Here is a 144179-nt window from a genome sequence, read left to right on the forward strand (position 1 = left end):
TGAAAGCAAATCCTCAACTTCCTCTCCCCGCTTTGCCTCAACTCATTACTCTGCAGGAAAGATGCAGACTGCTTTGCCCTCCCTAAGGTTTCCCCTTACATTAATTAGTGTGAGGGCAATAAATGTATATTTTTCCCAAAGAGGAGAGATGGCCAAGGCAAAGCTGATATGCACATGGGACTTAGTTCATGCACCAGTCTGCCGGGACAGAACATAAAACCCCAGTGTTACTGGACGCCAAATAACGAATACAGGCACAACATCGATAATAGGAGGGAGCATATGTTTTGAGTCCACACACCCCGAGGAACACATAGTTGCACATAAAGGCAAATTTATGCAGAGTGTAACAGACACATTTGTAATTACCCACTCAGTATTTAACAAGCCCAGCAGCCAACACAAAGCACACTAACACAAATCTCCTCTGATGAAGTTTATCAGCCACAGCTCTGGTGTTTACAACATACAACTGCTAGTGGGGGGGGGGGGGAAGAACCAACAAAAAAGAGAGGGAAAAAAAGCAGCAAGTTAGCAAGATCACACATGAAGTAGCGTTCCACAAACCTCTGTGAGGCTGCAGCGTTAGACAGACACGGAAGCTCTAACGCCCACAAACAGATTACAAAATTACTAAACCCCAGGACTACAAAAATACCTTTCAAGTTTATAAGAAGCGAGTGGCGCAGAGCCCACAGGTGATGTGTGCCGCGTGGGAGACAGCAGGAAGTCACTTTCATTGCAGGCATCAGCTTAGCTGGGGGAGGACACCACAGGAATTTTTATGTACACACGCGTTTGACATGTCTTTACCACACAACCAATACACTTAGCGGGTTTGAACCGACCCCAAGCTTTCCCAGGCGCAGACCCATTTCAGTGAGTGTTCTGGAGGTGTTTCAAGCTTGGGCTTGCTTTTTTGGTGGGGGTCACAGAGTAAATGAAACAGGTCTGCTGTACACTGTGGGCAAGTCACTTGAACATTGACAGGCTGTAAAATTAACCCACAAATTCCCCTCTAAGAACAGACTGGGAAAACTCCTGCATCAGGTAAGCGTGCCCCCAGAGACACAAAAACAAGTCAAACTGTGACTGTATGTGGGGGTTTTGTAGCAGGACTCCCCCCTTGCAGGAGGGGGAGGTCCCACTCACACCCAGATGCCAGCCCCTTCACTTAATCACACGGGAAAAAAAAAACATGCTGTATCTGCTTCCCTTGTGGCATAACATAAAAAATCCCTGATTCAGGCTCCAGTCCTGTGATGTGGATGCAGCCAACAGAAGCTCATAGTAAGACTGGCCTTTGCAGCTCTGCCTGCTGACAAGTACTGACAACCTGGCTATTTATTCGTCTAAAAATGAACACATGCTGCTGAGAGGTGCTAGAAACAGCCTCAGGGACTGCCGGCCCACAGAGGTGCGAGTGTCTGCTGTGCTGCCCCATCCACCCCAGCTGAGCAGGGACCTCCAACGCAGCGGATCAGACTCCATGCTGGAGCCAGCCTACAGGATCCATGGCAAGCCGGACGGAGAACCCACAGCCATCACCTGCAGACTGCCACCAACAGTGACTCTGAGCTCGGACATTCACCTACCAGCAGCCTTTTATGCCAGCAGAATGGCTTTGCTGCCTTCTTGATCACCAGCTAATATAATTCATTTTGCAGGGGACATTAATAGGACAGATTTTGCTCTCGTGTCAACAAAAGTGTTTCCTTTACAACTTCCATTAAGCTTCCTGTAAAACATGGGTCGGTGTCCCAACCGTGCTGCTAGGCCATCACTACTGCTCTCTTTCAGTTCCTGGGATGGCGTCGCACCTTCAGCATAGGCCTGAGTTGCACCAGAGCTCCAATTGTCTCTGGTTCCTCATTCAACACATACACACCAGTGTAAGAGCTGGCCCATGAGCTAAGTACAAAAAAACCAGGACCCCCTGAAAAGGTGTGGAGAGGCACTGAAGTACTGAACAACCCCTAAAACCAATGTTTTTGTATCTTCAGGGTTCATTTCAAACCCTAGTTAAGAATATTCTAATCTCCTTTACTTAGTTTACCGTAATAGACTTCTACCTCTACCAAATGTAAAAATCAAATAAAGGTTTTTGCATATTATCAGTTTCTGTTTTGCACATTGATCTCTCATCCTGCCACACAATTCCCTGCACCCATTCATTCGTTCTTTCAACAGTAATTTGTCATTCATCCAACCCCACGCAGTAGACACACAGTTACATTGGTTCGATAATGCCTTTTATTAGGTATTTCCAAGCCCCTAATTAATCACCTTTACTCCCTATTTTGCTTTGCTACACAAACCATTAGGCTGAGGTAGACGTACAATGGAATGACTGGGGCAAGGGATGAAAATGCACTCATGTAACCCTTCAGGCCCCTAAAACACGACAGAGCATCCCCTTCTCTACCAGAAGGGCTGATATAAACCAGCATTTAAGTACCAAAGTCAGCATCTTCTATGCATCAAAACATCAGCAGAGAACCAAGGATTTTTCCACCTTCCAAGGAAGTGTTCTAGTTATGTGGAGACTACAAGGACCAGGCTTTGAACAACCACTGGATCCAACGCATCCCTTGGCTTGTGCCCTTCCCTCTTTACGAAATAAAGGCTCCTTTACTTTGAGCATTTATATTGCTCAATACCCGCCTTGCACATGCACACCCCCATAAAACAGGCTCACAGAGAAAAGTAATGGGAAGCAGAACTACACTAATGCAATCTGAACTGGAGCTAACCTTGTTTGTGTGCAGGGCTGATGATGAAAGGGGTTGTCAGCAAGGAAAGAGATAGGAAAGCAGAATGTACACGTGGCGATAAAACCAGGCTGCAGTTCTGTTGGGTTCCCAGCTCCAGAGCAACTACAGAAAGAGCATCAGAGCGATAAACCATCGTTCAAGCTCAGCAGGACCTTACATCCAACCACAGGTAATAGCCAGAGGGAGGAAAAGAGGCGCTCAGGTAAATCAAAGCAACTGAAAAGAAACGGAAATGTAAAGCCATACCTCATTCTGGAAGTAAAACAATATCATTAGAGAGAGGCAGAAGAACATCAGGCAGTAAGAAAAGCATCTGATGGGAGGGTCTCGAGAACCTTGCTCTGGTGGAAACTTTCAAGCAGCCTTTTAGGCAAGTTCACAGTCAATCAACTGTGCTTTCAGTGTTGTCTGAGGAAGCATCTAGTGGGAAACTGTATATTTAGTGGTTAAAGTAAGAGCTTGAAAACCAACAACTTGCAAAGTTCCATTCTCGACCCTGACAATTGTTTGATGCATGACTTCAAACAACTAACTCTATGTTTCAGTTTTCTCATATACACAAGTATCTCTCATGAAGGATGTCGCAATTATTAAATGCTGGCAAAGTGGTTTGGGACCTTTGTGCTTTTGCTATTCCTGCTAACATGGGCATAGCCTGGGAGATGGAGGAAGTTGTGATAAACTAAAAGGTTGCTGAAATTAGTCTTTTTCAACTGCTCCCACGAGTGGGCAATACCAGAAACCCAAGTGCATCTTGCTGATGAAAACAAAAAAATACGCCATACACCTCTAACGACCCTCCACTACTACATTCAACTTTCTTTACTTTCAGGTTCCCATCTCCAGCACGTACAGCACGCCGAGCTTAGGTGTTAAGAGCTCTTAGAAGACTTCCTCATGCCCTGCCAAAACACACAATCCAAAGCCAACTCCTAGTAGACACACACTGCTGTCAGTGACTAACCTCGGCAGCAAAGCTCCGATGCCAAAGGAGGCACAGATGCCCAGATGTTGCCAAGCCTGCGCCAACCTCTGAGTGACTTTAATCACAGTGACAATGTACCAAACCTTCCGGGTAAGGAGCAGGGAGATACCCCAGTAGGACCAGAGCCCCCCCCAGCACCCCGTGGCACCCGTCAGCAGGTGACACGAGTGGGTGCCGTCCACTTCCCGGCCAAACAAGAAGGAACGGCTGCCATCCGCCCGCCTTGGGGACCGGGAGGAGCGCTGCCGCCAGCACATCTCCTGCAGGGGTGTACGGCGCCCGGGGCTGACCCCAAAACCCACCTCCAACCCGCTGATTACCGACTCCTAACACACCCCATTTTCATAAACACTGTTTGTTAAAGGAGACCGAGGAGTGATTGGGATTTACCGCAAACGGCGCGGAGACAGCGCGAACCCCCACTCCCGGCAGCAGTGGGGGGGCGGGGGGGGGACAGGCGCTCGCCCTTCCAGCGGGGCCCCGCTCCGGCTCCCCCCGTCCCCGTTCCCGGTCGCTCACCTGCGGTGCCGGCCCGCGGCGGCGGCCGCGCTGGGCTCCCGCGCTGCCGGCCCGGCCCCGCCCAGGCACCGTCTGCAAAGGGGCCGCCCGCGGGCCCGGCGTCGGGCACCGTCTGCAAAGTGCCGCCGCGCTGCTGCCGGCGCGCGCCGCGCCCCGCCCACCCGGCCAGCGCGCGCCGCCCGTCGGTAGCCCCGTGTCCCGGCCTGGGCGAGAAGGGATTAACCTCTCTCCCAGTGATTCAAATGCTTGGGAAAACTGCACTTTTAGAAGACTCTAGTGTCTGAACGTGTGAAAATCTTTACTTTACAGCCAGCGCTGGGGTGCGGGTTTCACGGTCTCGGTGTCTTCGAGCGGGGACGAGGAGCAGCGAGACCCGGGCACTTGACCCAGGCTGGGCAACAGGGTTATTTCATACCACGAACGTCACGTTCAATATAAATTAGAAAGTTTGCTGAGAAGTTCTCTCCCTGCAATCCCGAGAACTCCTTGCCCTGGTGCCGGAACCCCGAGCCCTTCCCTTCCAAAGCCGCAGCGCTAGCCCCATTGGCACACTGCTAGCCACATTGGCATATTGACACCCACAGGGGCTGTCCCGGCTGGGAGTGCAAGGCTTCCCATGACGGGATGGGTTGAGTATGGTCCTTGTGTATTTTGTATTGGCATCAGGATCAATACTGGTTCTTTAGTATCATTAATGTTAGTTATTTAGGCTTATTCTATTAAATCTGTTTATATTTCAACCCTTGGGTTTCCTTTTTTCCCCCCCCCCGATTCCCCTTCCTGGGTGGGGAGGAGTTACCAGGTGATAGAATAATTGTCTAAACGACAATAAATTGTTGTGGGTTCTTCAAACCGTAACACCCTGCCCCCAAGTTACCCCGCACTGGGCACCAGTGGTCCTTCACCAGCCCTTCTGCACTGGGCCCCAGTAACTACAGCTGCAGTTGTGTGTCATGCACCAGTAACGCTACAGCGGGGCCCTTGTGTTGTGCCCCAGTAACCCATCGCTGCCCAGCAGTCCCCTTCTGTCACACACAGGTGGCTCCGGCTGTGCGTGGCACACCAGTAACCCATGGAGCACCCGTTGGTGCAGCCCTCGTGCGCAAGAAGACGCACAACAGGGAATGCAACCCCCCCAGGAGAAATCAGTCCTAGCAGCCAAGCACAGAGAATGTCCAAAGCGTGTGACAGGACAAGAGGAAACGGGCACAAACTTGAATGTAAGAAGTTCCACCTCAACATGAGGAGGAACTTCTTCACTTTGAGGGTGGCAGAGCACTGGAACAGGCTGCCCAGAGAGGTGGTGGAGTCTCTGTCTCTGGAGACATTCCAAACTCGCCTGGACACATTCCTGTGCAACCTGCTCTGGGTGGACCTGCTTTGGCAGGGGGTTGGACTAGATGATCTCCAGAGGTCCCTTCCAACCCCATGTGATTCTGTGTGACACGGCTGCCACTGTTCCTGACACAGCAGACGTGGCGCATGCAGCGGGGACACGCTGCTGGTAATGCCAGGTGACAGAGTTGAGGGACGAACTATAGGACCCAATGCTGAAGGTACGTCCTAAATCCACGTGTGTGTGTAAAACTACCCACACGAGATTTAAAATGGTTTGGGATTCACACCTTCCCTAGAAAGGGCTCCTTTGATAACCTCGGTCATGCAATTGTCCTTTCTTCATCTGGAAAACTTGTGTCATAAGGATGGGGAAGACCCCAGACCCCAAAGGAGAGTTGGGGGACAAAAAGAAGTGCCTCCAAGGCAGGCGAGGTGCCCACAGTAGGAGCAGGGTAGCAACAGGTGGTAACACGCCTGGTGTTTCACTAGTGCCTGCTAATGATGGGGAGAGAGGAACCAAGCTCACACCTTTATGTGCTGGATACCTGGGACATATAGGCTATCTACCCTTATTTTTTTCTCCCCCGACCTGTTGGCATAGGGGAACCCATCCAGGCACCAAACCATTGCACCAGGGCCCATCATCCCACCAGCACCCCAAGGGCCGGACACTTCTCAGACACCCCGTGGAGCTGCTACCACCCTTTTGCACAGAGCATCGCTTTGACTCGTCACGGGAAATTAGTGGTTCCTAAGAAGCAGCAGATGGGGATAAGAAATGTTTCCAGTGTTCAAAGGCAATCACTCTCCCGTGTCTCATTAAAATTTCAGCAGCAATTAGATACCCAAAGACCATTTGCTCATTTGAAAAACCTCTGTCTTTTCACACATCTCCTCTTGCACTTGAGAAATGCCCACCACACTTTGGGTCATGAATAATAATAAGAGACTGTAAACCCGAATTTGTGCTTTTCATTATTTCACTCCCACACATGGAAACAAACAATCTTGGTGCAGGACACGGTACCCAACCGGTCCTGCCATTTTACAACTCCCAGAATCACCGGTTTTCCTAAAGATTCTATTGCTGGAGGCATGTGATTAAGGTATAAAGTCTTTTTTTTCCATGTTATAATCCAAGAAAAGCTCATTATTCTTGCAATCTGACTCATTTTTTTTTCCCTGAACGTTACTAGTTGGCAACATGGATATCTTCCCGTCAGTACAAAATGTGATTGTTGAAACATTCGTTCTTCAACTCCATTTGAATCTACTATCACGTCTTAATGTGACCTTTTAAAGCTCAGAACTGTCTATTTTAAATCATTGGCCCTGACATGTGTTGAAGATATTTTTAACAGACTGTTTACAGGAATTCTGGTTTCTGTTCTGCTATTTTTTTTTCCCTTTTTAACAGCTTTTCTATTCATCATCTCCAAGTTTCACATATAGGACTGTACTGAACACTTACAGGACATTTGCCCACACAGCCTGTGAGAAACTGGACAACTGAAATTGTAGGGAAGGGAAAAAGCAACTGAAAGCCAACTGTGGAAAGACAAATGAACAGGAGGAAAGGGATGATGATTTTTCAGGCATTCTGCGTCACACACATGCTGGCTCAGGGTACAAGTCGTTGCAGGACAAGGAGTGCCCAGAGCTCACAGGAGAGAAGGGAGACTTCCTGCAGATGGGGATAAAATTCCTGCAGTGCTTGGCTAGGGCTAAGGGCTGCCGTCTTTTATATATTTACCAAAGCCAAATATGAAGTGCGATTTTCTTTTCATCTTCTGGCTGTACCTCAGTTACAATGACTACTCACATGAATACCTCCTTTTTAGATCCCTTTTATTCAACAAAGACTTTTTTGAGCCCTTAGTCTTAATTATCAGTCTTTCATAGCTCCACCTCTTGGTATTTATCCTCACATCTTTATTCAGGTAGCTTCCTCTCTTCACTGCCCTGGGTACACCATTCTCGCACATCTGTTGCTTACCCCTTTACACAATGGACACGGCTGGAAACACCGGCTGTAGAGCTCCCAACCGTCTCCCTTCCAAATCCCTTCTCTACACCAATTTGCTGCAGGGAAATGTAGCCGATGTTCATAGCCTAGATGAGACAGCTGGTCAGCTTTTGGAGGAAAAAGGAACAGGGGGAGAAAGAGGAAGAGGATGACAAGAAGCAAGTAACGTAACCACAGCACCTTCGTATTTACAGGATTGTCTGGCAAGAACACTTTTAACTGCCAGTGGGGCACTGGGAGAGAAAAACACCATGCCTGCCCTCCTGGGTTCCGAGCCACACGGATGTTGGCAACTTTACTAAATAATAACATTTGTGAAGCTGTATTCACAACCTCTACGGACAAGGCTGGAAGTAGCCTCTCTTACCCTCCACTTACTGGGGCACGGGGTAAACAAACAAACAAACAAACAAAAAAACCATCCCCAAACTCACCACATTTAATTGCACCACAAAGCAAACAGGAAGCCAGAGCAGTTTTAGGAGTTGAAACTATTTGCTCCATGTGGTTAACACTACCCAACAGGCGGGAAACCGCGTTTTTGCTTCAGCTATGCAGTTGGTCTGCAAATACGGCTGGTAACTCGCTCTTATTTAAAAGTCAAAAGAGGTTTTTTTGGCAACAAGATCTGAAATAGGATCCTTGCCACATGAAGTGTACAACTCTGATCCACAGCAGCTATGGCAGAGGCGAGCAGCAGAGCTCATCTCTAAGTACAGCCCCAGGGTACACCCTTTGCTGAGAAATGCCTATGGCCAAACCAAAGAGTATTTCAAGATTTGAAGATCCCTGTTTTTCTTTTTGCATCTTACAGGAAGGGCCTCTGTGCTATAGCATAATGCTGCACTGCTACATTTTCATTATTCGTTGGTATTTTTTTAAACACATAAATGTATATATATATTTGGAGCACCTAGGCTCTCTTGCAAGCAAGCAATGTGCACACTGAAGGGAAGTTAGGATATTAGGATAAACTGTACTAAGGATTTTAACTGCACCTTACAGCCTCCAACTGCTGTACACACTCATTTTCATATTGTGAACTTTCCAATCCTCCATCTTCAAATAGCCAGAGCTGCCACTGCCTTACCAATTATGACAAACTTCATAAACAGCTTAATACTGCTGTATTTTACAGAGGTTTATTCAAGTAGTACACAACGTAAAAGAGGAGGGAAAGACTAGACCTTCATCACTTTGAAAAATCAGTGCTAGTGAGCTAAGGAAAGCGTTGACCAGTCTAAACCAACCGCAGATCCAAAACCTCCTAAACTTTGTCAGGGAAATTCAGATACGAATTCACACTTTTAATGTCAAGCCCCACACGATTATTCATACAAGCAGTCAGAGGTATGGAAGGACCTTAGAGATAACATGCCCAAACTGCTCAACTAGTCAGAAGTGCTGTCAAAGCAAACGCTCATCCCAGGGAAACCAAGCTCTGACCTAGCACTGGGAGTGCGACAGCACCAACCTATTTTGACATAAATTCCTGTTTGATAGGAATATAGCACTCCTACTAATAAATCATAAATAGTAAATTTTGTTAATATATTCAGAATACATACACTTTCATTTGTACTGCTTAAAAAGCTTAAATAGTACATACTGTAAAAATCTGCATGCCCACGCTTTTCCTCCTTTTTTCTTGACATGCAAGAAAACCAAGGCACAGAAACAAATTGGCCAAAAGCTGCATAGGGGGATGGTGGAAAAAAAATCAGGTTACATCTCTGGAGTCCTCGCAAAAGGACTTGTTTTCTTAGGGTAATGTAAATATCCTTGTAGAACATCTAGACACGGATTTGCTGCAGCCAGCGGTGCAAGGATAGCAGGGCAGTAGCCCCTGACACGGGTCTCAGGAGAGAACAGAAACTAGCAAAAGGCTGGGTTGAATAAAACTGAGAGGAGAAATTCACCACAACACCTTCTTAAAACGAAGACTAAAACTACCACCTCTCTCAAGAGGTCACTCTCACACGTCTCAGGTTCCACTTTCTCCCTACTCAAGTCCCACAAAAACGGCACATTCCCTGCTAAGGACAAGGCAAGGACCAAACACCAGACGAGGATATTTAGGGGAACAAACCCCAAAGGATCAGGGGCACACTTACCAGCTTTACCCAGCATGGGTTGCATTACCCTGGGGAAATCACACATACAGGGACACCGAGCACCCAGCTCTGCGCTTCCCACCGCCTTGCTACTGCTAACTTGTCACATCCCGAAGCACACGTCCTTAACCAGCATCTGTTTCAGCGTTGCTTTTGTCCTGTTCTTCATCTACACTGAAGCAACCTTCCCAGAAGGAGGATATTTCTCTGAAGAAAAATGTGGCAGTTATTTCATAGCTAGGACTTTGGGACAGCCGAGCGTACAGTGGTTACAACAGGAATTGTTTTTCTTTCAAGAACAAGGCCACAGTTTGCTTGTTGATATTGTCACAAGAGATATTTCAGAGAAGAAAACCATGACACAGCCTCAGCGCATTTTTCTCTTTGTCTGATGGACATGCATTCAAACAAAAAACCTTGTTAAGTGAAATATTTCCACGAGCTGTACAGGAGCTGACGGTGAATTATTAGGGTGTGAGACTCAAGGACCTGAGCAGCCTGTTGGTTCAAGGAGCCTCTGAAATAATGTCAAACCTGGGACCCCTGCATGACAGAGAGAAGGGAGAATGATGACAAAGATACTCAGTTCTTTTGCTGAAGGCCAGAATTGAGTACTTGGGTGTCCTTGCCCAGACAAAAATGCTGTGACTGTGCATTTAAATGAAGGATATCGCAGACTTGAGAACAATGCATTCCTCCACAATTTCCCCATAAATGTTTGCAGAGGAAAAAAAAAGTAACAAGAGCTGACCTGAGTTAGCTGCAGCAAGCAGCTGAGATTCCTATCTTGATCATCAGCAACACCACAGGACTTCTAAAGGAGAAAAATCGCTAGAGGCAGTTCTCCTTAGGAGGTTATCAAAATGAACCAGAAACCTTTGTTTGATACCTCCTTGGTTGTTTCTTCATCAGAATTTCAAAGTTACAACCCCTGCCAAAGTATTGCGTTAAGGAAAAAGCAAGTTCTCTTAATTGTTGGTGTTGCAAGCAGCACAACATCCCAGAGAACAGAGTGGAAGGTATTAGTCAAATGGTAGATGGGAGGTGATGCTGCTGACCCAGTTCTGCGAGATATGTGAAGCTACAGCTATGTCAGGGATACAGGTTGAGTTGCTGACTGCAAAAACGTAAGACAAAATGGTTTGGGGGAAAAAAAAAACCACACACAAAAAGCAAACCAATACCAACAAAATCCCCCACCAAAATTACACACGCTGCTCAAAAACCCTTAATGCTTTCAAGGACAGGACGTGGAGTAAGGTACTCACATTCTACTCCTCATAATGGCACTGATGCCCTGGCCTTTAATAAGTTGTTTCACCTGTTTCTCTGCGTGCAGAATACAGATAATATTACTTCCGTGTTTCACGGGGCATTTTGTGAAGCTTTGCTGTCTGTGCAAGTCATCTGAGGTCTTTAACTGGTGGTGCTACAGAAGTTCAAAGCATCAGCGCTTCAACACAAAATATTGTTTACTTCTTTATCACTTCAAAACATAACTGCAATACATACACACAGCATTTCCACACCCCCAAGGAATGCCTCTCAAGAGCTCACTTGCATTGAAGATGGGGTTTTTTTGGTACAAAACCCAAAGAATTTCAAATACAAATGGACAGAAGCTACATCCCCTTTACAACTATCAGTTCTTCAGGAGCGACAAACAACTTTCCTCTCATTTTTTTTTTCAGTACCATTTCTTGGGAGTATTTTTTGCAGAAAGTGAGTGATCTATAAAACCCTAAATTTCCATTATGAGTTGTAACTGCCCGTTTAACTAAACCACGCTATTTAATCTTGAAATTACTGTTAGGGGATTCTGAATCCTTTTCTTTGCTACCAGCAGAAAAGCATTACCCAATCTTCCCACAGTCAGAAGTACAGTTTAAGTTCACAAGAGCCTTGGGTTCTCAAAAAATCTAAAACTAGATCTCAGTTATAAAGTCAGAGCACAAAAAAAAAAACCCAAAAACACCCTTCATCCAGTTTGGGAATTTTGGGGGTCCTTATTAATTGTTTCCAGTAAGACCGGATCTTGCAAACTTTTGTGTGGGTGGCTGTCTGCACACTGAAGACAGACAGATGCAGGTGCCTGCCTGCACTAAATATTTTGCACAAACTCATGAGTTTGTTATATTTGGGTGGTTTTTGTTTGCTTAGATTTATTTGATGTTTAAAGTGTATATTCCAAATTAAGCAACATTCAGAACCCAAACAAATACACTCTCTGCATAAAAACCAGAATATGTATCACGTTACAAAATGAGGCAGATGCCAATGACAAATGCTTTAAGAATTTTTTAGCAGCCACCTGAAAAATCACTTAAGAGACAGAAATAAGTAGCAAAGGCCATTGCATGAGTCATCAATGACAACAAGGAGAAAAGGAATGTGAAGGGAATTATTTTTTCTTTTTTTCCAAAATGAGAGATGGCTTTGGCTGAAAGAAAATTATTATTTTTACTGTTACCAGAGTAAAATTTCCATTTGTGAATAGGGGAATTTCCACTTGAGACATATTGGTGAAGAATCATTTACATAGCTGGAGGTAAAACTACAACTTTTACCCTGGGAACAGCGTTGAAGGAAAAACAAACTTTTTTCAGTAGCAGGAAAGTGCAAATTTTTTGTCCTCAAATTTTGATCCAGAAATAGATAATGTTTGTTTTCATTAAGTCTTTAAAAATACTTACAAAGAAAAGAAGATGTATTCCACAGAAGCAAACATTCCAGCCAGCCTAAACAGAACTAGGACTGGGAAACTGAACCAGACAAGTATTAACTAGGTTAAGCACTTACACTATGTGCTACAGGGGTGAGTGTGCCTCTGAAAATAAAATAAAAAGCTTCACTGTTTATTATTACTGTATCATCATTTAAAATGTGGCAGCAGCCAGGATTTGAACGAGGTTGGGTCTCCCCTCACATCAGCAGGATGCACTTAAGCAGCTAAATGTGCTGACTCGAAAGATTTTTGTGGGTCTCACCCTGCCCCTTCCCATGGCACTGGCCATGCTAAAAATTCGCTGCCTCAGTTTCCCTTTCAGGACAGCGGGAACAGCTGCTTTTGGTATTGAATCACTTAAGAGATTAGTGTTTGCAATGTGATTTGCAAATTACAACTGATACCGTACCAAACTGATTTGTATGATACTTACAGATCTGCTACCCAGTGATGCAGAGACTAGTATTATTAACTTGGGTTGTGAAAAGCAGAGTATCAATAACATTTTCTTTCTCTAAGACACCTGGGCAGTCTGTTACAATGAAGTTTTACACTCTTCTGCATTTTTTCTTCATAGTTCAGTGCTGTTTTTTTCCTTCTTGATTGCTGAATCAAGGCCCGGAAAGACCAAGCAACTGTCCCCCATGAAGGTATGCAGGATCTGGACCAGAGCAGCAAATCTGCTCCCACATCTGCCTGGTACAAAGCTAGCATGCAAACCACCGTGCTGACCTTCCTCACAATGGACATTCCAGAGCCCTCTGGCTCTTGGGCCCTAAAAAGGGGCTTAAAAACCTCCTTTATCCTTATTCCTGAAAACAACTTTTTGGGATAGCCCAACAGAGAAAAAAAAAATAATGAGAAGGAATATTTTTTTCCTATTATTTTCATAGTATAAGCTTCCCATAAAAGATCCACTTATTTAACTGGTGGTTTAGCTGACTCTAGCACATTAAAGAAGTCACCTACTCCTAAACAGATAATAAAACTGTCCACATTGGTAAACAACACTGAATATTAATTCAATTATTAGATCAACTGAATGGTGGCAGTTTCCATGTACAGTCTTAATTGCTTACTAGAAGAGTTTACAGTCTATCTTCATATTTGTACATTTTACAGCCCTGAGTAATGCTGTGGCTGAGGCTTCACCCAAGTGATTTTTCCATTTTAACAGAAGGACAGCAATATAACACAAATTACCACAGCTCACACCCCCTTGCATATACAACCGCTCACTCACTTGGCTGGAAAGTTGTAATGATCATAGACTGAATGTGATACGACTTTATTTTCAGTAGGTCCTCAATAGCCAGCTTTTGTATTAGTGTGACAAGAACACAGCAACTCACCCCCTCACCCCCCCCATCTCTTTTAAACACGAAAAATTTCGGTCTTATCCAGAGTTCCTGGAAGTCCTTTCTCTAAATTGTCTCTGGTGTAAGCCTGTTCTGTACCATCATGAAGACCTTAAGTCCAGCTTTACCCTCACACGAAGAGGAATAATTCAACAAACAATAGCAGCCATAAAAACCTGCAGCCTTTGGCGCTGGTGGGGGCTCAGCATGGTAACAACTTTGCATTGAATTTCCTATTTTATTTCCTTGTTACCTGCAACAGGCAAAACCTCAGCCTCTCATTTCCTTCCTCCTACCCACTTTCTGTTTAGAGTTTTGAGTGACTGGTCTAAATTAGCTACAGTCAGGTGCCAGATTTTCAACTTGCCCTTTTTCCAAAGGCCCCGGGTAGAAAGACACAAAGCAAAGTCTCCTGGATAAAATGAGAAAACAGCAGGGGTAAGGAGAGGACAGTAACAAACAAATGTAGGTAGCAGAGCTCCTGGGCAGCAAGAGGCATGATGCTTAGATGCCTACAGGAAGAAACCAGGGGCACACCATGTCAGAAAGGAGATGGATTGTGCCCCTGAGTTCACGCACAACTTTGGCAAAGTGAGGCTTTGAGAATTAGGCTTGGAAATTTAATAGACAAATGAAGTGAAGTCTGTGCAACCTCTTTCCATAAATAAGCACCAGCTTCACAGGTACGTGCTATTATGTACAGCACAGTAATATTGCCAAAGCACACTGCCAAGCCATGCTACTTTGCATGACTTCGAGAGGAAATGGTCTGGAGTTCCCATTGGAGATACCAAGAAAGATGGAAACCACTTGAAAACATAGACCAAATACAGCCATTTGCTAAAATACCACAAGAGCCGTAGCTTGTTTCCAATGACCTGACCATAAAACCCTACTTCTAGAAAGTTTTGAAAGAATTAGCAACAAGAAACAAGGCAGCAGAAAAGGGAACTATTCCATTTACATTAGCATCAGCAAAAAGTCTCTCTTTACCAACCCATTTCAAACTGCTATTTTCTCAGCCAAAAAGCAGCACTCTCATAATGAGGAAGAGCAGGAAACTTTGCTTGCTTTGCTCTGAGAGGTCAGAGATGCCATCAGGTAGATGTTTTGCAGGGAAGCACTGGCTTCAACACTCTCCAAAGAGCTTATGGGCACTGAACTGCCTGTAGGATGAAGCCTGCTGTGCTTTGCAACTGGGCCATCCCAGGATCATCACCACGGTGCGGATGCCCATGGCCTGCACAATTGCAAGCAGTATCAGCAACTGTCTTGGGCTATGCAGGCTGGAGAAGTGGGGGGTGAAAGTAAGACATGGCTGGCAATGCCTCGTGCCTTGGTTATCTGCTTGCCAGGTGTGTGGCTCACCAGTTAGATGCCCAACAGGTTACCCAGCCACCTGCTGACACATGGCCAGTGAACCCCGAATGGCAGCGTTTCCCGTCTGCTTCTCTGGTGACCGCACACCACCCACCTGCTCACCCGTCAGGTTCCTTTGGGATGCTCTGGGGAGCCCAAGATGCTCACTCAACTCTCTAAAGAAAAGTTTGCAAAGAAAAGGGGCCTTTAAAGACATTTCCTCCACACTCCAAAAGCCCCCAACAAAAACCTACCTAGCTACTACACGCGATTCCTTCGGTGGCAAAACCAAAAGAAATTCACAAGCCCTCTGACACTAAAAATACATCCTTCCTCCTCCTCAGACTTCTCCTTTTACAGAAGCATTTCTCTTTCTGTGCCATTTCCCAGCGTGTCACACTTGTGTCTTACTAGCCCCCCCCCCCCGCCCCGGAGCCAGACGAATGCCCTCTGAAAAGACAGAGCTCCTGATGATGCCATATGGGCTTTTAATGTCATGCCGTTACAACCCAAGCCACAGCACCCACTTAGAGACCATTCAGCCCTAACAGGTCATGCCCTGACTATTCCTCCATGCACATTATTTATTTACCATTCTTCTCTTCCTTCAATGCTTTATTGATTGCTGCTGCTTACTCCCCTGCACTCTGCTTGTGTTGGGAGGTTGTACGCGGCCATGGGGGAACAGAGGCTAGCCCTGCTTTCTGTTCCTGAAACACCAGACAGTCTCTTCCCTGGGGTCACACAAACATCTGCATGGCAAACTTCAAGAATGGAATAGCTCCCTCGGATTAGAAATGACAAAACCCAAACCAACCAACCCCTCAAAACACACACCCGATTTTTTTTTTTTTTCCACTGCTGAATCAGAACCAGCAAAAGGCCACAGAGATTTGAAGTGTATTTTGCCAAGAGGAGAGATGCACAAGTACACGCATCTGATCTCGTTTACCAGAAGGGCTGAGCTCTTGTCCCTCATGGCTCCTGTCTTTACCGAACCTTAGTCTTCCCTTATCTTCAATAACAGACACCACAGCACGTTTGTTGGTAACAGACTACTTGGCACTGGGAATTGCTCAAAACAGAGCATCTCAGCATTTTTCCCTACTCCTCTTCCTGAACCTCTTTTGTGAGGTCCAGCTGAGCACAGGAGGGAAGGCAGCCGAATGTCTACTCAATTTACAAATGCCAAAAAATAGCATGTGAAATCCCCCCATGGTGCAAAAAAGTAAAGATGAGAACACCTGAGAAACTTGCACAGGAAAGAGCTCACGGAGCAAAGTCTTCCCCTTCAGGCACTTTAGATAGCAAAATGACTGGCTGTGGGACAATCAAACCTTGATTAATTTTTTTAATCACCTTCTTGATGATCGGTGTTTTCCAACTCATCATTGTGCCTGCTACCTTGGCTGTACTTTGGAGACCTTGTAGCTACAAGCTGGCATGGGTAAACACATGTCCTGTCGGTTCTGCCCACACGGGAATTAGCAAAGACTGACTAAGCCCAGTAAACAGTGCTCCCATCATCTGGATCCAGGGGAAAGTGGTCTTCCTCCATGCTGCCAGCGTTGGGAGAAGATCACTGAGTGTGACTTGTCCAGCAGTACTCCTCCTTACTCCCTTGGGATCAGTCTTATAGCAGAAAATTGAAACCAGTCACACTGCTTCTCATGTGTTGCAAAAATAGAGGAAGAGGCCATCAGAGATTTAAAAAAAAAAAAAAAAAAAAAAAAAAAAGGCAGCATAACTGATTCTGAAAACAATGTTTTTCTCTGCTCTGAATGAGGAGTCAGCAGCTCTGATTGCACGTGTGCAAATTCCCCCGAAGTTTCCCTGAAACTTTCCATTACAGAGAGGCAACTGAGCTCTAGTAAAGACAGCCATTAAGTTTATACTGATACTTGTTTATTTACTTCAATTAAGATATCTGTTAGATCTTATCACGAGTGAGTGAATCACCCTCTACACATGTGTGTAGTTGACTCTCCCTGAAGGAAAGGAGCACATCAGATTGCAAGTGCTCAGAAGTCCCCTGGCCACAATGGGGCTTCTCCCTGCAGTACTTTCCTCCCCTTTTCAGCTGGTTGCCTTCAGTGAAGAACAATGTTCTGGTGGGGGGACTGGGAACTGCCAACTGACAGGCTGTTTCCTTTAATGTACAGGACAGTCGTAGCTTTTATGCTACCGGTGCACATCACACAGGTTTACAGAAACAAAAATCTGCTTAGGTAATACAGAAAAAGATCTCTGCAAGAAATTGCATAGAGCCAGGCAAGAGACCCGTCAGAGACAGCTCTCCAGGAGGAAAGAACATCTGCTAAATTCTGCACAGAGGTGCCTGGAAGATTTGTCATGGGAAACAAATCCAGGCGGATAACAACCCTAGGAACTAATGTGGAAGACATGGACGGGCATCACCATGAAATCACCAATGACAAAGTTACATTCAGCACACAGTACAGACTCACTGATAAATCTTACTAACTACATCCTTGTGTCACAGTAGACAGCTCTGCCCACAAATCAGAGACCACAGCATTACAGTGCAAAAATCATTCATACGCTTGCTGGTGGCTCTGGAAGGAACAGTAAAATGAAGGAGAAAACTGAATCCTAATGGATGCCTGTTCCTGTCATTTGGGAACCTGGACTAACCAGCATTCTGGCCAGTTCCTTTACAGCCCTGGTACTAATTCCTGTCCTTCTGAACAAACATTTGCACAAGGTGTTCTTGCCTCTCCTTACATCACTGGTCATACCTGGTACCACTGGAAGCATCTGTTGAAGTACCACAAAAATGGCATTTAATCTGCAGGAGCCCTTGTTGGAAAGCCAAGAGAGGGCAACTGAAATGAGGAGATGTCCCCTCCCTCCTTTCCCTGCTCTAATATGCATGCAAAGCTCATACATTAATTTTTCATCTCTCTCCCCAGCCACTGATTAAAGGGGCGCCTTACCCAATTCCCCTTCCTTTTCTATCTCCAGTGAAGTCCTATCTTTCCATGCTTCGGCAGCTGTTTTTCTCCTCCTCCCTGCCCATTTGCCTGCTGTTGTCTTGCTAATTATTTTTACAAGGCTCAGTAATTGATGCAATCTTTCCCATTTTTCATCTCCTTCCTACAGCCCTGTCTGGCAAGCAAGGAACTCCACAAGCGGCTGTGCTCAGTTGGCTGCCCATCTGCCTCCTGCGGAGAGGAACCATTGCCAGAACAAGACTTTGCAACATAATCCTCTATTTACCTTTCTCCGGACCTGGCAACTCTTATCCAGAGGAGCAGCTTTTGAAGTCACTTAGCAACATGTCAGCAAACCAAGGCTCTGATGTCACCCATAAAAATAGCATCTCAGAAACACCCGTTTGTCTCATGCCTTGAGCCAAAGTTATCTGTAGCCATCTAGCTCCATTCCTCAAAGATTTTTTGCTTCTAGTGAATTTATCTTTGACTCACCGGCAGACAAGGCAGCAACACAGTGATTTCAGATTAAAAATAATCTCCCATTCTGCAACAATCACACTGACTAGAGCGCAGGACTCCTCGTGCCTCTCTCCAAGAGCACGAGATCAGATTGAACAAGAGCACAGATCAGATGCTGAAGTGAACATGATGCTGGTCCTATATGGTAGAGTAGCTCCCTCAACCCTACAAGTTATTAATCTACCGAAGATGAATTATAGATTTAACTAGAGACTCACTTGTGTTAAGTCTGTGGGAAATGGGGAAAAAAATGTTTTCAAGTAACATTGTTAACAAGTCCTGTTCGGGAGAGGACTCTGCTATAGGCTTGACTCAAGCAGGACATCTCATGGTGCAGCTCCCTCATCCCGATGCTATCCTTGAAACAGCCGTCTTCACATTTTGCCTTCTACTGATGATCAAACAGAACATTTCCCCCTCTCAAAACAGAGGGGAGAAAACGTAGTAGTAAATACAGGAATTACCCTGACAGCAGAGTTCCTACTGCAACTTCTTTGTTTTCTATGAATGCTGTCGGTATCTGAAAAACAGAAGTCACGGTTCTCAAGATTTTTCTGTTCTTTGCAAACCGTTAGCAAGTGCTGTCTGGCTCACAGTTTGGGAATCGCTCCTCTGAGCCATTCACCATCGCCCGGGGTTTGCACATGCTGCCAGCTGCCCAAGGTCAGGGGAAGGTAGGGCAATTCATGGCTGTGGCACTTTGAATTAAATGCTTCCTCCTTTCACACACTAAACAAACCTGGACTGCATGGGTTCTTTTTAAAACATACAATCCCAAATTCTGCAGGAAATTTGGTGGTGGTTCATCTTTCAGCTTTATTCTGACACTGACTACGCCTGACTGATTATCACAAGATGCCAGAGTATAGGGAAAATTCTAGTTTTGCCCATTCAAGAGCAGCTGAGGCAGAAAACTGCCAGAGAGGAACATTAATGGACATTTCTTCTGCAATCGCACAGCACTGAGTAACGCATTTCTGCGGAGCACAGGCATAAACCAGCACCACCTCCTCCGAGAGCCGCTTCTGTGGTGCACAACGGCAGGGTCACCCCCCGAGGAACACCTAGGCCTTTTCCAGAGCCTGCACCCAGACCTTCTGCAAGTGTCGCCAGAGGCTTCTTCCAGCCTACCAACCTCCACCCCACGTCCTCCTCGCAGCTTGTTGTTTCAAAGAGCAGTGGTGTGAAAAAACAGGAAGCCATGCAGAGAAGAGAGAGAATACAGATTGAGGCACGAAACTGCAGCAGCAACAGCTCCCCCAAGACGCACCCCACCCCCTCTTCCCTTCCCACCCCCTTACCACAGGCCATGTTCTGGGTGAGAAACGCTGCTCTTGCTCTTGACGGGAAACTGGTTACGGAGCTGCATGGCCAGAGAGCCACTGAGGGAGGGGAAATCCAGCAGCACAAAGGGAAACACATCTCACTAGACTTTGCCGATGTTGGTGGGAGAGGTGGGAGTACAGCTGATAGTAAGAGAGGCAGACTAAACCCACAGGTGTCAGAGGTTCCTGGAGTGCCTGCTACGCTTCACTATAAGCCCTTAGCACGCACTGTCCGCTCCTGTGCGGCGGAAAAGGCAGGACTGAAGGCAAAGAGCTCTCATCTTTAGGAGGCTGTGCTGTTGGGGACGGCTGGGCGCAGCCTCTGACCACGTAGGAGCCCTGCGTCTTGCAGCTAAGCTCTGGAAATGCTGCAGGAGCAAGGCAGGCTGAGGGCCTGTTCCCGATCTACGTGGGGTCTGCAGCCTCCTGGCCACGCTCAGAGAGATGCCAAACGGACTGCAACCAGCCTCTGCCCTCCAATACAGAGAATAATGACCAGGGGACTCTGGGGAGGGGACAACAGAACTGGAGAGGGTGCAGCACACCCAGAGCCTCTGGGAGCATGGAAGCTGTGCCTTACCTCCCTCCAGACAATGCATGAAGCATCATTTCCCATACATCTCCCTCTCAGAGCTCCCTTCTTGCTTTCACTGGGAATTGGGATTGCTCCTTGCCCCCTCTTCTCTTCTCCCGTATTTCTTATCCCTTGCTAAGGCAGCTGGCCTTTCTACCACCACCGTCAGCCACCACTTTGAGCACGCTATGTTCAAGAAGTTCAACAAATTTTGCTGCAATTCTTGCAGGCCAAGGAGGGATTTCTGAAGGGAGGCAAGACTGAATTGTTTTATATTTGTCCCTTTTGCAGCCTCTGCAGTAGGCCACTTGCAGCTGTTAGCTTGCTTTTTAAAGCACTGCTCTCTTGTAGCTTGGATAGGGCATTCTTGGTCCCTTGTGCACAGGAGAAGTCCTGAAGCCAGACTAGGTTTGGGAGGTAACACAAAACTAGTTCCTACTCTGAGGGAGTAAAAGGAACAGGTCAAAACAGACACTATTCCATAGGCAGCTCTATGTCCATTTTACGCTCTAAACTTCAAGGGAAAGTATGTAACCCCCCCTTATCCCCAAGAGTTCCGATTTGCAGATTCGAATATCTACCGAGGACTATTCTACAGAGTATTTGAGTTTTTCTATGACCTGCTGCATACGAACAGCTCTTAGCACCATTTTTATGCCCATATATAACCTGTTTAAGGAATAAGGATTCCGAGTCGCATCTATCTATCGAAGAGGGACAGTGGATCAGCTCGTCTACAGCTCTCGGCATTCGCAGCTCTCCCAACTCACCCTCTGTTGGCAATTTCTGACAGAAAGGTTTCTATTTTGCACGAGTTTTCATTGCTCACACCCTTATCTTTTCAGTCTTCTATACAAGGCCGAGAGATTAAAAGGGTGGATATAAGGAAACAACAGTTGGGGGCAAAAACACCAGTAAGGGACAGAAAGGCCAAGCAAACCCCTGGCAAGCAAGCAAACACTCTGGCTTCCATTTCATATAAAGTATTTCCAACTTTATCTCTGCATGTAACCACATCTATTTTTATGTCAGTCAACTAACTGGATAAAACAAAAAGGAAAAGAAGCAGTGTTGCAGGAACCCTAGTGATGTTGAAAGCAAGGGAAAAAGTTAAAACACAAAACACTGCTTGGCTACTGCTTCTGGAGACCAGGGCTCGACATTTAAAGTGAATGCAGGTGGGATAAGCATTCACAGCCTGAGCCATAGCGGGTAACAGTTCATGACATGAAGCCACAAAATGACCCCGTGCATCCATAGTGAGTGACAGCTCAGGATCACTTATAGGCCTTCACACGTTAAGACATCAGCACGGCATCTCCCTACGCTGTACTTAGCTCAGATTTTGTCCATCAAAAGTCTTTAACATCTGTACTAATTTGCCACCGTACACAGGAGAATTGTCCTTTTTTTCTACTGTTAATAACACATGAAACCAATTTTTTTAATTCCTAAAACCAAAAGGGAAAGGAGCGAAGATAGATGTGAGGCAACACAATGGAAAAGAACTAAACAGTCTGATATCTACTGGTGGGAAAGGGAAATGCAGTATTTCCTCAGTCATTTTCAAAGCCTCTGTATTGCTTGCAAAGGGATAAGCTGTGCTGTGGTTTATTTATAAAACCTATAAGAATGCTGACCTAAGGCTATAACTTGAAGAAAAATAAGCAGAGGTCAAGTTTTCTAAATGCAGTCACAAACCCAAGAGAAAGAGGCTTACCAATAAGACCCTCTGCTGTTAGAGGGATGCAAAACACAGGAGAGGCCCCAATACTGCCGAGCTGCTAAAGAAGCCATGCAAACCACGAACAATCCCCCTGGTTTAAATGCAGCCAACACTGCAGTTTTCTGTTCCTGCCACAGAAGTAAAGCGGGGAGTGGGGGGGTGTGAGAGTGCCTGAATGAGACTGAGGGGGATTCCCAGCACCTCTCTTCGCTGGCAGAGCTGGCCAGATAGCCTTCCAGGGCTCTTAGGTTTTCTGTTTTGTCTTTTTAAATAACTAATGAAGAGAGATGCTCCTACACATAGTGATTCAGAGCAGGGCCTTCATCTAAATACTCTGAATCATTCTTTGGAAGAGACCATCTCTGCTGACAGTTGAAGGAGCCTCTGGAGAAGGCAGACAGCTAGAAGAGATGATTAACTCTTCTGTGGCGTTCACATCAACATACCCATGTAAGAGACCTATCTATTTGCTATTGGGACTGTGGCTTATTATCCAAACCTGCTCAAAAAAAGGACAAAGCAGGTGGAACAAGGAGCATGAGAGCAGGAAGAACAAATACGGTCTGCGATCCAAATACTTGGATCACAGATAGCTAAGCCATGTGCATCCGTACCATTCTTACAAGGAATACAATAAATTCCACCTACATCCGATTGGACCTTCCCAAAGGCTCCATCATCTTAAGAAAAATTAATCGACCCTAGCACGATGGGAGATGCTCCTGGGAGGGGGCAAGCAGGAGAAACAACTGCAGGTGAAAATGGCAGTTGAACTCATATTCCCATCTCCATTTGCAGACTTTTAGAATATCCCTTTGACATTGTCCAATACTATTTATTGTTTCATTTTCCAGAGGGGATGGAGACGCAGAAGTCTTTCACTAACGACCCGTTTCAGCCGCATTAATAACGATCCCTACCGTTGGCATGCTGGCACAAACGCACCACCTAGTGGCAATCACAAATGGAAAAGCTGTGCAACCAGTACAGTGCTGGCAAATAAATCACCATTACCAATTTTAACAGGCTGCTGAAAGTAACGGAGGGCCAACATGACACATGTACCCACTGGGGAGAGAGAAGACAAAGCTCATGGAAGAGACACACTCTTCCATGTGTCCTCAAAAGCTTGATAATCTGTCCTAAAAAATAAACAAGCGTAAAATCAATAGCTGAACAGACATAAAATTCCTGCATCCATAATTACCTTGTATAACTTGACAACATTGTTAAGTATTTCTTGAGAACTCCTGAGCCCATTTGTTTACAACCTTCATCTTAAAATAGGATTTAACTGACAACTTGAGGCAACTTTCTTATGCTGTGCCTGACAGGCAGTAGGGGCTGTGAAACAGAATACAGTCTACAAGACATTCAGCATTTCAGGTATCACATACAACATTTCATCCACTGCACAAAGGCACTAGCACACCAGCGAGTTCAGTTTTGCCTGCCTCTTGATTCCGCAGCAGCTACTGCGCAACCAGAACCTCGCAGATACAATCAAGCTTTGAGTAGTTTTACCCCTGGCAACTGCCACTATCCCTTCAGACTTCTGCCACTTAATCCTAAGAAATCCGTCTTTTCAACAAGAAGCAGTGCTCAAAGATATGGGGAGGGGGGGGAGTTATCTTAGGACTTGGAAGCCCAGTTTCTAATACACAGTATTGTGTTTCAGGATTGACCCCCATCCATGTCTATTTCCTGTTCTTCAGAAAATTAACATATAACCAGAGCTCTTGCTATGTCTTTATAATTATGTAAAACGTGAAATGTCATTTCTAGTTTCTCTACTGCAGTTGTTGAATAAAACAGAGGCTCATGTACTGACCGCAATTTCCTTTTCTAGACAGTTAACATTTTTTGGATAGAAGCACCAGGGGCCTGAATGCTGTAGCTGTGAAGATTATTACACAGAAGTCTATTGGTAAACTACACTTATAATTAAATAAATACAGAAAAGTTAAAAACTAGAACTGCTTCAGGAAATTCTGAAGACTTAACAAAAAAACTCCAAACCAAACAAACAAAACAAAAATACTCTAACCACAAACACCAAGAACACATCACTCCCCCAACCCCTTTAAAAGCCAAAGTTAATTGTGAAGATCATTTATTTACTCAGAAAATCACACGCAAAGATGAAGGATAAGACAGTCTTTGAAGGCTTTCAGGCATGCGAAAGAATTTCCAGCTACAAAAATCAGCAAAGATGGGGATTAATAATAAATTAGCTGTACCCAAATTTAAGTGCAACTGTAAAAGACCAAACTGAAACGCTTTTAAATGCTTGATATTCAAAAATCTTGAGATTATCACATGTCCAGGACCCATTCCAAATTCACTAGTTAGCTTTGATGTAGCTAATAATTTCCACTGTGCTCTTCCCTCATCTCTTGTGTGAGAACGGATGCCTCAGACACTAGAGTCACAGAGTAATCTGAAAATTAAAACAGGAAACAACAACAACCAAAAAAACACACAAAAACCCAACAATAAAGTCCACTTCTGAGTATGACATGTCTAGGTCTTGCTACATGCAGGACTACATGAGCTGCACAATGCATACACTGAGGCCTTTGCTTAGTTGTAAGCTGCTGTAAACAGTTATAAATGATTTTTTTTTTTTGTTCTGCCCATCTCAGCTGGGTCCCAGCCCAGGACTGAAGCCCGTAGCTGCTACCACAACACAGACCAAGCAGAAATTAATAAAAAAATACCTCACTCCAAACCACACAAGGCCAACACTGCCGAGTGCCTCATGAGCCACAGGCACACAGCCTCCCAGAAAACCACCCGGACTCTTCTGCCTATAAAATTTGCTTTATTCAGTCCTTATAACCTCTTATTTTCCAGGGGAATAATGGGGGCAGGAGTGATCTTTACTTAAGGGCACATAAAAGCAGCCTTATCTGTGGATTTGCTGGGAGTACACACAAGAGAGCGCCCACAACGGGGACGGCAGAGAGCTCCCCTCAGGCGGCCTGCTGTGAGGGAGCCCAGTCATAAAATAGGCCATTATGGAAGTAAGGAATTGCCACCACTTACCTCAGTCCATCCCCTGCCAGGCATCTTTATTCCAGAAAGGCTAAGTTTCCACACAGAGGTACACACACCTTGCAGAAGCCTAGAGCTGGTGAGGAGCAATAGACACCTCACAAGGCAAGGAGAGCACCTCAAGGCCACCACGACTCCCCGAGGCCAGTGGTGCCTAAAGAGAAGCTTCTGGTCCTCGTTAGCAGAAACGAGCTGCAGCTGTGTCCGCTCCCAGGCACCTGGGCAGGCTGAGGGGAGGGGGCTGCACCACAGCTTTGGGTAACATCAGGTTACCTCCAAAAAATTACTAATTGGCCCTTCAGAAACTGAAACGGCTGTTGCCCCTCTCCAAGAGAGGGTTTTCCACATAAAAAAAACCCAGAGAAGCCTTCTCAAAAGCCCCCTCTTAGGGCCCGGCTTTGCAGCCTGCACTGGGCATAAATTGTGGCCTTTACTGCATTCACTCAGGAAAGCACAATTAGCGCAATTAAGATGGCCCAGACTGGGACCCAGACACTCTACTGAGAGCCCACAGGTGACAGAAAACCAGTGAGAAGCCCCAGGAGCAGCATACAGAAACCCTTACACACGTAACCAACCTCCTACGGCACTTGTCACCTCCCCAGAGGAACTGGGATGGGTTGAGCACAAATCTTGGCCAAAATAAGGGATGCTGAGCCTAGGAAAAAGTATAGGTGTTTGCTCAAACTCAGCCTGGGGAAGGGGGAGGAAAGGCATTTCCCCAAGTGTATGCTTGTTTATGGTTTGGTTTTTTTTTTTCCAGTACCTAAATCAGAGACCAGAAGTTGAACTAACTGGCAATAAATTCAAATAAGAAGAAATTCCCTGAGTCAAGACTGTTTTGCCTGCAAGAGGGCCACCTGGTACGCAGGACCAGGGGCCACCACAGGGTTTCTAAGGAGACCCCACACACTGGAGCTTTACCTGGGGAAGAGAAAATCAGAAAATCCCATTCTTTGTGGGGTTGGGGTGTGAAGGAGCCAGTGAGTGAGGGTGCCTGTCCCAGCGGCACTTACAGCTACGGCCAGAGACAAAACCCTGAGCAAATCTCCAAGACTTGATTCCCTTCTTCTAGCTCTGGAGATCCACGTAGGAAAGCACAAACACACACAAAAGCAGGCACTTTCACTCTTCACAAGTTACCTACACAATAGAGTAGAAAAAGGGTATTATCAGAGTCCGGGTCCATCTCACTAACACTGGCCACACCATACTCTGACAGCAGGACGGCACAATTAGTTTACACACAAGCAATTAGTTTACGCCTGAAGGCATAATGAGTCCGTGCATGAGCTAAAAATTCAGGCATGAGCCCACAACTGGTTCACGTGTGAGGGCAAAGTTGGTTTATGCATAAGGAAACAATTATTTAATACCTGGGCAAACAATTAGTTAATGTGACTGCGGACATTTTCACTCTTCACACATTACCTACAATGGAATAGGAAAAAGAAATATCAAAAGAAGAAATACTATGTCTATTTGTATTAACACCAGCTATACCGTGCCCTGAAGGCAATTCTATTTGAACCAAAATGATTATCCAAGGAAACAGATTGATTTGTTCTTTATATGCACATCTCCAAATTCATTATTTTATAATAAAATGGGATGTTTCTTTAGAAGAAAACAGTTATTACTCTTTCAAGCTCCAAAGAGTAAGGTCTGTTTTACAGAAAAGGCAAAAATCAGCTGAAACATCATCAGATTCAATAACCTGCGTATGGTGCTGACCTGATAAAACAACCTGTGAGAAGCACACAGAAAGAAAGTCAGACTTTGAGAAAGTCTTCCTATTTTCATAATTCTGTGCACGGTGGAATTAACAGGAGTGCAGAGGCCAAACTTAGTACCCAAAATTCATCAGCTGCAGTTTTACATAAGATACATTGTTCCCATATATTGTGTCCCAAAGCAGGGACTTAAGAGCTTTGCCAAAACTAGAACAGAACCATATATATTATTTAAAACAAAAACCCTAGGAGAATAGATGAATTTGTTTCAAATACACACAGACTTACCACCAGCTTCAAAACACAACAATTCTTATGCACTTGCATTCCACTTTGGGAGCTGAACTGATTTTATAACCAAAGCTCAACTGCAGGTTTTCAAACTATAGCGAGCGGTTTAATATTCGAGATTATCCGGACCAACACGAAAAATGAGACCAAAAGAAAACAAAAAGCAATCTGAAAAATCATAAAACTGCAGTATCTTTAATATGTTGGCATCCTGCAAGAACAGCTGCAAACTTGTTGCCCCAGCTAAACCTAACGGTATTTCCAGCACTATTTTATCACATCGCTAGAATTTAAAGATGACATTCAGAATCATTTTGTAAGTGTAACAAAGTATAAAATAACAGCAATAAAACTGGATTTAAGTGGCACCTTCTTTCAAGGATCGTCAAGAAAGCATCAAAACAGTTTAAGTACTTTCTGAAGCCACAACTCTTAGGAAGTACTATTTATTAAACAAGTCATAAAATACAGCATTCAACAAGTGCTGCTCTTCACCCAAGAGCACTCAAACTCTTCTCTCCCTTGAACTTAAAACACAGCTCTTAATAGAAGCATATTTTGCCTCTGAGCCCTTATTCTGAGGGAGAAGCATAGAAACTACTCCCTCGAAAATTGAAAGGGGAAAAGACCCTTATGTAGTAATTATACCATCATTTATAAGAAACTTGTTAACAATGAACATATATAAACATACATAACAAGTAACAATATAAAATAACCCTTGACTGCATGAAAAATCCCATAAAGATTCACTTCAAATATAAACCCACAAGATAGCCAGTATTACTGCAAAGATCTTTGAGGTGTGTCTTTTGTTGTTGGGTTGGTGGGATTTTTTTCCCCAAACAAAAAAATACAGATTTTTCAGGAGTCTTGAAAGAAAAGCTCCAAAATGAGTTTAAGGACACTTGGAAAAAGTAATTTCCCTGCACGGACTAAGCTTCACTTTTGCAAGGACCAGCATCTACGTGCCTCTTCATGTACTTTCAGACTGGAGAAGACAAGATACTGATGATAGCTCGCTCAAGTTCTGCGGTCCCCTTCAGCCTGAAGGTTCCAACAACAGAATCGTAACCTCCCCCCCCCGCCCCCCAAATCCAAGCGGATAAATCAGTGCAGGAGCACAATTCGCGCTCCTCACAGCACAGAGGAGTGAAACAAGGTGGCACATCTCAGTCACTGCAACGGGAACTTCTCAGACCAGGCTTCCTTCAGGCATTCCCCATGGGCTGAGCGATTTTAAGGCACTTTCTCAGGAATTCAGTCGAGATGCTGCAGTCCCCCGAAACCCGCCACACCTCAAGCTCCTCCAAGCAAAGAGCGCCCGTCCCAGGGCAGCGCATCTCCCCTCGGGGACTTCATTTAAAGGAGGAGGGCAGCTTCGCCCCCCACTCACAGGTCACCAACGGGTCCCGCTCGCCCGGGCACACCGCCACCCTCGCCCCGCCGGCGAGCGGCCAGGCGGGGGGCCCCAGGAAGGCGTGCGGGCCCCAGCCGGGCAGCTCGGGGCAGCGGCATCCCCGGGACAGCGGCAGCTGCCAGGCAGCGTGCGGGGGACCGCCGGGGAGCGGCGGCGGGGGCAGCGGCAGCGGCCAGGGCGCGGGGGCGGCCGCGGGAGCGGGCGGCGGCGGCGGCGGAGGAGGAGGAGGAGGAGGGGAGGGGGGGATCGGTCGGCGCGGTCGGCGACGTCGGCGATAGTCGCCCCCCGGGAACATGTCCTGGAAAGCGGGGTCCAGCGCCCAGTCTCCGCCGCGGCCGGGGGCGGCGGGGCCGGGCCGGCGGGGCAGGCGGCGGAAGCAGGGGTTGAGGCTGAGGTTGTGGCGGACGCTGTTCTGCCAGCCCTTGGGGCCGCCGCGGTAGTAGGGGAAGCGGCCGGCGATGTAGGCGTAGATGCCGCTGAGAGGCAGCCGCTGCTCGGGGCTGGCCCGGATGGCCATGGCGATCAGCGCCACGTAGGAGTAAGGAGGTTTCTGCAGCGGCTCCACCGCCCCCGGGCTCCCCGCCGCCGCCGCCGCCTCCTCTCCGGTGTCCGCGTCCCCCATGGCCCCGCCGCGCTCCGGGCCCCGCCGCTGCCCCTCTAAACCCTCTCCCGGCCTCCCCCCCCCGCCCCGTTTGGGGGCTGTTTGGGGTCGCGGGTGGGTCAGGACGTCGCTTTGGGTTGGCAAACCCAAATACCGAGGGTCAAAGGCGGCGCCCGGGGGGGGGGTGGGTGTTACGGGAGAGGAGCGGCCCCTTGGACGGCGGGGAACCGGGGGCAAGGGCTGAAAGGCCGCGGCGGGGGCACCCCCGGCAAAGTTCAGCGCTGGACAGTAGGTTACCTGCAGTAAAGCCAGTTGAATATATTGAATCTTACCGTTTGGGTGAGATCGGGTGCTCAGCTGCACATCTCTTACAGATGCAAACACATCTGGCACTTACGAGCCGCGTAGCATCATCCCTATCCCTGCTGGTACCCCAGCTCCCGGCGGGTACCCCAGCACCGTGGCCGCAGGGGAAGCGGCAGCTTCGCGGATGCTTGCAGGTACCGAGGGGGGACGGCAGAGGAGCTGAGCTCTCTGCTGCAGCAGCCTCGATTTTACCAGTGTCGCATTCGAGCAAGCACCACACTTCACCAAATGCTTCAAAACACGTCCGTATGTAGAGAATTATTAGTGGGATGATGCCAGTAACTTAATTAAAACACATGTCCGCCTTTGAAAAGTGTTCATTTGATCACTGTTATTTAAAAAAACAAAAACAAAACCAACCCACTAACAGCCCTTAATTAAAAAAAAGTCATGACTCACTAGTCTGGAAGGAATCAGAACCTCTTATCCTTTCTGGAAGGAATCAGAAACTCTTATCCAGAAGTTGGACAAAGCTAAGAAACAGAAGGAAAACATCGATGACTATCAGGCTGTTGTTCTCGCTTTAAAAAACAACAGTAGCTGGATCGCGGTGGGTCAAACAATGCTGTCAGGTCTCCTATTTTAAAAATACTGTATAGGTCTGTCAACAGAAAACCTTCACCGGGCTAGATGGAAATATTTAAATTATTAAGAATGAAACATCCCTACTGGTTATAACAAATCTGCCAACGGCAGGAGAAGGAAGCTCTTTGATGGAGCACAGGAAGACTCACCTGTATTGACCCCGGTTTAGTTGTTTTTCTGCTAGCCCTGTGTAATGGAAAAGAAAGTAAACAGAACACCACTGTTGAAAATAAAAACAGATCGCAGAACCAAACAGGTCTCTACCACTGAAAGAAGAGGGGGAGAAAGGAAGAGCGCCCAAGAAGTGCATCCCTTCCTGCACAGCGATACACAGAACTTCTCCAGGGTTTTAAAGACAAGACAATACATTGCCGGGTCTTAAAACAAATTAGCAACACATTTTAACAAAGTAAAACCTGAGTCACAAAAGTATAAATGCAGGAAAACTACAGCCTTTGAAGCCTGTGCTTAGAAAGCCTATGTCTAAAAGCTTATGCCACCTGTCTCTTAATTTACATTAAAAAATAAAAACATAAATTAAAGACTGTAAAATAACACATAAAAGCAAAATCTTGGAAAGATCTCACAGAGGAAGAAAAACCCTTAAGAGCCAAATAAACACAAATAGTAAGGTGTGCATATAACCGGACCACTCTGACACTCTGTGACTGTGCTCTTGGGACAAATTCTGGGGCTTCACTGGACATCATGTACCCCGTCCTTATCCATCTCGATAATCCTCTTGGCTTTCTTGCTGACACATGCACATTTGGAAGATGGCTGGATCAGGACCAAGGTACCTGCATTCTGTACCTCCATTACACCCTGCCTTCCAAAAAATCCGAACAGGATGAAATAGTCCTGGTGTTACCAGGCCACCCTACAGTCATCAGCTGAGGTCAGGGTTCTCTGGAAACAGGTATGTAACTGAAAAGTCCCTGTCCTACAGGAGCTCAAGACAGCACGGTCCCTGTGTGGGCACAGCTCCATCTGGGGAGAAGCTCAGAACATCAGTTAATGGCAGATTGCTTCCCATTTAATTGATGGAAAGCCTTCAAAGCATAACGATGTACTTCCCATTCCACTTCTAAATCATGGTCACGAGCTTCTCCTGGCTTTGAGGAAGCTCACAAAGCTTCGTGCTTTCTCTTAGTTCTTGTCAGCTTTAAAAGAGTGAAGAGATCCAAGTTAATTTGACCAAACACACACACAAGCACAAATGCCACCTCCCTTTCCCCTCAAAATATTCAGCTCCCCAAGAAACAGAATCACGCTGAGGTGAAAACTTATCCGTTTTTATTTTTTAAAGAAAAATATTCCTCTTTAAACACAAAGCATGAACTAAAAACCTCTGAGGAACAGTTTCTCCTCCCTTGGAGCGCGTTTAACTAAACTGTACAGTGTTAGAGCTCCCCAAACAAGTATACACACATGACATACAGTATTTCTTTCACAGGAAATAAGGTTTAGGACTCAAAATCATCTTCCTCACCCTCTCTAGATACCCACTCCATCCAAAAGTACTCTGTCCCCTTACTCCCACCACAGGACACAGTGATGATAATTTCTGGATGCAACGTATATTTAAAAATAAAACAAGAAAGTATTGGCCAAACTGGCCCTTTCTAGCCTTGTAACAAATGTCTGTGAGAGAGGTTAAGACCATAGTTATTTCCAGGAATGGTGCTTGGAAGAAAAAATATAGCAGCATCCACAAGCAACACAAGCCCTTGATTCCAGCTGCCCTGTTTGAAGGAACCCAGTCAGTTCAGCAGTGTTTTACAGACGTTCCCATCACCCAAGAAGAGGGAGTGGGAATAAAACATTCACAAGCCAAATTTGTTGCTTGAGCAGACAGCCCCGAAATTCAGTGAATCTGGCCTACGTACGCCAGCAATGAGTTTTTTCCCACATTGCCACAGTGACCAATTTAATGTCTAAGATTTTATGTAAAAAGATATGATGACCTTCAGCAATCAGCAACTCCTCCTACCAGTTCTCTCTATCCCATCAAATAGATATGTGCATAATATTTGTCACATCTGCAAACCACACAGACTGCGGAACTGGAACCAGACTCTAAAATCCAAATTCTTTCTAATTCGGAACACCAAAATCATCAAAAGTCTCTGCAAGGTCTCAGAAAATGCCCAACAAGCCCATATCCAAAGAAAAAATACACAGGCATTTTCAAAGGAAGGTAGGTCATGGAAAAGGTCTGGAAATGGAGCTCGTTTATATGCCACCGGATCATCAATTGTTGGTATTATTAAGTAATGCTCAAATCTTTATCAGACCGTTTTGTAAAGATCTTTTCCATTCCATACACTCCGACAGTTTTTACAGTAGGAAAAAGATTAGAAAAATAAAATCTCACCCCTGAACAACACTGTATGAAGATCAACATCATCAGTCACAAAGGTTTTTACAGGGGGACCAGATAATCTTTTGTTTCCTCCAAACCAGCTCGATATAGAAAACAGCAGCAAGATAGACACAATATCTAAGAGCTAGATTAAGGCCAACAAGATAAAGACAAACACGGGCTCAGATCTTTTGAAATGAAGAAACCCTCCAAACATTTTTATACATATGCATGCACACGCGCATGCGCACACGCACACACGTACACTCGTGTGTACTAGTCAAGCGAAGGCTTCACAACCGTGAAAGCACCAGTGGAGAGTGTTCTAGCACCAGAATGAAAAAGTTGGTTGTCTCTTCAGCAATAAAATCCAAAGTCTTTCTATTGCTTTGGACAAGGTCACCAACCACCCTTCCAAGAACAGTTTCAGGGAGCAGATTCAGAAGTGCGGTGTTAAGGAGTTCCTGTTCTGGAATACGGGCAAGAAGAGGTGTGTTGAGAGGCTGCAGCTCCTTGGTTGCTGGGAAGGAGGAGAAAATTTGTATTGCAATCTGGTAGAGACAGAGACCAACTCGGACGCCAGGTGAGTGCGATGGTAAAACTCAGCACAGGCTGGAAGGTGAAAGTGGAAAGTTTGCATACATGAAGTCACAGTGCACATCTGTTGGCATAATAAAGACAAGCAAACCCACAGTATTCTCTGGCAAAGCTTGTCTCTGCATAGGAGGCCCCTGGGTATGCTGGAAGTCAGGACAAGGATCCACGAATGGGATGTCACATCCTGCACCAGGACATCATCAAACTCAAACAGCAGAGGTCTAAATAGAAGCTTGTAAATTGGCCTGCTAGGCATTTTGCCTATACACGTGCTCAAGCGAGCCTGCAGAAGTCTATAAAAGGGATAAAAATCTTTTAACAGCAAGGTTATGGGTCAGGTTTGGCTACAAGCAACAATTCATGCAAAATAACGAATCATCAACCTGCAGCATCCACATCTTTCTGCTGCGGGTCTCTATCCTGGGTCTAGGCCTTTGTATAGGAGGTGCTGGCTGTGCAGCCTTTGCCAACACTTGGAAGAGGCCGAGAGAGCGATGCGGAGTCAGGAATGACACCTCCAGCCTCTCGGGTCACAGGCGTGGGTGCAGCTCTGTCCCCTGCCTGTGAGATGCTCTGTCCCCTGCCTGAGAGATGCAGGGCAGGTGAGGAGCAGGCCTCACTAACCAGGGAGGATGGGGAGCAGCGGCTGGAAGCAAGCTGCTAAAACAGCGCAGGAAGAAATGGAAGAGACAAAAGAGACTGAATTTTTCAGTGCTTGAATCACCAGCAGTAAAGCCCCGTTTAATCTGCTGTACAGCGTGCTGATTAGAGTCTGGCTATCACTCACAGGATGTATTAAGTGAGGCTGTGGTAGGAACTCAATTAAAACATGCAAGAAAAAAAATAAATGAAGTGAAAGGAAGGGTGATCATCACTCCGAGGTGTGAATTTCAGGTTCAGAGCAAGGAATTATCAGCAGAGATAGGCTTTGTTTCTGGGCACATGCAAGAGTACAACAGAGGGAACAGCAGCAGAACTGAAAGGGAGGAAGAGACACAGTAAGCCTAACGCTGGAATTCAAGATGCAAACACAGGACAATGGGGTGAGGGGGAGGAAAGAGAGAAGTTTGAGGTAAAGGACCCCAAAGGAAGAGACAATAGAAAAAACTCTTAATAGAGTCAGTCCCGCTTAAGGAAATACATAGCTAATGGCAGTTGGCTCTCTTTTCACCAGGTATCCTTGACACGCTGGTAAATCATCTCTCTGCACTTGGGATTCAAGAATCAAAACATAAAGATCAAGATTTTTTTTTCCTAAGGTGTACTAAATGATTTCACAATACTCTAAATGGCCCCTGAATTCTAAAGCAACGCTGAAGACTCACCCTAAAACAAAAGTGTCCAAATCATATGATGCTTTTGAAAATCTAGGGCTATTTGCTTTTGGTTAGAAAAGAAGAATCTATCCAGAAGCAGGTTTGACATTTCTCACTGAGAGCACCTCGGCATTTAACTAAGTAAGAAATATCTTAAATAGTTACTTAACAAATCCCAATACCAGATCGAGGCATCAGGTTTCTGGATAAATGTATACAATCACACAGCTCCTCACCTACCTTCTAATAGAATAGATTTGTGCGATTTACAGCAAGAACAAAGCTATGCCACTCGCTGCCTCAGTGAAAACACCAGCAGAGTTGCGAGCTGAAGCCCTTTGACTATGGTGCAAATCACAGAGGGATCCTTTTTTTTTATTACAGAATTAATTGTAACAGAATTAATGTCTCCTGGGTAAAGCAAAGCACAGGCTTCCTCTTTCTAACGCAAACCACAAAAGGATGTCTGTGTCTGGGGTTCGTGCACACCTACAGCAACTCTACCGGCTGGAGGTATGTACAGACAACAGTTTCTGAGAACCAGCATGACCAGAATGGCAACTGGTGAAAGCGGCCTCAGGGCACAGCCCAGGTGGAAGCACATGGACATAAAAGATGCAAGAATATTACAGAGCCACCAAGGTCACCCATGCGCTTTAGGCAAGCTTAAGGCAACTAAAGAAAATTCACTGATAATTTAGAGGAGAGTGCCAAAGGGAAGAGAGAAGAGGAAACCACTGGGCAAAGAGACTGGCAATGCTGTTACAGTAGCCAAAGCCCAGCACCAGCTACTAAGCCATCCCTTTTCTCCATCTCATTTGTTCTAAGTCTCCTCATTTTACCAGCACCATCAGCATGAGGTTAATATGTCAGAAAGAAGAGTTGGGGATAGGTTCCTAAAACCATAGCTTACACGTTTTCAGACTTGTGTCTCAGGTCAGTTCCTTTGGAAGAAAAGTGCACGGGCCATTTGACTGGCCTCTTCTTTGAACTGGAGCTTTCTGGGAATTCTGCCTGCCACCTCCAAGGACAATCCTGTGATATGTTCTACCTGGAAGTGGTGGCAGCAGCTATCTAGGTTCCTTGTCATGACAGTTGAGCATACAGTAGTTTTTTTAAAAAAACAGCATGCACCAATGGCACAGCCATTAGATGTGAAGCCGTGGTTGAATTCTTCTTGTCTCCTCAGAAGCAGGTGGAACCAGAAAGAAAGGGAGTGTTGGCACAGATCAGCGCAGGCTCCGGTAGACATAGGCCGATGTGAAGATAGCATTGAGAGTCAGGCTCACGGCCAGCAGACCTCGGAGAGCAGAGTTACCAAAATGACCTTGGTAGAAGAGGACAACACAAAGAAAAAAAGGGAATAGTAGAAAGAGAATTGATGAGATAAATAACAGTGAACATATGCTGTGCTCTTCCTCTCTCTTTGCCCAGTGTTTTCACCATAAGCAAAAGCTGCTGAAGCACTTTTCCTATCAGGAAAAGATTCCACTGCTCTCTTTGGTTCTGTTTTCATCCCATCACTCTTCTCAATACCCGCATCCCCACCCCTTTCCTTCTGCCTCAGTTTAGCACTCTCTCCGTATTCTCCAGACAGTCCAAAGAATAATAATAGCCTTATTAAGGTCCTAGAATAGCAGGCAGAAGATTCATTTTGCTACCACTTATTTATTTGATCTCCAGATCAGATCACTACTACAGCACAGGAAAGATCTCAGTGACCCTCACAGAAATGCTCACACATACATGAAGCACTCACATGACTTGCACCTACCTCTCCAGCCTGCCAAATCTTCCCCTTTGGTAGTTGTGTCTACCACACAGGTAGATGAGTGTGATGAGCGATCCTCCTTTCTGATGGAATTATCACTGCAAATACTCCCTCCTTCCATTGCAGATCTCATATCTGCAAGGAGAAAAAGATACGAAAATTCAGAAAGCACCAGTAGAAGCCAGAAGTAGCAGAAGTTACCAGACTAAAGCTAGACATGAGTAATGAATGGTTGCCTTGTTAAATCATGAAATGATTGAGGACAGGAGCTGGAAACAAAAGGCAAATTTCACTGCTGTGCTGCGGAAGTTGCCTGCATGTTTGTCTCAAATGCGGTCCATATCAGCATCACCACATCCATAGTTAAAGGAGTTATCCAAACACAGGTGAGGAGTGGCAGCAGTATCCCTGGGGCACCACTAAGTGAGAAAAGGACATCTAGTTTGGCAGACAAAAGGCTCTCCAGGCCAGTGGGTTCTTAAAGGAGCTTTGGTAGCCTAACTGGCATCACCACCTGGGTGTTTCCTGAAGGTTTCTCATCTATTGTGTGACCCAGATGACACGTGGCTTGGCTTGCAAGCCAACTCCTTCCTACAAATGCATTTCCAGGAGTGCAGCAGGCTGCCAGCATACCATGCATTCCCCGCTCACTAAGGTTCTTCTTTGGAAAGGAGGACAACTCGGTGGCAAAGATGTTGCTGTCTGAGTGGGTGTGCTCCTCTGAGCTGGTTGGGGTGAGCAGACCCTCATTCTGAGAAGGGAAAAGCAGCAGCTTCTGTCCTTTCAGGTTCAGGCGGGCAGGGCTGATGAGCGGCCGGCGGTACCGCAGGGAACCTGAGCTGGAAGTCACGGAGCCAGCCACCGACGGTGCTGGAGAGGGGATGCGGGATGGAGCACAGCTGCCTGACAGCAGGGAAAAGTGGTCTGAAATGGAAACGTCCCCAAAGAGAAAATCATAAGATTATAATCCCAACACAATAGGCACAGTTTTCTTTAACAATTCTACAAGAAACGGGAACAGGAGTTGCAAACGTCCAACATATCTTGTACTAAAATTCTTTATTGATTCCAGTTCCCACACTGCAAAACATGGAGAAACTCCACATGCGCTTTGGTACACTCAAGAATGACTTAGACTAGAGATGGGTTTCTCAGGAGCCGGGTGAGCTTTCTCTCTGCTCAGTTGTGACCATTCAGAAGAGCCTGCGTTACACAGGCTGTTTTGCAGGTAAGTTAACCTTTCTGGCATGTCCTTTAGATGCTGCTGGGAAAGCATTATCAGGATGCGAGGAGGTTTGCACAATGGCAGTAGCTGAGGCTGTGACCACATTCCAGCAGCAAACACTCAAACAGCACCAAACAGCCAAAGGATCCATTTGGGGTCAGGAGGGCAACAGACAGGTCACACAGGAGCAGACAGGGTAGCCAAATTAGCAGTTCCTTGGGCTGGGGAACAAAAGTGAAACAGAAGAGCTGCCCTAGGAACAGTTTAAAGTCTCCTGTGAAAGCAACCTCAACTTGGCTGTAGGGCAAGGAAAGGTTCCTTGCTTTGTCTCACTGGTTTCACTGTGAGCTCTCCCATGGAGAAGGGCATCCAACGCATGCAGCACCTTATTTTAATGGACTCCCACTCTTAATTGGAACTCTCTCTGCAGCATTTCTAACAGTAAAACTGACATTTTCACTGGGATGTGAGCAGGGAGGAAAGAATTAAACTTGGATCATGTGATTCAACCCACTCACTGCAGATCCTGCAAAGACGGCTGCTCTGGAAGGCCCAGCGCATTACCTGATGTAGGAGATTCCTTGGACTGAGATGACTGTGAGGCCGGTCGACTTCCACTGAACAAGTAGCCAGAATCTAAAAAGCAAAAATGAAACAGTTTGAAGCCAGCTGGCTCAGCTACTGGAGGCCTACCCTTTAGAAATGTAACTGCATCATCAGGGGACGGGTGTAAATGCCCGCAGGAAAAATGTCCCTGTTTTCCTGGGTAGGCAATATGCCAGCGTCAGAATAACCCACTTTTCCCAGCTGCAGCAGAACAGATCTGCCCAGCAGGCTCCAAAAAACAACCCTGTGACTGTATCACAGCCTGGCTTGCCTCTACGTTAGGAGGAAAAAAGTGAAAATATGGTTGTAACCTTTTCTCATGAAAAGAGCCTTAAGCGTAGATCATAGGGTGAGACAAATTCCCATCTAGCTGTCAGGCACAGTAGCCATAATAATGAGACAGGGAAAAAAAAAATCAATGGAAAATACTGAAGTCAGAAAAAAAGAAGTGATACAAATGAAACCTCAGAGCTTAAACTAAAAAAATACCCACAAGACCGCTCTCTCTGCTGCAGTGTTATCCTAGAAACTGCCACATTTTGGCCTCTGACCTTCTGCTAATCAGTTAGTGACACTGGAAAGCTTAGCTTTCCTTGGATGGAGAAGAGCATTTTTTCCCATCAATAGAGCACTATTTCCCATCTGTTACTTTCAAGCACAGCAAAACCAAGGGCTTGAGTTACTGGGAGAGTCTTTCCTTAGGCCTGTAAATCTTGCCTAGATCACACAGAGCCCTTAAAACCAAGAGGAAACGGGGTCTCTAAAGCAGCTTCAATAGTTGTGCTAATGCATATCAAATCCAGACTGAGGGAAGAGCTTGCTCTTCAGCTCAGCTGTAGCAAGAAAAGCAAAGCAAACTACACAAAGCAGGTAGAAGGGAGCTCTTGCCAGATCAGTAATCCTAACGCTCCCAATCACTTCCAAAAGCTGCTCTTCTCCATCCCCCTGTCTAACTGCTCCTTCTGTCTCTCTCTCACACACAGGCTTGGAGCTCATGCCATGCTGCCACGAATGCCTGGAGAAGTCTCTGGATTTCAGTAAATCCACAGCAGGCAAGCGCTCAGTGAGACTTTTTGTTTCACCAAGATGGCAATGGTGTGCTGCATGATTTCAGGGCTACAAAGATGATTAGGGGACTAGAACATCTCTCTTAGAAAGAAGGGCTGAGGGACTTGGGTCTTTTTAGTCTGGAGAAGAGAAGACTGAGGGGGGATCTGATCAATGCCTATAAATACTTAAAGGGGGGGTGTCAAGAGGATGGGGCTGGTCTTTTTTCAGTGGTGCCCAGTGACAGGATAAGAGGAAACGGGCACAAACTTGAACATAATAAGTTCCATCTAAACATTAGGAGGAACTTCTTTACTATGACGGTGGCAGAGCACTGGAACAGGCTGCCCAGAGAGGTGGTGGAGTCTCTGTTTCTGGAGACATTCCAAACCCACCTGGACACGTTCCTGTGCAGCCTGCTCTGGGTGGACCTGCTTTGGCAGGGGGGGTTGGACTAGATGATCTCCAGAGGTCCCTTCCAACCCCAAATCATTCTGTGATTCGTAATGCCAAAAAACAAATTACTAATGCTGGATACTCCTCTGTGCAGGAGGAGCAGCAATCCCTAAACAGGACTACAACATGTGGATACCTCACAGTCCATTTCCTTCTGGAGCATTGCACCTCCCCAGTGTCATTTCCACTGGGCCAGAAAGTTTCACGCGCACTTACCTGCTCTGGCCAAGGAGGGGATGGTACCCAGCGAGAGCGCCCTGTTGAGACGACCAGGCAGAGAGGAAGAAGAAGTTCTGCGTGGGGATCTGAAGAGCTGTTGGTTTGTCAGCTGGAGAATACTGGGCGGTGTTGGGACAAAGAGAGACGTAGCAGAGGAAGGGAAGCCAGTCCCAGTGCCGCTGGGAAACAGAGCGATCGAATCCCCAGAAAGGTACCTGCAAATGACACCACGACAGACATTGAGCAATAAATACATTCCAGTAACTCCCTTTCTCAGTTGTACTTCTTGCATGAACACTTTCTTTGTTACCAGGTCTGTACTCATTTTTCAGTGCAGGAGTGCAAGTTGAAGAATGCTTAAGCGTTTATGGGAATGTTCCTACACCTTTGAAACTGGGGAAGGAAGAACTGCTCAACATTACTTAAATGATGGTTCACCAACCTGTCCCACAAGTGGAAAAAATGGTGGGATGGTGTAGGAACTCAGGTACAAATAGGGATAATGCCTTGGTTCTCTCCCTGAGAGAGGGATGAGAAAATTACCCAGAGACCACAAGAAAACTTTACAAAGATACACAAATGACCAACGACAGAATACATCTTATGTTATGTGCACATGCAGACAACATGCTTAGAAATGTCATGACTGTGGGAAGCAAGTAATCTACTAGTTGTTTTGTCTTTAGAAACCAGAATCAACACCTTACCTCTGATGCCAGTATAGAGAAAAGTATTTTTATGTGTACCTAGATAAATATTTAGGCACAAGAGTTCTGTTTTAAAACTAACATTCAAACTTCTTTAAATACATTTGCCTTCATTGTACTTCTGTGAGGTAATGAAGACTCACTACCCTCACGTTACAGTTGGGAAAGAGAAGGAAAAAGAAGCTGAGTGACTTGTTGAAGGTCACATAAAAATCCTATGACAGAACAGAGACACAAACCTGGGTTTTCCAGTCCTAAATTGAGGTCTAAACCATTACATTTTCCTTTCCCTGCATATCATAATTAGCCACAAATACGTGCCAGCATAGCCATTCAGAGGGAACTGTGCTCCTGTAGCATTCACTCCAGGAAGTGTCTTGCTTCTAGTGCTTAAAAACCCAATCTCTGTTATAGTGCCTGGAAAAAAGGTAAAGTGGCAATAATAATGGCAATTGTGTTTCTAGGTCTGTGAGTTGTTTTCAATGGGTTCTTTCCAAGTGAAAGAAGGGAGCTGAGAACAGCGTGTCCAGCTTGAAAACACCTGGGGAGAGGTAACAGGCAAAACATACTACGGGCACCTGTACCAATTAGCTTGATTTTTAACTGCTACAGACATAAGCTGACTTCTGTTCCACTGGTAAAATAACTGTATGAGAGAACTTTGTATTCTAACCAGTTTTTGCAGCAAGCACTGCCACAGTATTTCACACTCAATTACTATATGCAAATAAACTATACAATTAATTTCTGATACCCCCATTTCATCACCTATCTTTGCAGTAGTTTAAAATTTAAAAATCAACCTAAGCTGAACCACCTGTCAAAAATTTCCTCCTATTTTTACCTTCTTTCTATCCCTCCTTGCAATCATGCACTGATCTTAGTTTATGTGTACAGTTTGGTTGACTAGATTGCATCAGAAATGAGGAGTCAGCTTTGGAGTCTCCCTTGTGTCCTCATACCATCAAAATGAGCGTTTTAAGAAGGTTGCAACGTTGAAAGTATAGCAATTTTGTATTATTTTTAACAATTGAATAAAACACATGGAAGAAAGTCTAGAATATGAACAAGATCTCTCAAGGATCTCCTGTAAGATTTTTGTTTAGTGAGAAACAGGTAATAGTCTTGTCAAAGAAGTCATGACAAAGTACTAACAAAGTATGAAGTGTATACATTTTAAAATGGAGATATCAAACTCTGCAGCATGTAATCAAGCTGCGATATTTGGAGGTTTAATCTCACTTCTGATAAAAACAGAGACAGGCGAGAGCAGCAATGTGGCTTTTCTTTTGTCAGAGGAAAGCCAGTAGTAAATCAGAGCAGGAAGGAATATACGGATCTCAATCTTGCACTGTGAGGTGATTTATGCACGTGCCCTTCTATCTTGGAGATTAAAGAGGTGATGCAGCAATATTATGCAGCGCTAGCATGTCCAGAAGAAGCAGCCTAGAGTTAAGATTACAATTTAAAATATCTTATAAAACTACTTATCTGCTAGTACGAGGCAGACATCAACAATCCCGACCAGCTTAATCAGGCTGAACAACATCTGAGGCAACCAGGTTCCTGGTGCTTGCCAGCAGGACATGCCTTTAACAGCGGCAAGGAACTCCTCAGTCTCGCAGCAGAAACTGCCCAACCTCTTCAGGTTCCAGAGGACCTGGGAAGGGTGCCACGCTTCGCAAACGTGCAGAGTCCTTCAGTGCACAGACAGATACACATTTGCCCCACCACACATACAGATGTACATAGCAGATGTGCACGGCCATCTCAGCTTCGTGAAAGAAAACGAATGGGAAAGGAAATTAAAAGTGCAGCTCAGGACTATGATATGAGTCGTACCAGAATGAGCGACACCTACCACCCACCGTGCCTGTCTGTGAAGGGCCAAATCAGAGCATCACCTGTGAACAACACAGCTCTTTTTTACTAACTTTGCACCTTTTGTATCTTTGGGCTAAAGGATCCAACTTTACGCAGCTCCTTGCTGCACTGGAAAACAGCTTATCTGGCTTATTGGCTTTTGGCAGTTTTCCCCTTGATGGGCTGGAAGATATTAGAATTTTTTATCACTCATAACCACAATCTTTTCCCTGGGATTGTAACTGGTTTGGATTGGACTCCCATGGGCTCTGCTGCTCAACAGCCCCGCTTCTTCTCAACCTCACCAAGTTAGTGCAGGCAGATCCTCGGGGCAGCTGAGGAACCACTTGTCTTGCACCATCCAGAAAAGGAATGTTTCTGGTTAGCAAAGAAGAGCTCAAGAATTTTAAGCATATTAAAAGCATATTAATGCCTTAGGATTGAGTGCTGACCAAAGAAAGGCTTAAATATCTATCTGCTCTTAACAAAGTAAATTCCTACAACGTGTGCAAAATCCCGTTCCTTTCCTATGTGCTTTTCTCTTTAGTGTTTGCCACTGTCACATCAAGAGGGCTAGAAACTGCTAAAAAGAAGGGGTGCTGTCATGGGAATGTGCTTCATGCCTGAGAATGGTCAGCTGAACTAAAACTTCTTTCAGAAGCAGATGAAAAAAGGTGAGGAGACCAAGAGGATCGTAAAGCAGGAAGCAGCCACATCACAGCCTGGAAGGGAGCACTGCAGCTTTGTCTTTGCTCTCAGACTGCTGCATTGCTCCAAGCCATTTGTGCATGTGATAATAGTGGGTCTGGTAACAGTGAAAAAGTAACCAAAAAACAAAGGAGGACAGGGGAAAAAAAAAAAAAAAAAAAAGAAAAAAAAAAAGGCTCTGGAGTCAGACAGTTTGTGGAAATAGTCAGGGCCCGGAAGCCGTTTATTTCAGAACTTGGTTGTGAACATCAAAAATTGTGTATCTTAATTAGTGTTTACAATGATCACAGCGTTACTAGACAGTTGGGCACAACTCTGCTACACAGATACTTTAAAAATAAATAAATAGAAGGTTAAAGAAGAGCATTACATGGTATGGGACTGTACACTGTCCTGAAGAAACACCTCCTGCCAGCAGAGCCTCCCCTCCTCTGTCCCAACACCTCCCTCTTATTCAGAGACAACACCCTATGTGCGTGCCTTTCTAATTCACATTTTAACCAGAGATGCTGCACCACCCCTGGGTGAGACATCTCTAGAGAGAGACGTGGGAGCACCTGGGTCAGGTCGGGTCAGACTCCAGGGCTGCAGGTGGACCCACTCCTACTATCAGATAATTCAAATACATGAAGTAAGAAGGTAACGTGCAGTCACCACCGGGCAGTTTGTATGTGCCCAGGTTCATCTGCTGGGAGGCAGCCAGGGAACCACGTCTCAGTCATGGGGTAAAACGGTTCCTCTGGACTTAAGGTCCCGTCATAATTTAGCTCTAAGTTATCCGTGTGTAACTGCAGCATTTCCCCCAGGCAGCGTGGGCGCTGCTGCCCTGACTGCAGGAACAGCTCACTCTTGCCTTACTGCCGGTTGCGAGAGAAAACAAGTTTCTGGGAGCTGACCTGCAGTCACTTGCCTGGTCTGATGCATCACATCAGTCAGTGCCACAACCTGTGCCTCCAGTCAGAATCAGGAGTAAAAAGCAATACAGTGAATAAAAAACTGGCAAGGGAAGAGGGGAGAATAATGCTAAAAAAGGGCACAGGTCTCAGACACATTAAGATTTTGACATGTGACTTGAGAGCTAGAAACTTTAGCTGCCAAGACTAGGAATTCTTTTCTCATATGTGTTGCCCTGCTTTGGATGAAAAAGGAGGGTTGAGTTATAGCTGAAAATGCTCCAGCTGCCAGGTCCTGCACTAGTACCTTGTAGAGTACAGCCAGATGTTTGGCATCAACTTGCCTTGCCTCCTAGCTGTGGCACAAAGGCAGGGGGGTGTGCATATACACACATCCCACGTCTACAAAAATCCAGACTTGCTGGCATGACAAAAATGTTCAGAGGACCTTCTCCCTGCCCAGCTTTGGTCCCAAAGGAGGCTTTCCAGGGGATGACTCAAGGTACACTTCAGGACTGAGTACTGCCCCTTTTCACATGAGAGCATCTGCCACGGCTGAAAGAGGCCCCAAGTGTACTTGCAGGTGACAGCACACCTGGAATGAACCGGTAGGTTATACGTGACAGCACACAATTCCAACAGCATCTCTTTAAAAACCGAAGCAAAGCCGTATAGCTCCCTGCTTTCATGAGTGGAGTCAGTCTGGAGCAATCACCTGGCTATTAATGATATTAATTTCTATAAGAGTATAAATAATTTGTCCACAATACATCGATACATACTTTCTATAGTATCTAAGCATGATTATTAGCTTCACATTAATTTCAGCGTACTTGAAAAATATTCATAAAGCCAAAATAAAACACCACTACACCATTTCAATACTCCCCTTGTGTCCTCACCCTTTGACACACCCAAGCTCAGTTCACGAGGGCATGCAAAGCACAGATGTAGGAAAGGAGAAGTTAATAGGAAGGAAAGAATGGGATATAAATATAGCGTATTTAGAATTGTCAAGGGCCACAAAGGCTTCAGTTAGCATGCACTGATGTCAGTCAGGGCTTCAGGAAGACCAGAAGTAGCAGCAGAGATGCTTACTTGGTTGCTAGCTCTGGGTTCTCCCTCAGCCCTCCTATAGTCTGCAGAGTTGCTCAAAAATTTAAGAGCGCGGCCCAAGTATCCTCTTATTCCCAGCCACACTCACTGGTGGCCCACGAAGGAGAAAAGTACTGGCCTGGCAGACATACAGGCACTGCTGTCCCAAGCCGCAGCTGCGTCAGTTCCACTGAAGCAGAGCAACACAGTGTTGTCAAAAATCTCATCCAGGGAAAGGCACTTAAAGAACCCAAATCGGCCCCTTCATACATCCAGCTCCGCTGGGCAGGGTACAAGATGCTTTCGAGTTGGCAGATCAGCCACGGCCGCTGTGAGAGCCAGAGTTGGCCGCTTTGGGCTGGAGCATATTTGATTTCAAGTAACACACAAACCCACTAACAATTCCCTACCATCTCAGCTCCATTCTGTAGTACCATCCTCTGGTCCAGACACCAGCACATGGCCAGGGTAAAAAGGTAGCACCTGACATTAGAGGGTTTTGGGCTAAAATCCTCTAATAGTGTTAAGATGTTTGCATGCTCTGGCCTGCATGTCTAGAAGAATCCTTAGACAATAAAGCTGTATCTGGAGACCACAGGTTACCATGTGTTCCTCTGTGGCCTGACTTAAGAGCCCAGCTAAGTGAGAACAAGAAGCTCAAAGAACTGATCAAGTGGTTCTGGATGATTTTTGTGTCAGTCGTGTTAGTTAAGTTACCAGCCCTTCGTTAGGTATTATATCCCTCAACAGAAGGAAACATATATCCATGTGTCATACAAAATAGCACCTCAGCTTCATGAGGATGGTAGCGCTGTGCTCGGACGTTGGACTAGCACCAAAATACCTGAGCTGGAAGCACACACGTTTCCTTCTGCTGAACTCACTGCAGGGGAAGCGACTATGCAGAGTCAGACAGCACATCTAACTACGGAGCTATTTCCTAACTGAACCTCAGGTAAAAAATGCAAAGTTGGCAAAGCACCTTCCTTAGAGAACCTAGAGCACAGCATAGTGTTTAGAATAGTCTATTTGGCACTGAAATCGGGTATTGCAGCAACAGTCTCAGTAAAGGCTTAACTATTTTTTTCCAGAAACAGTCAACAGTAAAATACTGGTAACTGATTTTCTTTAGGCCCAATCGTCTAAGGAGATGCAATTGGTACAGATCAAATGCTAGCAGTTTATAAATCAAAACGCCTTTCTCCTCCTTTTATCCTTTTGCAAAAGATCAATCACCCTCTCACCATCAGCAAAAGCATGTGAGACAAAGCATGTGAGAAAAGTAGAAAGAGAGGAGACTGTCAGCATCAGAGTCTCTAAAAGACAAAAAACTGAATTGCTTCAAGTTTGATTTTGAGACTCTGAGGTTTTTTGTTGCTTTTAGAAGCAGCAGCACAGATATGCTGAGGCAACCAAGAAGTGGGCAAATAAGCTGACACCTGAGCAAAGACAAAAGCTTCTTTGGCATTAAAATTGAACTACACTTCAGTCTGCATTTTGTTATTTTGTTTTGCCTTTGAAATTTTTTCAATTATGAGTCCAAAAGTTCTTCAATGATAAGTTGTGGACAAAGCACCATAGAGACCAGGGCTTCACCTGTACAGCTTGGCCGTAAAAGAAAGTAGCTTTCTGATGTTCCAACATATAACGTTAGTGCAACTTGTAAATATACTTCACTTGTGTTAATCTGCATAAAGCTAAAACAAATGGACTTCTTGCTTGCATGTCAACTGCAGTTAACGTATAGATTGTTCAGAATGTATAGTTCAGTATAGCTTTGCACTGGCTGTGCAAACAAGAGCTAAAATAGAGCTAAAATGTTTCTTAACAGTATTGTTCAGGCTTCACAGTGTTAACCCCGCTCCTTCCCACAGTTCTACCAACTGCCTGTTCCTGCCATCTAGTGCGCATCCTCCCCATCCCACCACACCACTGCACAGGAAGAAAGAAAAAGAGAATAAAAGAAGAGATCAAGTACAGGAAAACAACGTAACAATTAACAGCAAAAGATCCTAAAAGGTGCCAGACCCCAGAGGGCTCAAAGATAAGGCATGTTTGAATTGAAAGAAAAAAGAAAGTGCTGCTAAAAAGAAGGGGGGAAAACAGCTGCTCAGAAAGTACAGGAGGCCACATGAAATGGGACAAAGTGAAACTTCACGAAGTTTTGACTTTCAACTCCTTAAAGCAAAACATCTGAAGAGGCTGACAAGCACCTTAGGAGGCTGCCACTTAGAGTTTTCTTGCTACTGGGCGAGAAAATTTGGACAGATTGATTTTATTCTTATTAAAAGAAAGACAGGATATTGCCATTAGACATCAGGTATGACACTACCGTGACCATCCCCACACATTTTAACAGTTTGTCAGCTGCTCACACCCCTCCCTCCTTCTAGCATCCTCAATATAGCCTTCTAAACAGGAGATTCCTCCCATCACTTGGACATGCGTGACAGCAGAGGGGCAAGAGGAACCCCTCACCTCTGCCACACCAGGCGGTTCCAAGTTCATGTGCTAGAAGCTCGCAGGAACTTTCAATCCAACTTCTATAGATAAGTGCAGAAGACAATCACAGCTGAATAAAAACATCCGTCTTTTCCTACATTTAACTTTATGCGGAAAACTTGAAAGTACTGAAGCAGGAAGGGAAAAAAAAGAAGGCTAGGTGTCTTATTTCACTCAAAGGACATAACAACTTGAGGTTTCCTGGGTCTTCTGTGCAGCTTGTTCAGAGAATGGCAGAGCTGGCACTGGATTTGCTTCCCCTCCCCATTTGGTTTTTTTCCCCCTGCTACTTCCTATCCTTTCAGCAGCTCACCGCTGTCTGTCTGAGCATTGCTGCCTGCTCCAGCAGGCTGACAGGTACAGAAAAAAGACTGGATGTTTAAGGAACGTTTCCTACTAAATATTTCGATGGAGAGCAGGAACGAGGTGCAGAGCGATTGCGAAAGTCTAACCCAGCACTGAGGACCCTTCACCCTCCTGCTGGCTTTTTTTACTGTTTTGATAAAGTCATGTGGGTTCTTGTAGTATTTACTTTGAAACAATTCTCTACATTCAATAAAGTGTCCTAGTGGAAACTGGGACATAATGGTTACTGTTTAGAATTTTGAAAGTCTGAGACTGGAACAGGAAACAACCTGGGACTGTGAGCTGGAAGACAAACCTTTTGGGTCAGAATCGGTAAATGATGGGAACGCGGAAGAGTGGAACCAGACTTTGCAGATGCTGGATTCCTTTTGCGGACAAGTAAAACAGCCCTCAAAACAGCATCATTCACAAGCACCAGAATGGAGAAAGGTGTTCTGTTTGCTTGGAGGTGGATACTGCAGTTATCTGAAGGCACTGGAAAAAAGTTCCAAAGGAGAGCCCCACACGGGAAGCAGGTTTGTGTGTCCCCTTCCCGCGACGGTTAAGTTATAGGCACATGGTCCTTCAGCCAGGAGTTATACCTTCCCATGACACACTCAGCTTGGCTTATTGTTAACAATATCAGAGCCTTTGTTAGTGCTAGCTTGCTGCTTTCGCAATGAATAATGGTTTGAAGAACAATAACCATGAAAAGCTATGAAGTATCTTTTATTTCCTTTAAAAAAGCTTCTAAAAGCTTCTATAATTTCACCAGCATCTGCAGCAGCCTGTAGTGTCTGAATCTTCCAGTAGGAACTGCAAATAATTTATAGTGAGAGCTCCCTTCTGATTATTTTAGACTTCATACATAGGCAGATCAAGACACCCAATTAAGTTATATCAGAGTCTTAGTGGGGCAAGTTCCATTGCACTATTCTGAACAGGAGAAAATAGCAGATCTTCTGTAACAATGCTATTTCCTCTTGAAAAGACCCAAATCCGGATGAGAAACGCAGTGGAGTGCCTTGCAAAAATCAGTGCAGGATAATCAGACCACTTATCCCTAGAGGCCCCAACAACTTAATCCTACAAAAACCCAAGCAGCTGAAAGCTCCTTCCTCCCCGCAGTAACATCCAGTTATCCCAGCTTTCAGCGGAGGACTGCCAGGCACTCAGCTCAAAGGCACCATTTCCAGACCCCTTCCCTCAGCGGCATTAGCGCTAAGGTCAGACTTCGAAAAAGAACCTCTCCAAGTGACAAGAGAAATGTATCTCTATTGCCACGCGGTCCCACAGCAGAGGCTCCCACCCCTTCCTAAAGCACATCCTCCTCAGCTGTGTTCTCAACGATAAGGAAGAACAGTGACTGAATTAAGTGGCGGTGTACAATGAAAGCTGTCCACACACCAAAAAGCACGTGGTTGTTCCTCCCATATTTCTTCTCTTTCTAAGGCTATAGGAGTGGAGGAACACAGGCATTTTTATCTACTTGTGCTTTTACACAGATGCTCCTGGAGGGGTTGGTGGGTGGGTGAAAACCCGAAGAAAACCAGCATAGAAAGCAACAGCCACCAGTAGATTTGAAAATTTAGCCTAAAACAGCTGAATACTTTCAGATATTCAAATTAAGACAACCTGAGCTACATGACCTTTTAAAGCACCCTTTTAAATAAATTATTGAAGTTCCAGTCAAAAGCACTTAAGGACACCTCTCCATTTAAAACAGGAGTCATAGGAGAATGGCAGAGCAAGAGAGCATGCAGTTAAGTGATGCCACACAGTGAAAGGCAAGAGGAACCAGCTTATTATGGACTACGTGCGTCCCCTCCTCGCATGCCTGTACACCATGCAGTGTTCCTACAGCACACGGTACGAGGACTCGGAATCCAGAGGCAAGTTCCCATCAGTTCGAAATTAAAATGACCAGCACCATTAGAAAACTGAAGGTGGCCTGGGCCCCATGGAGGATCAAGGCAGAGGATTCCTCTGTGACTGGCTAAGGATGGACAGGAGAAGCCAGAACCTCTTTGGCTGGAGGAGCAGAATGGGGAGGAGGCGGCTGCATTTATGGAGCAGTTTGTGAAGCAGCTGCTGGAAGAAGTGGCTTTGGGTAAGTTGGATATTTGCACTGCTGACGTAGGATTCAGGAGGAAGGGAGAATGGAGGCAGCAGGAGTAGCTTCCTTTGCTAGCACCAGCAGTGGAAATGCTCCAAGCAGCTAGCACAGTGGGAAGCAAGGATGGGGAAAAAACCAAAAAGGAAAAAATATACATATAAAGGAAGAAGAGATCTTCACTGCTTATCTAATTGAAAAAAGAAAAAAAAGAGGAAGGGAAAATAAAAAGAGGAGAGAGAAGCACCAGTCGCAAAGAGTTCACAAGGCTTTTTTTTCCTCCTTCCCCCAGCGTCACTGCTCTGGCTCTGACCTTCGGGGCCGGTATCTCCGATGGCCCGTTGATTTCCGCGTGGCCACTGCTGCGGTGAAGCCCACCAAGCAGCACAAGGACGTGGTGCCAAATTTGGCTGTGTCTAGCCAGTTGGGTGTTTCCGTCTTCAGGTACCTCTCAGCTAAATGCAGACTCATCACTACGAACCACAAGACTGAAGCAAACGCATCAATTCTGCGGAGCCTGTAATGCCAAAAAGAAACCCAACAAAACACAAGGTAAGAGTTTAAACATCAGTGAAGCCCCTTGGTCCTGAGGAATATGAGGGGAGGTGGGGAAAAGGCGGGGAGGGCAGAGAGACTGAGCAGGTTATGTACAATATCTTACTACAGTTATATCACCTGCAGCCCTTGCCACTGCTGTGGTAAGTACCTGAATCGAGGAGTTTCACTCTCTACAACATTAAAGAGCTGCAGGGGGAGCTTTTCATTCACAGTAATTCAAGCTTAAATTGAATGGATCAAGGCAGAGACCCAAAGCAAGCTCTGCTGTCTCCATCCAGCCAGCTGGCAACCCAAAGAACAACATGGAGAACGGTGCCACCCAGAACTACCTTTGCCATTCCAGCAAATGTTTACCCCCTGGGCCACTGAGTTAAGACAGGGCAAAAGACCTCCAACATTATGGAGTGTTCCTTTAAGTGAAACAAGAAAAGAGCACACCCACCTGATCCGCCCAGCTAAGAACATGGCCAACAGGCAGGTGAACAGCCCAAGGACAGCAACTGCCATCTGGTGATTCTTCCCATAAGCCCACGCGGCGCTCAGGTTCTCCACCATCTGTTCTGGAAGCAGGCGGAGCAGCTCCTGCCAGCCTGCCACGGTCACAGAAGTGTTATTTTCCAAGTCTGCACGTGAGCTTGTGGCAGTCCTGTTCCGAACGGACGCTGGACCAGAGGAGACGGGAGCAGGGACTGCTGCGCTGAGAGAGAAGGGGTCGCCTGACCCATACAAGGCCATCAGAACCAGGAACGCACAGCTGATGAAGGCCAAGAACCGCAGAAATATCACCTGAGCTGGTGTGGTTATGGAAGCAGAAGAGGAGGATGAACATAAATTCTGTAGAGGAAGGGAGAAACACCTTGTCAGAAGCTGATTGAACTATAGTACAGTTTTGAAATGGTGCTTTATGAAATACTGCCAGACCCTACGGTTTACTGCTCAAATCCTTTAAGTCTCTGTACCGGGCTGACACCGCAGGGGATGCTGTAGACTAGCAAAGAGCAACAGCAGAACTATGAGCAGAAGCCAAGGTCAGGCAGGGCAGTGAGACAGAGAGAAGGTCATAAATCACTTCCCATCATTTTTCTTCCTCCCCGTTCCTCCCCCCCCCCGGTATTTTGCAGACTCCTGCACTGTACTTATTTATGAGTTTCCTCACTATATTCCAAACCCTATCTCCCCTTTTCTGCCGGTCCCACTTTTTTCCTTCCACTCTGTTCTTATTACTACATCAGACTTACCTTCTGGCAATTGCACTGAATTACACCAGCAAAAGGAAAACCTCAAACTAACACCAGGAGCATCTGTGGCAACTACCCTGTGCTCTTCTAAACTTCTGCCATGCACCCAAGCTCCCAGTTAGAAATCCCCAAGCCTTCCTTTTCCAGCAGCAAACCCAGGTGCAGAGGTATCTTGTTCTCTGCACTTCCCCCTAAATTCCCTCATGTTCTCCCCCTGCGTACCTGAGTATAGGTCTTGTCTGTCTCACGGCGTTTGAAATGGTGGCTGAGCAGCAGCGCCCGCAGCTGCCGGTTCTGATGTTTGATGTAATACTCCACTGCAGCCTGGCATGGACGGCACAGCTTGTAGGTCTGCTCCAGGTGGTGCTTATACACCTCAATCTCCTCATCATACTTGCCCTGGTGAGAGGAGAGGAAAAGTAGGTGAGAACTGTAGGTCCCTCACCAGTAATCGTGCTTGCTACTGAGATGTTACCAAGGCATGCTTCCAGTCTCCAGAGGAACAGCCCCCTGAAACCAGGCCTCAACAGTGACCAAGCTGGAGGCCAGTCATACACCCAACTTCGCGCACAGCTGACCCAGCCCCCCTGTCCCAGAGGAGACAAAACAGCCCTTGGAGAAGGCTGCTGTGGCCCAATTTCAGGATGTTGAATTTCTGTGAATCAATTTTGCTGTCTTTGTTGAGACCTTATGAACTCAACACAGCAGATGAGACAAAAGAAATAGAATTGCTCTTCCCGTCCTCAAATGAGGGGACACAAAAGACCTGTTGTCCCTTCACACCACGTGATGGAGAAAAAGTCAAGCTCCTTCCAAAACTCAGCCACAGCCTCGACGGCTGTCACTGTTTGAAGGCCCTGGTGAGATGAGCTCTGTATATCATTAATAGCACTTGTAAAACCAGACCGTGAGTAGGGCCAAAGGAAAGCTTTTCAGTGTCACTACAGTGGACACACCACTTATCACAGAGGCTTCTGAGGCTCTTTCATCTCCACTCCCAGTCTTTATCAAGATCGTTGTACCAAAAGCATACAGCTGAAAGCCTGCAGCTTCTTTGGGAGAGGGGAGCAGAAAGATGCATTGTAGCTGCATGAGGACTTGCTGCAGCAGCTTCATAGGCTCCATCTGCCGGAATTGAGAAGGAATCACATGAGAGAGACTAGTAGCAGGGTCACCCCTTAGTGGACAGGCCAGCAACGCTGAGAGAGGCCACTGCTGTCACTGACAGACATATCTAACCACGCTGGATATCACAGTCCCATGTTTCTTAGCTGGCACAGGCACTGCAGTTCACTGAATGCCTAAAAAGGGGCCAAAGGCTGGCATTACTTGAGCAAGTGGATAGGTCTGGCAAGAGGCAGCGACTAGAAATAAAGCTAAGAAAAGGGAATCAGCCGAAGATGTTCTCATTAAGCATGATCAAATTTATATCTGCTCCCTGGGAGTCACCCTGATTAAACTCAGTACAATTACACAAAGCAGACTGGATTAGGCAATTCAGAAGATGAACACATCCCACCATAGCGCAGTCTTATGACCCCAAGGCTCGATCATGGTTGAAAGCTAAGGAGTGCAGCAGTAAATTCTCTGCACGGAACTTTGGGGGAGCCATAAAACCGTGAAGGAGAAACCCCACTATCCAATCCTCTGTGCATATTAAGTAATGGGAAGGCCAAGAAGTTGCTCAGCAGGAAATCCTGCTGCTGTAACTGTAGAATCCCTTTGCCCTCCTAGGCACAAATGCCTGGCCAGGGAGATGATGTGGCTGCACAGGATTCCTCTCCCACTCCTCTAGAGCAGCACAGCCAAGGCCTCAGGAGAAGCAAAATCTATTAAGGCTTCAAGGTGACTAGTGGACTGTTGTGCCTACCAGATCCTGTAAGCTCAGCCGGGTCAATGGTAAGTACTGGAGCTACAGCTGATCTCAGCAATGTGCACATTTGGTTTTAGGCTCAAGCTTCAACTTCCAGCGTCCATCTAGAAGAGGTGATTACATTCTGGCTTTGGAGTAGGATTAGGTAAATTTGCAAGACTAATCAGTAACCTCCACTGCACTGGAGTGCCACACAGTGCTTCTGAAGGCTACAGGAGCATCATTCCACAGCACACTGAAAATTTCCTATCTTTTCTGCTTATTAGGCTGCAGCACGGTACCATACGCAAAGCGAGACAAATATATTATTATAGAGCAAATTAATCAGAGCAGGAATAGCAAATACAGGCAAGGGAATGCCCTGGACATTCTCCTGATGCCAGTCTCTAACGAACGCTTACCTCCTCCCTTGGTGAGAATGAAGCCAGCTGTTTGATCTTCATGGTTTGATGGTTGTTGCATTTCTTGCAAAGCAGAATTTGGCTGCTCACCCACTGCTGCGGTTTGGTAGGATCACAGAAAGTCGTAGCACCCGACACAACATGGTTGAGGTGTTCCATGTACTGAGCAGGGATGGGCTTGTTGTAGTCTCCATTCTGACAAAAAGCCAAAGGGAGGCATGAGGGAAAGCAAACGTGAGATCATAAAATCAAAGCTAAGTATCCTCTGGTTGATAACAAGATTCCCTACGCTCTGCCACGAGCTCTGCAATCTATGCATTCACCTATGTAACAAAATAAATCAGTAACAATGAGACAAAATGCTTCAAACTACCTCCTGCATCCACTGTTCTTTCCCTACACCTATTGCAAGCAGTTGTTGGTGGTGGATTTTGGCTTAAGACTGACTTTTTTATTTAATACCCTTAATAAAGCAATTCAGCTAAGCAGAGAAGAATTGTTCCATATATTAAAAAAAGATTCTTAAGAGATACTGGTGAAAATGTCAAGGCCCTTTTTTGCCCTATGAAGCAAGAGAGGAAAATCTGTCTTTATCATTTTATGTCAGCACATCCCTGTACACATGGATTCTTTCTCAAATTTGATCGAGTGATCAGCTGCTGAGTTCACGGGTGCTCAGCATGAGCTGCCAGATGTCAAACCACTGGATATTCATCCGCATTAGGCCTGTACCATCTGAAAGGAAGAGCAGGGTTTCCCCGCAAGTGCTGTTCCACAGGGCACGCACCTTCCCAGCCACCCTTCAAGGCATTTGTCACCGTACCTCTTGGAACCCATTATACTGCTCACAGTTGGGGCAATCCCAGCAGTTGCGATTCCCATACGGCACCACCGTGTCCTGATTGCAGAACCAGCAGTTCACGGTCACGTGTGTGGGCTTCTTCCTGTTAGGAAAGGAAACATGTCAAGCATGAACACTGAATTCTGCTGACGTAGAGGAAAGCAATGGCTTTCAAACAGGGAAATGCAAGAGAGGCTGGAATAACAATCAATCTTCCCATTTAACGATATGACTCAGAGTAGGCATTTTAGCAATAAAAAGATGGACTATTAAAGTAGACATAAATTCTGCCCGATGCTTGTATTTCTTTGTGCCAGTACCACGGACATGCCAGAACTCTAATATCAACCTTGTGAATAACCCACTTCACTGTTTTTCAGAGGCGTATTTGGGTGTGCAAGTCCTCCCCATAATCAGCAGTGTTAATATATGCAAAGGGTGCAGTAGAGTTGCTGCTTAATACACAAGATTCTGGAAAACAGCAGTTACGACTCACAAGAACTGCGTATGATGGCACTCAGAACCTAGGAAAAGGGCTCACACGTACAGTTCTGTCTGCCCTGTTTTCCACAAATTTTTTTCAAGGACAAGGTCATATCAAATTATTCCAAGCTTCAGGCACAGTAAAGAGCTCATCAGAAGGCACATCAGAAGGAACTGAGGAATCAACATGTCTTCCCCAGTTTTTATGCACTGGAACTGAAGAGACAAAGACTAATGACCTGGATCCATGAGCCCCTTGTTTTTTAAAACAATCCTATTAAAATAACAGTCATCAGAAGAGAAACAGCTGTGAGGTGGCCCCACTGCAACAGGTTGTGACAGATGTTTGAGCAAAGAACTTCAGTGACCTGGCCCTTGATCCTGCCTGCTAAAGGTCTGCATTTGTCTTGAAACTTGGTGGAATACCCATAAGGAAGTTTCCTGGCAGGTCAAGGCGACACAGTTCAGCTGCCTGGGTTTATCAGAACCAGTCCCAGCTCCAAGGGAGGGCAGCTGTTCAGGCAAAGCCAGGCAGGGACTGGCTATGGCAGATATGCCGACAGATGGGCCCAGCTGCCACCAGCCCTGCTTGCTCCCAAAATCCACCAAGCAATCGGCCTCCCACCGGACAGCTTCTAAAGCAGCAGCCAAAGCAGCTGAGCAGGGAGGCTCAGGGAGGTCCTGGAAAGCAAGTAACAGTAGCCAAAGTGCTCACCAGTTGAGAGCAACTTCTCTTCCTCCCACTCTAGGAAAAGTTCTCTGCTGCTACAATATTCTATAGCAAAACATCTTCTGAATGCTGCAGAAATGCAGTCTGGCACCCTGCAAGCAAACAGGTGGTTCTCCCCTTAGTTAAGCTCATTTCTCTCTCAGCCATCACCTTTGCAGCAGGATGCCTACAATTAAGATTCTTCCCCATTTCCATAGACTATGTCTTGAAACTCGGTTGATAAAATATCAAACCCTCAAGTGATGCTTGAAGAGGATAAACTTGAAATGAAGTACTAGAAAGAAGCCTAAAAAGCCCAAGTGCACGGAGGATTCCCTGCCAGATGCTGAAAGAAAATGGCTGGAGCTTCTAGGGTGACAGATTCTCATCTGAAAATAGATGCATACACCCACACCCCTCTTAAAATGAATATTCACTGCTCAACTTTCTTCATTGCCAAGGGGGCTCAAAACAGTAAGTGATCTGAGTTAAAAATACCACCTTTGAAACTGACAGGCAAAAAAAAAAAAAAAAAAGGTTTAATCCAGACACAAATCTAGGTCGCTGGTCCAAGTTATCCATGAGCTACCCCTGTCCAAAAGCCATGCAAACCACAGGTCAAAAAAGCCATACGAAGGATGGACAGCAACACCTGTGCTAGTTTCATCTCGCTGTCAGGGTGTAAGAGCTATGAAAATATAATGCATAGGTTTCAGCATGTTAACCACCAAAATACAAATCCTACTGCACCTTGAGCACAGACTTTGATAGCGAGCACAACCAGAACTCCATCCTCGGATGCAGGTTATTGCCCAGGCCCCAGGTACTGTGGAAAGTGCTACAATCCCACCTTCATGCCACCGTGCCACCATGTTCAGGCACCCATGGAAATAAGAGACACCACACTTCCGTCTCTACCTATTGCCAGTCTCTTTACTTCCATGTCATGACAGAGTAGGTAGAAGCACTAATTTCAAGGATAACACAGAAGGGGAAAACATAGGCCAAAAAACTAGCTATAATTTGTAGAAAGCAAAAAAAGAACCAATGCCAAATACTATTTGAGAACTTGCTAGTATCAGAGACCAAATACTCAAGACTTTTCCATCTTTTCCAAACAGGATTCCATTTCTCACTCTTGAGGCTGAAGAAGTGCTACCAAGGGTTAAATAGCAGCCCTTCATTCTCACAACATATGGAAAAGTCATGGATTATTTAGGATAAAAAGCAATAATCCTTCCCTTTGTGAACCTATAATCTGTTGCCATAGAAATAGGTGTAAAAAAAATCATAAGTTCCCAACCTGCCGGATGAAAAAGAAGAAGAAAAAAGTAAGGTCACTTGAGGCAAGAACATGGAGGTAGGAAGCTAATTTTCTAGTAATTGGTCAGGACTTTAAAAACAAAAAAAAGTACTGGATTGAGAAAGACTCTCAAATACAGTTTTAATTACTTTGGAGCTATATATACTTTGACTGAATTCAGGTAGCAGCTGAACGTAATAAGCTAGAGCACACATTGCTTCTGAACTCAGACATTCTGTTATGAAGAGACAGAAAATACAAACCCCCATATAAGCATTTACCATGTGCTCAATCCCTTGCAGAACGCTCAGCAAATCATCCATAAGGAGTTTATAATCTAACACTGTATTAACTTGAATGAGCTCCACTGGACAAAGAACCACCCTGCAAAAATAAAACCTGAGCAGCAAGAAGCGACTGAATGAATTACTGCAGAGAGAGATTCCATTAGGAGCTGACTTGCTCTGCTAACTCAGTAGGGAGCCTGCATGCCCAAACAAGGCAGGAAAAAATCACAGGTTTGGAGACATTGTTTTGCAGGTAGAAGATCTGTGCTTAAGAAAACACTGTGGGGACATACCTGGAGTAACCTCAGTTACGAGATCAACACCTAAATGTCTGATACTGCTCAGACAATATGACAAAATGTTCCTTTGTGAGAGGTTACTGGGACTCCTTTATTTTCCTAACAAGGTTTCTGTCCTGTACATAGTGCTTGCAAAAATCAGGCTGCAGGCACACTCATTGACAAACACTGGTTAGCAACTAGTTTGTGCCTTTCATGTAACATAAGAAGGAACTTATTCTCCTTCCAACTCCCAACACTCTCCACTATTCCCCATTTATACACAGATTTAAGGTCATGCTTAAGTCCACACTTTTAATGGATTGCCAGAACAGTCTCCCTGATAAATGCAGATCAAATCAGTTACCTGATAATAATAAACTGGATTTCTAAATATTTTTGTTTACATCTATTCCCTCCCTCCTTTACTGCTAGGTCAGAAGATGAAGATGTTTGGTTTTCCATGTTCTTAAAAGAGGCCACTGGTGGATGTGCGGTTCTTCTCTGGGTTTTCCGCATCCTCTGCCAAGGATCAAAAGAAAAAACAATCCTCCATTAAGAGTATTTAAAGCAACACTCTTCATTCTGGCACAATGGGATTACAAAGCAATTATACAAATGGCTACGCCAGCAAATCTGAAGAAAAAAATACACCAGGAAGAGGAGCTCTTTTGCAGAGTGATCAGAACCGCATCTGATGGCAGTTTGACATAACCAAGCTGCCAAAGCTCCAAACTACAGAGCGAGCCCCTGGCACAGCACAGTCAGCATGTCCGAGTTCACAGGGACTCACTGAACCCGGTAACGTGCTCAGCTCACAGTTAGGGAAGCTCCTGGGTGGCAGCTCATAGTTCCAAGCTGTGCCCACGTCCATCACCTGCCAATAAAGGGGTCTGCCAGTGCAGACCTAATGCTAAACCCCATTTTCCAATGTGAGAAAAACACATTACAGCTGTCTAGATTCCAGCAGGCAAACTAAATCATAGATGCATTTGCTCAGAGCTAGCAGTTGTAGATGGGGTTGAAGATTCAGCCACAAGACTGGATTTCTAGTACAGTGTGACAGGTTATTATGCAGCCTATCCTTTCCCAAGAGCCAGTCTTAAAGATCTCTTAACAGGGAAAAAGGTGAGCAGTGAACCTAGGCACAGACCCACACGCATAAACACCTCCCGTGCCGCCCCGATCAAAGCCTGTCTTCTATCAAACAGGAGGTAACAACTTTTAATACTCTGGAGAATGCCGACCATCAGGACAGGATCCTCCAAAAAAAGTGCCTGTTTTTGCCATCTTAGTACCTGTGACAGGCTTCTCAACTAAATTAACTGGCTGCATGGCAGTTCCCAAATTCCCACCGGCCTCTTTTAGAGTGATGGCTTATTTTGACTTGACTTGTAGAAGAAGGAGCAGCCTCTGCCATCACCGACCCAAAGAGTTCCGAGAAAGATCCTCAGGGAGTACCCCATATTGGTACTGACAACAAGTCAGCAGCCAACGATCAGGAGGGACACAGAGGATGAAGGAAATGTGGCTACAGCTGCTGGTCTGAGCTCAGCAACTTGAGTTCCAACTATATGTAAAAGTCAAGCAGCCAAGCTGTGATCTCAAAGAAAGATCACAAAATACCAGTTTTTCCTATCTGGCCCATACTAGTAAGATTTAAGGAGTTCCTGCCATCAAATCTTTTTTCTCACGGATACAAAACGCACAGTCTTAGATGCTGGCACGGTTACAGCAGCGTAACCCCATATACTGACAGTTATTCCAGAACTACTTTCCACTAGGTTCTTCTATTTTATTTCCCTTTCTATAGGGGGTGGCGAAGGCATCTTGCTAGATAGGTAAGCGTGCTCATGCTGAAAATGGAGCAAAGCAGAGCTGTATCATAATATTAACGGCAAAGGCAGTATCACGTCTGTGCTTGGATCAGTCCCTTATAAAGCTGACTTTGGAGGAAGATTCATTTAACTAAGGCAAAACAAGGAATCAGACAATTACAGAATACTATTGAGAAACACAAATATGTAGCCTCAAAGAATTATCAAGGTCACGTCCCGAAAATACGTACAGCCCACCAGCACTTTTCAAGGACTTGGGAAGAAACGCTTTCCATTCCAGAGACCTCTCGATGAACTTGAGCAAAACAAATCCAATCTCTTCCCTCAAAAGACACGTTAGTGTCAACTGGGTCAAAGAAACGCCGCCTGCTTCGCCGGGGATTGCTTCAGGCCACTAATATTTCTTAGCTGCCCTAAATATGCCACGTCTTATATATGGGCTAATATACCACAGACCATTCATACGGTTTTATAAACAGCAAATGCTTTAGAGCAAACCTTAAGTATTTTGCTGTAGATGCAGAAATACGCTTCTATTTCAAACCGTACACTTGCAGTGAACCTTAACGCGACGAGCCCTCGGGACCGCCTTTTTCTGCAACAGAAGCACCGATAGACGAGCAGACTCATCAAGTCTGTTCTGGTTTACAGTCTAAAGCACCTCTTATTCCTTATATCCCCTACATTCATTTCAAGCTAGACTAGATTAAAATCTGTCAAATTAAGCTTGGCTCCTTTTATGAAATCTGTATCCTGACTTCCCTCCCGATACTTCCCAAACCTCCTTTCCGACTGATCTGTTTAAATTTGTTCTGAGGTCAGAAATATTCTGTGCAATTCAGAAACAAACCACCAAAGAATTCTGGTGGCTGATAACTCCCATGTAAATCTCCCCGAGTCCCAGCACCGCACTGACAGGGATGTTATTCCTACGGCACTCTCCCACCGCCCCCCCTGCAACCGCGCTTCCACTTCCAAACCAACCCACACCAGCAGCACAACACCCTCCCTCCCTGCCCTAAAGAAGGCAGAAAAAAAAAAAACCCAGAGAAACCCCCCGAATTTCTTGTGACACCGCTCGTAACAATGCCGGCCTGCAGCCCTCGGGCGGCAGGGAGGGAGAGGGGGGGGGGAAGCCTCTCCCGTCCCCTCAGCGCAGCTCCCGCGGCAGCTCGGCGATCTCCCCCTCACACAAAGAGCCGGAGCAGCGATTGGGGAGGGGAACGGGAGCCTTTCCCACACACACGCCTCACCGACACCACCCCGGAGCCGAGAGCCCGTGTCTTTCCCGCCGCCCTCCCTGCTCTCTCCACAGCCCGCCCAGGCCCTTCCCTCAGGAGCCCTCCCCGCCGCCGCGGCCATTGTCCGGCCCTCCCCGGCCCTCACCTCCGCGCCATGCGGTAGAGCAGCAGCCCGGCGGCGGCGGCGCAGACGGTGACGCCCAGCCCGCCGGCGGGGCAGCGGGCCAGCAGCGCCCCGGCTCCCTCCATGCCGTTCCCGCACAAAAGGCGGGCCGCCGCCGTCGCTGTGACCTCGGCGGCGGCGCTTTGTAAGCGACGAGGCCGGTCCCCCCCCCCCCCCCCCTTACCCGTCCCGTTCCTCCTCCCTCTTCCCCCCCCCCTCTTCCCTTCCTTTCCCTCCCCGTCCCGCTCCCCGCCGCTCCGCCCCTCCGCCGCGGCGGGGGCGGGCGGGCTGAGTCACGGCGCCGGGGAGCGCGGCGTGAAAGGCCGGAGTCGTGCGGCGGAGCCGTGAGTCAGCGCCGCGAAAAGGCCGAGATCGTGGCCGCGGGGGCGGCCCGCCGGGTTCCCGGCCCTTCCGGGGAGGGAGGGAGGCAGGCCCGGTCGTGCCTGGCCCGGCGCCGAGTTCAACCGGCTTTTTAAATTTATTTTGTTCTTTCTCTTGCTAAATTTAGAGGCGAGATTCTGCGTGTTACGAAAGCGGAGAGACCCGAGAAGCCCCGGCGAAGGGCGGCCGCAGCAGCCGGGGACGCGCACGGCTACAGGCCCCGGGCCTGCGGCAGGGACAGGCTTCGAAAACGCCATCCGAGGGGTTCCCCCCCCATGGGCCGCATGCGGGAATGTGAATGAAATGGGAAACAAGGGGGCCTGCAACAAGGCAGAGAACTGGCAATTGAGTTTAATGTACATTTTTGAGGAAAAAGGAGAGCTGTTGGGAGAATTATGGGCAAGAAACGGGCAGAGAAGGAAGAGACAGGCCCAAGAGAAAGGGTTTGCTGTCAGGATGTACTTTCCCACCAAACCACCTAATCGTTTGGGGAATGGAAGATCCTTCCAGTTACATGTCTGTACCCTCCCCGCTGATTTTAAAGCACAGATTATTTCCCTTTTGTGGTCCCCCATCAGCTTTCCCCAGTAAATCCTGTGCTGTGAGTCACATCTGGCTTTAGCCAAGGGGGAGCAGGGCAAGGGAGCAGGAGTCAAAGTGCGGGGCTTTGTGGGGAGTTTGTTACCTGAACCACAAGCTGAAGACTGCTGCTCTAGAGTCTCCCTCTCTCTGGACAGACTGACAAACAATAAAACTTTGCAGAAAGCCCTCAGTGGGTCCTTCCCAGGTCAGACTTGTTCGGAAGCTCTCCCCTGGAAAGCAAAGTAACACCCATTTTGTGCTCTGCCCCTCTCAGCACGCAAGGGTGGGATTTACTGCTCTTACACAACTGGAAGCAGTTGGTGGTTTGACAGTCCTGCCCTGCCTTTACATGAAGGTAAGACCTCTCCAAAATATGAGACTGACCCTGCCTCAAATTGCAAAGCTGCTTTCCTGGTTAAATCCAAAAAACAACTGCAGAACTGTTGTGTCAATATCATGTTTTTAAAGAGCCACAAATGGAAAAGCTCTTTGTAGACAACTATTTGTACTGGAAATAAGATGTACTTCTAAGCTTGTCTTAACCGTGGTTCGGGGTCTTAACTGTGGTTGGGGGTCTTAACTGTGGTTGGGGTCTTAACTGTTCTATTTCTATCTCCACAGATTTAACCATGGAAATGAATTCTATGGAATAGCAGTGACTATTTCCTCTTGATAGATGCGATGTGGACATAACTTTTCCATCTCTTCCATTGTTTAGCTCAATTATTTAGGGATTGTTTTATAAGACTAAAGGATAGGGAAAGGAAGAAGAACAACCCAGTCATTTGGCACATCAAGCCCTTCTGCAAGTCCTCCAAGACTTCTGTATTCGAGACTTTGTCTATTTTCTCTACAGAAGTCTCTCCCTTCCTGTCAACTGTATCAGTAGTATCAGTCCAACCATAGATGCATTGTTTACCAAAAGTTTCCTTCTTTAAGGAGCTAGTGAGGACCTTGTGCAAAACAAGGTGGCGAGAGGCACAATCACTGTCAGTAAATGCAGATAATTTTGAGGGATATCAAGGCAACCATCGATACCTAAAGGGAGGCAGTAACTCTTATAGCATAAGGACTTGAGAAGATTAATGTCTCCATCTTCAAATGCCTAAGAAATGCTTGAAAAGCTAAATTAACCAACATGAGTAGTTCATACTATTGTAGCAATGGAGTGTAATTTGAACTTAACTGCTAATTTATGAATGGGAACAGATTCAGTGCTGGTAAAGTTAATGGAAACCTCGTGGTCACTTCAGGTAAGACCATGGTTTCATCACCTTACCGATAATTAAGCTACAAAGGGTCAAAGTAACCAAGCCTAAACCTGGAGGGAAACTGCCCAGGAAATTCTAACCAGTAAGGAATTTACCTACCTTCCATGAAACTGTCTTTCTGTGGAAGTTGAAGAAGTGGAATGAACAGTGATTTTTCTTTCACAGCCAGAGAAAGGTTGGTTATTTTTAAATTCAGATGTCCCTTTGGAAAAAGACTACTTCAGATTTTTCCCTCTAGTAATAGGCTTATTCCATCAACAGTGACATCAATGGGATTGCTCACAGAGCATCACCTAAAAATGTTAACTCTTTACAGGGTTAAGGAATCAGGGGTTAGTGAATTTAAAAAATTCTAGTAGAGAGAGGAAGGAAAAAGGAGTAAATTATACTAATTCAGAAATCCTATTAGCTCCCAATATTGCTTATTAACCCCCTATCAAATTAAGACAAATTCTGCCAGGGTTGGTAGCAAAGCTTAAAGAAAATCAAAAATCCAGCAGAATTCCTGATTTCCCATCAGGTTTAGGCAGCACAAAAACTTGTTCACTTCCTCTTGCTTTCTCTCTTACCAAGTCCCAAACTCCTCAACAGGGGTTGAGTTCCCTCCCCTCGTTCTCAAAAGATATCAGTAGTCTACACATTGGACTAACATTTTAAAAGTGAGCTAGGATACTTTAAGTACAGAGGACTACTAAGTTAAGAAAGCAAACCTCAGGAAACGTTTCAAAGTAGCAGCACAACTGTCCTAGTTCTCAAAAATAGAAACAGCCCTGTATGACAGTTTTGACTCCTATAAAGAGACTAAAGCTTTTGCTGCTCATCGTCTCTGTGAAAAAAAGCCATGACAGTTTTTAGTTACTCAACTGTTTCCTATTTTAGCTTAGAGGTAATGTGATATGTTCTTTTCAGTGAGACATAATAGAAAAGTTATTTTTGCAGTTTTGCCTCATAATGAGGTAAACACACATTTTACCCTATTTGCACTATGCTCTTCCATCACATTGATGTCAAATACGACCTCAAGTACCAGTCATCAGCTAGGTTCTAATGAGGATAACTGGATTCAGACCTTCATGCTTATCAACCCATTATATTTCTGCAACAAAACACTACCCTGAAAACTTTCTCTTATAAAAGACAGCCCTACTCACTACTAGGCTGTTTCTTAATGCTTTGCATGATCCTTCCAAGTCCACCGTATATGGTCCCTGAAGTCAAAGATGTCCATAAACACTTGTTTATGCTCAAGAACTCAACACCTGCTCAAATCATGAGAAGCTCATTGTTCAGTTCAACAGCAGGGAAGACTGGAGCTGGGCTCAAGTGCTGTAGTATCTGTCTCAGCTGTCAAAGCAAATGACACTAATGAATAGCAGAGCATAGTATGGCCAAAGCAAAACACAAATCTACCCATTTGAGTTCTAAAATATTTTATCCTGCACTATCAGTAATTATCGATATACAATACTTTAATTGCAAGGTACTGCTGCCATAAGTGGTAAGGAAACTACTAAATTTAAAAGAATATTCTAATATTTATGAAAGGAGTAATCTCAAGTATGCAGGATATTTGATTTATAACTGAAGGGTAAGTACTGTATCATGACTGCTGTTAAAGAATACCCCTTTGATACTGTGTCTTTGAAAGGGAAGGCAGATATCGTATCTATATGAAATCTTAGAACTGTTCAACAGGCTGCACTAAGCTGGTTAATCCTTATTCCCTTCAATAAGAAATCAAATAATGACATAAAGAAGCTATTTACACAGGCTATGCATTTTTTTGGTGTTAACTCCAGTGACATGTTCATGAGATAACATAGTATCTCATTCCCATCAGAAGCACTGCTCTACAAGGACATCAAATCAAGAGGGACATATTCCTGCGTATCATTGTAAAGCAGAATCCAGAATTGCATTTATAGTCTAGAGTGTTTGGGACCTATTCCATCCTCTCTTCTACTCTCCAGACCCTTACCATTGAAGCATAAGGAAAACTAAACACAAAAAAGCTCCATAACAGCAAAAAGCTGAGGTTGGGATCCATGACCAAGTTACTGCATCTCCTGGAATTTCCGCAGGGCAGCCAGGCCACAGTCACTGTCTGTCCTTATGCTCCCAGGCCTAAAAGCCAGGTCATAACAGATTTGTTTACACACACTAGAATAAGCACCTATCCCAAATGCACAGGTACACACAGTAAATTTTTACTAAAAGCCTCCCACAATCATATTCCAGCAATATTGCCAGCGTGAGTGGCTTTTCTAAGAGATTCTGGTGTGCATACTTCATACCATCAAAACAGAGAAACCTACTACCAGATTGTCCTACTTGAACACTCCAGGATGTTCACACAGCAATGGAAGAAGCACCTTGAATAAACCAGAAGAACTCTCAAAGTTATTTGGGTATTCGGGCAGTGCTAAAAAGTGATCCGACTCCAGTTGTAATAAGACAGAGTTTCAAATTTCCAAACAAGTTCTTCTCCTGTTTTAATACAGTTTTAATGAACATCAGTCCAAGAGATCACTTGATAGTATGAGGTACATTCCTTGACCACATATGGCTGTGCTTAAGGAAAAGGACAAACATATACTTAAATTAAATAGTGTAATTTAATTTAGTAGCAGTTTAATTATCATTAAGTTAAAAAAAAGTTATAATTAACTATTAACGTTAATGACTCAAGACCTTTCAGAAAAGCATGAATCCAAAAGGAATTATCCAGCAGGTGGTCCCAGACTTGTAGTTTTTCCACCAGCATTTCCACCTGCATCAGTCTCTTAAAGGACTATTTGTTCAACGAAGAAATTGGTCTACAGTTCTGTAACAAGAGCTTTGGCTCTGCTACTTTGCATGGTCTTCTAACAGATACACAATTAACTCATAGGTGGACAACACAATGGCTGTGTTTGGTATCTGCCGGATGAGCTGGGCAAAGAGTCCTCTATAGAAGGCGAGGTAGCCTTCTTCACGTGCTACCAGACGTGCTGTCTGAATGAAAGCCTTGTATTTAGTGCCTTCTTCTCGCAGCCGTGTCCGTATGACCTCTGCAGAAAAGTAAAACAGAACCTCAAGTTAACAAGACTTAAACTTTCCCATTGAGAAACATGCCATTACCAGGAAAGAGCATGCAAAACCCAGGGACATGAAAACCTTCCTGTACTAACTGCCTGCCAGTACTTTCAGCCATGGAATCCTGCACACATTGCCCTTCAGGCACAGAGCAAAGTTAAAGATGAGTTCCCTCTCGTGGAATAAACGGGTTATTTGCTCATTCAAGCTACTAGAGAACTAAATGCTTCACTGATGCTCACATGATCAATATTGCTCTTTCTATATAACCACGATAACATTCATGTCAATCCAGAAAGAGTAACACCGCTCAGCCCACAAGCGTTTCCCACCACTTGGTCACAGAATCCCAGAGGCTGTGGGTACTCGGCTAGATGAGGTTACTGGTGAGAACAGAAGCATTAGGCATTCAATTTCCTTTTGGCATTTTTTGAGTTGTTTTTAAACTAGGAAGTCCCAATCACCAACTATGTGGCTAACTAGGAATGGTGGGACCAGCACTGAAAATGCCAATGCATATGTACATACAACAGTAACATGCATTTGGCCATTCAAACGACTAAGAATTTTACAGCCCTAAGCCCCATCATTTGTCCTGGGTTACAGGCAACAGCTGTTCTACTGCAATGATAAATGAAAAAGTTAACATACCGTGTGGATAAGCAATACAAGAGGCACAGCCCTTGGAAACAGCAGCAGCAAACATCAGTCCAAAGAAGTTTGTGGAGTTCCTTTCGGTCCCGTTAGGAGAGGAAGGGGGCAGCTGGACTTCCTTTAAGTGCTTTTTTAAACTTTCATAAATAGCAAAGCAGATAATGGTCTCAGAAATCCCAGCATAGGAGGCAGTGAGGCCCCTATAAAAGCCGCGGATACCTTCTGTCTGGTAAACGTATCTAGCACACTGCAAAGCATTCATTGGTTTTGAACCCCTGACTCTAAAAAACAAACAGAACAAAGAATATAATGAGCCCAGAAAAATAATTAATATTTAAAAAAAACTCATGGCTTTCAATAGTTTTTGTAACTACAGAGATGGTTCTCTGCTAAGTTTTACTCCAAAAATTTTCTAGGAAAGCTGCACAGAGCAGGACTATCAAGCTAGGAGTGCAAACCTGGCTTTGCTAATTCACCAATACATACCAATAATAATTCTTTCAGCTCAATTTCTATCCAGTTTGTCACAGTTCACACCAATGCTTTAAGAGACAAAAAGCACTGTAAAGACACTGCTTTGTGTTAAACTAGTAATTCCTTTTACAGCCATCTTCAGCAGGCCAAGAGACAGAGATTTGCTACATGAGAAATGATTCTTCATTTTAAGAGGCAGCACTCAGTTCAAAGGTGCCACCCTGTGAAGTGCTGGAATTAAGTCTTATAAATTATTTATAAGTTGTGGTGCCTTAAAGAATCCTTCTTATCTGACCTAACATGTCCTTGCAGGAAAGAATTTCCATTCTAAGCAGTCACATTACTAGCAGAGTGCCTCATTGCTTTGATATCCACCAGTGACTATGAATCACTCAACTAAAAGCTATTACTGTCAAATTCCCTCTCTGTCTTCAGGAGGTTGGGTTGTCAGTAATACAATGCTGAAGGAACCAAATGAACATTGAATCACTGCAACAGATTCTTACTGCCTCTAGAATGTTTCATGAAATTAAACTAATGTGGCTTCATTACAATTTAAAACCATCACCCCTGTTCAGTACCTGGGTTTGTAACCCAGTAACCTGGGTTTGCTGCAGTAACACACACCTGTCTGTGATCTCGGGTCAATACCAGTGATGTCACCCAACGGGCCACAGGCTGCAATCTCATGCTCAGCCTCCAACATGAGCTCTTCTGACTTTTCCATAGCCTCTATTATTGCTGTACCAAAGCATTTCAGTCCTTAATATATTTATCCTCAGCATCAACCCCTGAAGCACACAAGATTCTGTAAGCAGGAACCTGAGAGAAAATTAATGCTATGCCCAACTTTACTTAAGATTTACAGTGAAACCAGAAACTGAACTGAACTCGACACTCAAGGCAACTTCCACATCCTTCTCAGTAGTAACTGTGCATCAAACTGAAGCAGGACACACAGAACCTTAACCTTTAGTCAGACCAGGCAAAAACATGGTGGCTTGAAAGGTGGAATTGAGAGTCAGGGAAACAACTGGGCAAGATCTATCAAAGTACAACAAAGAGCCACGAGTAAAAATGTGAAAGTTCAGTTTCCCAGGGGCTCCCTTAATCAGAGGCATCCAGTCTCCCCAGTCAGTTACTCACTTCCGTTCCAGTTGCATTCTGGTTTTCACCATCCATATAGGATTCATCAGGGAATTTGTGATAAAGGCTGAAAAAGAGAAAACCAAAAGTAGAGCTGATTCCAGGCCGGTGTATCGCCATGGCAAACACAAACTTCATATACTGGGCAGTGAGACAGCTCCAGTTACCAGCTCTAGCTAGAGGTTTCAGAAGACGTGCAGGTGCTTAGCTTACAATCTCTCTTGCCAGAGAACCATCTCATGTTAAGCTTCAGGAAATGGCAACGAATAGCCTTGGAATTTCTTAAAAGTTTTTTCCTTTTTCCACCTATTTTAATATGCGCTTCATGTTCCTAAAGACTGCTGTAGACAAGATACCTTACTTACTGATGGGGTTTTAGAATAACAGATAAAAGGAAACCCGTGGGGAAAACACGTGTATTAGTCTTTCGTTTTCCCCAAGGCTCTAGGTGGTGCCATTGAGCCACCTCATTAACAGAATAGACCCGTAACTAAGGGGTTAGTTTGGGAAAGATTGTATTTCACGATCACTCTGGTTACTGATGCTTGAACTAGTGGAGCTCTTCTGCAGTATTCTTCCTACAACACCACACTACTTTACCCATCCTGGTAGGAAAAATACAACATCCTAAAACAATTTGGCTAAAACAGCATCAAAAGTTTGCTGGTGTCTACTAATATTTTTGTCTTAAATTCAGAGACATTACCGTAGCATTACAGTTGGAAAAAAGTTCACCTCAAGTTAGTAAACAGCAATCTACAAAAAAAAGGTACTCAAGGTTTCCTATAAGCAACTTACATAACAGACATATGCAACACCTTTATTGTAAACCTTTTGGATGGCACCGATACTTGGCTGTTCAAGTCAGATGCTACAGAACAGCAGATTCACTTTTTTAGTAACGCTATGAAATACCAACTTAAGCTTTTCAGAGAGTGTGTCCCTTAACAGTCTCCAAAGCAAGCTTGCTAAGTACTCGTCTGTTTGTTTCTGAGAGAACAGGATGTTTCCAGTCTCACAGATTTTAAAGAGTCTCTGAACTTTGGCTCATTAGGAGTGCCTTTTAACAACACTATTGTTTCATGGACTCAGTCACCTCTCCTGATCTCACCCTTTTGTGGAAATCATGGCCAGATACATTTCTTAGAAAGAATATCTTTCTATACCTCGCAATAGGTTCTAATGTTTTCTGGCATCAAGAGCTTCAAACTAAGTGCACATTTTCAGAATGCACCCCATACTGGCCTCTGTACTCACTCAATTACCCAGAGCTGTCAGCCAAGACTGGTCTATTAGCCTAGGTCCTGTACAGACAGACTGAAGTCCAGTCCCCACTTTATGATTCACTCTGTTTCTTAACTATCGAGAGGGACAGAAGAAGTCTTGTAGCAACAAAAGCTTGGAATAAATACTTTAAAGAATTAAGGTGCACCTCAGAGCCACGCAGAAACCAAGGCATGTATTGCCTGCAGTTGGTGAGGGACTGGGCACTGGAGTATTGCTGCAGACCATACGGAAGATGAATTACAAACACATACCTGCAGAACCCGCAGAACAGATGTGCACAATGTTGCTGTTGGGCACAAAAATGCCATTAAATCGCTCTTTGGCTTTGGAGTAGCATGCAAAATAGACAGCTCTGTGGGGAAAAAAAGAGAGAGAAAGAAAAGCAATGTAATACACAACATCAAATTAAACACGTTACTATTTCTCCCCCAAAAAACAAGACACACTCTCCAAAGAGGCCCACACACGATGGCTTCCATCTACAAGGACACAGGGCTGGTTTGGATTTTTTTCTCCTTACCCGACAGCGCCACTATCTGAATTGACATCCCCGAGGGTAGAAACATTTCACTTCCACACCAAGTCTGAGATGGGAGGCAACATGGTCTTGCAGACAAAGCAAGTTAAATTGAACACCTACACCAGCTCTGGCATTAAACACTTTGTAAACTTGGGAATGTCACTGTCCCCCTCGGAGCCTACATTTTCTATAAATTTGTTCAGCACCATAACCGCATTAGAAGCTCAAGATGATCTGCAACAGTCAATCTGATGAGTAAGAAGCTGCCCAAACCAAGTATGTTAAGATCACAGCTCCTTGAAGTGAACTGCTAGAAAAAGGTCAATTTTGGTGGCTTCAATTTGATAATTTCCATGAAGTACCTTATTCCAATTTTATGGAGGAATATGAAGGCAAACAGAAGATAGCATGAGTGAATTGCATGAAAGAGCAGGGGGCCCTGGATGCAGATCCCTGCTGCAAAGATTAGCTCTATAGAAACAGGATTCCCCACTTCCAGGGGGAACCTCCTACCTACTAGGCAAGAGGCCAGAGAGGGAGTACAGCATTTTTCAAGTTCCTTTTTAACTGGTTCCATTTCAGGCAGAGAACATCTGCCAATTTCCCAACTGCTAACACGTTTTCACATTTGCTAGGCCCTGCCAAAAATGGGACAGTCATAGGTATATGTGGAAACCATTCAGGTGCCTGTAAGATTTCCAAATACAAACAAACTTTGTAGCTACTTTTGTTGTTGCTGTTTTTGGTTTTTTAAAAAAAAAAAAAAACAAAAGGGACACCCACTCACGCACTTTCGGGCTTATGTGGCAGTAATGTACGTCCTTCCCCCTCAGGTGCAGTTTTTTATTTGAGAAGAATTTAAGCAATCAAGGACGAGACAGGTACTCCTCTCCCCTGGCACCTAGCTCCTACTTAGTGTTTGGCAAGCACTTTGATGTATTCACAGGGAAGCAGCAGATCATATAAGAAAAATGCAAATATTAATCCCATAGATTTTTCTGCACTGCTTTCTCTTGTTTTCCTAAGCACATGGTAAGTGGCTCTTGCAATGATTTGGAATTTAAGTGCCTTATTTAATCTGTAACTTCCAGTGTTACACGAGTGTAAAGCAGATTTTCAGAGTTATTCCTTGGTATGTATACTATGCAGTATACGTGCACAAATCTCAGTTTACAGATGGGATAACTTCACGACCTATTCTTTTGAATCACAAATGCACCGCAACATTTGGGTTGTTGCCTTAAACGTGTCTTTTAGCAATAGTTTAACTATTTACCTTGATGGTGCAACTCCAACCAAGTTTGGACCCAGCCCTCGGAAGAGTGACCTTGGTCCTTCTTTTTCCAGAATTGACCTTAAAATAAAAACAAACAGGGGGGGAAAAAAAAAAGGTAGTATTTGGGTTAAAAGTCATGCTTCTTGTTCTGTCAGACGGTCAGTCAAAAGAACTGTACAAAAGCAGTAAGTATTAATTGTGAAGCTACTAGCTTTTAAGCTTCATAATAGTTGAAAATTAGCAGAATTATACACTACCGAATAAAACCCACGATACCATAAAACTTCAGTACACTACAAGCAAATGTGTGTCATATGACACAAGGTTATAATTTCCACTCTTTGAGAGCTGTCAGCGATTGAATTAAAGTTTCATGGAGAATCCAATGATAGTTGACTCTGATGAACAAGGAGTATTCTTGGCATTCTCTGTATCTAAGCAATTCAGGAGTTTGCTTCCCGTACAGAGACAAGAAGAAAATAAATCCTTTTCCCTTTCACAATTACCGAGTCATTTGTTTTTTCCCCAGAGTGAAAGCTGAATGTAGCAACCATACTAAAGGCTATGCCTCTCCAGGTAGTTGAGGGATACCTGGTTTTGAGGGCATCCAAAAGAGTTCACATCATCTTTCCAAGTAAATTCCAAATACAGAGGTACTGCTGTGAATCACTGTCAGGACTGGACTTCACGCGCAGACCTAAAGCCAGAAGTTCCCCAAATGTTGCTTTCCTGCAGTTCTGCAATTGCTACAGCCAGGTTTCCAAAGCCATTTCCATCCATCTTCCCTCACACCTTAGAAGACATGCTGGGCTAGGACTTCTCTGAAGAAGATCAACTGTTTGGACGATTTCCCCAGCAGCTGCTAAGTTCTGTACAATACCTTGCTGAAGGGCCTCATTAAAAAAGACTTGTCTTACAACTGCACTACCAACAGCAGACAGTTTACAAGGACTAAAACAACAGCCAAGCACTAGTAAACAGCCAAGTATTTACCAGTGAAGGCAAGGTACAGTCCAGTAACAGATAACACTGGGCTCCACGGGTACTTCACGTGCACCCATTGGAACTGCCGGTTTTCAGAATTTGCTTTCTAGGTCATTAGCACTGTTGAGAACGTTCCCCACAGATTCCAAAAGCAAGCTCATCAGAAGATGATACAGGAGCTTCTGAAACACTTTTTCTGCAGCAGAGTTATACTTTCTGTGTAAACTCCAGGGCTGAGTGTCTCCAAGGAGACAGATCCACCAACTACTTGTTCTTTGTCACTTAACAGTCACGACTGCAGACTCCAGCTGGGGTGACTCATCAGAATCTTAAATGGATTAGACAAAAACAGCACGTCCTTCTGGAGCGCTTTCTATTCAGCTGCAGGCTTAACCTGCCCTCCTGAGTACCTACTTACTTTCTATTTACAGCAGTTAAGGGGCTTTCATACCCAACACCTTTTAATCTTACAGAGCAAGTTTATATGTAGGGCTTTAATGGCTGCTTCTTTAACCATACAATTTTCCCAAACCAGAAAGCCCAAGTCATACCCACTTTGGCACTGCATGACTGGGATTGAGAAAGGGATGGAAGAGTAAAAGCAAAAGATCTAACTTCAGTTCTTTCTTCAGACATTTGTATTTTATGAGAAAGATCATAATCAATAGCATTATCTGTTCTTCACAGATGCTGCCTGCAAGGGAATGGCAGCATAAATATTCCGCTCTCACTTCTCAATCTTCTGAAGCAAGTAGGTCGAAAACTCAGCGATAGATGCAGCTGAACAATTCCTAAGTGAAATGAAATCAAGATGATAGTTACGAATTTAATGAGCTTAATAAATATATTAAAAGGTTGACCCAATTTTAAACCATTTCCTCTCTCCCTAAAAAAAACCCAAGAGAACCCCAGAAAAAGATGGACCAAGAGGATGAATTAAGAAACTTGTGCCTTGAAGTTTTCATTTCCTTTAGCTACAGCTGCCTGAAGTCCCATGCTGCAAGGTGAAGAGATAGCAAGGAAAAGCAGATGAAAATCAAAGGCAACTGGCACTCACTCACATTCTTCAGTCACGAATTGCTCGACTCACCTCTGAATAGACAAAGAAATGCTTGGCAGGGGAAAGCAGCACTGTTTACAGCACAGAAACTCCTGTCCTGGAATGACTCCAGGCAGACAGCTCTGCAGAGAATCGGAATTAGCACCGTACTGTTACATAAACCAGCGCCTCCCCGCTGCCTGCCGAGCACAGAACCACTCAGCGTGCTTTCCTCGCCACGCTTTTCCTTGGCACTCCTGCCAGCTGAACAGGACCTCTCTGCATCGCCCCACAGTGCCCAATGATCCAAATAAACTCAAGCCACTTGCATAAGGTCTGAGCCATAAGTTTATGGTGCTTTGATATAAAATACAATAGTAGAGATTTGGACTTCAGAGTTGCTGGTAAAACAATTCAGCAGTTGTGAGCTAGATGATTTCACAATTCCTCTTCTCTATGAATACACATCTGAAAAGGGAACAGCTGGAACATCAACTGCTGCAGCCTGAACCACACAGAAGTCTTTTAACAGAGATCTTAAGTAATACAGGCATAGATAGGATCGATGCATAATAATAATTGGCAAAGACAACATCTAAGAGCAAACAGAGGAGAGCTCATTAAGTCAGCTATAGCTGAGGAAAAGATAAAAGCTTCCAAGATCCCAATTAGACATTACATTTTACTGAGACTGCTTTTGCAAAAAAGTGTCCTTCCCCCACTCCATAAATTTCAGTTACAGATCATCCACGCGAGAGTGCAGACATGCATAACTTAAAATATATAGGCACACAGAACTCTGGAGGTCATCTCGTTCAAACTCATGCTCCAAACAGGGCCAGCTTTGAAGATAGTGCTGCACGTCAGCCCCTGACCTAAGTGCAGAGAATCAGAAAACCTGTTACAGTGCTGGTCCATTAAGGTGAGGGAAAAGCTACAGGCTCTCACTGTTGTATGATGCTCCAAAGAGAGAGTGCTTCAGGAGAGGAATTAAAATTTCCCTCTTATCAAACAGGTAAATAGCACAGGCAGCAACAGCAATAAATATCTCTACTGGCTACTCAAAGCAAACTGGGAATGGCTCCAAGAAAAAAGAGAGCGTATATGGCTTATCAGTTGTTCAATTGTTTGCCAAGAATTGGCCCCAGCTAGTAAGGATTACCTGTTCCAACGCTCAAAGGAGACAGTAAACATGATTATTCCCAATAAGAGACAAAGACAACAGTTCTCAGTCTTGAAAAAGAAAAAAAGCCCTTTCATCCTGAATATTTTCTATGATAGTTCCCACAAGCTAAGGCATATCAAGAGTCTACAGTATGTCCTGTGTATTGATCCCTAGGAAGTTGTAAGTACCAAAAAGCCTAAATATGAGGAGGCAGTTTAAAAATAACACCTCCGGACACTTACTCAAATCAATTCACTTTGGAAAGTTTCTAAGTGGTAGAAACAAATTTCTGTGGAAGTTCAAAGGAACGCTCAGGAGTCACAAATATGTATGTGTTTTTAAAAGAACAATTTATCTTTCTACTGCTGAAGGCAGAAGCCAAACTGACACAAATCCTTCCTGTGCAAGTCTGGAGCAAAATTTGGTGTCAAGCAACACTGAACGACAGGAGGAGCAGTACTCACTTGAGAACACTAAAGAGCCCAGGTGATACAGATGTTGGCCTGACCATTCCTTCACCACTGATGGTCCCCAGCTGGACTTGCGGGTAGTAGACAGCCCGGAAGGCCAGCTTTGAAGACTGGAGCCTAGTCTTTATTACCTCTAAGGGACACGTAAAGATAGCACCAACTGTTCCTCCGCATCTGAAAAATACAATTTAAACAGAAGACGGGGTCAGGAAAACACAGTTGCACAGATGTGTCAAATCGCAGCACGGCATATAAATAAAACCTGAAGAGTTTTCTCCAGTTGCTCTACATCGTGGATAAGTTCTTAGAAAGCAGGGCAGTTCTGGCATTAGGCAAAGACGACCGTTCCCAAGCCCTGGGGGAGAGGAGGGAAGGTTGAGAAACTCTTACAGTGATCATGTGTAGTGATGAGATCGGTAAACACAAAGATGATACCCAGCACTAACAAAAAAAATTCCCTGACTGACCATCTGCTTGTCCCATGTTCTGCCAGGACTTGGAATTCTGCCTGTAAAAACTTCAGAGACATCCATGTTTCAGAGGTTGTTGTCCAAAACAGACACACTCTTGGATGGATTTTTCTTATGGGAAGCAGGATGCTAGCAGATGAGAACAAGCCACTAGGGATTAGGACACTATAGACTGAAAACACAGCAATATAATTCTTCGCCATCTCAGTACTTATGATTAAAACAGCTCTCTACAGAAGTAGTAAATATCAAAACTAGACTAAGTTAGGCCCTCTTAGAAACAATGGATATCAACTACTTTTTTGGAGCTGGGGGAAAGGAAGCTGTAAGGATAGGAGGGAGGGCGGGAAAAGAGAATAACAGGACAGATAAGGCTACTAAAGAACAGGATTCCCATACTCTGATAACAGAAGTGTAGTCAGACTGAGCCTCAGAATATAAAGTTTACGAGTTCTAACTTTCATTTTAATCAGCTATCTCAAAAGTGACTGGTCAAACCATTTCTCTCTCCGCAGCTGTTCCTCTTCAGTAATTGAATGTCCCTTCTGTCAAACTTCACAATTAAACATAATGTTGGTGTTGGCTAAAAGGCTCTATATCTAAATTTTATTAATCAAACACATTGGGATTTAGGATTCACTACAACTGAACCTATTGACTAGAAAATATACAAATGCATCCAACAGAAGAAACTTTTTTCACTGAGACTGGCAACAGGATTTAACAGCATGTATCAATGAGTTTCTCCTTTAAGTTCTTGCTTCTTTCTCTTCCCTGCTGAAAGGGGAAAAACCTAAACTAGGGACAATCCACACATCCCAAGTGGCAGACGCTAAAAGAAATGGGTGACGCTAAAAGAAAGAGCTTTGCCTTCATCCCTTTTAAACCACTTACACTTTGACCGTTGAATAAAGTCACAGAGTTGTTCATGGAACTAGGTACACAGCGGCTGAAGTTGTGTCATTTGGCTCAAAAATTACAGAGTTCACAGAGACCTTATCAGGCCCCTGCTTATTTTGTGTACTGAACCGGGGCTTGGACACAAGCCTTCTGTTGTGTCAACAGTGCTCCAGAGGACATCGCTTCTGTTTATCCTTCTCTGTTTTGTCAGATGCATCTCACATTGCTCACATTTCTCTGAAATTAGGTCTTGGGGGAAAAGGAGAGGTCAGGAAAGGCTCCTCCAGCAAAACCTTTCCTGTTCCCACAGCTCACACGACTGGGAGCTGGAAGTGTTTTGAGGATCCCTCTTGCACTGCCACCTTTCCTACTATTTATATCCAACACAGACACAAGCATGTATAATTAACACTTGATTAATCAACATACTCAGGAGAAATTCCTAAGTCTGTAGGAACTCGGTGAAGAGAATTTGATTGCCTTAATTCCCAATTCATTTATCTACCAACGCTCCACTACTGCGTACTCCGTCTTCAGCTCTCATTTATTTCACATTTATTTATGAACATTAAAACAATACTTTCACAGTAGCAATTCATAAATTCAGAACACTGAAACTCCATTTGGTGCTTCTGAACTACCAGCTGCTCAGTCTAGAGTGACATCTTGCCATACAATTTTTAGCCTCTCTGGCACATTCCCTCCCGCATCAGCTGTCTTCTTGCCTTCCTAGCCCACTCCTTGCCTTTCATCTTTTTAGTTTGATAATCCAATTAATTTATTCGGCCTTCAATATTTAAGTACTTCTGGTAATGCATATGCAAATCCTCTGATATTCAACACAATGAGTTAATATCTGCATCATCGGTTTTAACAGCTCAGAGTTTATGTTGTCAGTGTGACATTTAAGAAAAAAAACAACAGAGCAATTCTCGGAATGTCACCAGGATGCATACATTATGTCCCAAATATAAATACACAGCAGATAGTTCAAGTAAGGACTTTGATGTATCGGGCAGCTTGTTCAGACGAACCGATTTTCCTCCACATGGGAATTCTATGCATCACATCCTGGTGTTGCTCTATTCCCTGGAAAGATCGCTGAAAAATAACACACTGAGCATAAAAGAAACACTTTGTATTCCTAGGGTGTTCCAAATGCCTACATCTGGAAAGAAAGGAAAAACAACCAGCCTTCCTCAGCTACATAAACAGCCATTAACCCTGAAAGATTCAGATTATGCATATAGAGCCAGATAAATTTCATTCGGGAAAATCTTCTGCTGCAATCAAGGCAAAACAGTCTTCATACTGGTCTGAGTGTCAGGGGGTTTTTTTGATACATCAAGTGCAGAACTACAGTTCCAGAGACATTAAGGAATGTTTACTGCACTAACGTCTTGCAAAAATCCCAAAACAATGTCTAAATCTGTCCTTAGTCAAAAGATAGAAACCTCCCCACAAACAAAACACTACGGGAGGGTATCTTAAACAGGTCCCAAGGTAAGCTCGTAACTGTGGAACAGGAGGCTCCCAGCGACGCTCTGCATGTGTCACAGATACACAATCTCTTCAGCGTAAGACACCCAACAATTCATCAGCTTTGGCCTCACACTTCCTGCCAGAAAAGCAGTATTTGCACTTCAGGCTTTGAATGGCCCCTGAAGTTACATGATGGGCCAGGCATATATTGCCACTCGAGCCGTAAAATACAGTTCTCTGCTTTGTGATGTCCAGACAAAGGAACTAAGGAAACTCTTGGTCTGAGAATACAAAACATACTTTGTGTTCATGGAGATACATAACGTACTACACATTAAGAGCTGCAGAAAAATTATTTACTTCCATAAAAAGAAAACACTGTTAAAAAAAAAACATGCGAAGGATGTAATTCTCAAAATCCAGTTCCAATTTTGCTCTTGCTGCCAGCTTTCTATCCTTACAAGGTCCACCCCCAACATACCAATGACTTGCATTTGAAAGAAACTCTCAGCACCCACTAGCACAATTAATATAGATGCCAAGAATCTTAATTAAGAGTAGGCCTTACTTAATCTCTCCTAGATTTAATCAATGAGCAATATTCTTAATACTAATAACACCACAATGCTGAATGTTGGAGGAAGTTCTGCAAAACAAAAACAAACCAGAAAAAGCACCTGAACCTTTAATGATCTTTCAGCAGAGTGCCACTGCCTTTTCAACATCACGAGCAAAGAAGATGAGCTGCTTGGTTAGAGAATGGCAACTTACAACCCAGCCGGACACATTTTGCTGTGTGAGCATTTGAAATTACCTTTTCCTCCTCAAAGGACAGCAACTACTCTCAACATTTGAATTTTTGACGGACAGGAATCAAGTGAAACACTTGCAAGAGAAGCATTAGCGCAAATAGTCTGGCAACCGTACTTAACGGGCCACTTTAAGAACCAGGTTGACAAGTATGTGTCAATTCACGCTTCATGGATAATACCACATATGGCTTTAAATGTCAAAATACACCTTGGGAAATCATTTGGTATTACTGACTGAACCCCTCTGATGGACTCAGAAGCCTGTAGAGCTCCCCAAACAGAGCTGCAAGACTGAATTCAGTGGGACAGCCAGGGACAGCTAAACCATGGCACTAACAGTGCAGAGAATGATCTGCTTTCCTGGTTGCTGCCACAGGATCATGCCCATGAAGGCAGACAAGAAAATCCCGCAGTGAGCAGTATATTCACAGCAAGTGCGACAGGTTTTAAATGAGATTATATTTGCAATAGGAATTTCATTCCGTTTTTCTAACACGTGCTACACGCTCTAGCAAGACATGCATGGCATAAACAGAAAAGCACCTTGTATCTTTGATATTTCAGTACTGCATCGTCAAGATTGTAAACAAAACAAGCTGCTGCATTCTCAGATGCCATAGGAAATTGAGTCTCAAACAACACAGACTCTTCCTAATGCCTTAATTTGGAGTTACTAAGAATTCAATAAATTTCTAGCTAATAATGTTATCATCAGGTATAGATATTCTTGTAAGCGCTTTCTGTGTTCCTTGAGCTGATATACTTTTAGTGAATTACATAAAGCCCATGAGAACCTAACCTCGGTAGAGGGCTGAAGACAGTCAATCTCATCATCAACTGTAGCTGTCCTGGACCCCATGGAGTATAGCAGACACATATACACCAGGTGAGGTGCATCACACATCTCAGCTGCAACTGAGACAGTCAACCTATGGCCCATGGAGACAGATGTCACTATGCCTTCAATTCAAAGCAGCTTCATGTCACCATCCTTCCCAAAGTACGCTTCCAGCTCTTTTATAGGTGGCTTAAGCAAGCTTTGGTATCTAAGGTTGCTTTTCAGAGCCATAGGAGCAAGGGAGTTATGGACTTAGGCCTCATTACCAAGAGAGAAAAATGTCCCAAACATGGTTTTATTCAAGCAGTCCCCCCACTTTGAACCAAACCACTAAAGAATACTTATCACACAGTCCCTATATGAAATCAAGACAAAAAGTTTGTCCCGTTTTCGCTCTTTGCCAGTTCTATGAAGGGCACTGCATCTCTAAACACCACTTCTTAGGAAATCCCTGCAGTAAACAGTACCAGTCCAGCTGGAAAGACAACATGGAGTAATCTCTGCTGCAGCCTGGTCCAGTTTTTCCCAAACAAAAACAAGGAACAACTGCACTGACTTCAGCAGGGAAGCAGGAACCCAGACTCATAAACACGCTTACGTCTGTTGTGCAACTCGGGCATCATTCTCTTTGCTGCTTCTGAAATCTTCCCTGCCCTCAGAGTCATCTTCCCACCAAAACACTGAGACCCTTTGCTTTGCTGTCATTAGTGTAAGCCTTAAAAGGAACTAACAGAAAGAAAAGGAAGCCAGTGCGTCTGTCTGCCTATAATAAGTTGGCTAATGAGAAACCATCTATTTCAACAACTTGGAAACATTTCTAATCATAGAATGGTCAGAGTTGGAAAGGACCTTAAAGGTCATCCAGTGCCACCCCCTGCCCTGGGCAGGGACACCTCCCACCAGACCAGGTTGCTCAAAGCCCCCTCCAACCTGGCCTTGAACCCCTCCAGGGATGGGGCAGCCACAGCTTCTCTGGGAAACCTGGACCCGGGTCTCACCACCCTCACAGCAAAGAATTTCTTCCTAATATCTAATCCAAATCTCCCCCCTTTCAGTTTAAAACTGTTATCCCTCATCCTATCACTCCACTCCCTGATGACGAGTCCCTCTCCACCTTTTCTCTAGGCCCCCTTTAAGTACTAGAAGGGGCTATAGGGTCTCCCCGAAGATGATCTTCAAGTGCATTTAATCACTCACTCCTAGCCTCTGAAGTATTAAACACTTCTATTCTGGCCATCAAGATTATCTGAGGCTGGTCTTCCTTTTTTGTGCACACATAAGGATCCTGCGTTACATCTTCATAAGCTGACTGCACACCACCCTCACCTCCACAGGAAGCTATCGTAATATAATTTCAAGTGAATTGGCTGCTCTTGCTTTATCTGCAAAGAAGACTTTACAACTGAACAAAGGTTAGCATCTTACACAACTTATAAAGTATTCTGAACTTCCAACACTTTCTTCTGCTGGAGGAGTGATTGTGTCCAAGGTCCTGGTTCTGCTTTATGTCACAGCAAAACCCATTTGTTATAATAAGGTTCTCCAAAAGAATTTGAAGGGCTAAGGAAGGACCTCAACAGAGACTATTTGTCAAGCACTAACACACTAACAATTCTTTCCAAAATTCCTTTGATGATGTAATAGATGTAGCAAATTATTATCACAGCTGAGCTCCTTCAATCACATTTTATTGAGCTGGCTACCTTTACCATTACTACTACTAAACCCCGCAATGCGCAAGGCAGACATGGCACAGAGCCTCGTATCTAATAGAATTTGTGTTTCTATCTTGCCTATTGGCTGGCTGGTCCAGCGCCCATCACCTATCTCCTACCACATTCCTTACATGTAGAGAAAGGTGTTCTAACAGCCGGGCCAACAGTTCGAAACTCACGTTCCATTTGTTCTATCCAGCGAGCCCTAAGAAGTCTGCATTTCTCACTTGAAAAGCAGAGATAATAGCATTAGTGGATGTGTACGCATTCAGGATGTGGAAGTTCAGGCCTTGAAAAGGAACTGCTCTGAAATAAACTGTTTGGATGGTGGGTGGGTGTGTGCTGGACCAAATACTTTAGCATTGGCTGGTGCACCAGAAGACCAAATTTGCTGTCTCATTTTCCTCTCTGTAACATCACAGCAAGATAAATGATGGTACACTCTTCCACATCTCTGTAAATAACAAGATATACAGAATGAGAATCAGGTCCAGCAATAAACATTTAAAGGCCTGTGTACCCTAAAAGACCATCTCCTTCCTCCCCGCTGTATTTTCATCGCTTTAGAAATAGATCAATCTTACTATCCCAGAGCAGCGAGGGCGATATTCCCTCCTGGGTTTCCATTCTTTCCTCCCATACTGTCTCAAAAAGAGATTGGCCCCGGTGCCTTCCTGGGCCTGCTGCAGAAAATGGCTGTTTACTAGGATCTTTAGAGAAGGTAGACGGTACGTTAAACGAGTAAGGAAGATGCTGATCATACAATACTAGATCAAAACAGTGATGAGTTTAAAATTCTTATTTATTTATAGTCTGATGAGTTATGGGAGGACACCTAGAGTTCTGGATAGGCATTGTTACTATCCAAACAAGCTGCATATGTACATTCAGGTCCAGTTTCTGTCACAGGCTCCAGGTACTGCTCTAATGCAAGTGGGGGAGGAGATGGAAAGAGAGGACTCAAAACATTTATTATCCAAGTCAGCAGAAGGGCGCCGGTGTCTCTGAAAAAAACCTTAGCTTTGTTAGGTTTAATATTATCTTAAATGAACTTACTGCTCCAGGGACGTGTCAGAGGAGACTGAAGTCTCCTACTTAGCAACAGAAGAAACAATGGTCTACTATTAAACAGATTTAAACTAACAATAGATTTCATGTTGGCTTCCTAGCTATTGTCAGCTGACAAGCACTACAGAACATTCTACTGCTTAGATAGTTTAAACTATTAAAAAAAGATTAAAACAAAAGATTGCATATACCACCACTGGCTATCTACTTAGAGACGACTTTTTAAAATTTAATTCCCACTGTAAAGTGATCTTACTGGACTACTATTAAAATTACTGTAATAAGTTAATTAACAAGGCTTTTAGGGAGGGTTTTTGGTTGGTGGTTTGTGGGTGGGGTTGCTACTTTAAGATTTTAACACAACAAAAACAAGAGGTTTACAACTCCTTGCAAGAACTTAAAAGAAGTGGCCTGGCATGGCAGGTCCCTTACCCAGAAGTACCAGGACCTTCTCTAACTCTCTTCCCCCTCCATTCCTTTTCCCTTTTTGGAGTACTTGCTTTTCAGTATAATTATATGGATCAGGCAGTTACACAGCCTCCGCTATTAACTGTCACCTACGCAGAGCTTATTACAGTGTTGTGCAGATATGCTGCTTTGCAAAATCAAGCCATGGTACATCAAAAATCATAAAGCCTGCTGCCTGGACAGTGCCTTTTGGATGACATCCCTCAGTCCCTCCTTGATTCAGGGCAGGACTTAGAGTAAAGCGTTTCATTTACCAGAGCTGGATGCCGCAGCTATGTAAGATTTTGAAATTATATATAGCTAAATGTCACAGCACCACAAGTAACTCTGCCCGGCGCTGACCTCAAGCCGCACTGTGATCATTTCTTACCCTTCCTGCCTGGCTTGCTAAGGATGTAATTGCTAATTCTGGCAATTCTGGGCTAATTCCGGGCCTCCCTCACGGGGACACCGAGGGGGAGAACGCTGCCGCTGCTGCTCAGAGGGGCGCAGCGTCGTGAGAGAGAGGGTGGAAGGGCCTCGGGCCGCGCTCGGTGCCCACAGCCCGTTCCCCCGTTGCAGGCCGGGGGAGAGCAGGCTGAGGGAGGGCAGGCCGCAGCCCCCCGCCGCCAGCCGCCCCTCAGCCGCGGCCGGGCGGGGAGCCCCCCCCTCAGCGCGGCCCTCACCCCGCCGGGCCCTCACCCCGCTCCCTCCGGCCCAGGCCTCCTCCGCCGCGGCGGCCGCACTCACCCCCCGGCGAAGAGGTGCAGCAGCGTGTTCTCCTGCGGGCCGCCCGCCATCCTGCCACCGGCTCCGGCTCCGCCAGCCGCAGGCGGAGGCCGGGCCGCGGCGCGCGCACGTGACGCCAGCGGGCGGCGCGGGCGGTGTCAAACGGCCGCGCGTGACGTCACGGCGGGCAGCCCCGCCCCCGGCCGTCTTCCCGCGGGGCGCGCAATGGCGGGGCGGCGGCGTTTGACCCCCGGGCGGCAACCGGGGACCGGCCGGTAGCTCACCGCCCCGGCGGGAAAGGGGGAGAACCGGAAAGGAAAAAGAGAGGAAAAACTCGTGGGTTGAGTTAAAGACAGTTTAATCGGTAACAAAAGGCACCCACACAAGCGAAGCGCGGGAGCATGTCCGGAGGAGAGCCACCACGCTGGTGGGGGGTCTGGAGAACAAGTCACACGAGGAGAGGCTGAGGGAACTGGGCATGTTTAGTTTGGAGAAGATGAGGCTGAGGGGAGACCTCATTGACCTCTACAACTCCCTGAAAGGAGGGTGTAGGGAGGTGGGTGTTGGCCTCTTCTCCCAAAGGAATAATGACAGGAGCAGAGGAAATGGTCTGAAGTTGGGGCAGGGGAGGATTAGATTAGATATTGGGAAGAATGACTTTCCTGAGAGAGTGGTCAGGCACTGGAACAGCCTGCCCAGGGAGGCGGTGGAGTCGCCATCCCTGGAGGTATTTAAGAAACGTGTAGACATGGCACTTGAGGGCATGCTCTAGTGTCCGAGATTGTTGGGTTGTGTCTGTTTGTGGGGTTTTTTTGTTGGTTTTTCTTTGGTTTTTTGTTTTTGGTTTTTTTTTGTGGTTGGACTTGATGATCTCAAAGGTCTCTTCCAGCCATGAAGATTCTGTGAATCTGTGAAAGCACAAGGGACTCATCCCCTGCTCCCCGCAGGCTGGCAGGTGTTCAGCCATCGCCAGGGAAGCAGGGCTCCATCACCCGTAACGGTGACCTGGGGAGACAAACGCCATCACTCTAAATTCACCCCTTTCCTCTTCTTCCCCAGCTCTCTGCACTGAGCATGATGTCCCATGGCATGGAATGTCCCTTTGGCCAGCTGGGGTTAGCTGTCCTAGCCGTGTCCCCTCCCAACCCCTTGTGCCCCCCAGCCCATCGCTGGTGGGGCACCCTGAGGAGCAGAACAGCCCTTGAGAGCTCAGCAACAACCACAACCACCCATGCCCTGTCACACTGTTCCCATCCCAAACCCAAACCCAGCACGACACCAGCTGCCAGCACCAAAGTCAACTGTCCCAGCTGAAACCAGCTAAAGCTCAGGTTTGCTTTGGGCCCACGTTTTTAGGTGTAAACTTACTCTCAGGTACGGGTGTAAGCTAAACTTGCACAGAGAAAAGGAAGCTCAGGCTGGGCCCTTGGTGGTGTGAGCCACAGGCATGCACAGCTCCAGTGCTACAAATCCCATCAGCTGTGGCAGCGACATCTCCTTGCAGGTAAGTTGGCCTTTCACCACGTGTTCTTGAGCCGCACACTGCAAGGGCGGATGGGGTAGGCAGCTTATTTAAGCTGAGACCCTGCAGGAAGGGCATAGGTGTGCATGGACACGCAGAAACACGAAAATCCCACTCTGCTGTAGCCTCGGCTCTGGCAGGTCCTAACGGCAGCATCCAGTGAGCAGTATGGAAATAGTCCTCCTCCCTCCCTACTCCCCAGGGATTCCAGAAACGTGAAGCTCTTGTTTATGTGAATGGCTCTTCTGTTTTTATATTAAGATTAAGAACAGAGGAAATATCTCAGTTATTTGACTAATCCAACAAAAAAGTCAAAAGTGCTGTTTACATATTCAAAGCCTGCAGCTTTCCTCCGGCCCTTTGAATGCCCTGGGGGAAAGCTCAGACATCTGCACTGCTGGGTAAGTGACCCGCTGGGTATTTCTGAGAGGTGGATCAACAATGATCTTTTGAAGTATTTGTATTTAAGGGACACATGACAGGAGGTTTTTAAAATGTACGCTCCCCTAAAGTCAGTGGCAGAACTTTGGCCCAGAGCAGTGATTTACACTCATCTGTAGAATAAATGCCATCAATTTATATGCTGTGGGTTAATTTCACAGCCAGGACATTTAGGAATGTCTGGCTTTTAACATTAAAGTTAAAATCCTGAGGAAAACATTAACATCTTCAAAAAGACCCTAGGTCTGCATATTTTCCATATACACGAGTTTTCTATTATCCTTGACTTGAACAAACAGCCTCCAAGCTTAAATTCAGATCCAGACATGAGCTTCACTCCTGCCTTATGGCTCAAACCAAACTTCCCAGTCCTAACACTGCTAGGCACTGGAGTTTGAAATTTGGGCGTGCACATTCCCAGCGTTTAGACTTCAGCCTATTCAGAAGAAAAAAAAAAACGGCTTAAGGGTTAAAATCAAGAGATGAAGGGCCCACACCGGGGTCAATGCTGTTTGGGTGTGCCTGTTCTGAATACTCACTCTCCAAAGAACAGCCCTTCTAGACCTTTCTGTTTCTTTTTGAGGTGATGAACCCTAAGGTGCTATAAAGAACGGTTGCCTCTAAGTGATCTTGTGTGGTGGCTGAAGAATAAGGATTTACGGAAGCAGAATCAGTCTAGTGGATAAAGGTGATGGCATCCCTTGTCTACAGAGTTTGCTGAAATTAAGGAATGAATACAGCATTAAGTGCAAATAGGATCTGAGGCAAAGTTACAGCTCTGACCACCTGGTCCCCACTCATCCTGGGATCCTGAGGAGCCCAAGTCATCATTGAGATTCTATAAAGTTACACTTTGTAATGACCTAGAATATATACCAGCGATGCAGGCAGCAATATGGATTTCTTAGTTGTAGGTATATCAAGGATGCTGGGGGCCTGTCGAACAGCGAGATAAATGAAGTTTTCTCTAAAGCGTAATCCCAACGGACCATGCAAATGAATCTAAGAATAAAAAAATCTGGAGAGGAGGTGACTCAGAAGAGAGCTGGTAACCATTGCGGGTTTATCAGAATGCAGATGGCTCTATTAACATATCTCTTTTGTTTCCTCGAGTTATTGATTCAACCACCAGTGTGATCTTTGGAGTCACACCTCATTTATAGTGCCTCTCACCAGCCAGAAAAAGCCACTGACCTTATCACAATGACAAAAGCTTCCAGGTAGGCATAAGCATTGAGAAAACACATCTGTGGCACCTGATAACATCAACACAAACAGAACTGGCTGTTAAGGACTCCTTTGCTGAGACTTCCAGCTCAAGGTAACAGTGGTACACACACACACTGCAAATAGGTGCGGAGTCACATAAGCACACACATACCCACAGTGAAAGCTGGGCCAAATATTCTCATTTACACACACATATAAACTACAAATGCCCAAAGGCTACTAACCTTTTGCATTCACACACGCACAGGGCCCTATTACACATACAGACGCATCGGCCAAGCTTTTTCTCACACGCCCAAACAAAAAAGCTCTCCCCACACATCAAAACCAGTTTTGACCCTCGGTCTTATGCTCCCAGTCCCACGGCAGCAAAGCAGCCCTTTCTCACAGCGTGCAAATGTGCACAAACACAACAGTTTGTGGAGAGAGATGCAGTGACAGGAGGTTATTTCTAGCCCCCCAGCAAACTTAGGAAACCAGCTCCCAGCTCAAATGGATCTGTAGAGCCTGGGGAGGTGCCAGGCAGTCCTTCGCAGAGTGCAAATGGGGAGATGGACCCGCGTGACAGAAGAAAACCTGCTTCAAGCAGGGAGCAGAGGAAAGGAAGGAGAAATCGCCCTCCCTGGACAACAGTGGATGGGGCGACTGTGACATGGGAGGGAGAGGAAGAAGGTGAGATGTTCAAATAGGCAAGGTATTGGTCAGCTGTTTTAGGGACACAAAGACTTGGGGAAGCTAATCCTGGCGGGATGTGACAGGGCAGAGAGCTGCAAGCCGTATGAAAAAGGGTGGGAAGTTGCTATGGCAAAGGCGGTTGAGGAGAGAAGAAGCTGTGCCTTCTGGGCACAAAGGAGGAGAGAAAATTGAGTTTAAGTAACCAGAGCATGTATGGTCCTTCAGAATGTGCACGTGGGTTGGGTGTCCTTTCCCTCAGTTTGTTTTACTCCGTTGCTGTTCCTTTGCTCTTTCCCTGCCCTTATGCTGTGCACTTTGAAGAATCTCTCGCAGCTGTTGTTGGTAACTGGGCTTTTCTATAAGGAGAAGGGCCAGGCAGGAGCAAGAGCAGCTGCCAGGCAGGAGAGAAGTGCCAGGGGCTCTGTCTTGGGTGGCAGCCCATGCCGGGGGGTGTGCGGGAGGCGTAGGCTCAGGACAGCCACTCATCAAGAAGCTTCCCAGAAAACCCTCTGGACAAGGGTTTCTAGCAGGAACTGCCTGTGATCTGAGACCCGGGGAAGGATGTGTCCAAAGCCGTGTTGTTTTTGAACACAGCCATTTGGAGTCGGTTCACTGACTGGCATGGCAGGGTTGTGTACGCAGGAGGGAGGTCACGTTACAATTCTCGACGTTAAAGCTGTAGGGCCTGATTTCCAGTTTCTCTATTCCCACGCGGGCTAGGCTGAGGTAGGACAGATGAAGGTCAGCAAACTTTATGTCGTTTATAACTTTGGTCTAACGTACGCTCCGCATCCTATGGCTCCATACAAAAGCAAAGATGGGCAGCAACAGAAAATAACCCTAAGGGCAGACTGCACCCCTGTCTGCCTCCTGTGTGAGATTTACCAGGCCTTTGACGACTTCTTTAAATACTCAACTCTTACAGAAGCATCTGCACTTGCTTTATGTCCCTTGGCGCTGCCAGAGAGACGTGCAGCAGCCATTGAAGTTTGGTACCTGAGCTCTTGTAATTAATGTGGAAGCAATTTAGGAGATGTCTACTGTGGGCTGTGGAACTGACAGAGCTGACTTCCCCTCACTCATCGAATCTACAGCATAGCAATTTAAATGTAGATTTCAGTTAAATGTAATACATTGCAGCAGCTAATGTAGCTTTCTTAGGCAATTAACAAGACTGTCTACCTATGAACACTTTTCTGCTTAGTTCTTTATTTGCTGTAGGATATGAGACCACTTTAATTGGATATATTCCAATTTATCCCCACTAAGAGTGTTTAGCAACAAGTTGCACGATATTGAGAGTTTATATAATGTCAGTAAAGTAGCTACAGGCTATTTATGGACAGCACTGCCTCTAAAGAATAATAATTAAAGGGGAGGACTCTATTGTAACATAACACCATATGGCTGGAATCGATACTTTGATTAAAACGGTACCTTTTCACCTGCTTGCCCATCTACACTAGAGGCCCTTTTGAAAGCCAAGATATGTCCGCAGAGCCCTCTGGTGGAAGTACTATTTAGGAGCACAGAAACGTGGTGGTTTTCTCAGCAGGCCACCATGACCAGCTTCTGAAAATGACATATGTTAAGGTGACAAAAATGCTCTTCCATCACCAAATGCAAGGTTAGCAGGGCCTTTTCTCGCTAGCCTAGCTAGGTGATCAACAGCTTATGGTTTTCCAGGTGATCAATTTTCCCAGTGAAATTTACTGTTTACCCTATTTACCATGGCCAGCAGCATAGTGGAAGCAGTAAAAGACACTAATTGTCTTGCCAAGCTCATTAAGAAGTCTGTTACACATGATTCCAGCTGGGTGTCTTGACTGGGCAGCCTGAACGTGCTCCAAGCTGCATGAGAAGCCTGGGGACCACCGTCACCCCAACAGAAAAGCAACAGGCTCCAGATGTTTATGCCACTTGCTTCTGCATTGGCTGGAAACTTATTCCTGGAGCACAGGTTCAGCCTAGTTTGTGCGGGTGGGCCAGAGGATGTCGTATACATTCACATAAGCTAAATTTGTACATCCTTAGCCGGTGAGGATTGTCTACCTTCCAGGCTAAAGGATACTTGCAGCCATGCTTGCCTCTACCTCTCATTGCCCAGCAGAGAGCACTGTAGGAGCAATGTTAGAAGCCGAGCTGCCTTAGAGCAGTGAGGAGTTAGGCATACAAAGTTTGGTCTTTAACAGATCCTGCTCATGTTCTCTGACTGCACCTCCAGTTTTGCCTATATATGCCTATCATCTGCCCTGGACACTCTGAAGATACTCCGCCTTGTCGCTTCTGCTCCTCTTCATGAAACACATCTCAAAGGGGAGATCAGTTCTAAAAAGCTCAGTCATTGATGAGTTTTTCTGAGGCCCTGGAAAACAAAGCCACTAGCACTGTCTGAGCACCTCACTTGTTTGAGCCAGACAGCAAAGTATTCCCTGCTTCACGGCTGTCATCACCTTTACTTTCATTTTCCTCAGCCAGGTGGAATGAAGACGTATGTTTGCTGGCATCTGCTTGTCTCAACAGCTGTACAGATGATCTATACATTGGACTGCCTCCCCTTCCCCATCATCGTTTTCCAGTATTGATCTCAAATTGGGAAAAATATTGACTGTCCCATCTCCCACACTGCTTCACACGCCCAGCGGGACATTGTTAGAAAGTTAATCTCTTCCTTGCTTCAGCCATCCTTTGAATTTGAGCTCTTTGGAGTACCCCACACGATGATGTGTCTGCTCTTCTGTCACACAGCACACTTCACCTACAGGAGCTGAAAGACTGAGCACTGCAGGGTGCGGGTATTCAATCCGGGCAGGGAAATCAAAGTGGAAGATGGGTTTTGTGGTTATGCTATGAGCATATCAAAGCACCAGGAGAGCGGGCCAGATCTGGGAAAGCACTATGTTCCAGACAGTTTTTATAGCATGTTGAGTATTTCTAGGGAATTTCATGAGGATAAATGTCCACAGAAGCATTGTAGCCTCCACAGATCAGACACCACAGGAGCCACATCAGGGGAAGTTCCTAAATTACTCCCTTGCCAGTACATCATGAACCTAACCGGGAAAGGGTTGAGCTGGCTATTCTTGGGACTTGTTTTGTCTGGTGGCTTCCTACAAACTGGAGCAAGGACTCACCAACTTGTTCCACATCATTAGCAGCTGGCAGCTTCCCAACCATTACCAGCGTAGTCTGGATTTCACCCAGCAACTTTGAGATGAAAGACATCGCAGCACCGCTGCACTCTCTGTCAGTTACTCTTTTTCCAGAGTGCAGCTGGAGCTGGGTCTGACATTTCTGTAACAGTTCTGTCTCAAGTCCTCAGCTAGCTGAAATACGGGTAAAATAGTCCAACACAACTGAGGGACGCCTGCAACTCAGCTGGCATTCAAATTAAAACCAGCACCACAGTCAAACAAGAGCATGAGGAGTTATGTTTCTTTCCTGAAAACACTGAAGGTCTGAACTTAGAGCGGCCAAAGCACCCGGTGGAAGCAATCTAGAAGCCTGTATTGAGTGGGAGTCTGTCAGGAGACTGATAGGTATTTAAAGCTCTGTTCACTTCTCCAAAGTGCACTCCTGCCAGGAGCACCATCAAAGAAATCTCCCTGGTGGTGATGGAGATACTGAGAGCACTCAGCTGCCCTAAGAATGGCTGAGGTCATTGTTCTTATTTTGGGAGGAGTCTTAGGAAAAGTATATGTCTAAAAGAGTATCCAAAGTCCAGGGGTGTAGGAGCATGCAGGACATATTTTTACAGACATACTAAGGAGACATCTCACCTGGCTATTCTGTCAGCAAAATTCCACTGAGAGTACTTTGAGTGATTTAACATCCTAAAGGCTGTATATGTATACACACATAATTTGAATTCTGCCTATCTGTCTCATTCTGCAGCGAGCGATTATTGACGACTCCTGTTTTACACGTGGAAAGCTGAAGCACAAAGACAGCAGGCCAAAATGAGCAAGCAGAGATGAGGCCAGGGCAGAGACTGCCTTGCCCAAAGGTCAGCAGTTGTCTGTCATAACACGTTCTGCCTCCCAGTCAGCTGCGCTCAGATGCCACAGATGGAGGGCCTGGTTTGTTACAAGACTTGGCGGCTGTTACTAAGCATCTCGTCATTGCTAAAATGGGCTTAGTTCCACTTTCAGGGCCAAGACACCAAGAAGCAGCTACCATTTTAAATACTGTGGCACGCCATCACTGCAGGGCTGACCCAACACCAAGGGCAGCAAGCTGTCTGCACAGGAACAAGAAGGGTATTCAGGCAATGAGAAACAGGGTAAAATTAAAACCGGCAAAAGAAAATTATTTTTTTCCACATTGACATGGATTCAAGAGCTTGTGGTAAGAGGACGCCACTGAGACCAAGAATTTACAGTCTTGGTTTTTTCTCTCCAGAAGAATAGGAGGCACAATCAATCGGAATGAGGGACTGAGCACCCTTGGTTATTGGGAGACCGTTAAAAGACTGCCTAAGCAGAAAGAATCCTGATTTCTGGAGAATAAAAAGGGGAGCAGTGGGAAAGAATAGCAGCATCCCTCTCCGAGAACCCACTTCGCTCCATCCCCATACCCAGCTTGTCCCTAGGCAAGACTAGGATTAATAGGAAACATATGGGGGGAGAGTCTGTGATCCAGGGCTCCAGGACGAGCAGCTGAAGCACTAAGGAGCTACCTGGACCCCATTCAGGAGTGAGCTCAGGGATCAAACATCTCATGAATGGGGAGTGGGCTGGGTGGGGAATTTAAAAGGTACAGGCTCCAGTTTGGTGCTTCCCACCCTCCCAGGGCAACACGCCAGTTTGAGAGGAACATTCCAGCTCCAGCACAACGAAGCGTGAGAGTCACTAACCATACCCTGCATCTTCCACGCAACATCTCTTTCCTTCCCTACCCAAACAAAATTGATAGAACTGGACTCAAAATAAGCCATTAGGATTCCAGTGAACTCTGAAGCCTTAAGGTGCTTCCATGAAGCTACACCTGCAAGTAACGGACTGATAGAAAGAAAGCTCTTCAACTTTGGTGGAGCTGAAGACTGAATTCAGAGGCTGTAGCTCAACCCCTACATGGAATTTGTTGGAGGAGGATTCCCCAGCCTCACTGAGGACATAGCCAGGGCTCTCCACTATTTTACAGTCTGCGTGTACAAATAAACCCTTATCCTCCTTTCTGCTCCATCTTTCTTTCAACTCTCTTTCCTTCTCTTTGGGTTTTCTTCCTTTTGGCCGTCCCAAGATCAAAGCCCATCACTCTATGCTTAAATAAAACCCAGCTAAATATCTGACTTAACAGGCAAGGGACAGCTGTAGAAGAGCAAGTGAACAGAGTGAAGGGGTCTGTCCTGGATACCAAGGAACTGGTTTGAAGTATCAAGGACAGACCCTTAGACAATGCAAACCAACAGTGCAGTTATACTGTCTTATACACCAGCTATAAATCTTGTCTTTGGGTGGAAGAGGTGAAAAATGGCCACAACCAGAATCCCTGAATAATAATATCCCCAAAGCAGGGAGGGAGTTTGTATCGACACCTGTGCTGGTTTTGGCTGGGGCAGCGTTAATTTTCTTCACAGTCGTTGGTATGGGGCTATGTTTTGGATTTATGCTGGAAACAGTGTTGATAACACAGGGATATTTTAGTTGCTGCTGAGCAGGGCTTACACAGTGTCAAGGCCTTTTCTGCTCCTCACACCATCTCACCAGCGAGTAGGCTGGGGGGCACAGGCAGGGACAGCTGACCCCAACCGGTCAAAGGAATATTCCATGCCATGCAGCTTTTCTCTGAGCCACACTGACATCCTTTTATTATTAGCATCTCTTTACCCAAGCTTCTCTTTTCTCTGGGGAGTCCAGGGGCTCTGGCAACTACACTACTTCCTCAGCGTGTCTTCATCTTGTTCCTTGAAAGCCAGGGTAGTGTGAGAATGCTGCAATGCATGCACAGACAATGCTCCCAGTACCATTTCCAGCTGTAAATTCACATCAATACCTCAATTCATTATCCTTTTGGTTAGAAAAGCGCTGGCATTAGACAACATGCTCCGGGCTTGTTTAACGGCTTGTTTTTTTTGTTTTTTAAAGAGGAAAAAATTAATTTAAGTAAGGGTGGAATGCACAGAGGAGATGAGCTCAGTTACCGAACACTCTGCTGTTTTATTGGCTAGTATCAGCGTAAAGCGCTTAGCAAAATGGCTGCCCATCCCATCAGATTTATTACCTTCCATATGTGCTTTTTTATTATCATTAGCTTAGCTTTAAACAAGCCTTTCCAACCTTTCCTGTCGCTTGAGTTTCGCTGTCCTCACTCCAGAATTAAGTAACAAGGTTGTAACCAAGCATTTTCCATGCCTTACCATACAAGGTTCATTGGGTTATTCCAGGACTACCTCCTTTACCTCATCCCTGACATCCTGATTCTGCCATGAAGTCTGTGCACAGACTGCCTGAAATTAATGAGGCCTCAGCTACAACATTACAGCTCTGCACGACCTCCAGATTTATCTCAGTAAACCTTTCTGTCCAACAAGGCTTTAAAAAGACTTGGTCTAATAGCCCATGATTAGGATTAAGTTTTATAGAAACAAGAGCAATAATTGCTACAATTTGAACATATTTCTTTTTCCTGGATTTGTTTTTTATTCAGTAGATGAGGATTTTCATTTAAATATGTTCTGTAATGTTACAGTCTGGGTAGGAGAGCAATGAGCCAACGTGGATCTTGCAGTACAGCAGGAAACCCCACAAGGACTGAGCGTCCTGTTGTTACAGCTTTATCGGCCCTGCCTCTTTTTCCATAAATTCGACATTGTCGATGACAAGATCCTTCCAGAAAGCCCTTCTCCCCTCACTGCCTCCTAAGAACTCCAGAATAAGCTGCAATGCCCTGAAATACCTCAGGATTTCTTTTGGGAGTGAATCTGGACCCAAAGATCTTGCAAAGCTCAGTCCTTTCCCTTTTTCCTGACGCTGAAGGTCTGCCTCAGCATCCTCGCTGCAATGCGCTTCCTCAGTCGCACCAAGTCCACTTAGTGACATTTACACAGGCATTGTTTTAAGCTGTGGATCCTGTATGAGCTGTGTTCATTTCACTGATAACCAGGACTCCTGGTGAGATGGGACTCGACACTCGCCGTCTGTCAGAGGTTGCACTGTTGTGTGTGGTGCACGCAAGACTCTGGAGCTTTTTGCTCTGCTGCGGCCACCAGGAACATGCTTCTTCCCAAAATGCGTCCTGCTGGCACTCTTTCTACTTTAAAGGAGCTCTCTTACTTTTGCTCGATTGTGTGTTTTGATCACAACCACGGCTATTTTATTCCTCTTTTAGCATCTTTTTGTCTCTTTGTAATTTTATTGTGGGGTTAGGCTGGTTTTACTTAATGAGAAGTGGTTTCACGAATGCTCTGCAGCTTCCCACTCTCTTGCCAACCTGCGTGCTCTTGCAGGATGGTTATTTATAAAGAAAACAGTTCACACTGTTACTGTAACTCCACATTTCAGCCCAGCTGTTGGAAGAGCTGGTGAATCACCACAGATGGAAGTGCCCACACCACAGAGGCATCACCTGGCTCCATGTTTCATTTCCCAGAAGCCAGAATCAGTGGCAGGGCAATAGAAGGGGTGGGTTAGCCATTGGCCACAGGCATTCTGTAGGTAGATTTATGCTGCGACTGCAGAGGCCCGGATCCAACCTGCTCTGCCTCCCTCCTGCATGTCTTCAAGAAAAGAGCAAGGGAAGGAGAGAGGAAATTGACGCAACAGAGAATTTGAAATAAAAGTGTTTTATATCATCTCCTATAAAACAACCCATAAATCCCTGCCCTCCTGCTCCACCCCTCACATGTTTTTCATTTTGCTGGCTAGCTGAAAAACAGAGAAGCGTAGGGTACAAAGCACATATTCTCGGTGGGAGAGGCTCCCCCCTTCCCTACACACTTCCTACTCACACCTTGTCCCTATGCCTACAGCACGGCATTCTCTTCTGGTGAGCAATCAAAACATGGAGGAATTCAGCATCTACCTACCACTTCTAATTCCTCCCACTTAGGGATGTCCGTCCCTCCACCTCAGCTCTCTTTGCCCATTGCAGGGGAAAGGCACTGACTTGGGCACAGGTACTGCAATTTCTCAGCCACAAGTGTAAACCCACAGGTAACTGGAGCACTAAACCACCAGCAAGGCCCCTGGGTGTACAGATCTGTCACTCCAGTGATGGCACAGAAGGTCACCACAGACAGCAGCCTACAGGAACCCAGAAGGGTTCAGGCAGCATCTTCCACATACCACCGCTACACTCAGAGAGCTCCCCACTCTTCAGAGACTTTCATCCCCATGGATCCCCAGCAGCCACTAAGGTTTTCTGAAAAGAGCAACAGAGAATTTATTTCTGTCCTGGAATTCACTGACTCATTTAAGTAGCTTTTCTGAATAGTAAGTGTCTAATGCCCGAGCATAAACTAAACATCCAAAGTGCTGTATAAATGCTATTAATTACTTCCAGTAGAGTTGGATAAACAGAAATGCTAATGCTTCAATTCCAGCATTTACAGCTATAAGAGTTCTGCCATTGGAGAGAAACTGCAGCTCAAGAAATTGTTAGATCCACGATCTCTACTGAGTTAGAAGTCCAGCATCCTCCAAAACTCTCAGGGGTTGCAATGCTGACTGTCATTGCTAGCACAGACACTGGTGTGGAGGCTTTCTTTGCTAACAAAAGAAATAACAGACAGCAACTAACTTCCAAGGTCAGCTACGTTTCATTCCTCTCCTCCCACTTCCACCCCCAAGCACTCCTCACCAGAAAGAATGACCTGGTGTAATTCCAGGAGCCGACCAAACAGACAGGGAATGAAAACGCCTGCCTGACTTGCGCAGAAACATAGTCGCCTTACTTTTAATGAGATCTGGTAGGACAAGCTCCAGGCAGACGCCAAGAACATCTTGTTCGGAGGCAAAGATTTGGAGCAGGTTTATTCCCAGTGTCCTCTCCCTCACTGGGTGGGGATTTACACCAGCTGATACCCATTTTCTCCAACCAGCTGGTGAGATACACTGTCAGTCCTGGACTGTGTCAGCCTTTAGTTCCAGCCCTTCTGGGAGGAGAGTTGGGTTTTGTTACCATGGCCGTTAGGCGTGTAACTAACCTGGTGGTGACTCTGTGTGTGAGAGCCGCTCAGTCAAACACAGTTCAGACCAAGGTTGCATGTGGGTGGAGGGAATGGACTTTAACAGCTCACCATACAATGTTCTTCTGCTTTTTCCACTTCTCCCAGTGCTGCCGGGCCTCATTCTGGCTTTGGCACTGGTATCCAAACCAAACCATCTATCCCCTGCACTGTGTAAGCTGCCATCCTACCACCCAGCTTTTGCTGGCCTAGCAAGTATCCTGCCGGTGCTTCCCCTCAAAACCACTTACACATATGCTAACTTTAGACCTTGCCATAAATGGATCTGCTGGCAAACTGGGAAGTTCTCTAGGCTCTTCTTGGAATCCATGCCAGTCACCTCCAGAAGTGGTCCTTCAGCCCATGCTCTGTTTTCTAACATGCTGCCAAGCCAATCCGTAAGGGAACTGTTGGGTGGGCCTTAAATGCCACTGCAGTTGCGAGATCTTTTTATCCGATCCTCAGGATTCCACCGCAGTTTTAATCCCATTGCCAAGACCTACATGGTTCACAGTCTAAGGGAGTAAGGCAGGTAAAAGGATAACTATTCTTACTATATGAATGTGTAGAGACGCCTCCAGGAGCTGGCAAGTGCCTGACTGCAGGCTAGGCCAGTTTGTGATCTTATGGTACGTTGGCTACTGTGAGAAACGTGCCATTGCTAATCTATCACTCCATGGCAAATGCCATCATTTAATGTAGTTCACAGTTTTGTCATCTCTGATTGAAACAATGAGGAAAGGCAAATGATGAGAATGAGTTAAGAGGGAAAGGGAAGCAGCATAAGCAGATTTTAAAAAAAATAAATTAGTCACTGCATGCAAGGCAAATGGCAGCCTGTTGATATATCCCACCCGAAGGGGACTGAAAAAGTGACCTCATGCTGCTTGTCAAACATAATCCCATCCCTCCCATGACTACCTAATGCTACAGCTCCATCTGTCTGGAAGCGAGTTCCCACTGCACCAGGGCCAACTTTACCATAGAGACAGAACAGTACTAGTAATTTTTAATGACTGTGTATTATACAACCTACAAACCAGACAAACAGAATGCCTCCATTTTGGAGGCATCTAATAATCTAGAGACAACTTTTTGCTTTCAAGCCAAACTATTGTCACAGCAAAGCAAGATGCCAAGTCATGACTGATCCATGCTCATAGCTCCCAGGTTACTTCTATGCAGAACAAGGTCATACTCTGTCCCCAGCTACTAACACACATACCAGTACACCCAGGCACAGTACTGGACCAACGTTGGCAGAGGTGCAAACTGCCCTTAGTGCTTTCTATTTCTTTTGCTGCCAATTTCAAGGATGAACCCCAAAAGTAACCTGTCATTTACTAAAATCTACCAAAGCTCTTGAGTGCAAGGGACACAGATTGCTGCTCAGAGACTGTAAGGTGTGTGCCAAGGGGCTGTACTGCCTCAAGGATCCTTGGGAAACAGTCTGTGTGTACATCTTTTCCCTTGGATGTGTTTCATGGGGCCATCCAGTGTCTTGTTAAAGCCACAGACAACACAGAGCAGTGGCAGGCAGCTGGATGTGATGATACAGGAGGCCACCTGAAAGGACCAGGACACGACAGTACCTTTGCCTGGGTATAGCTTGTCAAGAGCTCTGAGCACAGGCTGAGCTGCGGCCAATTTGGCTTGCGCAAGTAGCTTTTCACTGAGGATTTTATGGGGCTCCCTGGGACCATGGGCAGTGGCAGCCCCTCTCTCCCCCCGCCTCATCGCCCTGACGCTAAGTTATTTTACAATTATTATCTGAAGTCAGTGTTTAGCTGTTGCCCAGGTAACAGCTCAAACATGCCTCACCTCATGGCCTCCCTGCAGCTTTGCATGGCTGCTGGAGTGCTGGGAGGCAGACTTAGTGCCAGGCGCTGAGGAAATGAGCTCTGCAGCCTCCCCAGGACATCCCAGAATACTGCAGAGTTTGGAGGAGAAACATCCCTAGCTGGATTCCTGGGCAGGTACCTCATTCAGCACACAGCGCCTGACACAAAAGCCACAACATTCCCCCACCCCTCACACCCTTTGGTTTCTCCAAACACAGGGAAAGCCATGAGGCAGATGCAATCCAGCTGACACCGTTCCCATTGGTACCTCTCTCCTACCTGCAAAGGCAGCCCCACGACATATCCTCTAGAATATGTGTGCTCTCACACAGCCAAATGTATAGTCCTGCGGTACATGCTCTGTCCTGAGACGCAGCCTGAACTGAGATACATGAACTCTACACATGCAGCCTTTTAGCCCACGCAAGGGGTTAAGGAGCTGGAATGAAGGCTGTGGGCAGGCACTCAGCAATCCTGCACTGCTAATGCAGGCAACTCACTCGCTGAAGTCACAAGGAATATCCTCTGCACAAAGCAGATAGTATCAAGCCTGGTGTCCCTGCTACAGCCTTCACAGAAACACAGAATTGTAGGGGTTAGAAGGGACCTGGACAGGAGCGCATCCAGGTGGGTTTTTAAAATCTCCAGAGAAGGAAACTGTCCCGATTCCATGATCCTTCAGGGAATGCTGTGGCCTTTGTGAGTTAGAGAGGAACAATGCTGCATAGCACTGAGTCAGCCTATGGAGTCAACCGGGCTTTAGCGTGCCACTTCCTAAGATTATGGTCCAGTGAGATTACTGACCAGTGGTGGCATAAAACATACTTACAACCAGTGTGTAAAAACTGATGTGAGACGTGATCCTCTGTTCTATTGTTCATCCATCGTATACCAGTCCCACAATATGTCAAGAGTACTCTTAGCCTCCAGACAAAACCCAGAAGTGGTAAGGAGTTCATCTAGCCTCTCTTATGTAGAGGTAGATACAGATAATCTGGCCTTAAGTGGTTCACCGTGCTTAGTCAAAATACATCTTATTGCTCACACGTTACATGGAGAAACACATCAGCTTTGTTTGTGACTCTGTATTTACAAGCAGAGGCTCCTGCTGCAGCTGTATCAGCATTAGGCAGCTAATGCTTGTTTGTTCTTCCTTCCCAGCTCAGTCTTGCAGCAGTTCCACCTCCAGCCCCGGTATCTCAGTCTCCCTCACCAGCCCAAACCCAGCCTCAGCTTGGATCTGTCCAGGCTGGTGAAGGTGAGTCTGTGATGTTTCGGGCCTCTTGCACTCAATGGTGCATTGAAGCACATCAGGAAAGGATAAGGTCAGGTATTTCCTTTGGGCTGGGTGCCCAGTAGCTTTGGAGCAGGGGAGGAAAAGAGTTTCCAAGGCCCCTTCAGAAAGAGGGGCCAGTGCTACTCTGGCATGGCAGGAGGAGAGAAGTCTCTTGCCAAGTCCCCTCCGGACCTCTGATCAAACACATTGGTGCACCCTCTTTGTGCTAACAGATGAAACTGCTCCTCTCATGAAGTAGGGTACCCAATGCCAAGTTTAGATACAGTCTAGACGCAGTAGCATATTTATAACCTTGGCACATGATGTGGCAGGCAGTGGGGTATAAACAACATTCAAAAATGATGAGGCGCAAAGTTATTTATACATCAGGGAATAAGCACAGGGTACCACAGCCCCAAGGGCAGAGGTCACAGCTTACTGGAGAAAGGAAGAAGCTGCCCTATCAGCAGGAGTGGGGGCTTTGAAGATGGGACACAACAGGAGTTAAGATCACTGTCTAATCCCTTATCTGAGCTCCAGCAAGACACCGAACTGACCACATTTCACTAGTAATTTTGAACTGCAGTAGGTTTTTCTTCAAGAATAAATTTGATTTTACCTGTTGCCACAAGAGATGAAAAGAGTGAGGAGCAGCTGAACAGCTCAGCCATCGACTGATATGTAGGTGAATCTTCATTCAATCACAAAAGCAAAAATGTCCATATTCAGCAGGTAACATTCACAATGAAATTCTGCTGATGGTTTGACACCATCCAGTGGATTGAGTGGCAGCAACTCTCTCACAAGTCTAAGAAGTGACCAATTCATGACAGTAACAGAAGTCGGCATCTGTACCGCATCTCGAATACAAGAGAACATGAGTGCAGCGAGCCTGCAGGCTGCTCAGGCTCTGAGGGAGTAAGGCATTACTGGATATACAACCTCAGCAGCTCCTTGCAATTAATTCAATTTTATACAACATAGATGCAGTCCACTGTCAAGTAAGGTTTGAGTGACATTGTCCTGAGCTCACAATGTCATCTAAAGATCTCGTAAAGGAAACAGAAGAGTTACAGAATCATTTGTTCCAGAATCTTTGCCTGTTTATGGATAAAACTGATCTAGTGGAGGGCTAATACCTACAAACCTCTTTGAGCTCTTGGGCTGAAATAGGATGGACACACAATGTGTTATTATTTGCCCAGGAGTCCGAGCTTTCAGCCAGCTCTCTGGCTTCCTTGTGGAAACTGCACCTTTAGAGTAGACTCACAAGATGATTTTGATTCCATTTTGGCCTTGGTGCAGGAATCGAATGGGGTTTTTAACTGCTTATACATCTCACCAGACAGCAGCTCTCTGGTATGTTATTGTAGTGTGGCTAAGTCATGTCTGGCGGCTGTTCGTGTCCCAAGCCTCTTCGAACACAGCCACCCTGTGAGACGAGCTGGCTGAGACAGCCTGGCAAAGCGACAGGATCAGTCAATGATAACAGGGAGAAGGAAGTCTTCATGTCAAATCTTCCTTTAGGGAAAGGAGTGTCACATCAAGAACTGGACATGACTGCTCTTCCCTCTCCTTTCTTCATCTTGCTACAAAGGGTTTTAGGTTACTGCCTCTAGGTGGGGAGAACCGGTTCTGCAGGTGATGGTGGGGGAGCAGAAGGGGAAGAGCAAGGTTAGACTGGTGTGGCAATAAATATCCATCTGTGTCCTTTGTGTGACTTGCATGTCATGAAACACCTCAACCTTCCACCCGGAAAGAAACTTTTACAGACATAATTGGCTTTAATAATAGCTTTGCACAAACATAGTACTTTCTCCTGAGAATCCTATGCACCGGGCAAACATCTGTCCTACAAACCTCTGCCCTGAACAGAGAGATGTCGCTGTCTCTCATAGGTAGAGACAGATCATCCAAGCAGAAAGTATACTGCCCAAACGTTAGCTCATCCTAGAAGTTGGGGAAAGGTCAAGGAATCAAATCCTCCAGTGCTTTCACTAGGAAAATGTCCCTTCTCCCTAACAGGTTTTTAAGGAGGCCGTTTTCCTAATCTGTGAGATTAGTCTTACTCAAGTTTCCCTCCAGCCATGAACAGGGGCCCCTGATTCTGTGCTGTACAACACGTAGATAAACCTTGTGGGAAACACCTTCCACTTTGAGCTGTCATTTTGTATGTCAACTTTGCAAGAGACCATCTTTCATTATGTGCAATGGGAAGAGCTTCAGCAAAACAAGATTCTCCCACTCCGCAAGAACGTCCCATTTCCCACAGACATGGATCCCAGGGCCCTCTGCTTTCAAGTATCTGTTGCCTTTTCTGTAAAGTGAAGGGGAATATCAGCAGAGACTGATTTCTGCAGCCTCAAGTCTTCAGAGGGAGAGGGACAGACAACACAGTCCAGAGACACTGGAGACATCCAGCATAACATTAACCAAAGTGTTGAGACTTTGCAGGTATGACAAATAGGAAAGAGAAATGTATCAAATAGAGAGAGAGAGGGGCAGGGAGAAATAATTAGAAAGATCAACCTGCCTCATGCCTCCTCCTCTTCCTCTCCTCCCCCTTTTCTATCCTTCTCAAGCAGCTGTAGGGCATTATTTGATTTGTGCTGGACTGAGAGGATGCTGCCAGATCAGCAGGATATATTGTCCATTTAGACACAAGGAGTATTATTTAGTCTAGAGACTCTCAAAGGAAATATCCATTTGCACGTGAAAAATCTCTGGAATTCCATTTGCTCTCTCCAGTGTCCCTGTATCTCTGCAACCTCCAAAAGGCAGTTGCTGCTTTCTCCATTCTCTGCTGGTTCTGGACTTCAGCTGCTCTTTGTTCAACTGAGCTCACAGTCAGTATTTGCCTGTACCAGGCATGTGAAATAGGATGAAAGTTTTTCCCGTATCCCCAACAGATTTGCTCATAGATGATTTGCTGATGACTGGCTGAAAGGGAAAGTTTTCAAGATTTTTTGGAAAGAAGACTTAGTGCTGCTCAGCCAGGCCAGTACCTACCCTCAGTGGAAGGTGCTGACATAGCATGGTGCCAGGAGACTTTGTAAAAACAGCCAGTGGAGAGATGGGGCTGGGAAAGGAGGCAGGTGTTGATCTTCTCTCAGTGTGAATTATGGAAATAGATTGACTTCTTTTCCTATTTTTTCTTTTTAATTCACTTCTGGGTTCTCTACTTGTACTCCACTCCTGCTCCACGTTAATTTCCTTCATTGCAAAAATAGCTTAAAACTATCTAGGAAACTGAAATGGCCTGCAGTACCACAGCAGTTGAATGTCTGTGTATCATAAGTATATTATGTTTGTAGTGCCCCTGTGAGGTGGGCCAGTCCTGGGAAACCAGGCAGTCTTGCTGGGAAGGTGATTTCTCTACAGACCAGCCTGTAGCTCTGACTCTCACAGCGCAACGATTGAGGGCACTCTGAAGCCAGGAGACAGATTGCTAAAGAAAGGCGGCCCAAAGGATATGATGGCAAAGCTGTAGCAGCCTCCCTCCAGGTGTCCATTACACAAATTTTCCGGCCAGACAGTTGGCTCTAGTCTTTCCCTTTCTCCATGACTTGGGCATCCATCGTCCCAAGCTTTCCCTGGAAATCCCAAGTAACGGACACCTGCTTCTGTGTTGTTCCTACTTTGCCATCAATACCAGATAGAAGGAGGGCCTGGGAAGTCTGACAGCACGTCAAATGCATTTTCTCTGAATAGCAAACTGGGCAAGTTCATAAACAGGTAAAGCTGAGAGCACCTGTGCTCTTTAATGAGCGCAAGCCATGAGTATATGAACACAATTCACACCTCCACGGGCTTGGATGAAGTGGGAAGCATAATAAAAGAAATCAGGGGAAAAGAGAGGTTCCAAGAGGATCCTGGACACAAAAGCAGATTTTAAAGTCTTCTTTCCCTTCTGACCAGGAGGGAAGTGGGAATGTCATCTTAAGAGATCTAGTAATCTAGCAGCAATTGCTTAGAGAAAGAATGGGCACATCCAAGAGTCCCATTTTGATGTGCAGTATCAGTGCTCCCACACTGGGCAGGGGAGGCCGCTCTGTGCAGATGGCTGCAGTGAACCTGGACCTTGCTTCTCTCTCTGTGGAGCTCCTTTATTTCTGAGGAGGGGGCTGGATGGGGTGCCTTAAACCACTAATATCTGGATTCCTTCTTCACATCTCTTTCCTGTGCAAGCATAAGAGCGCTGCAAAACCCAAGCATGAATATGTGGGAACAGGGAGAAGTGGCAGGCACCCAGGACAAGGTGAGGAAGCCTGCGCATGCAACCATCATGGCTTGTGTTCGCTGCTTGCAATCTCCCAACGCTCCTTTCTGGTAAGCAGACAAGGCACTAATCAAAACTTGAGTCTGCAAGGACTGAGTAGGTTTATCACCACTGCTCCTTCCCACTCCCTTAGCAGCAGGACAGCAGCTGGCTTCAAGGCTTTAAAGATGATAAGACTGATAAAGGCATCCAGCCCCTTTGTATGGGGAGATGGATGGGGGACAGTCCTAGCAGCTGCAGTAAGACCACGATGCCAAGTTAAGCTTGATCTCACAGAGCTCTGGGTCTCCATTCAGCTGTTTCAGCAACTGTGCTTAGGTTTCCCTTATTCCCATCCAGGAGTATCAATGACACAACCAGCTCCCTCTGGGCTATATTAAGTCCTTTCACCATGTACTGTAATTGTCTGTCCCTACCTGGAGAACAGCAAGCGGTCCTCCCTCCAGGGCCATCCCTCACTGGCACCAATCTCTCAGATGAGGTGACAGGCTCCATATGTCTAAAGCCTAAAGGGGTGGCCCAGGCTTGCCTAAGAGCATCAGAGACAGAACCGAGTTGCGTCCACGCACGCTTTCCCTTCATCCCTTCCCAAAGCCTTCACGCCTCCCCAGGCTTACTGCTGGAGATCCATACCATTGTATTCCCTGTCTTGTTATTAAGATTTATCTTTTAACGAGCTTACTGAGGTTGCTGAGGACGCACTTGCACAGTGATCTCATCACCCTCACCACAGCTTCCAAGGCATTTTTGAGTCATTCTCTTGCCACACAAGCAGAGCTATTTGGCTGAATAATCAACACACCTTCCCCTCCCAGAGCAGCAGAGACTCAAGGACTGGAAGTGCACAGGCTCACATGCACTTGCCTGGTGCTGGGAGTGAGAAAGCCTGGTGAACTTGGAGCCAGCTCTTACCCACTCCGGGCTGGCAAAGCTTGACTGAGTTCTTTCCTTCAATCCCTTGCTGTAGTTTTAACGGTCATTCCCCATCTTTACTGTTATGATTAGGCCAAGTGCTATTCCTATTTGAACAGAAGTATGTGCTAATTTTGAAGAGAAGAAACACTTCCCCCTAGTCCTTCACTACCTAAGTTTGGCAGAAGCAAGCAGTACTCTCCAGTTTCTTTAGTACCTGAGCCTAACTGATACTATCTTCTCACCACTGGATCACAGCCTCCATCTTTGTCCTTACTCCTATGCTGCCTTCTCCTTACCTCTTAATCACTACCAGCTCTGCTCAAATTCAAACAGAGCCCAAACTATCAAGCATAGAAGTTATTTAATGTAAAGACATTAGTTTCTTAACATGCCCATTTAATTAATGGTAGAGCACAGAAATAAAAATGACAAGAGAAAAATAAAAATCTCAATTCAAGCTTCAACTTTTTCCTGACTCAAAACGTAACAACTTCAGAGCTGTGCTGGGCATTGTGATTCTCACTGCATTTCACACCATGCCCACCAGATAACAGATTTCTCACCTCTGCATGCCCCAGTCCTCACAGCTGGGCTAGGGAAGTCTCTTCACCAGCTATTACCGGCAGATTTATCACACATACACAGAACAATGGCTACAGATCGACATAAGTTAGAAAGCAGCTAGTCCTTCTCAAGGAACCATTAGGAACATCAACACATTAAATTACACGCCTCACCTTGGTCTTTCGTTAGAAGATTGCTATTAGTCATTACCTCTGAAGCTAGACCGTAATCTCCATTGGATTCCAGCAACTCCACTGTCTTTCTGTGTATGGCCTTTCACAAAACTTCACTATTACAAAGGGATCTTGATCTGTAGGAAAGGAAGCACCTATACGAACATGCAGGAATTTTCAGGTCTGTAAGTACATTCCACTTGTTTCACAGCCAAGGACTTCCAGGACATTGTGCTAACTACATCAGCCTCACGGTTGGAGGAGAAATTCAGGTGTAAGACGTACCTCAGGAAAAAGGAGGAGCATCATGTTTCCAGTACGTAAGACTGATGTGTAATGCAGCACAACTTCAGCAGCATGAAAAGATTGCTAGGGAATTCTTAGGACTGGGAAGGAAGGAAATGATACAAACAAACTAGATCTAACATACTTTCTATTATTAAAGATTCCTGAGAAATTCATACACGCACACAAGAGAGACAGAGCTAATTCTGCTTTACACAACTACCTTTTGTCTTCTACTGAGGACTTGGGGGTACTGATAGATGAAAAGCTAGACACGAGCCAGCAATGCGCACTTGCAGCCCAGAAAGCCAACCGTATCCTGGGCTGCATCCCCAACAGCGTGGCCAGGGAGGGGATTCTGCCCCTCTGCTCCACTCTGATGAGACCCTCCTGCAGTGCTGCCTCCAGCTCTGGAGCCCTCAGCACAGGAAAGACATAGACCTGTTGGAGCAAGGAGTCCAGAGGAGGCCACAAACACAATCAGGGGGTTGGAACACCCCTCCTGTGAAGACAAGCTGAGAAAGTCCAGGTTGTTCAACCTGGAAAACAGAAGGCTCTGGGGAGACCTTATTGCAGCCTTTCAGTACTTAAAGGGAGCACTCAAGGTTGGGATGGACAGGGCTCCAAGCAACCTGATCTAGTTGAAGATGTCCCTGCTCATAGCAGGGGCATTGGACTGGATAGCCTTTAAAGGTTCCTTCCAGCCCAAACTATTCTATAATTCTATTCTCTGATTCTATGTATTCTGCTGGACCATGGCCTCGCTGACAGAGAAGAAGATGGTTCTTGGCAATCAGGATAGCAATTCACTTCTTCCTGTTGCAAAACCACCACTTCTGACTTGATTTCTCCCCATTTGGTGCACAGACACTGACCATGGCCTTGCGATAAGGGAATCGTTGAGAAGTTATAAATAGCTATCAGACAGGGGTCACTAAGTCTGCGTTACTCACAGCAAACGTGTCAGCCAAAGTTCTTCCATCAGGAAGCTGCATTTCCCACCCTTGGTCAGTCTCGCTCTCTCCTCCCTTCCTAGAGGTGTCTGCACCACAGGTTATTAATTCCTATCTCTCCAAGTTCTTTTCCCTTCCAATTCCCGTTCCCTTTCCTTTCTTCAGCGTGACAGCGAGAGAGACAGAGAGACACTCACTTTAACGAATGACATAATTCATCAGGATCCTCTCCTGTCCTGACACCATGTTTGGAAAGTGCATTCTGACGTAGAATAGGGAGGTACCTAACCAATGCTGCCCTTTTGACAATAATTAGTGTAATTTAAGCACTGTGCTCAGTAAAGAAGCTACAGTCAGAGTAGAGGGAAGCGAATAAGGGGTGGAAAGTCACAACACTGAGTTGCTCAGGACAAACTCCCCAAGTCTGGAGAAAAGACATACCAGAGGCGTCGGCGGATCCACTGAGGAAAGGGCAGTGCTGCACATGTGTCGAGTGGTCCCTTTGTCACAGACTATGGGAACCTCATCTGCGAAGCCAAAATTGAGGCTAGGCCGTTTTTAAGCAGCAGAGAAAAGACTGGGACCAATGTTGTTACCCTTACAAAGACACAGCTGAGATTACAGAGAAATTAACTTTACACAATTGTCCTTTACAGAGACCCAGGGGCAGGTGAAACGGAGGGCAGGCTTCTGTTTTCCCCTGAAGTATGCTAGCTATTCTCAGAAGTTACTGAGCACAAGACTCTCAATGACACAAGTTCCTAATATAGCAAGTTATATGATCACAGCACTTTTTTTTTTTTTTTTTTTTTTTTTTTAAATTTTGACTCACCCATTTGTACACTTCTGATGGTAAAGGTCTTTACTCTGCGGAAACTCTCCTACCAGAACTTGAACTGACTCAAGGGAACATTTATTTTGGGAGACTGTCCTTTAAAAAGAAAACAGAAAATAAATTTAAAAAAAATAAAACTCAGGGCACTATTCACGTTTGTTCATGTCTTGAGTAAACTGCTTCCTGTGCAGACAGAGTAACACAAAAACTAGGCAACACCCAAACCCAGAAGCACTGTGTCCCTGTGAAGAGACATCTGGGCTGGAATTCAAGAGACTGTAGTTCGATTCCCAACTCTACACTGGCCTTTTGACTGCCATTCAGTGAGTCAATTCATCAATCTGTGCCTCAGTTTCCCCACTTCTGTAACAGGCGGTGGTACAGACATCCTTGGGGGTTTATTCCTGAACACTGCTAAGTAAGTGTTAAATATTGCTGCTAATGGGCCAGCCTAATTCAGCCTCAGCTGATCCCTATTTCTAATGTGTTTACTAGACATCATTCTTTCTAAAAGGTCCTCTACTTCAAACATTTCTCCTTAAAATAAAAGGCAAAAAATACGCACTAATAAGTAAACAAACCACAGCTCCATCAGCCAGGAAGAAAAAAAATTCAGACAAAGAGACTTATTTGGCTAGGTGACATCCTGCCCAGACAAACTGCTAATTGCCCAAGATGCATCTTGTGAACAGAGCTCGTTTTGTGTTTTCCAGTGAGGGTGTGTTCAATGTGGGGAGCAGGGGAAGATGGAAACCGCACAGAAATTAACTCCTCTAGCTGGGGAGAAGGAGAAAGGCTACCTAAAGATGACCCTAACGAAGTGATGTCAGGAGTTAGCCCCCCCTTTTTCAACAATGACCTCATGAGGGCACAGCAGAGGTTGGGCTGACCCTGGTGTCTGTCTCCTCTGGCACCTTGAAGTGTGTGGTTTCAACTCCTGCCTGCCTTCTGGTCCTAGTGAGCAGCTCTGAAAGCCAACGGGGCGGGGGGAACAAAAAAAAAAACCACACACACACACACAAAAAAAAAAAAAAAAAAAAAAAAGAGAACAACCTAAACCCAAATCTCTTTAAAGGAAGTCAAAGGCCAGATGTTCCTTGCTTCCTGCCCACTGCTGCCACAGTTGCCATAGCCTGTGCTTGTGGTTAGTCTGTCTAGAGCTCATATGTGACAGACTGAAACTGTGTTTACTGGAAACTCCCCCCAGTTCTGTGGCTGCTCATCTGCACCGACACCTGACACTGCCGGCCTTGCAAAACCCAAGGTTTGTCTCAAAATGGGAGGTTTTGTTTCTGCCGGGCTCATGCTGCTAACATTCAGAAAAGGTGTTCCTCCCTCAAAATATAAGATACACAAGTATGGCTTTATTTTTAGAATATGCTTTATGCAAGAGCAAAGATTGACTTTGTAATCAAAATTAACCATTTTCAGGAGGAAAATACTGACAGAAATATCTGCTATAATTGCAGTTAATTCAATCAACTATTTTCTGCTTGTGAAATTACAGAAGCTCTTTCTTGACATCAGTGGGCGTTTGGACTTGAAACAATCTTTTGGATGGAGTGCTTTAAAAGCTACTATTTAAGTAAAGCAAGGAGAAGAATCAAGTCTAGTCTATTTCCAATAAGTAACCAGTAAGGGGAGCAATAGAAAAATTACACTTTTTAAGCACCATATACTGCTCTTCCTAATCCTACTAAGGAAGCACAGACTAACTTAGACCAAAGTGTGTTTTGGTATAGAATCTGCACAACCCTTTTGATCTTACCATACAATTTATAAGTCTAAGTCCAGTTTGGACAGTGGCAGATGATGAGCCTGTACCAGGTGACAATATACCTGTTGGAAGCAGGATTAAACAGCATTTCTAACCAGCAAGCAAAGACAGAGCACCGATTACAGGATTTTTAAAATGACTACATAAACACTTATTGGGTTTAAAGAATCTGTCTTGGTCTCCTGTGGGTAAAATCAGAGCCTAACAGGTTAACTACACTGCTGGTCTGAGCGCTCCCTCTCTAGTTAGCACAGAACACAGAGAATATTTACACGGCAGACTTACAGGACACCATGAAATCAGAAAAAGGCAGTTCAGATCTCTATCTGCATTTGTGCTGATTAATGACCACATTCTTCCCTGACAGTAAGTTACGGAAAACCCTCCCGCACAATCCAGGAAATGCCAGGAACGGACACTAGTGCCATTTGCTAGTACCCATTGTGGGTGCCAACGCTGTATAATGTGTCTGGCAGCTCTACCATCTGGCCAGCACCACGCTCTTTGCTAGAGAAAGCACAGAAAGATGGTAATAGCAAGCCTCGCGTTGCTCCCTTTGGCTCCGTACTCTGAGGAACTGTGAGGATTTAAAGACATTGTATAACAGAAAGAAAGGTGGCTTTTGGGCGGCCATCAGCTTTCACACAGAAGTGGTATTACCCTTTCCCCCAAAATGAAACATTGCTGGGGAGAGTGTGGGGATTGATTTCAGTTTCTGTTCTGCCGGCAATCTCCTTTCTCTCTTGTTTTACTACACACGAACGTTCTCACTCCCTTCTGTGAGGCAGGTGAATGAAAGAACTATGTTTCAGTGAAAAAAAAATACAAGTGCACATGCTTTACTGTGCCATAGAGCAACGAGGAGGCATTTCTTTAAACAGTTGGGAAGTTTTCTATTGGCACAATATCCTGTGCTAGGGAGCACTCCAGAAACTAGCAGGATGTACAGAGTCAGGCATAAAACGTTCGTTTATATTTAGTAAACACCATTATATTGGATGGTGTTGCTTCACATTGCTTCTCTGCAACTGGCTGCATGCGAACCAAACACAAAAAAATAAATACAATTGTCTCTACTACAGAAAAGAAATTGTAAGCAGGCAGAGCACAGAAAGCAAAGCAGACCAGCTGCAGGGCATATTTTGGCCACTGCTGAATAGGTGGAGTGTGTAAGATGGGCCAGCATGTATACGCATTGCTAACAACTGCTCACAGGTCTCCTGAGATCAGAGCACAGCAAGTAATCCAGAACAGCTTGGAGAGGCTGGACAAGTCTGCAGTGAAGCAGAACGAGAAGCAGGACATAAACTATTTATTTAAAATATTGACAGGGCTGTGATAAACCATATTAGTTCTTACCCTGCATGTAGAAAATTGGGGGCTTTTTCTGCTTGAGATATACAGAGGGCAGCAATAAGAGTCTTAGCAAAAATCTGTGCAATGCCTGGGTGTAAAAAGCACTGTAGAATATTATAGCATTATTTCTCTGTGCAGATTAGGGCCTCAGGGACCTCATGGCCGTTCTTTCCCTTCCTTAAACAGGGCACTCTCTCTCTGTCTTTTATTTAATTGCGGTGTAATCCTGATTAGTTACAGCCCATTCCTTGCTTCTCCACAAAGCCGTGTGGGCAGCACCACTCGCACAAGGCTGTCTGCCTCGGCTCTCTGAAGCAGAGCCAGAGCAGGAGGAATGAACCGCTGCGCTGTCTGGCCCCATCTCTGTCAGGAAGCTGTTCCGCTCACAGCAGAGACTGAGGCCTTCGAGGTGGCTGCAGGAGGATGTCATCCTCCCCACATGTGGTGGGAAAAGGAGGGGGGCAGAGGAGGAGTGCAGAGCGGGGGACCTGCACAGAGAGGAAGAGCATACAGCAGGAAGGAGAGACAAGGAAGAAAAAACCAAGGGAGCAGAGCAGCAAGAAAAGTGAATCCAGCTGCTGGCATAAATTACTTCAGAAACACTGAGATGAACCAGTCTGAGGGACTGGATCAATTCCATCTGTGGTATCAATCCATTGATGTCAGCAGACAGACATACTATGCGGTTGGATTTGATCACTTCAATGGGGCAAACTTAGTTCCCTTCAGAAATACCTTCATCTGGTAAAGAACAGACTTCTGGCAGCCCTATGGCATGGGACAGTGGGCTTGGACACTTGTGTGCCATTCAGCCAGGCTCATTACTTAGTACAATGTGTGCTCCAGTCCAAAGCATGATTTGCTCGTGCATCACACCTTATGCCCTCTCTTGTACCTGGGTGAGCATAAGAGATTACTGAAGTCAGCGTCATCCATCACGCTAATTTCTGCCAGTGCTTTAAATCAGACGAGTGGATAAGAAACACAAAAATGTAGTAAGTGCCCTCTTCTCTCTCTTTTCCTAGTGGTCAATAGCCATGCACAGGGAATGGTAACAGAGACCTTGGCTCATAAAAAAGTGCATTTTCCCTAGATAAAAAAAATGCAAAGATTTTGCTGCTAGTTGCAGTTACACACGGTACTTGTGTCACTTAATCAGAGGGGAAACAAACCCATGTAAACCACAGCTGCCTGTCCCTCTCTTTTCTGAAACCGTATTTTGCTGCGGAGCAACATGTACACCTGAGGGCAGAGACTGAACTACACCTAAAAGGGCACGGGATCCCCATACCCCAGTCCTCCACTCACCTGAATTCAAGCACAGAAAGCCTTATCTAGAAGAACAGATTCATAGTTCCTTGAATAACTTGTAGTACAAATCCTGGAGTATCTCCAGTGGAACACTGTCCCAAGAGGAGAGGAGGTAAGAAAAGGGTGATGGGTATCTGGTCACTATGAATTCTATCAGACGGACTTCTACAAGAACCCAGAACTAGATGATTTCTTATAGATTAAATACTCGTGCTCCTATGACATTTCCAGTGTCACCTCTGCTCTTGGAAGGGTCCCTTCTGCATAAATGTAGAACACCAGCTGCTACAGGGCTCCCAAGACAACAAAGCTCCACTGAGGTTCCTGATCTTTCAGCTTGCTTCCAGCAACCTTGACATATACCTCTTCCTGTGGCCATATGTTTTACCTCATACCAGTTTGTCTGTGTGACCTTAAGAAGTGATTTGCTAATTAAACACGACATTTTCAACCTATGAAGTCTGCTTAACCAGCACGAACTATTCTGCTTTCAAGTGGTTTTGGCTGCAATTCACAATAATTAGGGGGATTTTCCATGCTTGTCCTTCTCTTTTTAAGCAAAGCTGATTTTTCTGCCTCTGATGCTTAGCTTGGGTGGCATTTGGCCACCAGCTATGTGCGGGAATCACATGTACATCCAGCAATCTTAATCTGGCAGAAAGGAGCAAGGAGCAAACACAGGCGTTTGAACTCTGCTGATTCTCCCCATCAGTCAGCTTACTTCCCTGGTGATTTATTTGTACCAAAAAGGAGCCAGTTATACTTCTGTAATCACCAGGAAGGAACAGTTTTATGCCAGTGTGAATGAAAGCAGCGTTGTGTTCAAAATCTCCCTAGATAGTGCCTTGGGTCATAGTCCTCTAACCTTGAATTATGTATCCTTATGGTCACAAGCAAAGCAGGCAAATTCTTTGGGGTCTGTCTTTTGCAATCTTCCTACTCCGGCTGACTTGTGACCTGACTTGTCCCACACATAGCAAACTGGCTGCGCAGGGAAAAAAATTCATCACAAACATTTCCTCTGGCAGCGGCAAATAAATCCTGGCCAATTCCATGCCACTAGGAAGCAAAAGGGTAATCCAACAAGCCACTGGATGCAAGTAGTGTCATCACTTTTCACTCCCATCTGCCCAAGGCAGAGTTGACACCCTAACATTCAGGACACAGAGAGTTTAAAATGTTTTGCCTGGCTCAAAGTCATCTAAGGAGCTGAGGCAAAAGATCAGTCTACAGAGAGGTCTCGTCACCTTCATATCCTTTGTATTCAGGGCTGAAACGGGCACCTCTGGACCACATGTATTTAGGTAGAGATTGATTTGTTGCAGTTTGGCCTTGAGTTTACTGATGAGGCATAGCTGTCATTACAATCAGCCACCACCACGATCAATCAAGTCCTCCCCACCCCTGCCTGGATGTGCACATTGTGAATAACACCCCCACTATGAATAAAAGCTTGGTGCTAGCCTTGGCAAAATAGAAATAAGCACTCAGAAGATTCAGATAACAACTGGTGCAAATCCCAGCCTCAGCTGGATAAAACTGAGCTGAGCCAGATGTTTTCATCTCAGAACAGACTTTCTTTCCATGAGCAGCCTGTTTCCACTTACAGCAAGACAGGGACAATGCACAGTTTCCCCCTCTGATGGGCAGGAAAGCGTAAAGCTAATTTGTATTTTCTTCCTCCTCCAGGATTCATAGAGAATGCCACACTTGAGTCAGATCGTTTTCTAGCAAGTATCTTTCTTTGACAGTGGTCTGTAACATATGTTTAAGGAAATAATACAAGGTAGATTACAAGTATGCTGTGATCCTTCTTCTGATTCACTCCCTTACTCCCATCAATAGATGGGTTAGATACCACCAGGTTTCAGAGTTGTGACAGAGTACCTCCCACATTTTCAGTATTCTCATTCTCCACTAACGTTTTCTTGTGAGTCCCAGCATGCCAGATGAAAAAAAGGGAGTCAGATTTCCATGGATTTGTTTTCCAGCTTTACCACTGGCACACTGTGGGACATTTTGTGTCTCAGTTTCACCAACTATGTAATTCTGGTAGTTCTTGCGCTATCCTTTATTACACACAAGAGATCTTTCAATGGAAGGTATGACAAGCGCGAAGGATTGGGAACATGCATTCCTAGCTTGGACTTCAGTGATGCTGAGCAACTCTAAATCCCTGAAGTCCCTGTAGCTTCATGGGATGCAGAGTGCTCAGCATCTTTGAAAAAATCAAACAGAAGTGCATCAGTGCATCTGACAGGAGATAGGGACCCAGAAGACTTAACAGCCAAATGATGTGTGTGAGTTCACCTAAAAGTCAAATTGATTCTCTACCTACAATAAGCAGGAAGCAAGCGATTCCTTCTATTTACAAAGACCAGGCATGTAGGCATATCTGTACTAGCAGAGGAACTAACTGAAGCCTGATTTCTTGGGTGTGTATGTTTTGTGATTGGATTCTCTCATGCTTAATAAGGTGTAGCTCTTCCTATGTTGCAGGTAAAATCCAAATTCTTGGCAACTGAAATCGTAAAGCAACCTTTCCCAGTATAGACTATCACAAAGAAGATCTCTGCCCTTGACCAGATGTCATTTCAATGAAATTGCAGGAACTTAATGACTTAGGAACCCTTTCCCCTCCGTTAGACTCATTTGCAATGGACCAATAATTGTTTGTACAGATGAACAGTCAAAGGGCCTAATTCCAGGCTAAAACAAATGAAGTGGTAAAAGCTATGAAAATGACCCTCCCTGTAACCAATACGATTCATCACTGCACTTCTGGGTCACACATAGTCTTTTGAGGGACACCCACGTTTCATATCTGATGCTATCAGCTCTTCATTCATAACCATGAATTATGTCCTGCATCTGCACCTCTAACTGTCTGGAGCCAGTGCCACATCTCAGCATCACATCTTTAATCACAAATCCACATCTGGTCCATGCCTCAGACTTTCTGCTCCCTTCTGCCATGACTCATGATGTCAGTCTTATGCAGAACTGTGCGAGGCAGCTGATAGAATAGCCCAAAAGAATTCCATGGAGAGGAAGTCGCACTGCAATTACATTTCCTCTGCCGGGATTTTTCTCCTCTATGTTTTGCAGAACAGTGAAGAAGCTGGGAATTAGTTGTGTTTCAGTATGTGGATTGGAGTGTGGAGTCATACTCAAAGGCCCCTAAAGCCCACACAAACACTCACAGTTCTTTCAGTTTCTTTGAACTTCAGGTGAACTGAAAAGATTCGCGCAGGTAATATTTCCGAAGCCAGGGGGAACAATTCAATACTGCCCCTACACTGAATGGCTCTACCAGAGCTAAATAGCATTAAAATGGTAGCTAAATGGTGCTAAATGCAAGGCTATCTGTCAATATTTAGTTGTGCTGCACGTGCCTAACAAGCAGAAAATAATAGAGAAAAGGCAGTATAAGGAAACCAACATGAAACATGAATGTAACAGAGGGCTGTTGTGATGGTCTGATGCAGATCTGAAGTTGTCTCTCTTTGGGAGCAGCAGTTACAAGCTCCTGTCCAAAAAAAGGAACAGTCATTTAGTTCAATGAATAGGTCTTCCCAGGACTGACTGGGAGAGGGATAGCATAGAAAAGGTGGGATAACGTTATTTCTGTAATCACAACTTGCAAAGCCACCAGACTGAGCAACAGGAAGAACTGCAGTCAGCGTGTGGAGAGGAGGCAAGAACGGAATCAACCTGAGCAGATAAAAGCACCAAGAAGGGAAGTCAACCCAGGTCAGGGTGGAATTAAGACACTGTGTGTGCCCAGGCAAATCTTTCAGCTCCCCCACACCTCAATTTCCCCAGCTGTGAAATAGAGATGACAGCCCTTCCCTCCTACACAGGGGCATTGTGAGGCTGAGCTCATTAATGTTTGCCAAGCTGCTTAGAAATCCTCTGACGGAAGTTGCTGCACAGCATGAGCATAAAATCGTTGTTTTTTGGGTTGCTTTTTTATTTTTTTGGAAACACTAAAGAGATGAGCAATTGAAAGAGTAACCAACATAGTTCACTGCCTCTTTAGAAATGCCTGGTGAAATCCTCGCCAGCAAGGGAAAAGGGTTTGCAAGGGAGATGAGAAGTATGCTGACGCCAAGTCCAGCGAGAGAGTTCTGGCACAAGGAGGAGGAAAGCATCCATCCCCTCTCACACTTGCCTGGTGAGGAGAATAAAAAAAAAAAATGAAAAAAGAAAGAAAAAGGAAAAGAAAGAAAAAAAAAAGAAGGGAAAGGGGGAAAAAGAAGAAAGGAAGAAAGAGGGAGGGAACAGCAATCCAGCGTTGTTGGAATAACTCTGCTCACTGTAGCCTGTCCAACAACAGCCCTGGCGGATCATAAAACAGCCTCTCACATCCATGTGGTTTTTGCTGCTAGGAGACAAGGTACAAAACACACAACCTCACGCCGGGCTCTATAAAACCTTATATTCCCCCTCAGACCCAGAGTTCATCTGAAGAATTCGCATCACCTAATTAGAACCAAGCTGAGTTTTAAAATAATAATTAAAAAAAAGAGAGCAAAAATGAAAAACCCCTTTCCCTTCTTTGTCCACTTTTTGTGATTTCAGTTACCATAAAATTTGAAAAGTACCTTCCTGACCTGTTCCCAGGAGGATGCCCACGCAGAAGCTTTGCTGGCAGGTTTTAGCTGCTAAGCCCATTTGAAGGCTCAAGTCACTTCCTTTTAGTGGTGCCCAGAGGCAGGTGTACCCCCTTCTCCTGCCTCCACGGTGAGAATTGCTAACAGACAGCTCCTGAGAAGCCAAGGAGACCTCAGCTGCTGCTGGCATTTGCAGGGCTGTTTTTCTGCAAAGAGAATAAGAAGCCAATCTCTGCTGTTACAGTGTGATGATTTTTTTTCTCTTTTATGTTCATTCTTTTTACATCTTACATTCTTTTTCAGTTGTAAATCAGGATAAAGCATGCTGTGGCACAAGTGCTTAGGCTAACATTGTCCCTCCCCATAACAAAGACCCTCACAACTTACCTAAGGAACTTTACTGCCATGACTTTTCTCTGTGTGTGAATGCACAGTCCCTGATACTCCAGATTTACTGTGCAGCTTTAGCTACACATCCTCTCGCTAACCCTGTCCAGGGCCTCCCATGACTGCAGGCCATCATGCGTACAAAATATCATGGCAATTCAGTGGCTGGTGGAGAAAACGAAGTTTTGGCAAGCTCACACCGAATGGTGGAGCCCAGGCCATGGCTGCCCTCTGCTCTCTCCTGCTGCTCCCCATGGCGGGCCGGTCCCCCCGGGGCAGGGAGGCCACAGGCAGCTACTCCAAGCCGTGGCCTGTCAGCTGTGAAGTGTGAGCGCAGGGAGGAGCGCTGGGGAGGAGGCTGATGATTCACGTGGCCGGCATCCAGGCGTTACAACCAGCGGAGACCACGGGCATGTCTCGCCTGCCCTCATGCAAGGCAGGGCCCTTCTGCCGTCCTCTGCAGCGGAGCCAGAGCGTTCCTCTCAGAAGATCTACCCAGCTGCATTTGCTGCTCCTTTCTGAGGGGTCTATTGGGAAGCTGCTCCAGCAGCTATTTAGCCTCACGGCTAAAAGCACACGCTTTATTTTTGCTCTCATGATGCCTTTGCTGTGGACAGGGAGGAAAGTGAGGGGGTTTGCCTCACCCTGGCTGGCAAGTGGGTGACGGGGCCTGCTGGCCCAGCAGGCTCAGCCCCGGCTCTCCCCAGCCCTAAGGGGCACAGCACAGGCCTGCAGCAGCTGAAAGCTGTGACAGGGAGAGGCTGCTGCCCAGCCGGGCAGTTGATGGGGCAGGGAAGTATCCCTCTCCTTCAAAGAGACAGGCAGAGATGAGGGGAGCCAGCCGAGAAAGCCATGAGGGCGGGAAGGAGCTGCCAGCCTGCTCAGGTGATGGAAAACGTGGGGAGGCCAGTGCCGCATGAACAACCGCAGGTCTGCTCTGGGACCGCTTCAGTGCTTCCCCCCAATGCCAGGCCCCAGGATCAGGCTGTGCCGACTATCTAACGAAGCGACACTAACAACCCTTGGCAATGTCCTGCCCAACATGGCCGGTGATGCGCCGCAACAGCTGGGGTCCATCCAAGCTGTGGAGAACATGCTGTCTAGGAGAGGAACAGCAGCGGTGTGATCCTGGGGACAGTCCCTTTGGCCCATCCGCGGGGTGGAACGACGTCGTGCTGATGTGGCAGCGGCTTCTGTGCTGGTGGGACTGAGGAAACGGAATGTTATTATAGCCTTAATCCAACAAGGCCTAGTAGCAGCACGGTGAGGCCTGTACAATGCCAACACAATGTGTTGAGGTCTCACGGCAGTGACAGGCCAGCTGGTGCTTGCTCTGTGAGACCGAGAATGGCACGTCAACCCTGTGTGGCTAGAGACAGACTCGCGGTGGATGCCACAAGGATGAACATAATGTCAGGACCCTTCTCGGAACTTGCCAGGCCAGCGTGAAGAGCAGAACCTGAGGCCTGTCCTTGGCTTGCTTCCCCCCATCTACACACGCTTTATTGCTTCAGCAAGGATTTCAGCAGAGGGGCTCTGACTAAGGGACATGCTGTAACTGTGGATTCAGATTATATTTTGATTACAGAGGCTGTGAGCAACGTTCATTCCTAGCGGGTGTATCACGGCTATGGCTTCCGGAGAAAGCGGCCAGTAGAACAGCAACAGATCCCTGACAGGGAGGGCCATATCCGCTACAGCCTGTACACTCAAGAGGATGCAGCTGTATCCTCCCCACCAGGCTGGCACTTGCATTTTCCTTCATCAGAGCTCAAGCAAGTGCTGCATCTCCTCTTCTCGCAGCCCTAATGATAACTGACCTGCCCCGCACAAAGTGCTCAGGTGGGGGGCAAAAGAGAATTAAACATGTCTGCCCTCACATAGCCACCATATCTCCCCAAAGCCTTGGGCTGTCTGCAAGAGGAGGCAGGTGGTTTAGGAAAAGACTTACGATAACCTGGCCTGTGCAACTAGAATCCACCCTCACAGTCTTTCAACACCCACAGAGACACCAGCAAGGGTCTAGCCTAGAGGTGTTGATGTCAAGGATGGACGCTATGCGTCACTGCGCCGAGTGAGAGGAAAAAGTCATCGGAGGGAAAGCAGAAAGAAAACAAGGACCCTGAGGATCACATGCTCAGAGGATGAGAAGGGAAAGAGGTCAGTTCCTGACAAGCAGCTCAAAACAAACCCATTGTTCTGAGTGAGACTGTCGTCCCTCTTTCACCAGGTGTTACCTGGAAAATCCATCTGCCCGTTCCCCCTCCCTTCGCCATTCCCTGCCCTGGCTGCTAGCAAAATGGGGAAATTCATGAGACAGCTGTAATGGCACCAGCTTCCTGGCCAGTCTCGCCTCACCTTCCTAGAGGAAAATCAGCAGATCTGATCCGATGCCTGGAGGAGGAAGCATGCCCTGGACTGAACTGGAGAACTCTGTGGGAGAACTGTGCACCAGGCAGCCTTGAGACAGACTCTCTTTTTTGGCAGAAATTCCACGTCCTATGGTAGGACACTTATTTCATTACTTCGGTGTTTTTTCCTGGCCTATATATATCTGCTCTGTGGGTTCACCGTCCAGACGCTGCCCTGTAGTAATACATAACACGTTTAGAAACAGTACCAGCCCATAGAAATGCTGCTGTCTTTCTGACTTCCATACTTTTTCCACTACCTGCCATCACCTTCTAGAAAAGCTAAAAAGGGCAGATGATTTCCTACAAGAAAGAAAAAAACAACCCAGGCCTTCCAGGCCTTTCTCTGTATGTAAGAAAAGAAATCCAAATTTTTTCCCTGCCCCAATTCTGGCAACTCCAGTGAAAAAGTCCCTTCTGAGTCTTCTCACATATATTCCAGGGCTTATCCATAAGATATTTCAGTTCAGAACAAAGCTCTAGTCCTGGATTTTGCATTCTAAAAAAGACAGTAGCCTAGCAGAATGATGCTAAAACACAGTTCTCTGTCCTGTCCATCACTGCCTTTGCATCACAGCACCACTTCCCGGAGTGGTGCCAGAGCAGGCTCCATGGGTACACATGGAGTATATAAGCCTTTCGCATAGAACGGTTATTTTAAAAATTCCTTGAGATCATAGCACCAACGAAAGGACCCTGCAGAGAGGCCAGCGGTGCATATAAAATGAAAACATTATGCTCCCCAAAATGCTGTCGTGGGGAAGCAACATAGAAGAGAAGGGAACTTCTTGTCATGGTTGATTTATGGTTGCTGTGGCTCACAGCCAGCTTGGAATACCCTAAGCCTTTGGAGAACCTATGGAAATGAAATGCTGAGGAAGTTGTAGATCCTCTTTGAAGAGTCAACTAAAAACAAAGTGCAGGTTTTATAAACATGGTGTGCATACACTATTAAAAGACACTCTTTCTGCTGGGTTTTGGCATTGTGTTTAATACTGCTGGCCAGAAAGGCTGGTTGGGAGCAGGAATTTGGGGATTTCTTAAAAATGACAGTATTGGAAAAATGTTGAAATGTTGACATTTCCCACAAAATGAGAGTTCTGAATTTCTTTTTGGTCAGGAACCATCATACCGTATTATTTTGCTTCTTTTGAAATAATATCCATGTTCAATACAATATGAGCATGTTTCTTCCAATATTTAAAAGGGAACATGAAAATTTTAACCTTTTTTTTGCTCTGTAGTACATAACTGCCCCTTCATTTGTCAAGAGAAGCAAGCTACCAAAAGCTTTTAAACCTTTGTGATTTTCCTTCTTTTTTTTCTGCAATAATCTCCCTTAAGGGACACTAGCTTTGAACTGTTGCTAACAACAGGCAATGTTAACTCAAGCGTTCTTTACAGAGTTCACCTATGTGAATGTTTAAATTGGGGCAGGTGCTAAAACATGAACTTAACATGTTCCTAAGGCCAAAGGGAGGCAAGCACTGAAATCACTAAATGAAGCTTTGCCACAGACATCAATAATATTTAGCATAAGCCCATTGTGATTAAAATTGTCAGGCAAGTCTTTGCTTTTCTGATATCTAGGCACTGTTGTATGCCATTCATCCCTTGTTGATGTGAGTGTGCAGGCTCTTAGCTGTAGCCTTGCTCATCTGTTTTTTATAAAGTACAACTACCATTTCAGATCGGAAGAGAATGTGTTCTACACACAAGTATCTTGTCTGCTTCAGAGCACGGCAGTTTCCAAGCGGATGCCACTCTGGCTTCTAGCCCTGTCTTCCAGAGTCAAGCAATAAATTCCATTCCTTCTACACAGTTCAGCAAAGGCCATGTGAGTCATCACTGGGTGTAAGGACAATGACAAATGCTCCTTTAAAATGGTTTCTTCTTGACTTTTCCTTTGTTAAGAGGCCTTTTGGGAAGATCTAATCAGGTTCCTGACAGGCTGTATAATGCTTTCTGCTGTGAAAATCTGAAAAGACCCTTCTCCAGGTAATTAAAGGTATTGTCCTGGTCCCCAGGGATATTTGCAGTTAGGCTATTCACTTCATGGGCTGGTTATGGCTTCGTTGTGATGGCAACTGTGTGCATCCAGTTGGCTATCTGGATGCTTCTGCCCTAGTCAATAAGACTGGGGAGCAAACAGCAAGATAATTCCCAGTGGATGTAGCCATCACTGTCTCAAAAAGGTTTGTTCTTTCAATTAATGCTAAAGATTTCCATGAAACTTTTGGACAGAAGGAGACGCTACTGACAGGCAGGAAGAGGTTTCTTTGTTTGTATCAGAACAGAAAATTCAGAAACTTTGGGGTTGCAAGGGAGCAATTATTTTCAACGTGTATATAATACCTACTTGACCACTGCACTTATCTTTTGTGTGGGTTTTTTGTGTTTGTGTGTTTGGGGATTTTTTTGTTGGTTTGTTTTGTTTTTGTTTTTTTTTTTGTGTGTGTGTGTATGGTTGGACTCAGTGATCTCAAAGGTCCCTTCCAATCATGAAGATTCTGTGATTCTGTGATCTGGAAAATGAGGGATTATTTTAAACACCTATGGCTCATAAGTCTGTTGACAATGATGAGAAAGGCATAGAACTATTAAGAATTCACAGCTAACCATACGTTTTTTATGGCAATTTCATTTTCCTTCCCTTCTATCCATAGCCCCTTTACATGAAGTAAAGGCAATTGCTTAGTGCACAGAGTGTGCTCAGGGGAGTGCCACAGATCGTACTGAAAAATGAAAAAGAACCATGCAGCTTCAGTTGTGTTTTTCATTTCCATACTCCTACAAACAGAAGTAAAGTCCTCTTGTTAGGGCAGATAGAAAGGGAATCAGTACTGTGTGCCTCTCTTACTGCAGCCTCAGGATCCTGGCAGGGCATTAGATGCATCTCTGCAGCTGAGCCAGTAGGTATGTATCACAGCTGCTGTAAGGAGACCCTCTGATGCATAAGCAGCATCCAAGTTTGTAGATAAGACGTATAAGCAGGTGGGCAGAATCCTTTCAGCTCTAAGACAGTTGTTCTGAGTGACATCAGAGCTGAGATCTTCTTCTGTGAGGAACCTTGAGTGGTCACTGCTAAAACATGTATAATTTCTAGAAAGTAGAGTCAAATAAAAAGATTCTAAGGATCTTAAATGAAGTGACTTAAACAACACTTCTCACCCCTAGCATCATGTGCATCTCCCCCCTTTGAAACAAAGAACGTCTGCTGCCAAGCAGCTATAGAATGTAATTTTTTTAATGTTGAACAGCTGAGAATTAACATGTACATGTGTTTATAAAAGATATGTCACATACGTATAAGTTTTCTTGTGAGGAATCTGGGTTTGCTATATGAAACTTAAAGGATTGCACCTTGAATTTCCCATAATCAGGACAGTTTCTTTTTCCTTGTTCTTTTTAAGTACTGTCATTCTTTAGCATGCAGGCAGCGCCTCAGTGGGAGCTGTTACTGTAGATGACTGTTCTGGGATATTTATGTAGCATATTCTATGGGCTTATCTCCTGTCAGCTCTGCATCTTTGTTCCAGACAGCCCTCATGTTGACTATTAGCAGTAAAATGTCATATTAGATGTCCTCTGTGAAACCTAGGAGATGTGCTATGTAATTGTGAGCTCCATCTCCTGGTTCCTTATCTGGGAACTATTTGCATTTCTGAGACACCAAGCGTCCCCTGGCACGGCCCCAGCCAGCTCCAATCCCCTCCAAGAGATGGCAAAGGAGATGAGAACTGTGCTGTGCCTGCCTTCACACGGCCAGCACCTCCTGCCAGCCTCTGTTGCAAACTACTTTGACAAGAGAAGGAAGAAAGAAAAAAAACCCAAAAAACAAACACCAAAGCACCAAGACTGTTTTCATTTATGATCATGTCCATGGGCCACTCTTTGTCTAGACAGCTGGTATTAGTATCTGAAGCTGTCCTGGAATCTGCAATGCCATTTATTTACAGGAGAAATAAAAGCTCTGGATTAAACAGTTCATAAAAATAATCTGGGAACTGACATGGGGCCCAAAGAGACCAAAGGTAACAAGATCTAGAGCAAGCATCTTTGTTTGTCTTGGCTGTAGACATGTTTTCTCAGAAAACTAAACAAAACAACTTCCCCCTCGCAGCCACCTCCCCAAAACCATTTGGCTTCAGGAGAGTGTCTCCTTTTGCTTCCTCTCCTCCCACCTTTGTTTGGCTGCTTTAAACATATCCCTGTCTTCCCCCACAAGAAGAAAGTTTCCAAACAAACTGGTCACCCAATGGAAAAGTGGGATTGGAGAGGGGCAGCTCTTACCCTTCCAAGAAAATCCTTGGAACTGGGAGCTGCTCTATTTTCATGCAGAGACACTCCGTATGTCACAGATGCAGCAAAATGTCACATTGACACTGATATCTGACAATCTTTTTGTTTCTGCAGCAGAAAATAAAAGCAGGGAGGTGGACAGCAGGAGCCCTCGGTATGCCCCTTTGCCAGGCAGTGACCAGTGCCTCCTGCACTTGGGATGGTGGTGTTGCAGACCACCTGCTTGGCCTTCACACTGCACTCATTTTTCACTGCCAGTTGACAAATTTTAGGTGGTTTCCAGACATGGAGCTAAGCAGGAAAAGAGCAAAACAAACTTCTGGGCTCCATCTGCTCACTTCCCTTGAATGAGCAGCTCACCATCACCCAGGGCAGCTATAAAAAGAGTTTGATGGAGTCACCCTATAATTTTACACAGCAGCTGCCAGACTTTAAAGACAATCTACACTAAGGTATGAGACCTTCCCCTTTTAGAAGGAGCCACTGGCTCCTTGTTGAAGCAGAAAGTTGGTATTAAGTGAAGCATTAGACCTAATGCATAACCGCTTGGCTAGTGAAGTGCTGCAGTGCTCAAGCCACACAGGGGGAGCTCAGTCAATGAGGCAGCAGCTGCAGAACACAAAAATATGGGGCTGGCCATGGACCGTCTCTGTGCAGCGTCGGCAGGGGCAAGGGTTGGGCTAAGGGTGACGGGCAGAAGTTCTGAGCAGTTTAAAAGTATTTTGACTCAGAGGTCTACGAGGGGAAGAGCAACCCTGGGTTCTGTGATCGTCAAGAGTGCTAAGACCTTCTATTTTACTTTGCTAGTGTCTAATGTAGGTTTTTCTCATGTAGCTATTCTGGGAGCCCTCAAACATGAATACAGAGCATGGGCCATATTTAGTGAAGCTACCAATTACAGTTGGTAGTCTCATTTTAACATACACTCAGGTAGTCTCATTTTAACATATGCTCCAAGGAAATCTGCCATTTTAATCCAACGCGGGCAGTAAAGAGGGAAACAAAAGGTCAATGCTGGATTAGGACCAGGGCTTAAATCAAGACACAGCAAAAATATAACTCTATTCAGGTGATGGGTTCTTGAAAAATCAGCCTTTCCAGCTATATGGGAGAGCCTGGAAAGAAAGATGCATGTTGGTGTTGCACCTAGAGCATGTGTCTAATTTCCAGCTGTGATACAGAGTTCATATACAGCCTTACACAAATTGCCTCCGTTGCCAGTGTTCTAAAAATTCAGCTATTAAACGTAAGTTATGAAACTATTTCCTCTTTTTCTACTTTGTTTAGAGGCAGATACTGTCTTTTTTAGCGCAAAGAACAACCAGCACAAAAGACTGCGCATATTACGAAATAACAACCTTCTCCCTTTCTTCTTGTATGCTCTCTGCAATCTTTGAAGCAGCTGCCACATTACCAAGAGGGCCAAATTCTGCAGATAATAGCCGAGTTTGGGGTTACTGTTGCAAGACTCAATTTACTGGGCCACGGTCCTGACCCAAGATGGCCAAACTTGTCATAGTATGGAGACACTGCTAATGAAATCAGAGTCTGAAAAGACAAATTCCAAAGCGCAAAGAGAAAAGGATGTTTTCTTTTCCGCTGGACAAAACACAACTTTTCTGGCAGGCACAAGTAGGACAGTCTGTCCACTTTGGCAATACCCTGCACGCCTGGACATACACAAATGTGTTTTTACATGCAACCCGGTTTGATTACACAATCTCCCTCCAAGAGAATTTGGCAAGAAAGATATCTGAGAGACTTCAGAAACTGAGAGCAGTCTACAGCACGCTGCTTCTCTCACATTATTTCTAGCACCATTTGGAGCAACTGACCACTGGGAAAACAACCAAAGGAAACCACCCTAACTGTCGATCAGGTACCCAGCCTGCCATTTCAGAGATGCAGCAAGGTGGCAGGTTCAGCCTCAGTTGCCAGCTTGTACCTACCAACCTTTATAAAAAGCTGGGACCATGATCAGACCACTGAAGCAGCCCCCAGGCTAAAACTTTTCCTCCTCTTTGTTTTGCAAAGAATGATTCTGAACCTTTGCCAAATGCATCTGGTAAGAGATTAACATGTCAAAAGGCTTTTCCTGACCAAAAAACTTTTTGCACCTTGGCTCCTTCTGAAGTTGGATCTGCTCTTTCAGTGTTCATCCCTTCCTGAAAACACTGTTTTAACACCCATCTGGGCAGATAGTATTTAATGCTGGTGCCCGATTCTGCTAGATTCCAAGTTAAACTTTCTGGGAAACGCCTCATAGCCTGTCTTGGGATTCTCATGCTTGTTTATGTTGCAGTATCCTACCTGTACGACCATAATATTATTTTATTTGCATTTGCTGTTTGTAGAGAAACATACATGCCTGGTGCTTACTGAAACGTTCTTGAGATGAGTGCTAGTGCCAGGAAACCTTAAAGAGGAAAACAAGTTTTTTCTAAGTGAAGGTCATGGTTAGTCTTGATGATGAACTTTGAAACACAGTTAGAAAACATGAAGACAAGAAAATGCAGACCCAAAGCACGTGTGGCACAAGTCTCCTACTCTAAATGTTAGGCATCCTCCAAGGCATCGCTTGCCTGTGGATCTGCAAGCCCACCTCATGAGTGTCTGAACTCCAGGATGCAGCTTCTCAGAGTGGGTTCCTGTCCAGAAATGCCTGTCGTCCTTTTAAACTCCAGGTTTATTTGCATTTTTCTGACCATTTTTTAAATGCAAATAAAAATGTCAGATTGCATATGAAGAATCACCTTCTTTCCTTTCTAATAACGAGGGTCTTATCGTACAGCACTTCACTTTGGAAAAGACAGCTGGCATCTGTGAGAACATTAATTGAAAACGTCTGTATTTATCCAAGCAGGATGCATCATAAGGACTCTGAGTGCTCATTCTTCTAGGTTTTCCTTTACAAAATCAATTGAAAACTTCATTTCTAGCATTCTGTAAATCTAATTTTCATTGCTGTAATTTCCTATTGTGCAGCAGTTTCAATCAGTTTTCATTTAACAGCGTTTCAGAGAGACCACATGTGATACATCAATACAGCTTACTGATTTAAAGATTTACTGTATCGGCGTTGTTAACAAACACCACAGCCAATAACTTCTGAAATCTTGAAATTCATGCACTGTCTATACCAGGTCAAAACGAAAATTGTCAAAAACGTCAGCCTTAGTGATCAAATTTCCCCACTTGTCTGCTTGATTCACTGTCTTCCCCTGGGTTTCCATATAGCTCATTAAACAAAATAAACCAAGCCCATGCCTTTATAGAAAGAAAAAGTTTGACATGATTAACTAGCTTTGCTGGTAATGTGTGCAACCCACCCAGGTGTCTAGACAGTTTGAAAAATACAGATCATATTTAGGAGTAACAGCTGTTACTCCTCAAGTCTCTGTTGGGCCTCAAATTAAGTAGGAACAGACCCTATCAATATTAGGTGGTCCTCTTCCAAAGGAAACATCCAGCGTGTTGCAGGAAATTAAGTTACTGATTCAGTAGGTGGCACTTTACCTTTCAGATCAATGTACCATTTGCACAGCCTGCAAGAAAGTTCTGCATTCCCGAAGGTACCTGCCCATGTTCCCTTTATAATAATATATATAATATATATATATTTGTTCTCTAATTTTTCCCAATGAGTCCAGAGCTTCAGTTGTGGGAAACTCTATTTTTTCCATAGAAAGGAAAGAAAAAAAATATCAACACCTGTGTCCTGGCCAGATGCCAGTTTAGGCAGGTGTTTCTTGCCTGCCCATGTTCCCTTTATAATAATGAGTTGGAGAGCATGTTTGCTTATGCAGGTTTTAGACAGTAAAATTTTGCCAGGCCCTCCTTAATAATAGTTAATGGTTTAACAAGAGGTTATGAAAGGGAACAATGACAGACTCTGGTAGGAATAGGCAGTTATGGAACTCCCCAGGACAAACAAGGTGCTATCTAGAAGGTTATCCAGAAGTAGCATCTTTTTCTTGGCTTATGTCCTACACAATGCTATTGCACAGCAAAGCTCCCCTGGACCATATGCTGTTAACTACAGAACAGGTCATATATTGTGTTAGAGGAAAATGCAATGCTGGGTGCCTAAGAAGTGTGGACTATTAAAAGATGCAAGTCTGAGCAAAGTGAAAAATGGCGGGATAACCCCATTTAACAAGGACTCTGCCTTAAGATGCTGTGTTTTTACAGACGTGCTTTTGTAGGAGCAGGAGTGGTGCAGAAGCACAGAAAGCCCAGGGTGTGTGCTTCTCGACCTGTCGGCATATCAGACTGCTCCCAGCTGAGAAATTTCACACAAATAGCATAACTGGCTGGGATGCTGCTGGAGCTGGGCAAACACAGAGGAAATCCTGAGGGATCCCTGTTCAGCAGGTATATCTTTTGATTAAGTCAAATTTGTTACAGTTCTGAAAAAAACTCCAAGGTCTTTGTCCTGCTTCATTGTATTTGAGAATTTATTGCCAATCTTGCTCATGGGGGGAAAAAAAAGATTTACAACTCAGCTAAGCACAGCCAAAGAGGCTGCCCAAGCCATGAACTGTGGGTGTTCAGTGTAAGGTTGTTTAGCAAGGCCTAAATTCAGGCCATAAGTGCTTTTATAAGAGACTGTAAATCACCTTAACTTTTATACACTGTGGCAACATGTGAGCAGAGGAATGTGGCTGGTCTGTGCTAGTCCCAGAAAAGGTCCCAGATGAGGCCAGCAGATTGGGCAGCAGACGTGCGATACCGAGCCTCCGAGAAAAATACTAAGAGTTGTATCTGTGCTACGTGCGTATGTGACAGGGAGAAGGGCTGGGAAACCAGCACAGAGGTGCCACAGAATGCACAAGGGCAGCTCGAACACCCAGAGCATTGCTAAGCAGTAAGCAAATTGTAAAACACAAGGCAGACAAAACATCTGGCAGCTGCTTCAAATAGTTTTGTCTGAAGGGCAGACAAGCCTGCAATAGTTTTGAATCAAAACATGTGCAAGGACAGGATCAGTGCTCCAGTGTGTTTTGTGCAAGCATTGAGTGAGTTTTGTTCCCTTCAGCACTGTTTTGTATGCCAAGAAAGGTTGTGCTTTGGGTTAGGTTTTTAATTTTAATAAACTTTACTAAATAAATCACTATGTATTTCTTTCTCCAGTCAAATGCAACTTAGTTTTTGGCATAAGATCAACAGCATTAGCTCTGCATAGGAAGCATATGGGAGAGAAAAGGGGGAGCACAATAGGAAATGTTTTTCGTAATTGTCTTACCTTATGCAGGAGAGAAGGCGTGACTGCCAAAATAAGTTCTTAAAAGTATGATGCACATACTTTAAGTTTGCACATCTCAGGCACAGGGAAAGGGAAAATTGTTTTGTACTGGTACTGGCTAAGGACTTGACAGGTACAGACTGATGTCTGGGATCCAACAGGGGAGTTGGTTGAGCTCAGAAATAAATCATCAGCTCTGCAGATAAAGGAGAGAATTGGCAACTGCCCCCCATCCCCGTTCCCCCCACCTCCCCCCCAAGATTTTCCATCTTGCCATTGTCATAGCTTTGACCAACATCCACAGCAGGTATGTCTGCTGGCACAGATAATGCTGGGCAGGAGCATAACCTACACTCAAGACAGGCTTTCCTTTGGAAAGGAATTGTGATAAGGCTGCTGAAGTAGCATGACATGTTCCTTATCAGCTACTCAACCCCTCCACCAAACACTTCTCCTCTTGCACAATTTTCTAGGCTCAAATTACTTTCACCAAAGCTTCAACTTCCAGGAAGAAACAAAAGCTACTCCACTGCTGGTCTGGAGCATGAGGATGTCAGGATTCTCTGCAGAATTGCCACAGCGTTTCTAAGGCAACAGCAGGCAAACTATCAAGGCCAGAAGCCTCCTATAAAATGTAGGAACTGTTCCACGTGCATAAACGTGATGAGTCAGCAACAGCAGGAGAATGAGGTGCTGCCCAGGGTAACAGGGCTGGTTTTCAAGGAGGCCCCGATACAAGTAGGACTTGCAGTTTTTAATGCTACTCAAAAAGAAGCAGGTCTGCCTGCCACATGCCAGTGCTTGAACACAGGCAATAGCCAGGGAAGCAAAGCGCCACTGATTCATTAGGACTTGCTAATCTGTGATATCATTTGTTGATTCCACCAGGTCCAGTCCCCATCTCATGACTTCCTCCACTGTTGCCATGGCACTGTACATAAACACTGCAGACTCCCAGCCCTGAGCAGGTCATTTGTTTCAAATATTCCATGCAGCTGGAACACAAGCCTGTTTGGGTGTCTGGAGCTGAGCATGAACTAATTTCTCAGTCTTCTGCACCCGCCCCACCTTCTGCACCCTCCCCAGCCCGCTGCTCTCCCAGAACCAGAATCCAGCAGAGCAGAGGCAGCCTTCCCCCAAAAGGTAAGGCGAAGCTGGCCTTGTTCACATACAGGCAGAACATAAGTTTCACCAAAGCCCTCTGCTACCTGCAGCAAAACAAAAAAAGGGATGATTACTAAATATGCTGGATATTTAGGCTTAGGATCTACAGTTTTCTACACATGGGAAAAACAAACAAGATGGAAACAGCCAAAATTCAAAAAGATTCTTGACCTGACTGGAGACAGAGACAAGAAACAACCTGCTTTTTTCTTTTTTTAAAGCTCTCCTCACCAAATACCCTTATAAGGCAGTTTGTAAGCATACCTCTGAGCTTTAGTAGAGCCTCACGTGTTGTAGCGTTTGTGTGAACAGATTAAAACATTTGGTTTCCACACTCAAGTTGGTAGCTGCAGGGAAGACAGAAAAGCGTGTGGACAGGAGGGGAAATTAAAGCCTTTGCCATAATTGACAAAAGTAGCAAGTCAGCTCACTTTCAGACAGTTCGGAGAGGCTTAACCCAACTGCTGATACCATTTGAGAACATCTCTGTATTGCACAGTTTGGAAGAGTGGAGGAGACCGAAGGCATAACCAGCAAGCAAACAGTTTATTCTCCATAAACAATATCATCTGTATCTCCTCACAGCCCAGGAATGAAGCCTCTTGTGCAAACAGATCTCAAAATATAGGAAAAAAGAGCAACTTACTGCAATGGGTAGGGAGTGACTGAAAACAAATACCAAGCAAGTTGAGCTAAATCAAGTTCATGACCTGAAGAAGTTACCCAAAAATCATTCAGCCATTTTTCAACCACATGTGATACAGGAATGATTCTCCCATTCATCTTAACTTGCCACAGCACCTTCTGTAATTAACTGTGCTGTTTTACTGGCTAGGAATCCCTTTAGTCCTCACCTTCTATTTTGCTTTCTTCTATCCACCATCTCCCTTCCTAAGAAAAAGGACAGTCAGGTATCAAAATAAAATAGGTAGTAGGTTAGTGATTTGTTTTCCTATGAGCTTCTTTCCTGAAAGAAAAAGAAAAGTTGTTTGCTTTAATCCAGCAAAGAAATTTGCAGACCTGCACAATGCATCAAGTTTGGCAAGATAACCAGGGCCCCATCTATTGAACCTACTTGAATCTGTTTGAAGAAAAAGGATTACGGTGTAATAAATCAGTTGTAAACCGAGTTCAGTTAGGAAACCAAGGCTGTTCTCTCATCACTGATTTTATTCAACACCACCTGGAGTAGCCATTTTTAGGCACTAGTGGCAACTGAACAATATCTCAGGTTACCACACCCTGCCAGCCTGTAGGAATAGCTGCAGCTTGTCCTCCACCTGCACACATCTTTTAGATGTCAGCTTTAAACTGTTATTCTTCCAAGCAGAGACGAGGCCACAACAGCCCTTGCTTTACCTGTCTGAGCTGGCTTCTTGGGAATAAGCTCCCCATGCATGTAGAAACTAGATATAAACAACTTTGATCATTTCATACAAATAAAAACCAACATCAAGTAATATTTAATAAAGTTTATTAGGTTACTGAGTATTATCTACAGTCATAAAATAGAAAGTCAGAATTTATAACTGTACAAAGCAACATACTGGTGAAGTGAGAAGAGATGGAAACACGGGAGCACAAAGAGCATTAGAAATAGGGAGAACACAGCTGCTTCCCTGGAGTTCTGGAAGACACTGGTTCAAGTTGAAGGCAACTGAGTAGGGCTCCATACACACTGAATTTTCTTGTGTCCCACCCTGTAACAGAAACTAGTACAAACCCCTACATTAAAAAAAAAATCATAAAATATTAGATTAAAAAAGGGGCACATCATACCCCACCCAGTCTTGGCACCAATTCTGTGCTTTAAAAAATATACTATGCAAGTAGTTTATTTTTAAAAAGGTACCCTACAGCAGCTGTTTAAAACATGTTCTTATACATACACCACAAATATATATATTAACATTTTCAACAACTAAACTCATTTGTACCTACACAGAACTGAAGGGATAACTCAAGAGCAAAAAAACCAACCACACAAACATTTTTCAAGACAAAGAAATGTGCAAAATAACCCCAGAAAGGCAGCATAGTAACCTGTGGAGAGGTCAAGAGAGCAGCTCCTGCTAGTAAAGGAGTGTCATCCTCTTTACTTGGCTACTGAGGTGAGAATCTATTTGGGATGTGCTGATTTTGCCTGAATTGCTTGTCCTGTTTATTGCAGTTCTCTCCTGCCCCCCAGCCCCAGCTTTGAAAAGTTTCAGCTTCTTCTTGCTGTTCCTGAAGATGACCCCGTTGGCCTCTGTTACAGTCTCACAAATAACATTCTGCAGCAATAACCTTCTCATCTGCTGATGGTACTTCTCCAGCCCTACTGCTACCACCTTCTCTGGGACAACTTCCCAGCCCCAAGCAAGAAAACGAACTATTCCTGCTGCATAGTTCAGTGGAGATAGGCTGATGGTCTATGACAGAGCAAAGCCTGGTTTGGATGACTTCAAGCAGCTTATCTAAGAAGATACTTTCCTGGCAGAGCCATTAGAGAAACACATTAGTATGCTTCCCTACAGCTTTAACATAGAACAAGCCATACAGAAAGCAGAACTAAGATGGCAAGGATCTATAGCTGTGTAACAAATCTCAGCTCATACAGCCTGTCTCACCCTATTGCGGAAATTTGTCCCTTCCCTGTCCCCGCATCAGCAGGGGACACCTGATCCCAGACTAAAACCTGCAGTTCTAAGTCAGGAAGAAGAGGGCAGGTGAAGACACAGTCTGACTGCTCAGTCAACTGCGTCAAACCCACTGAGAAGGGGCAGAACAGAGAATGGAGCAGGAGAACTGAGAAAGCAATGGTTATAAACAAGAAAGCAGGATTCAGTGTCTATGAAATAACATTGGAAGATGGTGAGAAGTCCTGGCAGAGATACAGACATCAGTGACATATCCACCTTCTCCAGATTAAGAAGTGTCCTGGTGGAAGGGTTCTTGGTTTTGGTATTTCAGGGCTTGGGGTTGTATTTTTTTTTTTTTGGTTTTTAAAAACTCTGCAATTAATTCTCAGTATTCCAGACTCTTCCGAACTCTGCTGGCCACCCAGTGCCTTTCCATACTTAGGACCTGGTCTTAATATTTCCACTCCTAATGCCTTCCCTTCCCCCAAATTATGTTCTTCCCTTTAGCTGGTACAGAAAAATCATTCGCTCCCAGGCTCTACAACCCAAAGGATGCAGTACAGCCTTTTCTCAGGAAAAGTAAGGAAGCACAGAGCTTCTATAAAGGTTCCTTTTGTAAGTGTGCTGGGGAAGTGACTTCCAAAGAACAAAACACTCAGTTGTGAAACAAGGATTACTTGAGAGGTTGCCAATAAGGGCACAAGGAGACTTAAACAGTGGCAGGAATACTTTGGCCAAGGAGTTCCAACAGTAGCGATGACACGAGGGTGGAGAGCCCATTGCTCAGTGGGTCAGTTCCAATGTTTTGCCTTGGTTCCAACTCTCTGTCCTTGAACATGAAGGTCATTGGTAGAGCAGGTAACTCTTGAGGGAAGCTGGCAGTGGCAGTGTAGGGATCTCATTCAGTCTTTCCTTGCCCAGAGCAAGCCTCACAGCTCGCCGACACAAGTCCATCAGAGGCAGTGGTTCAGCTGGGAAAAGAGACACAAGACATTAACATCCCAACCCACAATTTACACATTCATTTTGCTAGTTCTAAAAAACACCCACAAAAAGACTGAATAAGAAAAGTGAATGCCTGGCACGTTTGCAGGACCCAAGCCATTCAGCATTCACCTATCAATAACTTCAGCTCATCAAATACATAGGCAGAGCATGTTTCTGTAGAGGTTATTTAAGCAATACATGTGTGCTAATGAAAAAATACTAGAATCTCCTAATCCAAGTTCCTCCCCCCCCCCCCAATGCCATTCATTCAAGTCAGAACACATCTTCTAACCTGTGCCTCTTATTGCAGTATCTGAAAACCTTTGTAAGAAATTCTCTGAAGCAAAAAAGACTGCAGCAAAGAGTTTGATAGGATCATGTGGTACGGGTACTCAGAAAGTATTATGATTTCTCTTATATAGTGGGATAACAGCTGTCAACCCCTCCATTTGCACTACATACTTCCCACAAAAAACAAAGCCATCTGTCAAAGCTTCATGTCACTACTTGTATTGTGACATTTTCCATTAGAGGATTCCCTCCTGTGTCGCAACCCTGGGAAATACACAAGCCTTTAGCTATCTTTTTTACATCCTGTACTTATAAACGCTGAACAAGATAATACTAGTTTTTCAGGAATGGCATACAGGGCCCTTTGATGCTGAAGAGTCATTCAGAACATACAGGGGACTAAGGTCAAAGCCAGAGTGAACACATCACAGCTGCACAGAAGGAACATACACATTAGTTTCTCACAGCTTCTGTTGCTAAGTCTGTCAATGCTCACCTTTACACCACATGCTGCTCAAGCCTGAGGGGTTTCTCCTCCCCCGCGAGAGCTAACACAAAGACATCCTAAATTGAGCCGATAACTGGACATCCTTCTAATAGCCTGAGGGTTCTGCATGCACCAGTAGAAAGCTTCCTTTACAGATATCTTGGGCTGAACACAGACACCTAAAAACATCCGCAGGAATGGAAAAGTTTGGCTGAGAAGCTGCAGTTTTCAGGAACCTTGATAAATGCCAACAGCTCTAGCTTCCACTACTACAAGCCAAATTAATCTGACTGTTCACACAGCTGTTTTAAACTGCTGAAAGACAGGAAAAGCTTAGTTTTTCTGAGCATGGGCATGTTACTGCATATTTTTTTTTAAAAACAGAATTCATTCCACCAGTAAGGTGGATATAAGTCCCTTCCTTCCAGGTTCAAAGATAACAGCTAACATGGAAAAGCTCAAAGAGAAGAGTGTTGTCAGTAGCCTCTCATCAGGCTACTCCTGATTCTACTTTGGAAAGAGTAAACAGTCATACTGCTCCACGTAGAAAACACTTCCAATGAAGAGTGCAGAAAGCTAATTTTTATCGAGTTTTTGGCAAAGAGTCTGTGAGAAGGAGAGTTAGCTGAGGAGAGACTTGGTAAAAATCAGGAAATACACACTTGAATTGGTCTGTCTCCTCCTCAAGTCAGCAGCCAGAGCTGAACTAATGCTTCCCCCCCTCCTTCCCTGCTATGGATCACAAGCTATTACCTGCTCCAGGGGAAGCTGCAGTGGAATGTTTTTCTAGCAGTTCTCCAAAAATTCTGCCAGTGCTTCAAGCATTAATTATTCCTGAGCAATCACACCTCTATACGCACACCTTGTTCACACTGATAGCTGGGTGGAGAGCACACAGATCTGTCAGGGCAGTGCTGCTGCTTCCCAAGCCCCACCACTCGTCATACGTGTTCTGTGCCGCCAGTGGAAACACAGTTGTGCTCAGGCCAAGGTACTGCTGGTCTTGCCTGCTCATGACCTGCTCCAGGATCCACGCTGCCTCTTCTGCAGGAACAGGTCTCTACAGCTGGCCTGCACGTCTCAGCTCTGGCTCAGATACTGCCAGAGAAGCCTATTACTGGCAGTACTCCTTTGGCACTTCCCAATGTAGCTTATTCTTAAACCACTGGGGTACAAATATGCTGTATTCAAAGCCTGTCCCAATTCCTCCTGCTCCATATGGCAATAGCTGGGGCAGAGGCATTGTTTAGCCAGCATCGTAGAGGACAAGAGGCCCTGACCTTCAATGCCTATAGACATTAACATAACAAATACATTCCAGTTTAATGGCCTTAAAAGGAGAGGATATTCTTCCCACAGAGATTAAGAACAAGAACTTTGTCCTCATCTAGTTTGCACTGATAACCCAGTGACAGGAGACCAAAAGAGAAAGCACGCACATCTCTGACCTCCTTCCATTCACAAGCAGTACAATCACTGGACAGTGTTGCTATTGAATGCTCAAAAGTAGTTTAGAGCCAGACACCTTCTTTCTATCTGTGCCAAAATAGCGTCCCGTCATTCTTGGCCTTAGGCCCACAATTCACTCCTATGCTGAGAGCACACTGCAACCAAATCCAATAGTGGAGGTGGCCGTTTCCTTGCTAAGCACAGTTCTGTGCCAACAACTCCACAGACTTGCTGGCTTTGAGAGGAGCTGCAGATTTTGGCTTTCACACTCCAGAAAAACCTGGTTACCGGAGCTGCTGCCATTCTGTACACTGTTGTGGCAGAATGAGCTAGGTTTCCTTGTTTTGGTGAGAAAGAGAGCTCTTGGCAGAGCACTATTTGGTCTTGCTGAGTTGAAGCATATTTCTCAAAGCACTTGTGGATTTTGCTCCTACCCCTTTGCAAGGCTTTCCTGGTTATCCTGACAGCTCAGTTTTTCTAGTGCCCAGTGTCAGTTTCGTTGTACCTCGTGTCACCATCGCCAGGGGTTTGCCATTGCTGGCCAAGCATTAGAACATGTTCTAAGCGCAAATAAAAGAGCCCAGTATCCTACAGCCTTTGGGCAGACACTGTTCTGGAATGCAGGGGAACACACACTCTTTTCATATTAATACTGCCAAATTTATTTCACTAACAACATAAATCCAGATTTTAATCCACTTCCTTCACCTCTCTCCTCCACCCTACCCAGAGGACTGAGTCACAGTCTGGCCCAATGGGAACTTCTGACTATGAGAGATAACAGACTTTAGCACATTTGAACAGACAAATTTATTACTAAGCTTAGCTAGAGATTGATGTCCCTATTAGTAAATGGCCTGGCATGCAAGCCGGGCTGGCTACAATATCCAGCCCCACACCAGAAATGAGCACACCCTGCCTGAAAGATGCAGAGAACTGAGCTACTTGTTTGAAAGATGAGACTTTCCCATTTCCTTAGATAGGACAGATCTTCCCACTCTTGCCTGCAAGGGATTTCAAGTGTCCCTTCACTAGCCATTTAAGGAAGGTGATTGTCCCTCAGAGGACTGTCAGAAGGACATTCCTGCTGATATTTTGGTAGCAATATAGAAAGGTTTTTTATCTCTAGACCCACAACTGGCATCACCTTCTCCCACCATACTAGCTCCCCAAACCCTGCTTGCCCCCTGCAGTGCCTTGGTAACAGTACAAACTTTTTGACTTAGCCAGCAAGGATTCAGAGCTGTATCCAGCGATCCTACTGCTGACGTGAAATCCTCACCTCTCTAGAAAAATGAAAACCCTCCCCAGGATGGTCTAGTACACCTGCACCTAAATACCACACTGCTAGAACAAATACAAGGAGTTATACTCACGGTCAAGTCCATTCAAGTAGCGCATCCGTATTTCACAGTGTCCCCACACTGCGCTTACCACCGGATATAGCTTTTTCCCTTTGAGTCCCCGAAATGCAACACCCATGTATTGCCCATCTACAATGAAGCTCAGCGTCCCATCGTCCATGTCCAGAACCACCAGGAAGGAGTCCGGCACAATGAAAGTTTCATCTGGTTCTAAGAAGGCAGGATAGGTTTTACTTGGCTGGTTCTTGCCATCATGGTACAGTCTGTTGCGCCCAAGGTCCCACCCCCAGGATTCATGGTTATTTCCTACAAGCGTTGTGTACCCTACGGAATGCAAAGGGGCATCTGCCGTTGCCACCCCGACCACAGCATGCGTCCCTCGCTGCCTCATCGCCCACGTGATCTGCCACACATGCAGTCCTCGTGTGTATCCCACTTTGCCTCTGATGGCATCTGTACTCTGAGCCACCGGATGCCGGTGAAATATGAGTTTGTCATCCTCTTTCACAAATACATTCAGCGAGCGATCATCATTGTTCCACGAATGCAATAACTGGACTTCATATGATACCGGAGGCATGTCCAGTAGCAAGTCTAGACGTGTGGGTTTGCTGTAGTCGAGTCCTTGGAGTTCCTGTTTCAGTGGCCTGTATACAGGGTCCCTCATATCCACAGTCTTTATCCCACCTGTGACCTTCTGACCCATCGTGTGTTCTGATTTTGCCTATTTATAGGCTCCCAAGGCAAGCTCATCGATTTACCCGGCCGCTCCTGCTGTCATTCAGCCCTCCAGAGAAAGTTGCTAGGAGACCTTGTCAAGATGTGCACCAGTCAGTATTGCCTAATGGATGGAAAGAAAAACAAGAGACCAGTTAAACATTAGCGCACTCAGCCTTGTATGCAACATTTACAGAGCAGCTTTAATCTGCTTATCCTGACATCTTGTCCCTCCTTCCCACCAGCAAGGAAGGGCAATGCATGCTACTTATGCAGTATACCCTGCAGAGCAGAGATAGCATATTGATCAAATAGATAGGTACTAAGTTTCTAATGTCCCCTCCAGAAAGGCACTTGAATTTCTGCTTCTTTGTCTAAGGTATAGCTTCAGCCACCAGAGCTCATCTTCTCTTTACAGGGAACGCACCACACCTTATTACTGCATCACTAAACTTCAAGAGAGCACATCTGTATTTAGGCTGCCTCCAGCAAACCTTGCTTTTACATGATCATCTATATGTTGCCCTGGCTGGAAAACTCGGGAAAAGAGTTTATTCAATGCAGAAGACTCAGAACCCACTACACACTAATGCTTGAGACTTAATTTTTCCCGATTTCTTCAGTTGGTAGGAGCACTGCAGACAGTGTCTTGTACAAGCAGAGTTTTGCCTGGTCTCCCAGCCCTAGTTCATACCACAAGGTCAGGCTGAGCAAGACATCCCAGTGAAGGGCCAGGCTGCCCACTGGTGTTCACTGCTCCAGCTCCTTCCAACCACCACGGAGAATTACTTCTCCTGCCAAAGCCATCTCTATAGTTATCCACAATGGAGCCAAAACACACAAGGCATTTAATACTCAGAAAAAGAGTCCAAACAGCTTCAGTCAGTTTCTCACAGACAGACCTGTCTTCCCAATTGCACTTTGGACCCCGCAGTAAGATGCTACAGCTGAGGAGTAGTGAGGGATGGGTTTATACGGGTAACTGCTCTGCAGAGCTTTAGTCTGAGCTGTCCCTAGCAAGAAAAAGTCGATGTCCCTGGCGTAAATGGGGGAACGAACTTCTCCCTCTGCTGCTCTAGGGAGGTTGGAACTAGCCTTCAGAATGCAAAATATTCTTAACTATAGCTTCCACTATAGGGAAAGGAAAGCAGGCTGTATTTCAGGAAGGATGTATTTGTGTTCTAGCTGAAGAAGAGGGTCACGGACTGGCAAGTAGAACAGGAACTACAACAGGCCCAGTCTCTGCACTGTTTTTCCAGGGTCCAAACCAACTTATTCATATAACACTACATTAGCCCTTTGTGTTCTCCTAGCTGGTACTCCAGTGCTTCCTTTACAGTGCTTGCAGGTCTGACAGACATTAGATGAAGACAACTAAATCCCAACCTTCCTTTTTTTGGCTCACAGTTGTAAATGAACATTTTTGGGCAACCTCTAGGATATGAGCATCCCCTAGAGTAAAGGCTACATACTGCAAAGACACACACACACAAGTATCACCTCTTGTTATCCAGCCATAAATAATTTTCTTCCCTCAGCACAAACAATTCCAAAAGAGAAATAAAGCATTGAACACAAACCATCTCCCCATAGCAGTGATCAAACAAGGTAGGAGCTAGGCAATAAAAATAAAAGCTTCTCCATCTAGAAAGTTACAAACCTTCCACAGGTCATCTGGCAAAGCAGCTAGCAGCCACTGATACAGGTTTGAGGACACAATTTTCTTCAACCCCACTAAAGCTTTTCTAAGTACTTCGGAGGCCTGACTGCAAGTCCAAAACAACAGACAAGACCTGCTGGGTCCAGCCTTGAGGGACACCCATTCCAGCAGCTGTGGGTACTACCGGCCCTACTGAGTTACTGTAGTCAAGAGCAGATAAACCTGCTGTATGGTTTATCTCAAACGAGCAGCTTCGGTTGGGGCAGCTCGTCTTCTCCAAGAGGAAAAAAATCCCCAGCTTCAGATGCAGAATCCAGGGGGAGGAGCAAGATTCTTCTCACAGTTTAGCAGTTTTCCTTCCAAATTTCAGAGAAACCTCTAAAAAGTTTAAGCCAGCTTGGCTAGAGATACTAGCTCACTTTGTGTACCTCTCCTCCAGCACCGCATCCACCGAAGTGTCTCTGCTCTCACTCAGCAACACAAACAACCCTCTGTAAGACAGCTGCCAAACTGGGGGCAGCTATTAGGAGAATTAGAAGTGGGAGGGGAGCGAACTAGCTTTCTAAGAAAAAAAAGTGTTATTTTAACATTTCCTGAAGTGAGGCAATCACGCAGGGTTCCTGCCAGCTTCAGTCACAACACTTACTCACTCACAACCAAGGACCTCATCTGGCATAGAAAAATAGAACATGAATCAGATCTGGTTTAAAAATAAGGTTACTGGACAAGCAAGGTTACTAGCAGCAAGGCTTCAGCTAGAAGGTGACAGGGAAGGCTCATTATGCTCTGGTATAGGGAACAATTCACCAGCCACCCTACAGGCTTTGACTGGTAGTCCAGGGTATGGCACTGGAACAGCAAGCTCCAACCCTCTAGCTCTTAAGTAAAAAGAGACAAGACTACTTTTCCTTTCATTCCCTCCTTTTTTGTCCAAGTAAGGAGAGGAAAATGCCTGAGGTTCTTTAAAAAACACATCCTGGTGCACATTACTAGGCAGCAGTAAAGTCATTTCAAACTATTCAGGGACCTCCTCTGCATGGCACTGACAGACAGAGGACAGTTCATTAAACAACTGACATTTAAATAAGGTCCAATCACATTACCAGCTGTTAAGATAACTGAGACTTCCTGCAATAAATAAGTACCATCCTCAACATCAAAACAAATCCTGAATTATTTAAAGACAGCTGATCAACAGCTGAAAATAAGTAAGAGCAAAACCAGCTGAGGGAGGGCACAGCCACTGCCAGCACATCACCCTCTCCCAACACATTATATAGTACTGCCCCCACAGCTCAGGTGCTTGAGCCCAAGTGTTTCCACGACACATGGGCCTCTAAAAGCACAGGCTCCCATGCTCTGTAAGCTTAAGGAACAGTAGTATCTCAAATCACGGGATCCCAAGAACAAGCAGATACAGGCACAAGCCGAGCTGCTGGTGTACAAGTTCAAGTACACTGTTGTAACTGTCTTCCAGAGACTTTGTCACAACATCACAACGAATCCCACAAACCCACCTAGTAAGTTGCCTGATCTACTTTTTCAACTCAGCACATTGCAGGCAGTTATTCAAGGGTTTAAGAGCAGCTCCTCCCAATCATCCCACTCTCCCATCTAGAAACCCTCATACCCGTGTGTACTCAAGTTCTCAGTTTTATACCTCAAAGCTGACACCAACTGTTATGAAGAGATTTGTGGAGTCACTCTAATAGGTGTCTTCCCTGGGAAAGGCATATTAAAGCTGACCAGAAGTAATAATTTTTAAAAAGTATCAGTGTAAGTCATTTGCTTAAGCTGGGATAAAGACCATCAGGCTGCTGAGACAGAACTGAATCGTATCACGTTCTACAGAAAGCACCAGATGAACTACCTGGCATTCCCAAGGCCTATGGACAAAGGCTGTCAAGGCACTGGCTAAAGCACACTTGGAACTCTACAGGCAAATTCAGCTGTTGGAACTTTGATTAGGATAAAGGAACAAAACATTGGCAGGAGGAGGAGAGGCAGAGATTTCCTGAGAGCTGTACATTACATGTGAGCACTGCATAGGAAGCAAGAACCAAACCAAAGCAGGCTGCAGGAGCGTTGGTGCAGACTGCTTTGAAGCACAAAATGCTCAAGAAAATAGAATGCAATTCTGTACTGTTCATTAGCAAAACAATGCCTCGTTCATGATGACTTTTTGCCTTTTGGCAACGTAAGCTTCATCATATTTCTCTCAAGGCTGCTACAGCAGAAAGGGAATCACCACAGTGAAAGACAACAGGGACTTGTGAAGCACATGGGACAGGACACCATCCCACTGCCTGCTCCAAAGAGCCTTTCCTGAACACAGGCACCACTCATCACTTGCATTAGTTATGAGTCTTTTCCCAGGCAGACTATTAACAGTAGATGAAGGACAATGGCCAGAATAAAGAAGGGAAAGGGGGAAAGGGAGAAAAAAGATTGTCGAGTAGCATGAAAGCAGGTCAGATAACTGAGCACCACACACCAAGATTTAAGTGCAACATGGCTCCTTATTAGGGCAAAGCAATAATTCCTGCTCCGAGCTGGCTCTGCTGTTGCTGGCACTAGCCTGGTCTAGAACTGCAGAGTGGCACTTTGCCCTGCAGTCATGAAGCACAATTATGCCGTCATTTTTTAAAAGGAGAAGTCTCTTCATGCACAAGACAATACAGGCAATTGCCCTCAGCAGGACAGATACAGAAAAGCTTAGTCTCTTAAATTAATGGATTAATGCCCAGGGCAGCTTGATATGAGACACAGCCAGCCGTGAATGAAAAGATACCCCAGGGAACTAGCTACTTCCAAACCTTTGAACTGTTACAGGTTTAAGTAAAGTGTAAGCACTGAAAGTGCTTTTTATCTTATCATATCAACAGCTCAGGCTTGCTGCAATTCTGCTTTGCTTTATAAACATACACTCATCCCCATGATGCTCTGTTCTGCTCCCATGCTATTTTCAGTTTTATTGTTAACCTTCTAGGCTTAAAAGCTTTGGAATGAAATTGTAAGAGTGTCTCAGAGAAAAGCATTCAGTGCTATTTTCAGTGAGGATTACATCTCCCTTCAGTTTAGCTGTTCAGAACAAGTAGGCAACTTGCCACACTAGAAAGTTACATCAGGTTTCAAAACAACTGCTTGCTGCAAATAGATCAAGGCAGAAGACAGATTTCAATGGAAGGATTTGAAGTCCCTGCTGCCTAATAGGGAGAACACACGTCTGCAAAGAAAAGAACATGTAAGGCTGAGCAGAGTTGGTGTTCAGCATCTTCTGTTGAGGCATTGGCGTGAACCAGGAAAAATAACTGCCTGCCACAGACCTCTCCAGCAGTCATCTTGATTTAATTCACCAGAATGCCACGTATAACAGAGCAGAGCCATACTCTGTGCCAGTGGCGACATTGACCCCCTTCAGCTGGCACTGAACCTCATAAAATGCAGCTGAGAACCCAGCTAGGCAGATGTCATGCAGGTATCAGTCTCACCTAGCCACAGCAGAGAATTTTTTCCCCCAGGATGAATCAAACAACTAGAACTTGATTTCAATTACTTCCCTAGTGTCCCCCAAAACCTAGAGGAACATCTTGCAAATGTGAGGCTAAACAGTGCCCCTTAAACAGTTCACACAGCTAGATTAAAAGTCATTCACGTTCAAAACAAGGTTCCTTATTGCTCTCAGACAATTCACCTCATTC

General features: G+C 45.2%; 4 protein-coding genes across 4 annotated transcripts; all 4 read right to left on the reverse strand.

Annotated features, from left to right (window-relative positions):
• Window positions 1-26481: 26481 nt before the first annotated feature.
• On the reverse strand, window positions 26482-29422 carry LOC141473845 (forkhead box protein D4-like). Its single transcript, XM_074161449.1, has 2 exons — window positions 28991-29422; window positions 26482-26499 (listed from the first exon to the last, which is right to left on the reverse strand). The coding sequence occupies exons 1-2, from the start codon at window positions 29420-29422 to the stop codon at window positions 26482-26484; spliced, it is 450 nt and encodes a 149-aa protein (XP_074017550.1).
• Window positions 29423-35859: 6437 nt separating this feature from the next.
• Window positions 35860-61479, reverse strand: TMEM201 (transmembrane protein 201). The gene is made up of 11 exons (XM_074161653.1): window positions 61376-61479; window positions 55074-55194; window positions 54251-54445; window positions 52199-52375; window positions 51181-51572; window positions 50494-50697; window positions 39952-40169; window positions 38191-38262; window positions 37035-37325; window positions 36405-36536; window positions 35860-35957 (listed from the first exon to the last, which is right to left on the reverse strand). Exons 1-11 carry the CDS (start codon window positions 61477-61479, stop codon window positions 35860-35862), a joined length of 2004 nt encoding a protein of 667 aa, XP_074017754.1.
• Window positions 61480-66097: 4618 nt separating this feature from the next.
• Window positions 66098-84277, reverse strand: SLC25A33 (solute carrier family 25 member 33). Its single transcript, XM_074161578.1, has 7 exons — window positions 84200-84277; window positions 75712-75891; window positions 72060-72137; window positions 70515-70615; window positions 68977-69043; window positions 67354-67637; window positions 66098-66677 (listed from the first exon to the last, which is right to left on the reverse strand). The coding sequence occupies exons 1-7, from the start codon at window positions 84247-84249 to the stop codon at window positions 66475-66477; spliced, it is 963 nt and encodes a 320-aa protein (XP_074017679.1). The 5' UTR covers window positions 84250-84277; the 3' UTR covers window positions 66098-66474.
• A 48084-nt stretch (window positions 84278-132361) lies between these two features.
• On the reverse strand, window positions 132362-138807 carry SPSB1 (splA/ryanodine receptor domain and SOCS box containing 1). The gene is made up of 2 exons (XM_074161641.1): window positions 138114-138807; window positions 132362-134494 (listed from the first exon to the last, which is right to left on the reverse strand). The coding sequence occupies exons 1-2, from the start codon at window positions 138805-138807 to the stop codon at window positions 134367-134369; spliced, it is 822 nt and encodes a 273-aa protein (XP_074017742.1). The 3' UTR covers window positions 132362-134366.
• Between the last annotated feature and the right edge of the window lie 5372 nt (window positions 138808-144179).

This window comes from Numenius arquata, chromosome 20 (genome assembly GCF_964106895.1).
Source record: "Numenius arquata chromosome 20, bNumArq3.hap1.1, whole genome shotgun sequence".
Taxonomy (NCBI): domain Eukaryota; kingdom Metazoa; phylum Chordata; class Aves; order Charadriiformes; family Scolopacidae; genus Numenius; species Numenius arquata.

Bases quoted from the DNA above. Each gene is read 5' to 3' on its own strand.
- LOC141473845 (XM_074161449.1), bottom strand. From the start codon at position 29,422: ATGGGGGACGCGGACACCGGAGAGGAGGCGGCGGCGGCGGCGGGGAGC.
- TMEM201 (XM_074161653.1), bottom strand. From the start codon at position 61,479: ATGGAGGGAGCCGGGGCGCTGCTGGCCCGCTGCCCCGCCGGCGGGCTG. The intron at 54,446-55,073 runs GTACGGTGACAA...GCTTTTTGTCAG, and splicing joins AGTATAATGGGTTCCAAGAG to AATGGAGACTACAACAAGCC. The intron at 51,573-52,198 runs GTACGCAGGGGG...CTTCCTCTACAG, and splicing joins CAGACAAGACCTATACTCAG to AATTTATGTTCATCCTCCTC.
- SLC25A33 (XM_074161578.1), bottom strand. From the start codon at position 84,249: ATGGCGGGCGGCCCGCAGGAGAACACGCTGCTGCACCTCTTCGCCGGG. The intron at 75,892-84,199 runs GTGAGTGCGGCC...TGTATTTTTCAG, and splicing joins CTGCACCTCTTCGCCGGGGG to ATGCGGAGGAACAGTTGGTG. The intron at 66,678-67,353 runs GTATGTTAACTT...ACTTTTCTGCAG, and splicing joins TTGTATTGCTTATCCACACG to AGGTCATACGGACACGGCTG.
- SPSB1 (XM_074161641.1), bottom strand. From the start codon at position 138,807: ATGGGTCAGAAGGTCACAGGTGGGATAAAGACTGTGGATATGAGGGAC. The intron at 134,495-138,113 runs GTGAGTATAACT...CTCTTTTCCCAG, and splicing joins CTACTTGAATGGACTTGACC to CTGAACCACTGCCTCTGATG.